General features: G+C 39.3%; 1 protein-coding gene across 4 annotated transcripts; it reads right to left on the reverse strand.

The window, feature by feature from the left end:
* Nucleotides 1-45,507: 45,507 nt before the first annotated feature.
* COLEC10 (collectin subfamily member 10) lies at nt 45,508-96,978 on the reverse strand. Of its 4 annotated transcripts, none has more exons than XR_009594977.1 (7): nt 96,792-96,978; nt 68,655-68,726; nt 66,931-67,002; nt 58,285-58,338; nt 56,442-56,537; nt 53,456-54,026; nt 45,508-52,350 (listed from the first exon to the last, which is right to left on the reverse strand). XR_009594977.1 is itself a non-coding variant. In XM_027973084.3 (6 exons), exons 1-6 carry the CDS (start codon nt 96,937-96,939, stop codon nt 53,635-53,637), a joined length of 834 nt encoding a protein of 277 aa, XP_027828885.2. In that variant the 5' UTR covers nt 96,940-96,978; the 3' UTR covers nt 45,508-53,634. The 4 variants fall into 4 exon arrangements, 2 of the variants coding, with proteins under 2 accessions (XP_027828885.2, XP_014953088.3); XR_009594976.1 differs by having other exon boundaries at nt 53,235-54,026; XM_027973084.3 differs by having other exon boundaries at nt 45,508-54,026.
* Nucleotides 96,979-144,179: the final 47,201 nt, after the last annotated feature.

Raw genomic sequence — 144,179 nt, forward strand, 5'->3', positions numbered from 1 at the left:
ATTTCCTTCTTCAGGATATCTTCCCCACCCGGGGATCAAACCTGCATCTCCTGCACTGGCAGGAGTATTCTTTACCTCTGAGCTGCCTAGGAAGCCCACACAAGCACTCCTAGAGAGTGGCAAATCTTCATCATTTGGGAAAGGATTTAAGTTTTTTTGAACCTGGTAAAAGTTATACAGAGTCACGTTTTGTATGTAAGATGAATAATCAAGGTAGGTTGTACTATACATCAGTTCAGTTCAGTCACTCAGTTGTGTTGGACTCTTTGCGACCCCATGAATCTCAGCATGTCAGGCCTCCCTGTCCATCACCAGCTCCTGGAGTTCACTCAAACTCATGTCCATCAAGTCAGTGATGCCATCCAGCCATCTCATCCTCTGTCGTCCCCTTCTCCTCCTGCCCCTAATCCCTCCCAGCATCAGAGTCTTTTCCAATGAGTCAACTCTTTGCATGAGGTGGTACTACATATATATATATATATATATATATATATATATATACACATATGTATATATATGTATGTATGTATGTATTTTACATCTATATATGTATCTACTTATAAATTTACACACAAAATATATGTATGTATATATAAACAAGTGAGTACAAAGTAATGAAATGTCTTTTTATTTTTCTTGATGACATTCAAATATGCTTGGAAAGCATCAGATTTCAAAGTATGGCAATTCCACAAATATTCTGAGCAATAACAACTTGAAAAAATGAGCATGTAGTTTTGCAACATGATTACTATAAAGAAAAACAATCTTTTGAATATTTAGTTTCTACCTTGTTCATTGAAGAAGTGGTACTATGCAAGGCCTGATACTTAGCATTCAATACAAAACTAGTTGCATGAAATGAAAGTATCATTTCCTTATAACTGTACCTCAGTTTTCCCTCCCTCTCTCTCCCTTCCTTCCTCCCTTCCATCCCTCTCTGGATCTCTTGCACGATTCGTGGCACCCTCTCATTACTGGTCTATGAGACTTTACTTTTTAAAATATTACTTTAAAATTTTCCCATTATTTCTGATCTCCACTAATATTTCCTACCTATCCTCTTTTGTACCTTTTTGTAGCTTATATTTTCAGATATATTTGTGTCTATGAAACTGCTTAGTGTTGTTTGGTGAGATACATTTTTTTTCTCTATTTTTTACTCAACATTATGTTTTTAACATACTGCGCTGTTGCCAGATATGTCTCCCGGGCAATGCTTTTAACTCTTGCGTGGTATCCCTTTGCACCTGGTGATGGATACCCAAGTTGCCTTCAATTCCCTGCTACACATTCCCTTATGGAACTATGGATGACTTTTGTCTCTGGGAAGGGTACCAATAAATTAGGTTACAAATTCAATTCCATGGTGCTGTCAGATTTCCGTTCAAACTATACTGCAATGTGCTCCAACAAATAGGGCCTGTGAGTCCCTGTTTCCTTTCTTGAAGTGATAGCTTCATTTGGAATTATCTAACTTTTTCATTTTTACCAACCCAGTGGATATAAAATAGTTCCTATTAGCATTTTAGGTTGCATTACTCACAGCACTAGCGGGCTGAAGCATGTCTTCAGATGCTTATGATCCACCTGGGGCTCCTCTTCTGCATATTGTGTGTTTTTGTTTTGGCCTCTTCCCACCGCTTAGACCCATGTCTATCATCTTTTGATTTACCAGAGTTCCATATACATTCTAAGTTTTTTTTAAATAATCTGAATCTATATTTATTCTTTTCTAAGTAATTCAAACCCTGTGACCTTCTGGTTTTCTCTAGACTATTGGATTATTTGAAATCAATGATGCTAATTAAAAATATATCATAAGAGTTTTCATGCTTCAAGGCTTTTGAGTCTCATCCTTTTTAATATGTGCTCCCAATAAGTGTATTCTGTACTCCTGCCACTGATGCAGATTTCTTTCTGATCTAGCCATCACTGAATTCTGTTTTCTGATTACAGATCTCATCAAAGGTACTAATAAACTTAGGACTGGCTAGCAAAAGAATCCTTCAGTCCTAAAGACTGAAGGCTGAAATACCAAATAAATTGCAATACCTAAAGCAGACAGTCCCAATGTTTGTTGAGTTTAGATTATTCTGTCTGTTTACATACATTTTTTTCTAGCACCATATATTAAGAACTGCTTTTTATTTCAAAGTAAGATTACATTTAAGGAGACTAGTAATATAAAAAGAAATTTCTTCTAAGAGTACCTTGTCCTTATCTCCTAAAATAAACAAAGCATTGAAGATTAACTGATTGCAACAAAAGACCTAGATCATCTCTAGGTAAGTAATGATGAGGATATTTCATGAAAAATAAGTGTCAGTGTAGCAGTAGCTCCTTATACTGATTTCCTTTTTATTTGTATGTTTTTTAGCCAACAGATTACTCTAAATTCAGTAACCTTGGTTGCATATAGCAGTGTTCATGAAGAATGAATTTATCAGTTTAGTTAACATAGAACATATGCGTACCCAACTGCAGACGGGAGTTAAGACTTAGACTGGAATTTCAGTCCCTTATCATCTGGCTTCTAATTCAGTCTTTGGATTTTACCTCTCACAACCTTCTTATACATTCCAAATTGAACTGGACACTTCACAATTTGTTGAACACTCCAGTACATTCCCACTTTTCTGCTCTTGATCCTGGAACATCCTCTTCCGGCAGTCCCACTCTTTCATGCCGAAATCGTCCCCATCCCTGAGGCTCAAAAAGCTGCCCAGTGGCCAGTTCTCAGTGATGTCATCTCACCTCCCCCTAGATGTACCCTCCTTTTTCTGTTAAATCCCATTGCATTTAAAACATGCCTCTCATGTGGCATTTTAAAAATAATCTATTTCCTAAAATTCTGCATGGTGGGGTGTTTGCATCTGTTACCAGACTAGGATTTAAACTCCACAAGGGTAGAGCTTGGGTCTTGTTGATCTCCAGCCCCAGCAATGCCTGGCTTAGTGCCTTTCATAATTAATTGTTATTGTTCAGTCATTAAATCACGTCCAACTTTGCGACCCCATGAACTGCAGCACATCAGGCTTCCCTATCCTTTACTGTCTCCCTCAGTTTGCTCAAACTCATGTCCGTTGAATTGATGGTGCCATCCAACCATCTCATCCTCTATTGCCCTCATCTCCTCATGCCCTCAACCATTCCCAACATCAGGGTCTCTTCCAATGAGTGGGCTCTTTGCATTAGGTGGTCAAAGTATTAGAGCTTCAGCTTCAGCATCAGTCTTTCCAATGAATATTCAGGGTTAATTTCCTTTAGGATTGACTGGTTTGATGTCCTTGCTGTCCAAGGGACTCTCAAGAGTCTTCTCCAGCATCACAGTTCAAAAGCATCAATTCTATGGTACTCAATCTTCTTTGGCCACCTGATGCGAAGAACTGACTTATTTAAAAAGACCCTGATGCCAGGAAAGATTGAGGGCAGGAGGAAAAGGGGACAACAGAGGATGAGATGGTTGGATGGCATCACCAACTCAATGGACATAAACTCCAGGAGTTGGTGATGGACAGGGAGGCCTGACATGCTACAGTCCATGGGGTTGCAGAGTCTGACACGACTGAGTGACTGAACTGAACTGAACAATCTTCTTTATGGTCCAACTCTCATATCTGTTTGTGACTACTGGAAAAACCATAACTTTGACTATATGGACCTTGGTTGACAAATGATTAATTATATTTAATTACTGAATATTAAATGAATGTCTAGGAGATCAATGAACTGTTAAAAATATTGCACCAAGGGTGAGGAAGAAACTGCCTCATATTTACAATGGATCAAGGATGAGTGGCAGTGAAATCAACGAAGCCTGGGAAAGCTGAGACAAACCTTGTCAGTTCACATCCCTGCTCCACTGTTTAGAAGGTTGCCTTCCTTGGCCAGATGGTTCAACCACTTCATTTCCTCATTTGCATAACAGAGATAATAATATCAGCCGCCAAGATGGTCTCAGTTCAGTTTAACACATCACCAACTCCCAGAGTCCACCCAAACCCACGTCCATTGAGTTGGTGATGCCATCTAACCATCTCAGCCTCTGTCATCCCCTTCTCCTCCTGCCCTCAATCTTTCCCAGATGGTCTCAGTTAGGATTAAATAAGTTAATAATTTAAGCATAATATAAAAACATTTCCCTGAATGTCTATGCATTCATTTACATGTTAGTTGAAGATGAAGTGAAGTGGCTCAGTCGTGTCTGACTCTTTGCGACCCCATGGACTGTAGCCTACCAGGCTCCTCCATCCATGGGATTTTCCAGATAATAGTACTGGAGTGGGTTGCCATTTCCTTCTCCAGGGGATCTTCCTGACCCAGGGATCAAACCCAGGTCTTCCGCCTTGTAGACAGACGCTTTACCATCTGAGCCATGGCAAATATTATTTTCATTAGGATTTTCCTGTGGGTTTAGACTATAACTAAAACGATATTGGTTGTAGATGACATTTTGTCTGGCTAAATGATAGAGATGTGAAGTATGTAGCAAAAAACATTGGAAGGTAAAATGAAAACTTAGTGTAATTTGAGAAGTTCTATGTTAAAATAGAATGTACCCAAATTCAGGAATAAAATTAAGAAATTGTTCACATTAGAGCCATTTCTTTGCATATTACTGTTTAATTGAGCAATATTTTTCCATTTAAGAGCTCTTTTAATAACCAAATTGACTCTTCAGATTTGGTTGGAACTGCAGGCTTGGAAACTAGGTAGGAAAAAACTTTACAATGTTCCAGGGCATGTTTTCTTACAATTTTATCATAAATTAAATGTACATTTGAAAGAATACAGAGTGCAATGTCAAGAGCAAGTTAACTCTGTTGGAGTCACCAGGGAAGCCCATGCGTATAGCTGTAGGAGTGTAAAGTGAAAGTCACTCAGTCGTGTCCAACTCTTCGCGACCCCATGAACTATACAATCCATGGAATTCTCCAGGCCAGAATACTGGAGTGGGTAGCCTTTCCCTTCTTCAGGGGATCTTCCCAACCCAGGGATTGAACCCAGGACTTCTGCATTGCAGGCGATTCCTTACCAGCTGAGTCATGAGGGAAACCCTGATTGGGATTTGATGGCATTTGATACGAACCCAAGATCTAGGAATCCTCCAAGAGCAGGCTAACATCTCCAGAGATTCAAGAAAACATTATGCCAAAGGGATATTCTAGGAGGGGAAAAGCATTGTTTATTTTGTAAAGACTTTCTGCCAAGTCCCAGTAGAGTTTTCTTATCAGGCAATGCCCTGAGAAAGCCTTTAGCATGAGCTATCATCAGCAGAACAGCAAGTCTTTTAGGCTTCATTTCTCTAGGTCTACACCCTGATCTCAGCTTTCCATCTGAATGCTGTGATGATGAGTAAATCAGATCTCAGAGAAAAGAAAGAAAAGCAATTATGTGTTTATACTTCCTGTACATGTAACATGTACGTGCACATGATCCAGTAACGTGGCCAGAGTTATTCTTGGACTAACCCATGACAGATGTGTAAAAAGATGAGGCTTGAACACCAAATGCTACTTCCTTGCAAATATCATCATGAATTGAATCTACAGCAGCCCCTCTCCATTTTCCCTTTTCCAACTGAATATATGCTGTGCTGTTGTGCGAAGTACTTCTGTTGTGTCCTACTCTTTGTGACCCTATGGACTACAGCCCACCAGGCTCCTCTGTCCATGGGATTCTCCAGGCAAGAATACTGGAATGGGTTGTGTGCCCTCTGCCGAGGGATCTTTTTCAACCAGGTAAAGAACCTGCCTCTCCTGTGTCGGGGCAAGTGGGTTCTTTACCACTAGTGCCACCTGGGAAGTCCAACTGAATATGTATAGGTCTTCAATTCCAGCTTAGGCCTTACTAGTTTTGTTATCTTGAAGCAGCTCTATTATCCTAGCTGCTGCTGCTAAGTCGCTTCAGTTGTGTCCTACTCTGTGCGACCCCATAGATGGCAGCCCACCAGGCTCCCCCTCGCTGGGATTCTCCAGGCAAGAACACTGGAGTGGGTTGCCATTTCCTTCTCCAATGCATGAAAGTGAAAAGTTAAAGTGAAGTCGCTCAGTCATGTCCAACTCTTCGGGACCCCATGGACTGCAGCCTACCAGGCTCCTCCATTCATGAGATTTTCCAGGCAAGAATATTATCCTTGAGTATTAATTTATTTGCCTGGGAATGGAGACTGGAGATGCCTCACTTTAGGATTTGTTGGGGAAGGAATGAAAGATTATAGAAGACATTTTTGGAACTTAGCTGGTACTCAAAAAGTGTTAATTCTTCTATAAAATTTTTTCAGGTTAATTTTCTTTTTCTGTAGTCACCTCAAACTTAAGAGACCTTTGATACAAGCTAAAAGCAAGGGTTAATGGATAATACAGGAAAATCAATAGATCTGAAGATAACATGCAAAATACATATCTACCCCAACGAATTAACATTGCCTTGTCTGTCCAGTCATCTTTTCTTCCTTCTGGAAATTATTTCTCCTTCTTTATTTCCCCCTGAGTAATAATATTTATCTATTTTCAGCCATCTAGCTGAAATGGTAGCTGCCACTCCCAGCCACACAGAATGATCAAGATGAGTCAATAAAACATGAGTGACAACACTCACAGACTGACCTTAGCTGGTGGGTCTGGGAGTGAGGGCTTCCCAGGTGGTGCAGTGGTGAAGAATCTACCTAGCAAAGCAGGAGAAGCAGGTTCAATCCGTGGGTGTGGAAGATGCCCTGGAGAAAGAAATGGCAACCCATGCCAGTATTCTTGCCTAGGAAATATCGTGGACAGAGGAGCCTAGTGAGCTACAGACCATGGGGTTGCAAAAGAGGCTAAACAATAGACATACAATATTTATTATACAGACACTGATGCTCAGATACAGATACAAAGATACGCCAATCAAAGGTGACTGTGACTCCACTTTCAAAGGAAAAGAGTGCTTGCTGTTAAATAGATGATATGGATATGGACAGAATGTTATCCCACCTAACCTAATAATTTCATTGAGAAGAGAGACAATACTCAAATGACGGAGTTCTAATTCTCCATGTGTATTGTCTCTTGGTTCAATGTAGTTCCTTCTAGATCATGAGAGAGGCTCTCAAGTCAAGGGAAAAAGTCATAGTGAAGTTATGTTCCCACTTTTAGAATATTAGGCATGTAAAAGCCTAAATTTACAAGACCATCATTTTTCTACAGTGAAGGGATTCTTTATTCTGCAAAAGATTTACCACAGCATTTCTTTAATCAATAAAATCTCTTTCCAAAATAGTTAAATATGTAACATTTCAGGATATGCACATCTTACATGAAGGAAGACAAAACTATAAGCACGATAAATTGTCCAATGTATTTAATCTTGCAAGGTTTAGCCTAATGTAGATGATACATGAGAGTTCAAAGGTTGGACCCAAAGCCATCTCATTGCAGATGAGATAAATACACTTTATTATTTTAACAGTTCTCAGATTCTCTCATACCTACTATCAAGAGGAAAACAGTGTAAGCTCTTTAGAACTCAACATGAAAAGTCATAGATTCATTAATAATATGGCAAGGACTACTGTATGGAAAATAATAATCACCATTCTTAGATGCATATCCTTTATAACAGAAAGCATGTTCTCATTTATAATCTTATAGGAATCTTACTGCAAATCATTTGAAGTAGGTATCATAGCCTTTTTAAGAATTATAAAATTGAGACTAGAACATTAAATGCTTGTCCAAGATTACACATGGAAGTGGTATATGAGAGAGTCAGGATCCTCATCCTTTTTAAAAAAAAGTTAAAGTACAGCTGGCATATAATTTTATGTTAGTTTCAGATGTACAACATAGTGATTCAAAATTTAAATACTTTATAAAATGGTAGGATAAGTCTAGTAATCATCCCTCCTCACACAAAGTTATTACAGTATTATCAGCATGTGTGAGGGAATGTTCAGTTGCTCAGTCATGTCTGAGTCTTTGGGACTCTGTGGAGTGTAGCATGCCATTCTCCTCTGTCAACGGGATTTCCCAGGTGAGAATATTGGAGCAGGTTGTCATTTCCTTTTCCAATCGACCACATCTTTGATGCTGTATATTACATCCTGTGACTTGATTTATTCAAAACAGGAAGTTTGTACCTCTTGATTCCCTTTACTTATCTCCCTCAACCTCCCAAGGCCCTCTCCTCTAGCACACCAGGTTGTTTTCTGTATCTAAGAGTCTGTTTTTCATTTTGTTGTGTTTATTCTTTTTTTTAATTAATTTATTTTTTTATTGAAGGACAATTGCTTTACAGAATTTGGCTGTTTTCTGTCAAACCTCAACGTGAATCAGCCATAGGTATACATATATCCCCTCCCTTTTGAAACTCCCTCCCATCTCCCTCCCCATCCCAACCCTCTAGGTTGATACAGTGCCCCTGTTTGAGTTTCCTGAGCCATACAGCAAATTCCCACTGGCCATCTATTTTACATATGGTAATGGAGAAGGCAATGGCACCCTACTCCATTACTCTTGCCTGGAAAATCCCATGGATGGAGGAGCCTGGTGGGCTGCAGTCCATGGGGTCCCGAAGAGTCGAACACGACTGAGGGACTTCACTTTCATTCATTGGAGAAGGAAATGGCAACCCACTCCAGTGTTCTTGCCTGGAGAATCCCAGGGATGGGGGAGCCTGGTGGGCTGCCGTCTATGGGGTCGCACAGAGGGGGACATGACTGAAGTGACTTAGCAGCAGCAGCAATGTGTTTCTATGTTACTCTTTCTATACATCTCACCCTCCTCCCACCCCATGTCCATAAGCCTATTTTCCATGTCTGTCTCTCCACTGTTGCTCCGTAAATAAATTCTTCAGTACCATTTTTCTAGATTTCATATATATGTGTTAGAATATGGTATTTATCTTTCTCCTTCTGACTCACTTTACTCTGTACAATAGGTTCTAGGTTCATCCACCTCATTAGAACTGACTCAAATGCGTTCCTTTTTATGACTGAGTAATAGTCCATTGCGTACTTCAATGGAATGTATACCACAACTTCATCCATTCATCTGTTGATGGACATCTAGGTTGCCTCCATGATCTAGCTATTGTGAATAGTGCTGCAGTGAACAATGGCATACATGTGTCTCTTTCAATTTTGGTTTCCTCAGGGTATATGCCTAAGGGTGCGATTGCTGGGTCATATGGTGATTTTATTCCTAGTTTTTTAATATTCATTTATTTTTGTTTCTTGTCACCATTTTGCTTTCCAGTATGATACATCTGCTTCACAGCAAAAGACTTCATCTGTCCTTGAATGGGTAGAAGGCGATGGCAACCCACTCCAATACTCTGGCCTGGAAAAATCCCATGGACGGAGAAGCCTGGTAGACTGTAGTCCGTGGGGTCTCTAAGAGTCGGACATGACTGAGCAACTTCACTTTCACTTTTCACTTTCATGCATTGGATAAGGAAATGGCAACCCACTCCAGCATTCTTGCCTGGAGAATTCTAGGGACAGAGGAGCTTCCGTCTATGGGGTTGCACAGAGTCAGACATGACAGAAGTGACTTAGCAGCATCAGCAGTCCTTGAATGAGCTGTCTAAGATATCTTACAAATGACAGTAACAACTTCCTCTTAAGGCAGTTTCCTGTTTTCCAAGCATGATACTGCATAATTGGCAGAGGACTGAAATTCTTAATCATTCAGAAATTAAATGCCAAAATCCATTCAGGCAGTTTCTCTATGACCTGACACTAAACTGTTCTTGGCTCTGATTCTGCTGTCAGATAACTGACAGACATGCCCCAGTTTTTTAACTACTACTATTTGTCTGTGTTAAACTGATTTAGCAAAATCTATTTATTCTACAAACAGCTGAACTGTGCTAAAGTAGAGCAGAACTTTTGGTTGTTAGTTTTGTACAAATAGGTTAAAGAATGTAATGCCAACCTTCCATAAAGTGATCCAGAGTCAAAACCATCCTAATTAGAATCATGGTAGGATCATTTGAAAGTAAATTTACAAGCTGATTTGTGTGAAATTGCAAAGGACAGAGAATCGTTAAAATGAGCTTGAAAAAGGATAAATTAACAATTTAATTTGTATTTAAATATTTGGATAGTTTCCCATTTTAAAGAGGTTTTATTACATTTTAGAGGTTTATATATGTATATATTCATAGTGAATATGTATTTTTTTGAATCTGAGAGATATGTAGCTATTATTTTTATTGCAATATGTTTGCTCTATTGAGCATATCCTAGGCTAAAAATTCATTTGAGAGAAAGGATAATCGCATAGGATAATGAGATTGTTTTGTTTTAATTGATGAATAGATTTGGGACAGAACAAAATATTACACCCTTCATTGAACTAAAGCATTTTTCTGGATCAATCAAACGTATTAAGGAAAGCTTACATTGCTTATAATTTCAGGCAAGAAAAACGATTAGAAAAATAGTTGATCATCTGGGTTCTAAAATAAACAACTAGAAAAAATTCTTCTCTGGTCAACCAGTTCAGCATATCACTTCTTTTCTCCAAATGGAAAGTTTTAATTATGTGTTAAAACACTGTTTGTATCAGGAATGACTAACATTAGGTTTAACATTTTCTCATTATGGTTTTATATACAAATATACAAGTGGAAAAAATAAAAGGAAGGAGTCACTTTACACTAGAGATTTTTGAAGGGCCCAAAACTTTAAGTGGCTTCCCAGGTGGCTCGGTGGTAAAGAATCTACCAGCCAATGCAGAAGACACTGGAGACCTGGGTTTGATACCTGGGTTGGGAAGATTCCCTGGAGGAGGAAATGGCAACCCACTCCAGTATTCCTGCTGGGATAATCCCATGAACAGAGGAGCCTGGTGGGCTAAAGTCCATGAGGTCGCAAAGAGTCGACTGAGCAACTGAGCACACACAAAGCATTGAGCAGCCATTATTAATCTTCAAAATCTATATTAACTCAACCATATTAAGGATGGTGACATTCAGAGAATCCCTTAGTACGTATGTTCAATCTTCAGTTAATTTGAATCTATGAGAAGATAATGGGTTTTCTGAATAATCCTGTTGCAATAGTTGCTTCCATCTTAAAATCAGATAATGTCAGTTGAGGCCTTTTTCTTCAAGTATATACGCACAAGACATTTACTTTATTTCTTCTTTTAAATTTGTTATTTACAGGACAAATTTGGCAGCAAGAATTTCGTGCTTGGAAAAGTCCCCTTGAAATAACTGCTTGTTTTGCTTAATTTACAGTGTTGCAATATGCAGTCAACTTTTCAATAAATACCATTTTAAAAGGAAAATTATTCACATGTGGACTCATCTTAAAGTAGGAAAATCCAAGCCTTTCATATATTGCACCAAACGCTGTGTCACAAAATTAAGTCAATAAAGCATCATACTTGTGCATGCTTAAGTATAGGTATTTATATAAACATTTTTTTTTCCAGACATCTGGCCTGTATTCATGGCCTCAGGAAAAGTGTCTCTCAAGGGAAACCAACCAGGGTTGGCACTTTGTCCTGTCTTGGAATAAGATATTTGTGGGTTGGATTCCAAATGTTATTTAAGTTGCCTAGCTACCACATCTCAATAAAAGGAGAAACTGAAAATTGTTACAGAATTGGCCATGACGCAAATTGCCAGGGCCTTTTTTGACAGATGGGTGGTAGAGAGTTTTCCATTTTCACCTACCACAGCTCCTTTTATTGAGACCAGCCATGGGCAAATGCTAAGGTTAATAGTCTTCCATTGCTCCTGAATCACATCAAGTTTCAGTAGCTCTCAGGTGCTCATGAACTGGAAGAGAATTACAAAGTCAAATATTTTTGAGCCCTGATAGCATATGTTGTAGGCATATACAGAATCTGATCCAAGGAAGTGATGATGGTGAGGAAAAATTTCCCTGAGGAGGCAATCGTTAATCTGGAACCGGATGAGTGTGTTGGCACAGAAAAGAGCAAGAGCCCCAAGCAACTGGCTGTGTGATGACTCGGGACAAAAGCTTCGTGTGTCCAAGGGTCTCAAGAAAGCTTAACTGAGCTGAAAAGAAGACAACTGTATGAGAAAAGCAAGAAGTAAGTCTAGGCCAATTATTGCAAGGTCTTTAAAGAATATTGAGGAGTTTGGGCTTTATTCTGAAGACAATAGAAAGTTAATAAAGGACCTTAACAGAGGAAATTAATGAATTATAATTATGGTTTTCAAGAGATCCTATGACTATGATGATAATGGATCATGGATCCTGCAATATTAGATGTAGGAGACCAATTAGAAAACTACTGTACATTTATTGTAATTTCAGACAAAAGATAATGGAGATATGTATTAGGGTGGTGCCACCAGAGATGGAAGAAAGGAGATGGATTCAGGGGGCTATTTTAGAGGTAGAAATGGAAAACTGGCTGTGCGGTGTGATAAAGAGAATGTAGGCGTCAAGGATAAATACATATTCTCATGCATGATCATGAAAAAGAGCAGGAGTAGGAATATTTTTCTGGGAAAGTAGAGCTTTGGATGCTGTACAATGTCTGAACAGAAAGGTTGCGTGTCATCAGAGAAATAGAAGAAAAAATCAAAAGCAGAGGTATCCAAAGGAAATGATGGTTTCAGGAAAGACAAAATGTCTCTGTCGAATGAGGCTAAGAGATAAGAGGAAATGAGGACTGAAAGGTATACTTTGGTAATGTTTACTTTTAAAAGAATACTTTTAAGTAATGTTTAAATTATTAGTGACCAGGTAAGAACAATTTTAGTGAAATGGTAAAAGAAGAAGATTAAGTGGGGAATGAAAAGAGAAACCAAAGAGAGTGAATATAGACAACTCTGAAATTTTGTTGTGGAAAGGAAAAGAATTAGGACAGTAACTAGAAGGGTTGTTAGTCTTGATGGTGGAATACATACATACATACATACATACATACATACATACATGTATAGAACAAGTGCATATATTTGACAAATGATGGAGATGACTAAACATGCTAGGTTCCTAAAAGGTTATTAATATGATTAAAGGAGAACAACTGTGGAGTGGACAAGTATTTATAGATTTCTAGACTAGAAGTTGAGACAAATTTCATCTGATGGCTTCTCTTTGTTTTTGGATAATTTGGAAGATTACTTGAGATCATCTGCTGAGAAGGAGTGAGGATAAGGAGACAAGAAATGCTTGAAAAGAATAGAAAAAGAACTATTGTAAGGTGTGCATAATTAATATCATAATAGGGTAGAGTTTTCAATCCATTCTAAGGGCTCAGTTGAGAATGCTGAGTGTATATTGATAAGGATGTCAGTTTGCCCAATAGTGGGGTTTTCCCCAGGAATACTCATCAACCTGGTTTGTTGTTGTTGTTTCATTGCTAAGTTGTGTCTGACTCTTTGGGACCGCAGGGACTGTCGCCTGCCAGGCTTCTTTGTCTGTGGGACTTCTCAGACAAGAATACTGGAGTGGGTTGCCATTTCTTCCACTAGGGGATCTTCCCAACCCAGGGATTGAACCTGTGTCTCCTACCTTGGCTGGCAGATTCTTTCCTGCTGAGCTACCAGGGAGGACCCTCATCACCCTAAGTGCAGTCACAAAAGTGATAGCTAGGTTCTTGGCTGTTGGTTGGCTCCTTGCCATGGAGGAGCAATCAAAGGACAAAAAGCAGGAGAGTTCAGGGTCTTAGCACGGCATAGCATAAAGTCAAAATGAATAGGAATAAAACTAAAGAAGATAACACTAGGAAAGGTGGCATACTTGGTTTATTTCCCATCACAACACACACACATCTTTATCTTGTTTATTCTCTTTAATATTGAGGATACTTGCCTTTCAGTATGCATCAATTCCTCTGTGTGTTATGAAACATTAATAAATTCCTTTTATTTTTGTCATTCCATACCCCTCCTCTTGAAGTATAATATTCTTTATGGCAGGGGATTTAAATTTTTTATCTGCTTGTACACTATTGCAGTTCATTATTTTCCTAGACCATAGCAATCTGTGAGATGCTAATGTGGTCACATTAACTGTAAAAAACAAACACATTTTCTTTTGTCCCATTCCCCTTTCAGGACCTTGAACTCTCCCATCTTTTCTGGGAGTCCCTGAGGGTGTTTTGCATATTCTCTTAGTCACTTTGGCCAAAGGTTCCATCCATTCAGGAAAAGAAAACAAATACCAAGTATGCTATTTCCTGTTTCTTTGAGAACAATAATGCTACCTCTGTATCTTGGTCCTCCCTCCTTCAGATTTTGTAGCCTTTGTTCTGAATACAATAAGGGCTCCCCTCTGGATACTAATTTACTCAAGGCAGTAAGAAAGGGGCTGGAACCTTAAGGGTTAAAAAGCTTCATTAGATTTTGTGTACCATGGGAAAATTCACTATGTTTTATGTTGAGAAAGTTTTCTCTCTAGAGATAACACCAAGTAGCTCTCTCTACTTGGCATGTGGCTCAATTCTCTCTTTTTATTACCATAACTAGTTCCCTAGCAGATTGTTTTTGTTATGCAAAGAGTTTGTATTCAGTACATCAATCATTGTAGACCTGTGAAAGAACTGGTCCCCATACTAAAAATTCCATAATCAAAACCTAGGATTTCCCTATGTATCTCTTTCTATTTACCCATCAGCCAGGAGAATCAGCATTTCCCTTATATCCTCAGTTCTTTCTAAGTAAATCTATGACAAGCCCCCTTATATGCAGACACCAATCCCAAACCAAGTGATAGTGACAGCCATTTGTCTGTACTTCTCTCTGAATCTTGACGTTTTCTTTTCTTTTTTTTTTCTTTCTATTGTTCCTCTTTGCTCTCCTGAGTGATCTCTGATGTTAACTGGCTCTCCGTGATCCATGGCTTATAGCCAGCTGGCTCATCTGGATTTTTGGTGAGCTGCCTTTATGTTCATTGCTTGGCTCTGCCTTTTTATAGTTAATTGGTGAATATGATGGGCTTCTATAGTTGCTCAGACAGTAAAGAATGTGCCTGCAATGCAAGAGACCCAGGTTCAATCCCTGGGTCAGTAAGACACCCTGGAGAAGAAAATGGCTAACCACTCCAGTATTCTTGCCTGGAGAATTCCATGGACAGAGGATCCTCTCAGGCTACAGTCCATGGGTTCGTAAAAAGTCCGACATGACTGGGCGAGTAACACATTCACTTTTCATGGACAGGATAATAGGATTTAGATGGGAAAGAAATCTCTCCCTTATTTTTGTCTCAATAATATTGTCCACAGATTTATTTTTTGAGACCATCCAGAAAGGGTATGAAGAATAGAGTGGAAGTGTTTGTGTGGGTGAGTGGATGAGTGAATCACTTTTAGTGTCTTGGGAAGTTTTAGCTTATAGAGTTTCTACCAATGATTGCTAAAATCACATTAAAACCATCATTCCTAAGACTTCAACACAAAAATGTATGATATTTTAATATAACAGCCCTGGAGGGAATTTTTTAAGAACTGTGCCTTTTGCTAATAAAAAATGCATGATCTCTCTTGTTACTGAGCTTGTGAGATTGTAGTAGCCATGCATTCCAGGAAACAAACTCACTCAGAAGGACAATGCAGATAGTGGAGTGCAGTTTATTACACCAGCGGGCCCAAGGCAGAGTCTCCTCTTAGCCAAGGATCCCAACCAATTTTTGTGAAACCCTTATATACCGTAAGTATACGCGGACAAACCCGCCTCCCCAAATTCCCTGAAATTAGTCTGAACAAAAGGAAAAAGAAAGATACAATCAAAGTTAACCTGTGATTCATATGCCTTAAATCTAGGTAGTTAACAGTGGACAATTGTCAATAGGCCTGTGGTCATACCCCAATTCGGAGAAGGCAATGGCAACCTACTCCAGTCATCTTCCCTGGAAAATCCCATGGACGGAGGAGCCTGGTAGGCTGCTGTCCACGGGGTCCTGAAGAGTCAGACACGACTGAGGGACTTCACTTTCAATTTTCACTTTCATGCATTGGAGAAGGAAATGGCAACAGAGGAGCCTGGTAGGCTGCTGTCTATGGGGTTGCACAGAGTTGGACACTACTGAAGCGACTTAGCAACAGCAGCATACCCCAATCAGTTCAGTTCAGTTGCTCAGTTGTGTCCAACTCTTTGCAACCCCATGAACCACAGCACGCCAGGCCTCTCTGTCCATCACCAACTCCTGGAGTTCACCCAAACTCATGTCCATTGAGTCGGTGATGTCATCCAACCATCTCATAACCTGTCGTCCCCTTCTCCTCCTGTCCTCAATCTTTCCCAGCATCAAGGGCTTTTAAAATGAGTCAGCTCTTTGCTTCAAGTGGCCAAATATTGGAGTTTCAGCTTCAACATCAGTCCTTCCAATGAATAGCCAGGACTGATCTCTTTTAGGATGGACTGGTTGGATCTCCTCGAAGTCCAAGACTCTCAAGAGTCTTCTCCAACACTACAGTTCAAAAGCATCAATTCTTTAACACTCAGTTTTCTTTATAGTCCAACTCTCACATCCGTACATGACCACTGGAAAAACCATAGCCTTTACTAGATGGACCTGTGTTGACAAAGTAATGTCTCTGCTTTCTAAATAAGCTGTATAGCTTGGTCATAACTTTCCTTCCAAGGAGTAAACATCTTTTAATTTCATGAATGCAATCACCATCTACAGTGATTTTGGAACCCCCCAAAATAAAGTCTGACACTGTTGCCACTGTTTCCCCATTGATTTGCCATGAAGTGATGGGACCGGATGCCATGATCTTCGTTTTCTGAATGTTGAGCTTTAAGCCAACTTTTTCACTCTCCTCTTTCACTTTCATCAAGAGGCTTTTTAGTTCTTCTTCACTTTCTGCCATAAGGGTGGTGTCATCTGCATATCTGAGGTTATTGATATGTCTTCCGCAGTCTTGATTCCAGCTTGTGCTTCCTCCAGCCCAGTGTTTCTCATGATGTACTCTGCATATAAGTTAAATAAGCAGGGTGATGATATGCAGCCTTACTGTACTCCTTTTCCTATTTGGAACCAGTCTGTTGTTTCATGTCCAGTTCTAACTGTTGCTTTCTGACCTGGATACAGGTGTCTCAAGAGGCAGGTCAGGTGGTCTGGTATTCCCATCAGTTTCAGAATTTTCCACAGTTTATTGTGATACATACAGTCAAAGGCTTTGGCATAGTCAATGAAGCAGAAATAGATGTTTTTCCTGGAACTCTCTTGCTTTTTCGATGATCCAGTGGATGTTGGCAATTTGATCTCTGGCTCCTCTGCCTTTTCTAAAACCAGCTTGAACATCTGGAAGTTCATGGTTCATGTATTGTTGAAGCATGGCTTGGAGGATTTTGAGCATTTCTTTACTAGTGTGTGAGATGAGTGGAATTGTGTAGTAGTTTGAGCATTCTTTGGCATTGCCTTTCATTGGGATTTGAATGAAAACTAACCTTTTCCAGTCCTGTGGCCACTGCTGAGTTTTCCAAATTTGCTGGCATAATAAGTGCAGCACTTTCACAGCATCATCTTTCAGGATTTGAAATAGCTCTACTGGAATGCCATCACCTCCACTAGCTTTGTCCGTAGTGATGCTTCCTAAGACCCACTTGACTTCACATTGCAGGATGTCTGGCTCTAGGTGAGTGATCACACCATCATGTTTATCTGGGTCATGAAGGTCTGTTTTGTACAGTTCTTTTGTGTATTCTTGCCACCCCAATAAGCATAATAAAATGTATGATTCTATATGGTTACATAATTAGGGTATTCTTTTAGGTGATGGAGAGTCTAGGTATGAGCCCTGGGGCTCTTCCTTCTGTGGGCCTGGTTTTCCAGGTGGTATGTCATTTCCATAGATACTGAGCATATAGCTCAAAGTCCACAGTCTGGCCCAAGATGGAGTCCTGCTTTCATGATAGAGCCTGTTCTGTTTCCTCCTTCAAGATAATATGAATTGCTCTATGGCCTAGGAAAGAGTCCTGACAAACAATGGCAGGGAGGGAAATCGGAAGAATCATTTCCTCCTTCTGTTATACTCAGAACAGTTTTTGTTAAGTGTGTTCAAAAGTCCTATCCAAGTTTCAGAATCCACATTGTTTAGTAATTTCAATTACTCACAACAAGATATATGTGAAACACATGTAATCTTAAGCTCCCTTGGTAATGGAAGAATTCCAGCTAAGAAATGCAGAGAGAATGGGAAAATAATAGAAATCACAATTTTTATAATTCTTAATTAGGTAAAAGAAGTCTTTAGGGCTCACATTTGATTTGCTTCAGCTCCTTAGAACCTATAGTTCTCACAGAGTCTCAGGGCCAGAAATAACCTGGTTAACTGAGTAGACTGAGGTAGTTTGATTATAATGTCACCACTTTCTACCCACGTGACCATCCAGGGAAAAAAATTCCACCAGAAATTTTAATTTTCAGTTTTCTTATCTGTAAAGTATTGCTATGAATAGTATTGATCTCTCTGCTGCTGCTCCTGCTGCTGCTAAGTCGCTTCAGTTGTGTCCGACTCTGTGCGACCCCATAGACAGCAGCCCACCAAGCTCCCCTATTCCTGGAATTCTCCAGGCAAGAGTACTGGAGTGGGTTGCCATTTCCTTCTCCAATGCATGAAAGTGAAAAGTGAAAGTGAAGTCGCGCAGTCGTGTCTGACCCTCAGCGACCCCATGAACTGCAGCCTTCCAGGCTCGTCCGTTCATGGGATTTTCCAGGCAGGAGTACTGGAGTGGGGTGCCATTGCCTTCTCCGATTGATCTCTCAGTAGGATGAAATTATCTATAACCTAAAGTGTGTAACCTTCATTAACAAAAAAATCACCTACTCTGCAAGAGACACTAATTTGACACTCACTTTGTCACAGACCTCACTCTGCTGCTGCTGCTGCTGCTACTGCTAAGTTGCTTCAGTCGTGTCCAACTCTGTGCGACCCCATAGATGGCAGCCCACCAGGCTCCCCCTTCCCTGGGATTCTCCAGGCAAGAACGCTAGCGTGGATTGTCATTTCCTTCTCCAATGCATGAAAGTGAAAAGTGAAAGTGAAGTCGCTCAGTCATGACTGACTCTTAGCGACCCCACGGATTGCAGCCTACCAGGCTCCTCCATCCTTGGGATTTTCCAGGCAAGAGTACTGGAGTGGGGTGCCATTGCCTTCTCCAAGACCTCACTCTAGGTACCAGAAAAAGAAAGCGCATAAGATACCAGCCTCTGGCTTTATGTAGCTTACCTTTTGATGGTGGGAAGACACCAAACACAGTTCAGAGGCAAACTGGCAATTGATTACAAGTTATAATAAAGTAACTCTCCCATTCTTGTAACCTGGAAGGGTTAATTTTGAATTAATACTGGATCTACTTCTGTGATTTTAATTCCTTTTGTTATTATAAGCATGCATAATGGTCATCTGAGGCGAACAGATGACTCATTGGAAAAGTCCCTGATGCTGGGAAAGATTGAGGGCAGAAGGAGAAGAGGGAGTCAGAGGATGAGATGGCTGAATGGCATCACCAACACAAACTTTGGCAAACTCTGGGAGATGGTGAGGGACAGGGTGGCCGGGTGTGCAGCAGTCCATGGGTTCGCAAAAAGTAGGATATAACTGGGTGAGTGAGCAACAGGAACAACAATGGCCTACCTCAGGGATATAGCCTGACCCTGCCTACCTGTGAAGGAATGTGAATCCTCTGTGTGACAAATGGTGCATCGCCCTGCCTCTCCTCAGCAGTTTACCAGTGCTGCCCAGAAATTCACATCTGGGGAAGCCAGAATGACAGATAGATATGGAAACTTTGTTGATATGACAGGGAATGTTTCATTTCCCACCACCCATGAAATGACTGAAAGGAAGTGGAGCTAACACATTCCCCTGCCTGAGGCTTGTCATTCTAGGAGATGATTGCAGGAATTAAATGGTTTTTTAAATTTTGTTTCCTTACCTCCCCACCTGATCCATAAAAGAATCAGACATGTAGGCTCCAACAAGATGGTTATTTTGAGGTGCTAGCCTGTCATCATTTTGATCAGCTGGCTCCAGAATAAAGTCCCTTCCTGATCCCAACACCTCATCTCCAATTCATTGACTTACCTTGTGGTGAGCAGAGCAAGCTTGGACTTGGTAATAGTCTAAGCAGAGTGGTCAGGGAAGGTGCCTCTGAGGAGATGATATTTCAAATTCATTGACTTACCTTGTGGTGAGCAGAGCAAGCTTGGACTTGGTAATAGTCTAAGTAGAGAGGTCAGGGAAGGTACCTCTGAGGAGATAACATTTCGACAATGCAAGAAGACGGGGAATCTTTGGCAGAAGATGGAATGTTTGTGTGAGGATCCTAAAGCCTAAAGCTTCTTTGTGGAACCTACTGTAGATTGAATATGTCTGTCCCTAAATTCATATGTTGATACCTAACCCTCAGTGTGATGATATTAAGAGGCAAGAAACCATTGGAAGGTGATTAGGTCATGAGGGTGAAGCCCTCATGAATGAAATTGGGCCCTTTACAAAGACCCCAGGGATTTTACTCATCCCTTCTATGGTGAAAACAGCTGTATTTGAATAAGGAAGTAGACCCTCACCTAACACAGACTCTATGGGGGCCTTGATACCGGGTTTCCAGCCTCCAGGACTGGGAGAAATAAATTTCTGCTGTTCACATAGTACCCAATCCATGGTGTTTTTATTAAAACAGACTGAATAGACTAGAATAGTCACTCCTTTAGAAAATCAACCTTGAATATTCTTTGGAAGGACTGATGCTGAAGCTGAAACTCCAATACTTTGACTACTTGATGCAAAGAGCCAACTCATTAGAAAAGACCCCAATGCTGGGAAAGATTGAAGGCAGGGGAAAGGGATGACAGAGGACACGATTGGATGACATCACCAACTCAATGGACATGCGTTTTGAGCAAACTCTGGGAGATGAAGAAGGACAAGGAAGTCTGGAAGTCTGGCATGCTGCAGACCATGGTGTCTCAAAGTATCGGACACAACTTAGCAACTGAACAACAACAAAGAACCATGGAGATAAAGCCAGCAGTGAGTCAATGAGCAGCAGAAAATGAAGGTGGGGGAAGAAAATGAGAAAATGAGCGGAAAATGAGTCTGAAAGGATAGGCAAAGGCAGATCAGTTGGAGTATTTCAGGGCCAGGGTTAGAAATTCAGATTTTGCCCCAAGTGCCACAGGAAGCTATTGCTGGGTTTTGAAACAGATAAGTGACTCCCAAGGTGTGTTTTAAGTATACTTTCAATGTTGAATGGATTTAGAGTGAGTAAGAGTGAGAGGATCTGGTTAGGGGGCTGTTGAGTGATCCAAGAAAGAAGCAATGGTGGTCTGGGCTAAGATAGGTGGAGTGAAGATGGAGAGAAAAACATGGATTCCACAGGTACTTATGACAGGATAAAGAGGACTTGGTGGAGTGAAATAAAAAGGACTCATGCTTACAACCTAGAATCGTAGCTGATTCACTGGTAGGGTGGTCACACCATTTAGAGAGTTGAGGAGAGGACAGGAGGAGGAAGGGGAAACGATTTGGGAAATAACCAAATCAAGTTAGCAATCTTTTCTTTATGTTCTTCAATTATGATTTTGTTCTCCGCATCCCCTCCCCTTGGACTGTGATGTGCAGGCATGCAGGATCTTAGTTCCCTGTTCAGGGATCAGCCCATGCCCCCTACAGAGGGAAGCTTGAAGTTTAAACTTCTGGCCCACTAGGGAATTCCCTCAAGTCAACAGTTCCTTTTAAGACATGCTAAATTTGAGATGTCTCTGAGACAATCAAGCACAGATACTCTATCCCAGCCTGGGAATAAACAAATATCATTTTATTTTTTAATAATAACTTTGATATCTTAGTGAATAAAATTGTTTTGCATAGCGTTTTTCCTTAGCAATTCTTAAATGAGAACCTACTAATAAAACACCAAGTGAAATGATTGCTGGAGGGATTGTAACTGAGAACTGAAAGATCTGAAGGTTTGCTTTTCTTTATTATTTAAATAATATAAGGCATCAAATTTTCTTGTTGCTTTTTCAAATAGTGAGATAAATAAAGTGTATTACTTAACTCCTTGTCAAAAGATCAAACTCTTGGTTTGAGCACTAATTAGTTCATATACTATTCCTAGCAGAGTGCTGGGCATACACGAGAAAAACAAGGCATATTTTTAAAAATTTGGCTAACTTGAACCTGGTCATGCATAAGAAGCGTGACCACATGGCTCAGGGGGCTTGGGACTGACAGGGATTTTCAGCATATAGGATTTCAATTTTAAGACTGAAGTTTCCTTCGGAAAACCTGGAAGAGTTGTTCACCCTTTAAGGAATCTGGTTAATTACGGCCTTTGGAGTAGGAAGTGGGGGGGGGGCATGTTGTCTTTGTTGTTGTTTTGTTTACTCACTGAGTCTTTGCTGACCCCACGGACTGCAGCCCACTAGGCACCACTGTCCATGGGATTTCCCAGGCAAGAATACTGGAGTAGGTTGCCCTTTCCTTCTCCAGGGGATCTTCCTGACCCAGGGATCGAATCTGAATCTCCTGCATTGGCAGATGTGTTCTTTACCACTGAGCCACCAGGGAAGCCCCAGTGTTATTTTTACATATAGATATATATTGTTTAAATTTATAATTCCCCAGCAAGAACCAAAACTCACTAAAAGTAATTAAAATTGAATCTGCTGATCTTGAAACTAAAAAAAAAACAGATCTTAAAATATATCTAATAGACTTTTATTTGTCCTTTGACAGGCATGTTTCAAGCTGGAACTGTGTCTTATTCACTTTATTCTTGACATTTAATATTAATGTCCACAATAGGTACTTTATATACGTTGATTTAACTCAGTGGTGATTTGTCTGGAAAATAAAAAAGGAGAGTGACACCACAATGTAAGCTGCCTTTCTTCCTCCAGGCCCCTGACTCTTAGATTCCCCTAAAAAGGGAAAATGACTATAATCTATGCTTTATAAAATTTATCTTGCGGGGGGCGGAGGGGGGGGAATGTGAGAAATTTCCAGTTTCAAGGCTGACACAGAAAATTTTATGAACTAGGATGCAATCACTTGGTAATAAAACTAAATTTTTAGAGCCAGAGTTTTCTGTGTTGTTATAACAAAGTCAAATTTTATACCCACTTTTTTCCTATTAAATCATTCTTGAATGTATTTTTCAATGTTTAACTGAAGCATTAGATATGTAGATTTGAATGAAACCCAAAATTAAAGAAAACATTTGCTTCCTGCTTCTTTTCATTAAATGTTTTAAAAATAAATAAAACCAATCAAACCAGTTCATCTACATTCTTGGTAAAGCATTACCTGTTTCTTGACATGAGGAAGTAAAAACACACAATATATATATAAAGAAGTCTTGGATCAAGGCCATGTACCTTACTACTTGTGTTGGCCTTTGAGATCAAATATCAAAAACCTCTTTTAATCTAATGATTAATCATGCATCATTAAGCATGACCAGTCATGCTGTTGATTCAATGGAAACGATAATTACACGCGTGCACACAGGTAAAGTTTGAGTGTAAATGGGAAAAGGAACAATGCAGAGATGTTTGTGGGTCATCTCTTCACAGCATTTAAGAATGGGAATAAATGAAACTGTCACACGAGAGGATTAGGTGTGGGGTGCTAAGTAACAGGAGCGGTGTTCACTGTCAGCAGAAGGTGGAGCTTCCAGTGCTGCTCAGATTTCTCTGAAGAGTGGTGGAATAAGCAATTTCTCACCATGTCAACTGTATCCTAACTTTTACAAAACTGAACACATTTCATAGTGGCAGATATTCTTGAATTATTGGAAATAGTTGTGTCAATAATAGGTGTCTTGTTAAGACAGAAATAGACTTGCTAGTAGCTTTGGATGCCTGCCTCCCAGCACACATACATATACACATCTTTTTTGTTCTTTTATATAAGAATTCTGTGTTTAAAGACATGTCTGACTCAAGGTACTCATATGTGGGAATTTTAAGAGTTTTTGGTGTCAATTGGAATGCATTTAGAGAGGTTTTGATGCGCTATGGGCTGTTAGAATAAGCCAATTCTGAAAATATGTAAAAGTAAAGGTATTAGTTGCTAATGCTTTGGTAACAAATTCGGTACCAAGAAGCAACATAAATTTATTATTTTAGAGTTCTGAAAAGCAGAAGTGAAAACATACGTTTATGAAATTTGTAAAACATGATCAGAGAAGGGTTTTTTTGTAATAGCCTCAAGCTAAAAACACTTTGAATATTTATCAGTAGTTGAATGGATAAGCAAATTATGATGTCAATCAGTAAGGTAAACTATATACACAGCTACATGGATAAGTCTCCAAAATATGGTGGTATCAAAAGAAGTGGGACAAAAAAGAATACATTCTGCAGGCTTCCATTTATAGAAAGTTCTAGAATAGGCAAAAGTAATCCATGGCCATAAAAATCAAAACAGGGGTTGCCGTGAGTTGAAGGCATTGATTGGAAAGAAACATGAGGAAGGCTTCTGGGGTGACAGAGCATTCCATGCCTTATTGGGCACGTGGGTATACTCACGAGCCAACACTCAATGAATTGTGCTTCTAAATGAGTGAATTTTACTGTTTCATAGTTTTACATTAATAAGCAAATCAAAATAATAACACAAAGTAAATATACAGCATTATTCTAATTTTATTTTAAATACTGTGAGCATACTTTATGCTTTCCACAAATAAATTACTTGAAGTAAATAAGCTGATTTATAAACAAAGGTGATTGTCAAGTGGTAAAATCATTGATTTTTTTGTTTCTTTACACTTCCAATATTTTCTCTCTTCCTTTTTATAATAAGATCATTTAATAAGTAGTGCAATCACACAAACAGCAGATCTATGGTTAGACTGTCATTTTGGGGTCCTATTTTATTTTTATTTTATTTATTGATAGCACTAATTATACTAAATTTGTTTATTTATATTATGTTATATGTCTATATATATTGTACTTTATTTTGTCATATTTATATTTAATTGCTTATTTATATAATATAGCTTTACTTTAAAATTGTTATTGTGTTTAGTTATTATTTTATTCAAATAATGTTTATTGGAATACAAACAATTTATTAGCATGGAAATTGATCAGTAATTAAGATTAAATATTAAAGAATCTCTTGAAGAAGTCAAGCTTTGGTCTTGGGAAGCATGATGGAACTCTTTAAATCTGGTTATTTCTAGGCTTCTTCTCCTTGATTTCCTATCTTTTTTTCTACTCTGTGATGCCTCACCCCCAAGCTAACAATTCCCAATATCTTTTTCTATAGGGTTAATCTCTCCAAGTTTCACTCCTACATAGTTATCTGCCTTCTGAGTATCTCCAACTGAAGGCAATTACCTCAAATTCAACATTTTCCTACTAGACATAATTAACAAACCACTTTCCTAAATCTTCATGCATTTGGGGGGGTGCATTTCTCATCACTTAACCAGGAACCTAAGGATTCTCTTCTTTGTCCCTTTACCATTACATCTAATGGATGCTAAGTTCTGGCCAAGCAGTCTCCTAAATAGCTCTCACATCTGCCTCTTCCTTTTCAGACCCATGATCACACACAGCCTCAGTCTGGCCTCTTATTAGCTCAAGCCTGATCAAGGTCAGTAGTAACCTGCTGACATATTTCTCTATTTCCGCCTCAAGATTTACAGTAATTGCATTTGGGCCAGTTGCTCGTGTGCCCTTATCAAATGCAACCCGGCTTCCAAAGAGTTTGGGCTTCCCAAGTAGCTCAAGCAGTAAAGAGTCTGCCTATGATGCAGAAGATCTGGGTTCGATGTCTAGGTCAGGAAGATCCCCTGGAGAAGGGCATGGCAACCCACTCCAGTATTCTTGCCTGCAGAATCCCATGGACAGAGAAGCCTAGCATGCTACAGTCCATGGGGTCGCAAAGAGTCGGACACAACTGAGAGACTAACACTTCTAAAGAGTTTACAGAGCGCTGAAACCGTACGGGTGCTAGAGTCAATCCACCTGTGTTCAGGTGAAGCTCTAGCACTTGCTCCGTGTAACCTGGGATAGGTTATTAACTTCCCCTTTCTCACCCTCCTGGTGAGGAAGTGATAACACCATCAAAGAGCAGTTAGGAACAGCACATGGGGTAATTCAATGAAAAGTACTCTATGTGATACCTGGCTTATGTAAAGAGATCAATAAATTGTATTTTATATAAATATGAACTTTTAATATAAACACACATTTAAATATATATGTATAAATTACATTTTTATGAAGTATAATTGCTTTACAATGTTGTGTTAGTTTTTGCTGTACAATGAAATGAATTAGCCATACATATACATATTTTGAACTGCAGTGTTGGAAAAGACTGTTGAAAGTTCCTTGGACTACAAGGAGATCCAAACAATCCATCCTAAAGGAGATCAGTCCTGAATATTCATTGGGAGGACTGATGCTGAAGCTGAAACTCCAATAATTTGGCTACCTGATGCGAAGAACTGACTCATTTGAAAAGTCCCTGATGCTGGGAAAGATTGAAGGCAGGAGGAGAAGGGGATGACAGAGGATGAGATGGTTGGATGGCATCACCGATGCGACGGGCATGAGTTTGAGCAAGCTCCGGGAGTTGGTGATGGACAGGGAAGCCTGATGTGCTGCAGTCCATGGGGTCGCAGAGAGTCAGACACGACTGAGCGACTGAACTGACACATATATCTGAGGAGGGCATGGCAACTCACTCCTGTGTTCTTGATGGGAGAATCTCCATGGACAGCCTGGCGGGCTACAGTCCATGGGGTCGCAAAGAGTCAGACATGACTGAGCGACTAAGGACAGCACATACATATATCCCCTCCGTCCCTCCCTCCCTCTGTAACCTCCTTCCCACCAGCCCCATCCCACCTTTCTAGGTCATCACAGAGCCCTGAGCTGAGCTCCCTGCGCTATACGGCAGCTTCCCACTAGCTATCTGTTTTACACATGGTAGTGTAAACATGTCAGTCCTAATCTCCCAAGTTGTCCTACCCTCCTCTTCCTCCCCTGTCATACAGAGTAAAGTAAGTCAGAAAGAGAAATACATCGTATTTGAACAAATATGTGTGGAATCTAGAAAGATGGTACAGATGAGCCTGTTTGCAGAGCAGGAATAGAAATGCAGACATAAATTACATTCACTATCTAAATGTTACTCTCTCTCCAAGCTGCATACAAAGCTGTGCAGACAGACTTGCAGCATCGATAAAACTTATTCAGCTTGTTAGGCATCTCAGGACATAATTTCAATTTTACATCAAGATAAACTTGCTCATGGAAAGGTCCACCTTGCATTATCTTGCCCTGTGATAAGACCTTTTATTTTCCATCTGTTCTGGGTTCCAAAATCACTACAGATGGTGATTGCAGCCATGAAATTAAAAGACGCTTACTCCTTGGAAGGAAAGTTATGAGCAACTTAGACAACATATTCAAAAGCAAAGACATTACTTTGCCGACTAAGGTCCGTCTTGTCAAGGCTATGGTTTTTCTCACATCAGGTATAGATGTGAGAGTTGGACTGTGAAGAAAGCTGAGCACAGAAGAATTGATGCTTTTGAACTGTAGTGTTGGAGAAGACTCTTGAGAGTCCCTTGGACTGCAAGGAGATCCAACCAGTCCATCCTAAAGGAGATCAGTCCTGGGTGTTCATTGGAAAGACTGATGCTGAAGCTGAAACTCCAATAGTTTGGCCACCTGATGTGAAGAGCTGACTCATTTGAAAAGCTCTGATGCTGGGAAAGATTGAAGGCAGGAGGAGAAGGGGATGACAGAGGATGAGATGGTTGGATGGCATTACCATTCAGTGGACATGAGCTTGGGTGGACTCTGGGAGTTGGTGATGGACAGGGAGGCCTGGCATGCTGTGGTTCATGGGGTCGCAAAGAGTCAGACACGACTGAGCGACTGAACTGAACTGATTGCTAAATTTAGCTTGATTCTGTGGAATCTTTAGTATACACAAAGTCTCAGAATAACAGTACAATTTGCCATTTGCTGTTTACTTAGTCATTCTGTTTACTCTGCCTACCCTGTGCAATACAAAAAGCAAGCCTGAAGTGAAAAAGGATGAGTGACCTATGGAACGTATTGCAGTATGTACACTGTACAACTTCACCCGATTAAACTGCCTTTTCTTCCTGCATTAGGTGACATAACCTAGTTTATAGCTGAGTGGTCTTTATTGATGTGTACTTAATAGGATTGATCAGGAACTAATTAACTACCTTTCTTTCTTCTCTCTCTTTCCCACCCCCCCACCCTCCGTGGTCATATGAGAAGCTGGTCGACCTGTAAAGATGACATTGTTTTCCATTTATTTTATAGTGCCTGTAGAATTAGACTGTTTCTTTCTCTGTAAAAGGGGATAAAATTTTACTTACCTAGTAGAGCAGTTGTGAGAATTAAATGAATTCATACACGTCAAGCACATAGCTTCTGGTACATAGTGAGGGCTTGATAAACATTTATCTATACTATTGCTATTATTTTTATTATATTGTCAGCATTCAAAGTCTATGACAATCTAGAAATGACATCAAAACAGATACATGCAATACATACTTATGTATCAATATCAAAATCAAACACATGTATGAAATATATAAAAGATTTTAGTTAATTTTCTTTGATGTAGTTTTAATTTCTTTTGCATGTTGAAATGTCTCATTATACTTTCAATAAGTGGTTGGAAGGACTTCTGTGTGACTTTATCTTTCCATTCTGTTCTTTTCGACTGATATTTATTGGGTTATTATGTGGCAGATGCTTTTGTGTGCATTGGACATCAAGTGGAGAACAGTGCTAATATATCCCTACTCTGATAGGGTTTAGAGTCTAGCAGTGAGTATATTTATTAAACAAAAGATTCCAAGTTTGGTTAATTATGTTTGGGGAAATACTATGGGAAGGTATAACTGTCATCCACTGATATTTTAGTCTTCAGGCAATGAATAAAGTGAGCTATTTAATTCATTTTAATAATAGTTTCTCAGACTATATATCCTAAATAAGTAAACTTTTGCTCATTTTGCCTAAATTATTTTAAAACCAGACCTTTGTGAGCAGTGGACTTATCCTGGTAATCAGACATTTAATAGCTTAGAATAAATAAAGATTTTGAACCAAGTTATTTACAAAATCAGGTGTACAAAGTTAATGAAAGAAATTTAGGCACAAATTCCTCAGCAGTAAATATTACTCTGGAATGATCAGTGCATTGAATGAATGAATAAATGAATGTAGCAAACAGAAGAGAAATTTAGTTCTGCATGTAAAATTCTGAAATATATTCTTTAACTTCAGATTGATTCCACAAATTGACTATAAATTTTGGCAGGTCATATTTTATCTCTTTTAAAGACAAAGATTTTTGCCCTTTTAAAACAGAAAATAATTAAGAGAAGTAAAATTGTGTACTTTAAGCTTACAAACTACAATAACTTTTAAATTAAAGTAGGTAATAAATGTGATGTTATAAAATTTTATGTTCCAGTTTTATCTGACATTTAAAAGTGCTATGTTGATCAATACTGCAAACATAAACAAATCTTAGATATCATAATGTGTATTGTATTTTTCAAAGAAACTACATCCCTCTTCAAGGCAGAGATTATCTTTTTAACCCAATTAAATTAAAGACAATAAACATCTTTGCAAAGAACAAAGGTTTCTATCTATAATTAAACAACCAGTGAATAATTGTTTCCTGGTATATTTATCTATATATTCACGCATCAGTTCAGTTCAGTTCAGTTCAGTCGCTCAGTCGTGTCTGACTCTTTGCGACTCCATGAATCACAGCACGCCAGGCCTCCCTGTCCATCACCAACTCCCGGAGTTCACTCAGACTCAATGTCCATCGAGTCAGTGATGCCATCCAGCCATCTCATCCTCGGTCGTCCCCTTCTCCTCCTGCCCCCAATCCCTCCCAGCATCAGAGTCTTTTCCAATGAGTCAACTCTTCGCATGAGGTGGCCAAAGTACTGGAGCTTCAGCTTTAGCATTGTTCCTTCCAAAGAAATCCCAGGGTTGATCTCCTTCAGAATGGACTGGTTGGATCTCCTTGTAGTCCAAGGGACTCTCAAGAGTCTTCTCCAACACCACAGTTCAAAAGCATCAATTCTTCGGCGCGCAGCCTTCTTCACAGTCCAGCTCTCACATCCATACATGACCACAGGAAAAGCCATAGCCTTGACTAGACAGACCTTAGTCGGCAAAGTAATGTCTCTGCTTTTGAATATGCTATCTAGGTTGGTCATAACTTTTCTTCCAAGGAGTAAGTGTCTTTTAATTTCATGGCTGCAGTCACCATCTGCAGTGATTTTGGAGACCAAAAAAATAAAAGTCTGACACTGTTTCTACTGTTTCCCCATCTATTTCCCAGTAAGTGATGGGACCGGATGCCATGATCTTCATTTTCTTCACTTTCTGCCATAAGGGTGGTGTCATCTGCATATCTGAGGTTATTGATATTTCTCCGGGCAATCTTGATTCCAGCTTGTGTTTCTTCCAGTCCAGCATTTCTCATGATGTACTCTGCCTATTTCATGCATAGGTATACCTCTATAGCCAGGCAACCAGTCATTTAAGTTTTTACAAGGGTAACAGTCATTCTTTCAATAAGCCTTTTTTTGAGCATCTGCTATGTGCAGATAGATGGGATAGATGGGATAGATGTTGAAAAAAGACAAAAATAAACAAAATTGGTCCCTGGTTTTGCATAGGACATGATTATTATCTAAAGAGCATTCTGTAAATATAAATTTTGTCAATCATTTGTTTGTATGAAGGCACTAATTTTCTTTACAGAAACCATTTGGTTCATGTTATTTGGAAGTACCATGGAATATAGTGTGAACTGAATATTTACTGAAATAATGTTCAGCCTTTACATTGAAATTCTTTTATAGTTGAAATTTCAGAATTTGAAGTTTAAGACTTCCATTAGTCTGAAATTTTTGTGTCAAAGTTTTTGTCTTGATCTCTTTCTTACTCTCACTCACTTTGCTACATCCTCAAGTATACAAATACAGTTAGAATTTTCTATTTTTAAATCATTAACCAACAATCCCCTTCCTTCTTTATACCATATACTTTCTTATTCTCTGTGTGTTTGCATATGTGTGTGTTTACATATCACACACATTATTATTACTTTAACATCAAACATGAGACTACTGCTATATGTAGGGCACAGTGAGATACATAAAAATGAAAAAGGGAGAAAGAGTGAGTAGGGTGGGATGGGAAGAAATTCTGCTTGTTGAGAATCCAAAATAGCTGGCAAATTAAGCACAGCTTAGAGAGCCAAGGAATCTACCGTCAGGTTCCTCTATTTTAATTCTTTAAGAAACCACCAAGTTTGATCACAATTTGGTTTTCAATCCAGATTTGATGTCTGCTTGCTTATGGCTTATAATTTTATTTTTTTCCCCTTCTTTTTTTGTTTCTTCCTGGTCATTCACATTCATTTCTCTTTCTTCTGTTAACCCCAATTTTCATCCTTTATAGAAGGCAGTATTTGTGGGATATTTATCAGGTTTCTCTACTCTTCCTAAGCCAAGAGGGATCTAAAGTCTCAAAGACTGAAATCCAAATTAGCATAAATGAGTCAAATTGGAATGCAGGAAGACTCTAGCTTTTATACTTTATAGCAGAGAAAGAATTGGTAATAATGTATTTTTATGTGCTAAATTAAGTGATTATCTTTATGAGTTATTCCCACTCTTTCCTAGTGTAGGTGGCTTCCTCCATTAGAAAAAGGAAAGATGTCTGTGACAACTCCAGTTTCCATCACCTTTATTATTTGTAATCCCAGAGGAAGAAAGATACTTCATATCTTCCATCATCCATATGTTAAATCTCAACAAAAAGTGGTTGGCTTGTGCTTGAGCCACATTCTTGAATCAATCACAGTGATCAGGAAAAGAAGTTTATTTGCTCGGCCAGCTTAGAGCATGTTCCCACCCACAGAGGGACAGAGATAGAGTAACATGTTTACCAGTCCCTGCTACAGCCACTTGGAAAAAGAAATATTGAGCAAATAATCAATATCCATTATAGGGAGCATTCCAGCACACTATTTTCTTATAGACCTGGCTTTATTTGTCATATTAGACACAAAAATTCTACATTAAAGAAGTGCTATCATGTGTCAAAAGCCCATTGTTTAGACATGTAACTTTATCTAAATGATATATGGTAAATTGTTACCCTGAGTGTAGGCTGACTTTTTTTTAAGCATGTCTGTTAATAGTGCCTAACAATGACAAGTTGCAACACACAAACAAGGAACATGAAAATCTAGATCACGTAAGAGCAGAATCATGTTAACAGCAGTGCAGTCTATTTTAAATCCATTAGAAAAGCTTCAGTAGGTACCAGTAATGAGTTTTAAAGTACCCAGGTCAGAAATACCAAGCAAGCTGCTGGTTCACCACACAGGATTCATTAATCATTGACATTGCCTGCAAAACTAGGCTGTTAAAATGGACCAAACAGGCAGTTGGAGGAGATGCTGATCCATGAAATTTTCAGACATGAGGATTGCACAGAAATTAACCATCATTGACAGCTTTGATAAGAAACTGAAAATTGTTGATACTGTAAGAAAAGATTAGATAAAATGACTTGAAATATTCTAGCCAGACAAATGTTTCTCCATTTAAGATATCAGAGTAAAACAACCAGAAGCCTAGCAACTAGAAGCTCTCTTCCTTGCCTTATCAATCCTATTTGCTGGTTTCACCGATGTACTTCATCACTTGATAAATTACAATGACCCATTGCACTGAATTCTTGCAGAGAGTGGACATCTGGCTTAGCCTGCTTGCTTCAATTATCACCTGTTAATATGTGTGCTTACTGAGAGGCAAGTGTGTTTGTTTCCAAACTTGTTTCGCCAGGTCACATTACTATAATGAAATAATTCAATATTAATGAACAGAGGTAATACTTACAGTAAAAGAGGGCTGTTTCTATGAAGATTAAGTTAAATCCACTGTAAATTCTTGAGTAACATAACTTCCCAGAAAAATTGTTGTATAAATAGGTGACTGTACCCTTTATGAAAGCAGCTGTGGTGACTACCTTGGTTGCCACTTCAGAATCATTTTCCTTCATTTTCCACTTGGAGTATCTTCACATGCTTCCTTCTAATTCACTCTCTTTCTTCTTTTTCCAACTTCTTATTTTATCCCAGAGGCTGCACAGCCTCTCTCCAGCTTCCAAGTGCTTTGGGTGAGTGAGAAACACTGGCAGGAGATCCAAAGGAGGGAGACTTTGAGTATTTATGGCCCTTGACCCTTCCCTGTGGGGTCACATTGGGTTTCATACGTCCCTGGAACTCAGTTCTCATTTTTTTTAATTTTAATTTTTTGGGGCATATAGATTCACAATGCTGTGTTAGTTTCAAGTATACAGCAAAGTGATTCAGTTATACATATATATATATATATATTCATTCTTTTTTGATTCTTTTCTCATATAGGTTATCACAGAATATTGAGTAGTTTCCTGTGCTATATAGCATGTCTTGTTGGTTATTCACCTTATATATATTTGTGTGCCTGTGTTCATCTCAAGCTCCTGGTTTATCCTTCTGCTCACATTTTTCCCTTTCTCTGACTTACTTCACTTAGTATGATAATCTCTAGTCCATTAATGCTGCTGCAAATGGCATTATGTCATTATTTTTTATGGCTGAGTAATATTCCATTGTATACACATACATCTTCTTTATCCATTCATCCGATGACGGGCCTAAGTTCTTATTTTCTTATAGATAGGTTCCTCTCTCTCACTTCCCATAGTTATTTTGTATTCTTTCCATTCAGACCTGTAGGTGGAAACTGTGCTCAATTTTTACCAGCCCTAATGTACTTTGTTTCCCCACACTTTGCCCCCAATTTTGTTAGTAGTTCCTTTTTTTCTGAACATCAAAAAAAGTATTCATTTTTAAATCTTTGGCTGCACTGGGTCCTCACTGCTGCATGAGGGCTTTTCTCTAGTTGCAGAGAGTGGGGGCTGCTCTTCGCTGTGGTGTGCAGGCTTCTCATCGTGGTGGCTTCTCTTGTGGTCGAGTGCAGGCTCTAGGCATGCTGGCTTCAGTAGCTGTTGACCGGAGGCTTAGTCGCCCTGCCACATGAGATCTTAATTCTTGGACCGGGGTTCGAACCTGTGTCCTCTGCATTGGCAGGCAGATTCTCAAATCACTGGGCCACCAGGGAAGTCCATTGAGTCCCTTTTGAAAACTCACCTTGACTTATCCATTTTGAGTGTACTAGCGGTTTCCCGCCAGCACCTTGACTGATACGCTGGAGGAGGATAAAGAATCTGGGTGCTGCCACGATATCGCCTGGATGCAGATCTTCACTTCATTTCCTGTGCTAGTGAAGAAAAGTAGAGCATCTATAGCACCTTTTCAAACTCCAACTTCTAATTTATTAAAATGTAGATAATAATGAATTCTACGCCACAGGCACACAATCTTCTACCACCAGGTGGAAAATCAATTATTTAGAGCTTTTTTGTTTAACTCCATATCTAGCACATAAGAACTGCTTATTAACTTTTGGTAAATAAACTGTTTTATAAATAAAAGACAATATTTTCTAATTCACATTCGATTCCTGGTGACTTTGGCAGTCATTAATCAGATATTTCCTCTACAGCCTTCAGGAGGAGTATTTCTAACGTGAGTATCAAATTAGGCCCATCTGAAGAATTTTCACTAGTGTCTCATCCTATTGGCTCAACACACAATCTAAAACAAATCCTGCAAAATTGAAATGAGCTAAAATAATAGGACACAGAATGAGAGGATGTGTTATTTTGGCCTTAGAGCCACATGGGCTGGGATTTTTAAATATCTGTCTTTCTAGTCAAATCAACTTATTATAAAATGGCTCTTTGATAATTATCTTGGTGTGCTCTGTACTGACACTTCAACAGCTTGCTATGTAACACTTATATAACCTTACACAGCACTTACTGTATGCCAGGCTTGCTCTAATTACTTTATGTGTATAAACCTATGACCCTCTGATGTAGTTACCCTTTCACAATCCCCATTTTACACGGAAAGAAACTGAAGCACATGGAGGTTAAGTAACTTGCTTAATGTCCCATGACAATGCACAGTAAAATCAGGGTCATTATACTTAACTACCAGTTTGTATTCGCAGGCAGCAGAGAAAATGGTATGTGTTTACTACATTTTCCTCTTTCAACACACAGAAAGGCTTCATTTGCTAGATTGCCCTACAGCTAGATAGGGCAAAATGACTGAGTTCTAGCTAGAAGAATGTAGGCAATAATGATATGAACTTCCTTCCAGGCATGGCCTTTAAAGTAATTTTCTGCAGTCTTTCAGACCTCTCTCTCCTTTGTGGCAACTAGGAAGCTAGTGGTTCTACATAAGGCCACCAAGAGATGGAGAAGTACTGCCCAGTCTATTTTTAAGGGTCGTATGAATGAGAAATAAACATTTGTTGCATTAAACCCCTAAGATTTGAGAGTGCATATACTTAGACATACCTCGATGTATCCTGACCAGTAAAGGAATTGGCATTTTGAATCAGACCACTTTAAATAAGTTATAATATGTGACATTGGCTTCATTATTAGGCATCAAGAAGATCCATGTCACAGGCTGGGATTATGAGAAGCTAGCTATTCTATTTATACTGTAGAAGAGCAGGTGGAAAAAAAACTGTGCTTCTAGTAACTCCAGAGACAGAATAAGCACCTTTAACTTGTTAGCTTTAGGAGAAATGGATGCATAAGATGAGACCACTAGTGTCTATTGGTTATTACTGGCTGCCTTTGGCAAGGTTATTACGCAAAAAAATCTGACAGGAACTAGCCAGTATGTAAGTAGAATTGAAGAGAGTAGCATGCAGAAAGTGAGTTCTTGCCATGTCAGAAGTCGTCCAAAAATTAAAGAAGATGCTCCTTTCTTTTAATTCTCAATTCTTCTCAGAATTGCCATCTTTTAGTAATTTGCCAAAATGACCAACACAAAGGGAAAGGCGTTCCCACTACACGTTCTCTAGGCCTTCTAGAAAACTTGGAGTTGTTCCTTTGGCTATATACAGGTGAATCTACAAGAAAGGTGATATTGTAGATATCAAGGGAACGGACACTTTTCCAGAAGGAACGTCTGACCAGTGTTACCATGGCAAAACTAGAAGAGTCCGCAATGTCACCCAGCATGCTGTTGACATTGTAAACAAACACGTTAAGGGCAAGTTTCCTGCCAAGAGAATTAATGTGCCTTTCAAGGCTATTAAGCACTCTAAGAGCAGAGAAAATTTCCTGAAACGTGTGAAGGAAGATGATCAGAGAAAGAAGGAAGCTAAAGAGAAAGGTACTTTGGTCCAACTGAAGCACCAGCCTGCCCTACCCAGAGAAGCACGCTTCATGAGAACCAATGAAAAGGAACTTGAGTTCAAGTTGGAGCCTATCCATCCATATGAATTCACGGCGTGATGGGTGTAGAAAAGACAGAGGACCTGGACTGTTAAAAAAAAAAAAAAAAAGATGTGATGTTAGAAGACATTCAAGAAAAGGTTTAATAAAACTTCTCCGTTGAAATAAAGTAATCTGGGAAACGACAGATGAAGACTGTAGACTTTCTTTTTTTTGCCATTTTAATTTTTTTATTTTTTTTAATTTTTATTTTTACTTTATTTTGCTTTATAATACTGTATTGGTTTTGCCATACATTGACATGAATCCACCACAGGTGTACGTGCGTTCCCAAACATGAACCCCCCGCCCACCTCCCTCCCCACAATATCTCTCTGGGTCATCACCGTGCACCAGCCCCAAGCATGCTGTATCCTGCGTCGGACATAGACTGGCGATTCGATTCTTACATGATAGTATACATGTTTCAATGCCATTCTCCCAAATCATCCCACCCTCTCCCTCTTTCACAGAGTCCAAAAGTCCGTTATACACACCTGTGTCTTTTTTGCTATCTTGCATACAGGGTCGTCATTGCCATCTTTCTAAATTCCATATATACGTGTTAGTATACTGTATTGGTGTTTTTCTTTCTGGCTTACTTCACTCTGTATAATCGGCTCCAGTTTCATCCATCTCATTAGAACTGATTCAAATGTATTCTTTTTAATGGCTGAGTAATACTCCATTGTGTATATGTACCACAGCTTTCTTATCCATTCATCTGCTGATAGACATCTAGGTTGTTTCCATGTCCTGGCTATTATAAACAGTGCTGCGATGAACATTGGGGTACATGTGTCTCTTTCAATTCTGGTTTCCTCCGTGTGTAGATTCCTTAAAAAATTGCAAATAGAACTGCCTTATGACCCAGCAATCCCACTGCTGGGCATACACACCGACTGTAGACTTTCCAAGCACTGCCCCAGAGAGTCTCCAAGAGAGGGAATGGGACAGGCACAGAGAAAGCAAGCAGAAATACATCAGGTTTGAAAATTCTTCCTATCAGAGAATTGTGTGTGTGGTTGCTGGCACATGGAACCTAGAGCAAGAAGAGGAGAAGACTACTGATTTTTAAAGGAATTGCGTTCCTGAAGAGATCACAACTCTGGCTTTAAAAATTCCTTTGGATGAGACCTAAAACAATCTTTTGGTCCCAAACTTTGGAAGAACAGTCAAGCTTCAAATGGGCTTCCCAGGTGGTGCTAGTGGTAAGGAACCCACTGACAAAGCAGGAGATATAAGAGATGCAGTTTCAATCCCTAGGTCAGGAAGATCACCTGGAGGAGGGCATGGAAACCCACTTCAGCATTCTTGCCTGGAGAATCCATGGGCAGAGAAACCTACAGAGGCTACAGTCCATAGGATAGCAAAGAGTGGGACATGAATGACTTAGCATGCACGCACGCAAGCATCAAAAGCTATTCAACCCCGAAAGAAGGCATGGTCTTTAACACCTGCATCAGTACAGGCCAAGGAGAACCATGAACAAGAAGGAGCTGCCCCAGTGATAGAAACAGAGGTGCTAAAGATCAATGGTCAAATGTATTCCCTGTGGGACCAGAAAGAGTGGTAGGTCCGCAGAATAAAAGACCACACATGCACTTACTCTTGTAGCCGGAACAACTTTAGATTCTCAGATTGACTGATGGTGCTGTCAAATTGCCAGGTATAATGTGTCAACTTAGCAGCCATATGTTCTTTTTCAGTCACAGAAAAAGCCTTTCTCACCTTGAAAATGTCAATTTGATTAAAAAAAATAGATACATAGGATCACCATGAACATAATGAAACCCTGAAATACCTCATGGTCATTGCCATAATTGCTAGTTCTTCATTTAGGAAATGTCTGGTAATTGTAAAAATACTCAGGGCAATTAAAATTTCAGTAAGTGTGAAAGTGATCCTGCACAATCAAATTGATTTCCAGCTGGCAATCACACCCCCATGGTCTTACCCAAGTTGGGTTTCTGTGTGAGGCAGTAATACAGCCCTGCTTATTGGACCAAGATATTTCAAGCAGTGTGCCAAAGAGGTCCAGTGCAAAGGAGAAATATGGTCTGTTTTTCTCTACTGCCTGAAACAACCAGTAGGCACATTGTTTTATATTAGAATAAACATACTGTATTGTAGATGAGATGGCAGCATTGAGATGCATTTTTGAGATGAGATATGGAAGTGCAAATAAATTTATTTTTGCAACATTGGCAAACTTTAGCTTCCATGGGCTGAATCACTTGGCAGAGACAAGCCTGCCTGCCTTAGTTAACTGAGAAACTGGGAGGCGAGGATGAACAGAAGGGGAGAATGGCTGTAGGAGGCAATTTACAATTTAGCAGGATGGATATTGGTGCCTCCTTAGATATTTATATCAAAAATCCCACTGGTCTTAACTCACTGGATACGAGAGCAAAATTCAGGTCTAGGACTTTCAAGGATGCATGTTCCTTACAAGTAATTGGGGTTGATTGTGATGGATGATGTCTCCTGGGCAAAATGAAGATGGAGTAATGGCACACCTAGGTCCTTTATCCCTCTTTATTTCTTTCCCTTCTTCCTATTCAGGCCTTCAATTCTAATCAACACTATTCAAAACAGTATTACTCCATACAAAGATAGATGCATTCCTAGATAGGGAGATGACATGGAAAGAGAGAGATTCCATGAGTTACTGGAATTGTTACTTACTCCTTCCCCATCCCACCTGTTCTCCTGCCTTAGTGCCAGGACAGACCAACACCAAGCTCTGTGGGGACAACAATGGGATCTTGTGTCACAGCCAGCAGGACACACTGTATTTTCGCTGAGGTCGGTGAAGAGGAAGAATGAGAGTCTACAGGAGGCTGACAAGTGGCCAGCATTCCATCAAGGCATGAGAGTCTGTAAGGACAGAAAGACAAGAACCCAGAAAAGGAGGAGTCCTTTCAGGACTTGGATCCAGATGAATCACAATCTAGCAACAGCCCTGTGTTTCCCACTTTCTTCCCCTGCTTCAGTTGGTCTGAGTTGAGTTGCTCTTTCTTGCTGTTAAAATATTCTGGCCTTGGCATTGACATGTACACACTGCTGTGTTCAAAATGGATAACCAAGAGGGATCTACTGTATAGCAAAGGGAACTCTGCTCAATGCTATATGGCAGCATAGCATGTGGGTGAGAGAGGGGTTTGGGGAAGAGTTGGTACATGTATGTGTATGTATGCTCAGTCTCCCAGTCATGTCTGACTCTTTGCAATCTCATGGACTGTATGTAGACTGTCACGCTCCTCTGTCCATGGGATTTTCCAGGCAAGAATACTGGAGTAGGTTGCCATTTCCTTCTCCAGGGGATCTTCCTGACCCAGGGATTGAACCTTTGTCTTCTGCATTGCCGGGCTGATTCTGTACCACTGTGCCACCTGGGAAACCCACATATGTGTATGGCTGGGTCACTTTGCAGTGCACTTGAAACTGTCACACCATGGCTAATTGAGTATATGCCAATATAAAATAAAAAGTAAAAAAAAAATATTCTGGCCTGAAACAGTACAAAAGGAGAGCTCTAAGCCCAGAAGTAATGTGCAGAGAGAATGGGGAAACACACTCTTTGCACAAATGACTTTTGCTTGATTGAGTTGACAGATTGAGAATAAAATTTGAGTCTTACTTTATATGTTGTTACGATTAGAGTTAAAATAGACTCATGATAACCAATTTATTGGTGACTTTTTGAAGAATTTAAACATAAAACTGTATATACATATTTTTATTTCTTAAGTATGATGCCTATGATAGCAAAGAATTTCAGGGTCTTGTGGAAACTTTTTTTTAAAGTTCTCAAGGATTGGGGATCACAAGAGCGTGCTTAAAGATGTGAGATGATAGAATATGTGGATATGGATGACATACTTGAACTCCATCTGACCCTTTTGCATTGGTGATTGAGAAACTCCTAAAGTTAGGAATATCTTTTAGTCCCCTTTGCATCTGCCAAAACCAGCTCTGTAGACTTAGTAGTTTTTTCTTCTCCTAAAAATAAATCTGTAAAGATTTTGTGAAAACTCCCTATAAGCAACTCTACCATTTTAGAGAGTGTCTCCTAGCCTCACCTTCTAACTTTCACTGAAACTTTCCTGTTTCATCCTGGGTTCAAGTCCCATTGCCTCACATCTGCTATCTACCATTCTACTCATCTCTGTATTCTGATGCTTTGTCAGGACTATCTCTATTAATCCTGGCTCTCCATTGCTTGCTGCCTTTCTAATTTTAATGGCATTCCAAATTCCTTATCATATCCTGGTTTCTAGATGCCCTAATAGGCATTGTCAGCCTCTGCTTGCTAAAGAAGAGAGCTTGGACTCTGGTCTCTCTGATGGATTATTTTGTTTGCCTTTCAACTCCATCTTTACTTGGCTCCACCATGGTTAGAGTCTAGAGAGGCTGAATTTTTTAGCCTACAACAGCTGATCCTTTACCCTGGTTTCTGGTTGGGATTAGCAATGGGAAGCACTTGTAGGTTAATAGGGAGCAGTAGGAGATGCTAGCCACCTAATGATCAGTTGGTTTCCCTCCCCACCTGGCAGAAGGTTGCTTTCCTACATCTAAGCCACAGTTCCTCTTGGATCGCTCTCCCATGAGCTCTCTCCAGGTCTGGTAACCCATTCCTCACATTGGCCCTGCAGGCATGGTGATTACTGCCCCCCATGTTTCATCACCTGTTGGTGGTTTCTCCTAACTGCCCATATGCATGCAGCTCAGTCACTTCAGTCTTAACTCTGCCTACACCTTTGTAAAAGTTCCCCTTTTCAAGTCTTCTCAATTACCTCATTTACATGCTGCATCTCTTTCCCATAAGGACCCTGAATAAAACACTCCTCAAATACTGCTCTGAACATAGTAGGACCAAAGAACACCAAGAGACCTTGAACTCTCTTCCTGAACTGGCCCTTTATAAAGTAGCTATTGAGCAAACATGTTGTTGCTTAGTCACTAGGGCATGTCCACCTGTTGAAAACCCATGGACTGTAGTCCGCCAGGCTCCTCTGTCCATGGAATTTCTCAGGCAAGAATACTGGAGTGGGTTGCCATTTCTTTCTTCAGGGGATCATCTCAATCCAAGTATCAGCGCCACATCTCTTGCATTGGCAGGCAGATTCTTTACCACTGAACCACCTGGGAAGTCCTGTCCCACTATGTACATCACAGTAATACAAGAGGAAGGCAGGGAATAGGTTTTTCCAGGCTAGAATACCATTTCTACAGCAGTGGGACCCGAATGCTTTCAGAATCCCCCAAAATGACTAGACATCCTCACTAGGGGGGACCCACATGCCCAGGCTTCCCTCCAGTGGCACTCACAGTGTCCTTTAAGATGACCCCTGAGCACTCCATCTTCCTGCCACACTGCATCCCACAGTCACATCACTCCAGCCCAGCAAACCCTAGTTACATCATTTCCCTCCTGTAGGTCAAAGCAGTTGCTTCTTAAGGTTCTTTCAGGAACTTCATCATGTTTGAATTTAAGTGTTTTCCACCAGATCCCCCTGGAATGCTCTGTCTCTATTAGAGTCACTTCCTTTATGTGAGGCAGTAATTTTCCTCGCCTTCTGAAGGACAGAAAAAAAAAAAGAGTAGTCTCCAAAACTCTTGAAATATCCATTTGTTCTTTTTGAGGTACAGACAATATGTTCCTAAGTTCCAAACCAATTCGTGACTGATGGAGCTGTTGTAAAACAGGAGTATTTTTGTACAGTTTTTCCTCTTCTCCACACATCCATCAATACGTGTGTTATACACACTGACAACATGCCCAGAAAAACTGATTTGTGAAGGTTTTATCTGAAACCTAACTAGCCAGGCCAGAGCAGAAACTCTGGACTTTCCAAATATGCCAACTACATGGTAAGACGGAACAGTGCAGTGATTTAGCAATGAAAGCACTGGACTGAATTGCCTGCAATGAAATCCTAGTGGGGTGACCTTAGGGATGCTCTGTCATCTCTGGGCCTCCATTTACTCATGGTAAAATGGAGATGGTAACAGCATGCGCCATATAGGGCTGATTTGTGGATTAAATTGAAACCACATGTAAAATGCTTAACATAGCATTCAAATTACTTTAGTTAGTATTGTACTATTATTTTGATTGATAATGTCCAGTTTCCATTCTTGATTTGATTGTTTCAACTCTCTTCTACTGGAAAACTTCCTGAAAAAATATTACCTGTATATACCACCTCTGGGGCTTCTCAGGTAGTACTAGTGGTAAAGAACCTGCCTGCCAATGCAGGAGACATTGAAGATGAAGGTTCGATTGCTGCGTCAGGAATATCCCTTAGAGGAGGAAAGGGCAACCCACTCCAGTATTCTTGCCTGGAGAATCCCATGGACGGAGGAGCCTGGCAGGCTACAGTCCACGGGGTCACAAAGAATTGGACATGACTGGAGCGACTTAGCATGCACACACGCATATCCTCTCTACTTCTTCACAGTCCATTACCCCCTAAACCCATCTCTACTTTATCTCCTGATTCTCTTATTCTATTGAGATTTCTTTTGCTAAGTTCTTTTAGGACTTCATGTTGACAAGTCCAACGGGTGCTTTCTAATGGTTTGTCTTTGAACTCTCATAGACTTTGAATAAAGTTGACGCTCCCTTCTTGAAATGTTCCTGAGTCTACTACTATTTTCTGTCTACTCTTTAACAATGTATCTTAAGAAACCTATCCCTATCCTTCTCCCTAACCTTTAAATATTAGAATAACTCAGATCTCAGATGTGGGATATCTGGTCTCCTCACTCAACATTGTAACCCAAAGCAACCCACCTCATTTCTGTACCTTCAAATCCCACCTGTATGTCCAGGATAGCTGTGGGGAACTCTGGTCAGGAATGCCCATGAAAAGTCTCTAAAATAACACGAATGGGAAATGTCTACGTGCTATGATACAGACTCAAGTAAAGTGAACTTTTAAAATTGCCAGCATAGAATTTCAAATTCTGGAACCTACTGTTTAAGCATATATGATATGGCTTGCTGATTTGCAGAATTAATGTCATATAATAGCATAAATTGTTTCTGACAAGGTGTTTTGAAGAGAAGGAAGCTTGATTTGCTCAGGACTTCTCATAGTATATTACTCTCCCCACATGGGGTGCTGAGTATTACCAGTATTTTGAGCGAATCATAGTGAGAAAAAAGGAAACTTGTTCAGATGTGTAATTTGGCGGATAACACTCTTGCTAATTAATAAAGCATTGATGATTTTTTTTCTTCAGTCCTTGAATTCATCCTCGATTTCTTTGATCTAGGTTTAAGACCTTTAGCATCATGAGCTGGACGGTAAAATTGATCGAATAGCTTATATGGGAGAAAAAGAAACAAGGAGAAAACAGCATTTCATCGTGTCAGAATAGGTTAAGGCTAAGCCTAATACCAGGCGGTAAAAGAATCAAAGTCTTATTTTGCATAGTCAGTTAATGAGAAAAAAAGAATTTATGCTGCTGTCAGCATAAATTCTTTCGAAAGGAGGTAGATGAGAGATTAACTCTTCCTTATTGTCCTAGGATAGTTGGAGAGATCAAGTTTAGCAGAAAGATGGAATGCTGAGAATGTGAACACAGAGATGGAAACCAGGAGCTCTGTCTTCAAAAGTGACAGTGCGGGAAGCTGCTGATTACGTAGGTCACAGGACTGTTCCCAGAAACCTCAATGCCCACAAAATATCTTGAAGTTAGAGGTACTTGATTTTAAACACGAGACTTCTGAGAAGCCCTGGAAGAGCTGAGATACAGAAAATGATAAAATATGACAAAGTCTCAAAGGTTTAATTCCTTGAGGTTTTTAAAGTCCAGTGAGTCTTAGGTTCCTCTGCTGCTTGCCATTGAGTATTTCCCACATTATCTTTTACTACGCCAAATAGCCTCAGCTGAGGTCATCCAATAGGAGCATGGTGAGAAGTGTTTGTGACCCCAAGCTACACCGTATATCAGTAAAAATGGCATTCTTCTAGGACAAATATTTCCCGAAGCTGTGATACCAGTTAGAATTGATGTGTCTGGTTCTGGTGAGGTGAAGTGGACTTTATTGAACTTGATGGGAAGGAGATTCTCTAGATCAAATGTTTATCCAAAGATCTCTTATGGATGCTGAGCACAGAAACCTAATGAAGGTGGGGTTACTTCCAGTGATCTTTGCACAAAATAAAGTGGAATTGCCTTTTACTCTTCATCACTGGGTGTCAATGGAAGAAGCCAAATTAAGAATAAAGGAACTAAGGAATTCTCATCCTGGTAACTATATGATAATTATACTTCTGCCAAGGGTGAGGATGTTTTCCAACAACTCTGGCTGGGAGTTCTCAGAGATTAATAAGCCATCATGACTATGTTAAATGTAAGATTTCAGAATCCCAAGTATGCAAATTATTTAGAAGTGATTATAAAGTTTGACAGTAAAGATTTCCAGTGGAAGAAGTTTACATACCAGGATCCAGATATCATGTTATTTCTGTCCAAATGGACCTGAGGCTTTGTGATGATCAAAGGAATACATCCCTTTTTTTCTTTTCTTGCACAATTTCACTCTGTGCCTACCATCTTGATAATTCATACAGGCATGAATTGGTGAGACCTGGATATTAGTTCATACTAAGCTGTTGAATTTTTCTAAATTTCTTTTTGGTTGTGCTGGGCTTCTTTGTTGCTGTGTGTGGGCTTTCCCTAGCTGTGGCGCTCGGGCTTCTCAGTGCAGTGGCTTCTCTTGTTGTGTAGCATGGGCCACCGGATGTGCAGGCTTCAGTAGTTGAGGCACATGGGCTCACTTGCCCCTTGGCATATGGGATTTTCCCAGGCCAGGAATCGAACCTGTGTGCCCTGCATTGGCAGGCAGGTTCTCAACCACTGGACCACGAGGGAAGTCCTGAGCTCTTGAATTTTTGAAAATGTAAGGATGAGGAAAACTTAAAACACAACATTTTAAAAGGAAAAGTCATGGAGAAGGAAATGGTAACTCACTCCAATATTCTTGCCTGGGAAATCCCATAGACAGAGGAGTCTAGCAGGCTATAGTCCATGGGGTCACAAACAGTTAGATACAACTTAGTGAGTAAACAACAACAAAGATATCTATTTATACATTTATTCTTATATATAAACTTCTAAGGCCTATGTATATATATATATATTTCCACAATCCCTTTTTTTCTAAATTTTACAATTTAAAAAATCTGAGAGCAAACATGTTTTCTTATGATCTGTTTGGTTACCAAACCTGAGATGACCTGAATTTATTTGCTGGTGAAATAAAGACTGTTTATCCCCCCCAGAAAAAAAAAATAAAAAAATTAAAAAAATAAAAGGAAAAGTCATGTAATGCTCCATCCCACCCCCAATAATATAGGAAATTATATGAAGAAAGAAGAGCTTAGGAATTTTTTTCTTTTACACTTTCAAAGATGGAAACACAAACATACATATTTATTCCCTGCCCTACACTTTTAATAAAATCTCTCTGTGCAAGAGTGTTTAGGGTTAGAAAACCCAGAAACATATTTTCAAGCTTCTCAAAAAAAGTGTTTTTTGATATTTCACTCCAGTGTCTCACAATGTATTTTGGGGTTTCCTTTTTCTCAAATGTAGAGACCAATATTTTGGACTGTGTAGAAATAGCTTCCTGTGTTGGCTTACTCTATTCGTTAAGTCCTAAGGTCCTTTAGGGCAAAGATAATATCTTGGTTTTGTGGATGAGAGAACTTTGGGGCTTGTAAGTGCCTGTACAAAAATCTTTCATTCTTCCTGGAGATTGAGTCCCTGAAATGCACCAATGTCTGCAGAATCAAAGATAAGATCAGAAAAATCAGGGAGCTTGGGGAAACATATCATTATTTTAAACATAAACATTTCCAGAAAACATCTATGTGTAAAAACACATATACTTCTTCTGGTAAGATTTCTTCAGAATCATCTTCTCTGAGTTGATTCAGGAAATATGCATATGAAATTGCGATCTCCTAAGAAAGAGTCTCCCACAGTTATCCATTATGTGTGCTATAGTTCTTTATCTATTAGTCTTTTTATTGGAATATATTAATAATTTGTTTACAGTGTTGTGTTAGTTTTTGCTGTGCAGCATCGTGAATCAGCCATATGTTTACATATATATACCCTCCCTTTTGAGCCTCCTTCCCACCCCACTCCCATCCCATTCTTCTGTACTTCTTAGTAAAAATATTAACCTAGATTTTATTGGATTTAAATTGAATGTGTTTCGTAATTATGTCTCCACTTATCTCATTTTCTCAAGACTTAGGAAATGTTTCTGTATCTTGGCTTTTCACATATTGTGATAGAGCTTATGATTACTCTTCCCAACTGACATCCTATAAATGTATCAGGGGATGGGTTGTAGACAATCTTCATCTCCACCACCTCCCCCAAAAGCCCACAACCAGATTTGCACAAAGAATAAGGCTTACTTAACTCTTGATAAATTAGCCTGTGTGGGACTGGTTCCAAATAGGAAAAGGAGTATGTCAAGGCTATATATTGTCACCCTGCTTATTTAACTTATATGCAGAGTACATCATGAGAAACGCTGGGCTGGAAAAAGCACAAGCTGGAATCAAGATTGCCGGGAGGAATATCAGTAATTTCAGATATGCAGATGATACCACCCTTATGGCAGAAATTGAAGAAGAACTAAAAAGCCTCTTGATGAAAGTGAAAGAGGAGAGTGAAAAAGTTGGCTTAAAGCTCATTCAGAAAATGAAGATCATGGCATCTGGTCCCATCACTTGATGGGAAATAGATGGGGAAACAGTGGAAACAATGGCAGACTTTATTTTTTGGGGCTCCAAAATCACTGCAGATGGTGACTGCAGCCATGAAATTAAAACATACTCCTTGGAAGGAAAGTTATGACCAACCTAGATAGCATATTCAAAAGCAGAGATTACTTCGCCAACAAAGGTCCGTCTAGTCAAGGCTATGGTTTTTCCAGTAGTCATGCATGGATGTGAGAGTTGGACTGTGAAGAAAGCTGAGCACCGAAGAATTGATGCTTTTGAACTGTGGTGTTGGAGAAGACACTTGAGAATCCCTTGAACTGCAAGGAGATCCAACCAGTCCATACTGAAGGAGATCAGCCCTGGGATTTCTTTGGAGGGAATGATGCAGAAGCTGAAACTCCAGTACTTTGGCCACCTCATGTGAAGAGTTGACTCATTGGAAAAGACTCTGATGCTGGGAGGGATTGGGGGTGGGAGGAGAAGGGGACGATAGAGGATGAGATGGCTGGATGGCATCACTGACTTGATGGACGTGAGTCTGAACTCCGGGAGTTGGTGATGGACAGGGAGGCCTGGCGTGCTGTGATTCATGGGGTCTCGAAGAGTCGGACACGACTGAGCGACTGAACTGAACTGAACTGAAGGGTTTTAAAGTGAAAAGTACATCAGCCAAAGTGTTATATATTTTAAAATTGTATGGACACAGTTTGATCTGTCTTATTTTCCAGTTGCAAATGCCAACATGATGATTAATTCAAGGTAATTAATTACCTTGAATTAATAAATTCACATACTCACATTTTAATAAATTATAAAATGTCTGATTCACTTCTCCCTTCTTCCTACCTGCCTTTATTATGAAAGTGACCATCTGTGGCAAATCTGGGTTTCATTAAATTTTGGTGTAGGTCACCAGAAGAAAATATTGTGGAGGAACATTTATCAGGGGTCAATGTTCATCCAAGCACAGACACAAGGATATATTCTGTCTTGTAAAGAAGTGGTGTGGGTGGGTATACCCAATGATGCAGGAACTTCTTGTTCACATCAAAATTAGTCAGCCTACAGGAATGTAAAAATGTATTTGAAGAAATATGTTAATGTTGCTCTTCAAGAAATGGTACTGCGGTACTTTTATCAAAAAAGTTTCCTTGTCTGACTTGTTTCAGTATAATTTTGAAGAGGTGTTACATTGAAGAGGAAGCAGGAGTAAAGATAGAATAGGTTTATATATTCCATCCCCAACAATGGATTAACTTTTTGGCTTTAGTATGGTAGCCTCAATGTTCAATGAGCCAGAGGAGAGTTCTGTTCATGAGGCTGGAAATCTGATCTGTCTCATTTTCATGGCGTCTCTAGCCCTCATATCATAGTAAAAGCTCCTTAAGAGTATTTGGTGAATTAATGAGTTAGTGAGCTCTATACTCCACCTAAGTCGATTGTTCACCATGTATGTTTTAACACATCTGGACTTCATCCCACTGGCATTGGACACCTGCCTTGAACCCACTCAATTGGGTGTTACCAAACCACTGACACAGCCTCTTCCCTTGGGCTTTAACCCTGTCCACCACATACCTTCTGCTAAACTGGGTTGGCCAAGAAGCTCATTCAGGGTTTTTGTAACATCTTACAGAAAAACCCAAAAGAACTATTTAGCCAGTCCAATAAACAGATTATTTATAATTGAAATGCTCACATGATTTTGAATCTCAGTTCTACTCTTTATCTGTGCCTCTAATGCCTCACCAACAAAATCTAAATTCACTGAGTGTAGGGCATAACATCTAGGTTTAGAGAAATGTGCAAAACTTGATATTCACCTTAGTAACCAGTGCCACAGTGAGCAGTTCTCCTGCCCTGATTTGTATTTTCATTAAGAGACTGCCCTAGCTTGTCTCAGGGCCAGGCCTTTCAGAGTTATAAACAGCAGAAAGACAGATGGACATCAGAGGGAAGTATTTTAGCTCACTGTAAGAAAAAGAATTCAAATGGGGTTAGCAAATTACTAAAACCCTTCGGATATGGACTTTATGGCCATCTGTTGGGGGGTAGTAAAAGAAAGTCTCATATAAAAACTGTATGTATACCGTAACTGTGGCAACTGCAGTGGGTACTGCTACTTTGTTAACTTTTCTTATTCCATAGATGTTTTACATCTCCAGGTATGCAACCAGAGAGCTGAAAATTAATTGGTTAATAACAATCAAAGCAGTTCATATTTGGGCAACATACATCTTAGCAGGAAAAAATACATTTTTTAATACCAGTATTTTTATAGGTGAATTATCCAAAGTGTAATCAATGTTTGTTATATGTGTCTCAACACAGGATGTATACCTTTTTATTGTGTTTAGGTGATGACTCTGTACATAAGCTCTTTCCTCTTGCCTAGTTATAAGAATGTGTTGCTTTGAGAAGGCAGCATTGTGCATCTGTAAATAAATTTTTAATTTTCATCCCCTGGAACCTTTGTGTCATCCTTGGGAAATGCCTGGCTATATTCCTAAAAAGTTGAATAAACAGTTAACTTTTGAGAATGAAATTTATTTTAAATGCTATTTAAGGAAATGCTCTACTGAATTATTTTATGGGACAAATAGTTACTTGCTCATTTTATATTTTTATATTGGAGTATAGCCAATTAACAACGTTGTGACAGTTCAGGTGAACAGCAAAGAGACTCAGCCATACATATACATGTATCCATTCTCCCCCAAGCTCCTCTCTCATTCTGGGTGCCACATAACTTGAGCAGAGTTCCCTTTGCTATACAGTAAGTAGGTCCTTGTTGGTTATCCATTTTAAATAGAGCATTGTGTATCTGTCCACCCCAAACTCCCTAACTGTCCCTCCCCCTATCCTTTCCCCACCCTGGCAACCATAAGTTCATTCTCTAAGTCCGTCAGGCTGTTTCTATTTTTTAAATACATTTGTATCATGCCTTTAATATATTTGTTTTGCTTTCCCTATAGCTATCCCTGTAATTTATCCGCAAGACTATCGTGATGCTGCCCTGTCTCCTCTTCAACATGGATGATATGTGTAGACATTCTCAGATTTAAAGAGCAACCTGCGAGGACCATATTTGTAACACACATTTCTGAATTCCCAGCATCTCTGTTAATTAGCCCTGATCTTTAACTTTGGAAAGTAATCAAGAGAGATTATCTGAGCCTCTGTTATCACAAGAGAATCATGGATGAAATTCCATTCAAAATAAGAGTAAAATCAGGAGATAACACTGGATTGAGACTTTAATCAGCAGGCTGGAGTTCTGCTTTTCTCACATATTAATTTTGGTAAATTGCTTAGCTTCCCTGGACCTCAGCATTCTCTTTGGGAAGATGGCATTAAAAATGTCTGCCCTTCATACTTAATCAGGATTACTTGGAAAATAAATATGTGAGGGCATAAATATGTGAAACAAAGTAAGTTTCACTGCAAATCTAATCAAGTGCATGGTGTCTTCGAAATTTCTCCCAGGCAAGATTGCAGGATAAATCCTATTCACTGAAACTCTGTCATCTTCTTTTGGAAACATTGGCAGCAAAGATGAGTCATTAAGAGAAATGTTGTTATTATTACAAAGATCATAAGAGAAATAAGAATAGCGTTGACAGTACACATAATTAATATTCACACTTAGGGGAGCTTAGAACAACTCAGAATATGGGTCCCAATGTGAGCTGCCTGTCGGCAATGTTTGGTGTCTGTTCTCTCTCTATTTTCTCATCCTGGAAGTCATCCCTGGTGGATCATTCGGTAGAGAGTCTGCCTGCAATACAGGAGACCCAGGTTTGATCCCTGGGTCAGGAAGATCCCCTGGAGGAGGACATGGCAACCCACTCCAGTATTCTTGCCTGGAGAATCCCATGGGGGTCACACGAGTTGGACTCAACTTAGCGAATAAACCTACCTACCAAAGTATTTTTAGACTCTTGTTCCTCGAGCTCTTGGCTGGCATTCTACCCAAGGATCCTGACTTTGATCTGATGTCTTGCTTTGTAATTCTGATTTAATTGCTCTGCCTTTAAAATATGCCATGTTCTCAAAAGTCTGAATCCATAACTAGTTGATTAACCTGATGAATGATAAACATTGACCAAATTCCTGTTATTGAGCTGAACTGAATGTGGTATAAATGGCTGGCCTTAACTTTGGAGCTGAATTGAACGTGGTATAAATGGGAGACCTTGACTTTGACATCACTGTGTCCTAATGACCTACTATATAGTTAGAACCTTCAGAACTTTTGTTCAGAGGTGAGAAGGTCTGTTTTATATGGCTTAGAATTTAGATTAAGAATCATGAGTCACCAACTTTTAAAAATAGACAACTATCTCACAAATTTCCAGCTTTCTGACTTCTCTTAAATATCAGATCATGTAGTGGCACTGGGTCCTTCATGGCAAAAATAGCAACGACTAAGAAGCAGCTGATTTCTTTAGGAGGGCAATCTGTGTTCAGTGCATCAGGGTCCCCTCCTGTACCACTTCATTTATTTATGTCATCTGTGTGGCCCCTGTAGGACCTGAGTTTGTGACCCTTGAAACATTCACGGAAATAACCTAATTAAATCCATTCTCATAACCAGTTAGTCATGGGTGAAATCATGAACAGATGGTTTAAGGTGAACATATGTTGTTGATCTGTTTCTCTTACTTCATTAACTGTTTTGCCAGCATTTTAAACAGTCTAATTGTATGTCACAAACTATAACTGGAGCAGCAGTTTACAAGGGGATAATCTAGGGTTTGGCTGAACTTTTATTTTTAAATTTCAAATGAGAGCTGCTTTGAGGTTTGATCTGCAGTTCAAAGTAGAATTTTACCAGTTTAGTATTATAATATAGGTGAGTCTTAGGCATGCTCCAAATGCCATACTTGACACATTGTTGTGATGTCATAGGAGAAATGTCATAGGAAATGACATCATAGGAAATGACATCTTATGATATCATAGGAAAGCACCACTGATGTGAGATTTTTGCAACATACAGTTACACAGAATAAAGCACCTGCCATGAAATGTCACCATGAGTGATATATTAGAGGCAGACAAAGACCTTAGAGACATGATGTTAGTAGCACTGTGAAGTTTCCAGAGTTCTCTGAAGGCTTCACAAACTCTTTCCCTCCTTCTCCATGCCCAAGAGAAGGAAAGTTGCTATGGATAAACCTAAGATGAGGAAAAAATGGAGACATATTAATAGAAGGAGGTCATCTTAGCACGAGATTATAAAGAATATTGTTTGGGAACTAACCTTTTCTCTTTGGGGAGGGTTCTTTTTGGGGCGGGGCTGTACAGTTGTTTTGCAATGTTGTGTTAGTTTTCGCTATACCACCAAGTGCATCAGCTATACGTATACATATATCCCCCACCGATTGGAACCCCCTCCCTCTCCCCCATCACCTTTCCAGGTCGCCGCAGAGCACCGCGCCGCAGAGCACCGCGCCGCAGAGCACCGCGCCGCAGAGCACCGCGCCGCAGAGCACCGCGCCGCAGAGCTCCCTGTACTACACAGCTGCTTCCCGCCAGCTCTATGTTCTGCACATGGCACTGCACATACGCCAGTCCACATCTCCCAATCCACCCTCACTCCCTCTTCCCCACTTCCACATGACTGCTCACCGCATCTGCATCTCTACTCCTGCCCTACAAATAGGTTCATCTGTACCATTTTCCTAGATTCCACATACGTGCATTAATATACAATGTTTGTTTCTCTTTTCATCTTTTCAATTTCTAGAGTTCCCTTTTCCTCAGATCAGAGGGTTAATATCTGGAGGCCTGGGATTAAATTGTCTGTGTACAGAAAGGTGGCCCCTGTTTGGTATACTTCAGTGAAAGCTGTCAATCAGAAGCATAAATTTTAACTACATGATTCCATATGGCCTAGAATCGGTGGCTAGGCTAGAAGGTCCTCATATGGAGGTTCAAGGTTAAAGTGTTTAATGTCTGTGCAAACAGAGGACCTTGCAAGCGTGGCTATGGCCATGGTGGATGACTGGCCAAAGAACTGGGGACCTTGGATTCAAAGACAGATAACACCTTGACATTACCTTCTCGTATATCTGGCTTTGAGCCTAGTCATCAATCCACTGTCCAATTCATCATTCACTGGGCCATACAGACAGTGGTTTAGGGCCTTGGAAAGAGTCAACAGAGCAAATATCAAGAGAGCATTCCATTTGAGAAGTAGACAAGCATCTCCTATACAACAAGTGATTCAAGTTCTCTCTTGGGACCCCTAACCTGGTGAGCTATTGAATCAATAACATACCATTTATGAAAATGATCAAAATCATCGTGGATAAGCATGGTGATGAAGATTCCAAAATTTAGTCTAGCATTTCTCACTTGCCTGGAGTCAGAGTGAATTTAGTGTAATTAGAAAAGGATGGATAAAAATAACAGCGGCGATAGTCACAGGGAAATGATGAATGTGTAGGGAGAGGGAAGTTACTTTTTCTTCTTGATGAATTCACAGACAAAGTACATGGTAAGATGGCACTCGGTGTCATTCCATCTCCCTGAGCTCAGCATCTCCACACAGTCCTCGTGGCCATAGGGGTCGCTGGGCTCACCCTCCTTCCAGTTGCTGTAGTTCTGCAGGGGAGTGTTATCTGTGAACACATACTGACCCTCCCTCTCAAGGTCGTTCACCCCGATGAACACCCGGAAGAAGCCACTCTTGGAGACGTAGTCAGCCAGCAGCGTGTTGGCAGCTTCGTCCTTGGGCATGGCCAGCATTCCCCCCCGGGCGCGGCAGTGGGTCAGGGATTCCCTGTAGCTCTTCTCCTCCTGCACGAGGTAGTAGAATTTCTCTTCGGTTTCCCTAATCCCTGCTATGACTTCGCAGTGAGGAAAAGAAGAAGGTGATTATCTGTCTCAAACAGAGAGAAGCCAAATGTATAATATCGCTAGATTTAAATTAATTTATTCAAGATTTAACTATTCTTTTGCCTATCATGAGTTAGGCACTGCTTCAGTGTTTTGTCCACCTTTGTCGCTGTCTGATGGAGAACCAACTCCTGTCATTGGCCCTCCCCTGTCTTTCCTCCTTTACTTCCCACACAATGTGAAGCAGAGAGCTGTTTGGACACAGATGCATTATATGAACTGCCACCCAGCTCATCTCAGACACTTTTTCCCCCCTCTAGTGTACGCTTTTGCCACCCTTACGGTTCCATGAGCACTCCCTTCTCTCTTCCCCTTCCATACCTTTCATGCCTGGAAAGTCTTCTTAGTGCTTTATCTGGCAAATTCCTACCCATCCTTCAGATTTCAGTCAAAATGCTTTCTCCTATAAGAGCCTTTCCAATGCCCCTGGACAGAGACAGGTGCTGTTGCGCTTTCTCCCCTGCTTCCAGGGACCCCTTCACTTCATAGCACTTGACACATTTTAGCCTAATTGTGTATCTCTTGAGCTTGTGAACATCTTAAGGCCCAAGACCATGTCCTTGTCACTCTGTAGTCTCAGTGCCTGCAACAGTGCAGGATAGTGGTAAAGGCTTATTGGACTGATACAGAAATAATACAGAATTTCATCTACTTCTGGCCAGATTCCCAGACTGTGAATATGTGCATCAATTTAGATGGTCTATACTTCACTCCTGGACTGCAAGGAGATCAAATCAGTCAATCCTAAAGGAAATCAGTCCTGAATATTCATTGGAAGGACTGATGCTGAAGCTGAAGCTCTAATACTTTGACCACCTGATGTGAAGAGCTGACTCGTTGGAAAAGACCCTGATGCTGGGAAAGATTGAAGACAAGAGGAGAAGCAGGCCATAGAGAATGAGATGGTTGGATGATATCAATGAACCCATGGACGTGAATTTGCACAAGCTCCAGGGAATAGTGAAGGACAGGGAAGACTGGTGTGCTGCAGTCCATGGGGTCACAAGGAATTGGACAGGACTTAGCAAACTGAACAACACATGTTTCACTTCAAGTATATAAAGTAGACTGAGCTTCTGAGTAAGATTCAAGACAGAACTGGGGAGTCAGTATCATCCCAAGATCATAATACGCTATATATGTTTTGGGCTTTTCAGTCCAAACACACACACATATATATGTATATATATATTTCAGGGCCTATAAGTTTAAATTTATAAATAAAATTATGAGTACTCAAATGTTAAGAACTATAGCGCTATGTTAAACTTCTGGAGTCTGGTTTATTCATTGGGGTCGAAGTCACGTCAGAGGCAGCATCTGTACAGGTTATAACCAGAGTTATAACTGAGGGTTAATTAACATCAAGCCTTTGCTATGCCTCTAGTATTACAAGATGAGGGTGGACACAAGATAGCATTTGTGTGCCTCTACTCATGTAAATAAATATGACTGGATTATAATATTTCTGTACCATTGTACGGAAAACCTCAGATGAACTTTTTGGCCAACCCAATAAATAAAAGTACAACAAAGTGCAAGTAATTGTAACAGCAACTAGAACAGCTCCCTGATTCATACTGTCTCAGGAGAGAGCACAGAAGCCCCACTTTAAGGGTTTTACTGCTAACCATCCCAGGGAAATACGAGAGAAAACAAAAATGGCTAACATGGACTATTGCCCAGTTTAGAGAAATGCATAAGGAGTCAGTGAAACTTGTATTCAAATCTTTCCTCCACTGCTCATTAGCATGTATCTATGGGCAAGGTAATCTCTCTAAACTTCACTCTAATCATGAAAATTAGTATTATTGCAAGTAATCAACAAAGCAACTACTGTTTTCATTATGATTTTTGTCTTTTAAGATACTGGTTGTTGGGCTCTTGTTATCTCGTTTTTCTTAAGGCCCAGCTACTCAAACTCTGCCTTTTCTCCCTTCCCCTCTCTCACTAAGATCCCCTTTCATCCCGATAGGAATGCACACATGTATGTCCACAGGACCTGAAGTATACTAGAGTAAGTGGATAATCAGGATTCTAGGAGATCTATAAGCTGGTGGCACTATCTCAATCATCCTTTGCCCAAACTAAGTTAGTTTCTGCTAGGGATATTGGAATTGCAGTGGTTTGTTTGTTTTTGTTTCTTTAAAAAATAGATTATTTTATTCTTAACTTTGTATTTATTTATTTATTTAGGTCATGTGACATTCAAGATCTTGGTTCCTCAGCCAGAGAAACAAACCATGCCCCCTGCAATGGAAGGGAAGAGCCCTAACCACTAGACAGCCAGGAAAATCCAAGAATTTCCATGTTGAAAGAGATAGATCCATGGATAAATAGCACAAAGCAAACGAGAATAGACTCACCATTCTTAACAAACTTCATTGAAGTCTTAAGGCGGGCCACACTGATGTCTAGTTGTCCAACAACTTTTCGGTATCTTCCACAATCACAAACAGTACCTTTTAAATGACAAAGCTGTCAATTCACGTTGATGCCCATGAAGAATGGATAAGAAAGGCAATTGCTCTCTTCCTAATATCTACTGTCTTTTTCTAGTCTAGCTATGTCTTTCTGTGAATGGCGATGCTTTTCATCTTTTATTAAAGACAAGGTTTCCAATATACAGGAATTCTGAATATATCTTTTACAATAATTTGAAGGAGTTAACAGAGAGTTCTAAACCAGTTTTTTTAAAAAGAACAGTAAATATGACAAACCCCTGCTCACATATTGGGAACCATTTGGCATTTTTGTTGAACACAGAATGTACCTCTACAGTCTCAGAATAAAATCTTTACAGCATTTTAAAAACATATTTCTAGTTTTCTCTTGTGTTACTGTGTTGATAGCTGGGAGAAACCTTTCATGACAAAATTAATGTTAATTCTGATTATCCATTTGGAGTATGGCTTAATGTTTCAAGGACTAAGTTTAAATCTTGTGACTAGATTCATCTTATAACTTTAAGAGCAAGTTGTCCCATTTGTGGATTAACTATGATTTTAATTTCTGCCACTAATTCCCCTTCACTCATTTACCTTTTCAATCATCTACTGATAAAGTGGCAGAGAAAAAGCTGTAAGGAAAATGATGTAAAGTTCAAATGCTTCTTTTTTCCTATTTAAAGGATGCTTCATGTCAAGATTTCCATTTGCTTTTTTCTCTGATGGTTGAAAAGCAAAATGAATTTTACTAGCCAAAGGGGGAAAAAAATCTGTGGCTTTATTTATCCATTTTCACAGTTAAATATAAGGAATTTAAGATAGTTCTTAGAATTAGGCTTCTCTACATCTTCATGGATAAGAGCTTCCCAGGGGGCTCAGTGGTAGAGAATCCACTTGCCAATGAAGGAGATGCAAGAGATGCAGGTTTGATCCCTTGGGTTGGGAAGATCCCCTGGAGGAGGAAATGGTAACCCACTCCAGTATTCTTGCTGGAAAAATCCCATGGACAGAGAAGCTTGGCAGGCTACAGTCCATGGGGTCACAAAGAGTCTGATATGACTGAGCAACTAAGCGCACATGCACTCACACCTTTATGGATAGAAATAATTGAAGCTCACCAAGAATGAGCTACTTTCTTTCCCTGCATCGAGCACTGGAAAGAGTCCTCTTCTCAGTATCAGGGAGAGGTTTCCGGGCCACTGACGCATATTCTGTAGCTGCCAGGACTCTCTCCATCAGGCCAGTTTGCAGGTGACAAAATGCTTGGCCAGCGTTTGGTTGAGACTCTGGTGAAAGGCTGAACCTATTGCTGGTCCTATTGCTGAGGCCCTTGTGGATTTTCCTCTTGGTCTAGGGGCATGAGGGCTGCTTCCTGATGCACGAGATTTGCTACCTCAAGCAAGCATGGCAGAGGTGGAATGAACCACCTTCCTTCCACCCGTTCCTTAGGGCCTGAAAAGTCATCACTAGAGACAGAGCAGAATTTCCTTCCTTCCTTTCCTCTGGCCCAAGGAAAAGGAGGTTAATCACACTGAACAGACTATTGTTCTTCTATTAAATATATTTATTTTTGAGACAAATAGTTTTGTAATGATGTTAAAAATTAAAAAGAAAAGCAACCTGAATATCTATCAACAGAGGAATGGATAAAGAAGACGTGGCTGGTTCATTTTGCTGAACAGTAGAAACTAATACAGCATTGTAAAGCAGCCACACTACAATAAAAACTGATTTAAAAAAGAAAAAAATGAGCATATTATACCTGCTTTGCCTTTTCCCCCAGGTATTCCAGGCAAACCCTTTTCCCCTTTGTCACCTGAAGAAAAACAATAGCCATGAAAAGAACAACTAAATAAAATAGTACTATTAATGAGTAGAATTAAATGCATAAAACATAATGAAATGTGATTATATCAGGCAGACAATATATTACATACCTAAAATAAGAAGAAAGAGTTTTTAAACTTCATTTGTAATATCTCCAAATAACATTTACTAATATTATAAAAATAATTTGGTTTTGAGTTCGCTGCACAGGTATAACTAATCAAACAAGTCATAATTTAATTAGATGGAATACAGAATTCCAGTGGAACATATAAACATTTAATTTTGTGTCATTTATCCCATGAACATGTTTTTATGATGTGGCCTTCTAGGCACAGCTAACACAATATTCTGCATGTTTTTAATTTTTAAAGTTCTGTTGCTTTACATATCTGAATCAATTGATTAGCATAACGCAGTGTCTGGGTATTTATTATAATATGCCCCTAAATTCTTCCATGTGGCTTTGCCCTTGGATTTTCAAAAACATGTATTGTGCCTTTTCAATTTAATTCAACAAATACATACTATTTACTTACTCTATGAAAGACAAAACATTTGCTTGGTACTTTGAAAAGATATAAAGAGAGATAAGATTAAACTTTTGGCTTGAGAGAGTTTATGCTTATTGGAAGAGATATGAAGTATGCAAATACTGATAATATAAAGTTGTGTCAAAAATATTATTCTGAAATATCAACCTTGATAATTTTCCTTTCTGCTCTTTTCTGTATGTGACCTTTTTCTTAGTCAGAGACATCAACAAAATAAATTTGAGAATCAGAATTGTTAAAGCAGAGAGAAAAAAAAGTTGACTTTTTTCAACTTCAAAATAGGCTCTTGAAGTCCACATCAGACACAATAATTGAAAGCAAAAGCTTTTGATTTATAAGAGGAAATGTTTGGCTGAACTTTGGGGGAATCAAAAGAGAAGATCTTGATAGAAGTAAAATAGAGCTTATGCTTCAATGGAGATCTGGAAAAAGAATAAGAAAAAATTCAGGGGGATAAATACAGGATGATAGTCATACAGGCTAAAGAAGAGTATGAGGTTTACTCTTGTAGGACAATGATATGGCTAGGAATTGGGTAAACAACGGAGGGGACAATGTAAAGGGGAATGGAGTCAGCACTGAGGTTCTGCCTAATTCCTTCCTTTCCCAACAAAAAGGGAATACTCAAAGGATTCCCCATATTGCCTGTCCATTAGCTATTCTGTCTTTGCTGATCACTTTTCATTAAGAGTTCTGTGTGTGTTGGTCATTCATCATCCAGAAATTCATGCTGACCAGGGCACCAAGGATTTGCTGAGTATTTCCTAATTGGCCCACATGGATGCTTTTCTTTACAGCGATGCCAGACCTTCAGGAGCTCCCCAGATAAAAGGATAAAAGTTTGAGTATGCAGTGGAATGTCTCTGAACCTTGGGCTTAGGTGAAATGAGACCATGGTGAAATCTATGACAATGGAATGTGATAAATATTGTAAGAGATACCATGAACAGGGATAACATACTCTGTCCAAAGTTAGAGGGAGCTGGTAGAGATAGTGCTCCAGCTGGAAGAATGGAGGAAGGCTCTCCTGAGGAGATGGTGCTGGAGTTTCAGCAGGTGGAGGTGGGAGCCAGGTGGTAGACTCTACAGCAGAGATGTAGTTGGGAAAGAAGCATAAAAGTATGCCAAGCATCCTGATAAGGAAGATTGATCTGGACACATCAGATCTGTGTCCTGAAAACTCCTCATTTCCCTTAAGTGTAAACTGGAAAAGATAAGACTAGATTTGAGACAATGTTAATGGAAGAAAGGGAATATATGTTTGCTGAGTGCCAATCATTTGTCAAGTATTGTTTGGATACTTTAGAGGTATTGTTATACGAAATCCAATCAGCTAGGCGCTATCATTATCTTTATTCTAACAACTGAAGAACTTGAGAGTCAGGAAGGCAAAATAAATGACTCAGGACATCCAACAATCCAAAGCAGTGCTGCTATTAAAACCCAACCACTTCTGACTCCCCAGTTTGTGGTACTTTTCAAATAATTTAACCAGCAATATAATGAAGTGAAGCAAAGTCTTCAAAAAGAGCTATAAAATGTTGAAAGTAATGTAAGTCTTATCATCACCAAAAACAATATGGACTTGAAAGATCATATGAATCTGGCTTCATATTTTAATTTAAAAATAATTTATTTTCTTTATATGTGAATCTCTTTCAATTCAACATGAGTTGAAAACTGATTCTAATTCTGCTATGATCCTAGTTCTGGTCTAAGTCCAATAATAAACATTTTTAAAGTATACATAAAGTATTTGCTTTAGAAAATCATAGGCTTTTGGAGAACTTTGCTGGTAGTCCAGTGGTTGGGACTCCATGCTTTCACTGCTGAGGGTGCTGGTTCAATCCCTAGTTGAAGAAGTAGGATCCCACAAGCTGTGCAGCATGACCAAAATGCTAGGTTTTTAAGGAAAACAAAGCGCACATAAGAGGCCAAGGAGATGAGACACAAGCGCAATTACTCCCTAACAGAGAGAAATGAAAGAAATGCCTGGCAAGTATTCAGAGAAGGCAAAGATGACTGTGGATCAGAGTAGGAAAGGAAGGCTTCTTTGAAGCAGCAGCCTTTAACTGGATATTAACAATGTGGAGAACAGATTCTTGAATTGATACATGGATTTTTTTTCTGAGAAGATGTAAGCACGGTGACTGCTATCCAGTATTTTGACATGAATTCCTTTCCTTTTTTTTAAAAGATGGGAAAGTCAAAACAGTATGGTGAAGTGAAAAACCACAGAAGTCTGAACAACCAGGGTTTGAATGCTGACTCTGCGTCTTACTAGCTAAACATGGACCAGTTACTTAATTCCTTTAAATTTCCATTTCTTCATTTTTAAAGTCGAATGATGGTGCCTAAAGTCATAAGAAGGATAAATTAGACAATGTCATGGGATTAGGTCTGTGCTTGACTTTAGAGGGTATTTAACCAATGTTTGCTTCCACATACTAAATCAGAGCTTCAGGAAAGGAAAGCATGCCAAGTAGTTAGCCAGTTCATGGTGGATGTGAGCTCATTGTGTCTATTTCCCCAAAATGAAATCTGGTTCAAAGCCACATATAAAAGTTAATTTTTGACCCATAAGTGAGAATACCTCTGTATTAACTGTCTTAAGGTTGAAGAATCAGAGGCTGCATGTAAACAAACAAAACACCATAATACTTTCACTGTAAAAGGATTATTGACCTTAAATAAAAGCATCTATTTTGCTATGAGATTGAATTTACCTATACTAAATCATCCTTTCCTATTCCTGAAATGAAATATTGACATCCAGAAAGCTATCTTCTCCATTCAAGTGATAACATTAAGGTCAGCCCAGAAAGTTGAGATTAATCTGAGTCAGTGAAAAATTTAGAAGGACCAGTGACAAAATAAGGACAATAAATTTCAAAGTACAGATTAAAGATGAAATTAATCCAGGTGAGCCAGAACATGGAACCTCCATTTTCAAAAATATTCCAGGACATGATCATAAATTTTCAAGGCATATCTCTGGAGGAGAAAAAAACTTAGCCAGTGTTGAAAACTGATGTTGAGGGAAAGTAGTAGCTAACAGAAATAAAGAGTAGAAAAGAGAGTCACATCATAGGAAATGACATATATCATTTATTTTTTCATTCTTACAGCAATAAACATTTAGAAAGTTTCTCCATTATAGTAGACATTAGAATAAAATGATTAAAAAGCAGGATTTCCCAAATAAAACTTATATGTATTTAAACAAATAGATCTGATATAGCTTCCATTCATTTCCTCCAGAAATTCATACCCTGTTGAATGTCACAGACAAGTTAATAAGGCATAGTGGTAATAAAGTGATAGGTGTACTCTAGGTGCATAAGCATCAGAGTTTGAATAAGCAGTCATCCTGAGAAAGATAAGACTGGTTAACCCTATCCATTCCAGACTGCTGCTTCTCCAATGTTGGGAACTTCATCCATTTTGAGGCTCAGATAACCTAGCACAGTTTTCGACCTTCCCCTGTCTCTGTTGTTTACCACCCTCTCTTCAAGAGCAATCTAGTCTTATTCTATGGAAGGATTAAGACTTGGCTCAAAGTCATGAACTTCAACTCTCCTGGTAGGAGTCTCATCTAGATTTGACATATCTAAATCTAGGAAAGTTCAACATCTAGAATAATTCACTGAAAAATGAAGGTCTTGAATTCTGGATGTGTTCATTGCAATAACTTAGTCTCCCCCTCCTCTTCTGCTCATCTCCAGGGAAATACTTGAGATCTTAACCTTATATAATGTGATTGCATCTCAGAAATCTTGAAGTCCAACATCCCATACTCTAGTTACACCTTTCCATCCCTTAACCATTTGTTAAGTGAAGCTGATATAACCAGAGGCAGATTCATGATGATTTTATCCAAAGCGTATACAATTTGAGGAGACTTTTTAAAAAAATACCAAATTCCAAATTGAAAAGTACTTATAAAAATGAACACATTATAAGACAAGAAATTAGTCTAGGTTCGATATAGGATACAGGATGCTTGGGGCTGGTGCACTGGGATGACCCAGAGAGATGATATGGGGAGGGAGGTGGGAGGGGGTTTCAGGGTTGGGAACTCATGTACACCTGTGGTGGATTCATGTCAATGTATGGCAAAACCAATACAGTACTGTAAAGTGAAAAAAAAAAAAAAAAGGAAAAGAAAAAAAAAAGAAAAGTAGTCAAGTGCAACATTACAAAATTCACTTAAAAATGTAACATTTTAATTAATAAATGGATTGTGTGCACCTATAATTGTTCTTTTCACATACAATGTGCCGTGTACGTTTGGCTGCATTCTTATTCATCCACTTGACCTAGCAATATTTATTGATAGACGTCTCATTTCCCATTCAAAAATATCACCTTTTCATAACTCAAGTTTGGGGTCTGTTTCTGCATTGTTTATTTCTTTCTACTGGTCTATTCGTCTCTGCACTAAATCAACATTATCTTAACTGTTTAGCTTTATAATAAATGCTTAAATTTATTAAACATTAATTTCTAACATTTATTTGATTTAAATCTTTCACTTTTGTTTTTATTTTTCAAGATAGTCTTTGGGTATCCATGGTCCTTTTCATTTCCATATAAATTTTGAATTGGTTTATCAGATACCAAGAGAACTACTTCTGGGATGTTAATTGAGAGAAGACTGAAACTACAGATCAAATTTGGGACAGCTTAACAATATTGAGTCTCCCAATCTATGAATGTAGCTTTACTTCCATCTCCTTAGATAATCTTTAATTTCTCTTATTATAATCATGTAGTGTTTGTTGTAGAGAGCTTATACATCTTTTGTTAGATTTATTTCTAGATATTTGCTATAATAAAGGGAATCTTTTTAATTCCAGTTTTTAGAATTGTTTCTAGTACTTAGAAACAAAAATTGATTTTTGTAAGTTAAAGCCCTGCCTGCATGTTTAGTTATGTCCGACTCCCGCCAGTTATGTCCGACTCTGTCCCTGGGATTCTCGAAGCAAGGATCCTGGAGTGGGTTGTCATGCCCTCCTCCAGGGGATCTTTTTCACTAGGGATTGAACTTGCATCTCCTTCAGCTCCTGCATTGGCAGGCGGATTCTTACCATTGCGCTATCTTTAAAAAACAATACAAATAACTTATCTGTAGATTCTTTTGAATATCCTGGGTATGCTACATGATTAGGAAATAATCACCCTCTTATTTCTCCATTTCCAACTATTGTGATTCTTATCTCTTATTCTGGCATTTTTGCTCTGGCTAAAACCTCTTCTATAATGTTGACTAGACTTGATGAGGGCTATACTTATCTCATTTTCATTATCAGGTGAGCAGTGTTCAGTATTTCACTACCAAGTATGATTTTTAAATAAGTTTTCATTGATGCTCTTCCTTTTCATATTAAATGTTCCCCTTGATTTTCAGTTTGCTAAGATTTCTTTTTTTAAACATGAATGGGTGTGTGTTTGACTTTTATTCAGAATTTCCTAAGTTCTAATTGGAGGTTTTTATTTTTGAAATGAAAAATAAAAGTGGCCCATTTCCTGGGCCAGTCATCTCTGGCAGACTTTGAACACCAATTAAGTCTGAGCAACTTTCTGTTCAAGTCTCTTAGTCCTTTAATGCTGCCTCACGTGTGAATCTGTAAATGAGGAAAAATGGATTAGTGTGGTCCCCTTCTTCTCCAGATCACAGCCTCTAAAGTCTATTCAATTTGCTTGCCCTCTCATGCCTTCAAATATGTTTGTTTGTTTTTGACTCACCTAGTCATTCTTAGCAGAAAGATTCATGCAGGTGAATCTCTCATAGCCTGTAGCAGAAATCTGATTTTTGTCTTTGTTATAAATAATGCAAGTGATTTTTCTCACCTTCACAACTTGTTGTTGATGGTGTATGTAAATCAAGAATATTGTCAAACTTTGAAAATACCTCTGTAAACTCTTGTTCATATATGAGCTGTTAGATTTGAAAGTTTTTTCCATCGATGAACTCTGCCTGGTACATGTTATACCCTGTTTCTTTTGCACAACCTACACATTTCTTGGGCTGGATGCCCTGGACATATTCCTATGATGATCTGACTTCTGCCCCTGTACTTTTCCATCATGACTTTGGATACATCTGCACAGTAGGTGGTAGAAGTATTCCTGGAAGCTATTCCTACATCAGAATTATTAGCAGGAACTTAACTGTATGTGGAAGTGACTACAAACTACAGAGATAAATTCCAGTAAGTCCAAATGAAATATTTCCCCTATTCAAGTTCTTCTTAACTAGCTCCCAAAATACTTGTATCTACTCCAAAAACTAATACAAGGAGAAGTATGATGGAGAAAAGCTGGATCAGAAGACAGGACTCTTTTTTGGTTTTTAGGCTGTAATTGTTTTTATTTTGTTCGTGAGGGAACTGAAGCACAGATAGATTAAGAAATGTACACAAGGTCAAATATATACAAGAAAGACCCTGAGTCAGGATTGAAACCCAATCATTCTGATTTCAAACCTCAAGAGCTTAAATACTCTACTGTATGGCAGACCGAATAATCCAGATAGAAGATGTTCATACCTTAATGGATGATCAAGCTCAGGCTGGGAGCACAAAAGAAAGGAGGGGTTCAGGAAAAGCTTTATCAAGAAGTCTATTTTTCCATGGTTTGAAAGAATGAGTGGTATTTTGACTGACAGTGATGTACAAAGAGGTGTGTAGGGGTAGAAAATTGTCTGAGTAAAGGCAGAGGGCAGGAGAAGACACCTTGACATCTTTGCGAAAGAGCAAAAGGAGACAGTACTCTTAATCCATGCATTCCAGTGGGGACAGTATCACCTCACAGATCAAAAGTCAGTGCAGCAGGGCTGAAAAAATCTCGCTCTTTTTAAATATATGAAGTAGAAATATACACAAACTACATATCATGTGGTCCATTGGTGGGAAGCTTTTGGAGATTTGCAACAATTTGAAAAAAACTCACAGATAAACTGTGTAGACTAGAAATACCAAAAAAATTAAGGAAAAGGTATGTCATGAATATATAAAATATATGCATTAAATAGATAGTAGTCTATTGTATCATTTTTACCATAAAATATATACAAATTGATTATAGAAAGTTAATATTTATCGAAACTTCCATACACAGTCACCATACATGGTGCCATTCCCAGCTGTGAGAAATGCAGACAAACATAATGATTCAGTATTAAATCATAACTGTATAAATTTAACTGGAGTAAATACTGTACTAAGGTACAGTTCCATAGCCACCTCCTACTACTATTGTATGAGTTCAAGCATTGCAAGTATATGCTTAAAATACTCTGATGCAATTCATCTCCACTGGAGCACTTGGTAGGTTCAAACAAATTGTGTATCCAAGTAAAAAGGGATCACTCTGCATCTTCAAACCAATAGTACAATGTCTGTATGAATTGGTAAATATCAAAAGCAGTAAGAACCTGCTACCATTGTGGGGCTTTAGGAAAAGAAGATAAAGAGTGCTGAAATAATAAAGAGAAGGCCACCTCTGTTTTACATAATAGTGAAGCAGGAATGTGCAGGATCAAAATATGAGTGAAAATGAAAGGATGTAGATATATACACTTCAGATTCCTACTCTGTTAACAGATCTCAGACACAGAATTATTATTATTCCACTCCAATTAAAATACAATATTATACTGTTCTTGGCTACCTTGATTTTTATGAATAATTGTTTTCTACACCGAGTGTGCTTCATGGTCATGACACCCATTTTAATCGTATAAAGGATTATAACCAGGAGGTCCCAGGAGACAGTTCTATGTACAGTTTAACTGAACGTTATGTTTGACTCTGTCCTTGAATTTCAATTGAATTTTGCTCAAGGCTTTTTTGTAAAGACACATTGCTTACATATGGAAGAAACAGCCACGCTCGGAAGAGAGAACTCGTATTTTAAAAGAAAGGAAAAGGGTCATTTTTGTGATACAGAACATTTCAAAATAGATCAAAGGTAGGTTCCATCTGCTTTAAATTGCTACTGGAGAATGGTAAAATACAGCTTACCCTTCTTCCCAATGGGCCCAGTCTTGCCAATATTGCCTTGATCTCCTACATCACCCAATTCTCCCTTAACTCCTGAAAAGCAAAATTGTCATCTTTATATCTTAAGGTTTTATCTTACTTTTAATGATATGCCTAATATATGATATTTACTCGAAGGAAATACTTAAAAGTGCATTCTTCTATCTGCGATATATAATATATATTCTTTGCTATATCACCTATTTTAATAGCACTATAATGTATGCACTAAAATTAAAGTGTGAGTGAGTATGACAGTCCTGGGTTTGATGATATTAAAATGCTTACAGATGCAATATTTCTAAAGAACTCGAGCAGAGGATGTTTAATCTAAAGGTCAGATAAGAGGCTGAGTGAAAGAATTCTTGTATTTTATTCAAATCCTATTCCTCCTGAGATCCATTTTAGCTTCACTCTGGGGTTCTATTTCCTCACTACCTTAAAACAAAATTTGACATTTTTAAAAAAGGGAGCGAATGCACAATCATAAAACCTAGCAATCAAAGGGACATCAAAGATTGTTCCACCATATTTTTATTTAAAATATATACATATATAATCAGGAATTCCTGAGTTCCTACAAAATTGTTATTAATTTGGGTTTTTAATCTGTGATCATCTAAAAAATGTTTACCAGTTGTAAAGGTATCTATATGTGAGAATAATTCTGCAGTTGACTGTACATATTTCTTCCCAATCCAGGGATCCAACTCGTGTCTCTTACATTTCCTGCATTGGCACCGGCATTCCCTACATTACCACCGGCAGCACCAGGGAAGCCTATTTTCAGACTAAGAAGAGTTTAAGTCAGCATTTCTCAAATTGAAGCCGCAAAAGCCTATGAGTCTGCTTCTCTTTAAATTACTGAAGATATGAAAATCAGTGGTCCAGGGCCACCACCTTGCAGCAGTTGCGAGGAACGGTTCTAGCGTTCAGGACACACACACTTTGACATCATAATGCAGAAGCTGTATTTTGTCAAGGTTAAGTCCTGTCTTGTGATGAAAACATGCACAAAAATCCTTTGTGTTACTCTCATTTTCTTTGCTTGTACCTCTCCCATAAATACCCCACCACTTACTGGGAGATCTCGGGGAAAACTGAGTAAATCAATGGATCAGACAGTTCTTTCTGTTCTTTCTTATCTTCCTCCTTACACTCTAAACCAGAGTTGCTTGGTGTGGCTTCTGAGAAGAGACACAGCAATGAACAAAGCTGTGTTTCTAGCACTAATGGTTTCTCAGATATTCCCAGAGACTGGTATGCTCCAGAATTCCCAGGGTGTTCCTCTTTCATGAGCCCTAATGGTGCAGCCTGAGCACTGTGTCCAAGTCTTGCTGACAAGCAATCTCATGGGAACTCTCTGGTGTGTGGAGTCGCTCAGTCGTGTCCGACTCTTTGTGACCCCATGGACTGTAGCCTACCAGGCTCCTCCCTCCATGGGATTCTCCAGGCAAGAGCACTGGAGTGGGTTGCCATTTCCTTCTCCAGGGGATCTACCCAACCCAGGGATCAAACCCAGGTCTCCCACATTCCAGGCAGACGCTTTAACCTCTGAGCCACCAGGGAACTGTCTGGTGGTGACTAAATTCACATGTGAAATATATTTCATAACTCTTTGGAGCAGAGGGTGTTATGGAAGCTGTTAAACTTCCAGGCCAAATCCTGTATAGAGAAAAGTGTCAAAGTCACGTCGTGTCACCTACCTTTTGGTCCCATGTGTCCCACTTTGCCAAGCTTCCCCTCCTCTCCTGGATCTCCTTTTTCACCATCATCTCCTTTTGAAATGAAAAATGAATGAGTGGAGCAGCTCAAATAGTAACATAAGCACAGATTCCCCAGGAGAAACTGAACATGGTTAGAATTCATCTCTCAGCTCAGTGCTTGCCTTACAGTTTCAAGGCGATTATGCCCAATAGGCACACGTGAACTAGACACTCAGAGAAAGAGAAGAGATTCCCATTAACTTTTTTCTTTCACTTTTCCCTTGTTGTTGGAGGAAGTAATCAAGAGGAGGTGACTGTTGGTTGACCAGCAAGCTAGACCCTAGCTCCTCACCCTCTCCCTTGTCCGTGGAATGTACGTTCCAGCCTGTTTGCATAGCTGAAGCCATTTCAAGGAAGCAGCCTTGAGACAATAACATGTTGAAACCACCTAGGCTGAAAATATGACTGAGCCCAGTTAAGGCATCTATGTAAATAAACCTTTAAGATTCTGGTGGGTGAGTGCAGAGATCTACTTGTCTTAAGGCTGCTGAAGACTAATCTTGAGGCTTTCTTTGTTTATGAAACATTCCACCTACCAATTTGGAGTGGCCTGCCTTTCTTTTTCACTCCTTGCCCTCCGTGTATGGGGACATGTTCAGATTTCACTGAGGAAACTCCCCAAATTGCAAACCAACACACATCCAACTTGGTATTTAAAGAAATATCCTTGTTGGTAAAACCCTAAGAAGTTTGCTTGGCCTGACAAATCTTTATTCTTGCTGGAGAATCTGGCAAATTCTGGAAGCACATGAATGTATATACATCCATATACATGCATATCAATGTATTATATGTATAAATATATATATTCAGTTTAGTTCAGTCACTTAGTCACGTCCAACGCTTTGCGACCCCATGAATTGCAGCACACCAGGCCTCCCTGTCCATCAGCAACTCCCAGAGTTCACTCAAACTCATGTCCATCGAGTCAGTGATGCCATCCAGCCATCTCATCCTCTGTCAGCCCCTTCTCCTCCTGCCCTCAATCCCTCCCAGCATCAGGGTCTTTTCTAATGAGTCAACTCTTTGTATGAGGTGGCCAAAGTATTGGAGTTTCAGCTTTAGCATCAGTCCTTCCAAAGAACAGCCAGGACTGATCTCCTTTAGGAGGGACTGGTTGGATCTCCTTGCAGTCCAAGGGACTCTCAAGAGTCTTCTCCAACACCACGGTTCAAAAGCATCAATTCTTCGGCACTCAACTTTATTCACAGTCCAACTCTCACATCCATACATGACCACCGGAAAAACCATAGCCTTGACTAGATGGACCTTTGTTGGCAAAGTAATATCTCTGCTTTTTAATATGCTGTCTAGGTTGGTCATAACTTTCCTTCCAAGGAGTAAGCGTCTTTTAATTTCATGGCTGCAATCACCATCTGCAGTGATTTTGGAGCCCCCAAAATAAAGTCCGCCACTATTTCCACTGTTTCCCCATCTATTTCTCATGAAGTGATGGGACCAGATGCCGTGATCTTCGTTTTCTGAATGTATATATATTAAGTATACATTAATTGTATAATATGTGTGTATGTGTCCATGCTCAGTTGTGTCCATCTGGAAAACCCATATATATTTATTGCTGTCTGACTTGAGAATCACAGATGCTTGAGAATCCCAAAATCATAGGCATGGATCTAGAAGGTAAGAACAGAAAACTTGCTGGGAGTGGGGAATAGCTGCAAAGCAGGTCAGTGTGAGCAGTGACTGTTCTAGTCATAGGTGGGTCTAGCTCTAGCAGTTCACCAGTCAACAAGGACTAAATGAGTGGTTTGATGGAAGGTGTCCTAAACTGTGACCCAGGAATCCTGACTTTCTGTCGTGTTAGTCACTGATAGGTCAAGCAAATTTGCAAAAGTCAATGATTGAGCTTATTGGCTTTGGTGTGAGATCAATCTGCAGTTTCTCAGCTCTAGTATTCAGTACCTGGAGAAAGTTGAATATGTGAGGCTCATTTTATGAGCCTCATTTTTGTCTTCTATAAATGGAACTAATAATATCTAGTAAAGAAGGCTCCTGAAAAATTTAAGTAAGATACTATGTGTAAAAGAAGGGCTTCCCTGGTAGTCAACAGTAAAGACTCTGTCTGCCAGTTCAGGAAATGCAGATTAGATCCCTGGGTTGGGAAGATCCCCTGAAGAAGGAAATGGCCACCCACTCCAGTACCCTTGCCTAGAAAATCCCATGGACAGAGGAAGCTGGCAGGCTACAGTCCATGGGGCCGAAAAAGAGTCAGACACAATTTAGCAACTAAACAACGAAAATGCAGAAAAGACTGAAACATTGCACACACCTGAAACTAACACAACATTGTTGATCAACTATACTCCAGTGTATAATAAAAAAATTTAAAAAGACCCAGAATGTAATGATGCGTAGCAGTGCTGGTGGCTTTTGTTCTTTCCTTTATACTTCAGTTTCCCCACCCTTCAAGTGGAGAAATCACCGTCCTCCCCAAGTGGAGATAATCACCGTCCTCCCCAACTCTCCCAGTGTATTAGGATCAACAAGGAAGGCATGTGAATGTGCTTTGAAAATAAAAAGCACAACCCACAATATTATTAAGACCAGCTACCTGCCTTATCACCGCAGCAATCTCAGGACAGGAAGGAGTCCTGGTTATCTCCAGTGGAAAGTGGTAGATAAGAGACTTCAAAAAACAAAAATGAAATTCCTGGGATTAGATTAGATTAGTGTGGGAGAGAGAATGTTGAGACATTCATTTATCCAGAAAAAGCACAATCAGCCATTCTCTAATTTTTTTTCCGAGAACAGAATGTTTAAATGAAAGCATAGCAAAGTATGAAACAGGTTAGATTTCTAGATCGTGGGACTGGTCAGGCACTGGAACCCTGAACACATGAAACTCTAGTATCTCCTTCAGGGGAAGGCTTTCAGAAAAAAATTCACAGATGATTAGTGTGATCAGGTCAGCGACGTGACGTGGATGAACTAGATGGCATTTCTCCAGCTAAAGTTATTAGTGAGTATTTACTGAGCAATTATAATGTGTGCCAGCCCTGTGCTAATTTGCTCATCACAGCAATTATAGGACATAGAAAGGATTACTGCTCTATTTTATGGATGGAAAAACTGAGACTCACTGAGACTAAGTTGTTACCCTATTGCCACAGAACTTGTGAGTGGCAGAACTAGGATTCAACAATACGTCTATCTCTGCCCCTCTCAGTTCAGTTCAGTTCAGTCGCTCAGTCCTGTCTGACTCTTTGCGACCCCATGAATTGCAGCACGCCAGGCCTCCCTGTCCATCACCAACTCCCGGAGTTCACTCAAACTCACGTCCTTCGAGTCAGTGATGCCATCCAGCCATCTCATCCTCTGTCGTCCCCTTCTCCTCCTGCTCCCAAATTCCTCTGGATCCCTACTAAAAACAATTGTCCCTTCCACTCTAGGATTGTGCAATTCTTAGCAGACTGTGGATTTTATAGAACTTGACGCTGCACCAGATTTTTCAAGGAGAAAAGGAGAGATGCAGAAAGTGAGTTTTTGTTCCTCTTAAAGTAAGAAAGAGTGGGGAAAAAAAACCCAGCTCAATGTCTCAGTGACTTAATTCGTAGGGAATGTATCCTTGAGGTAATTTACTATAAGTGAGATCTGGCTCTGCCACTCACGAGCTGAGGGACCTCTGGAAGCCCTTGACCTTGGACCTTGTTTCACTCATTTGCAGAATGCCACAATAATACCCTTTTCAGAGTTTTAGTTTAGGTAAAATTAGGTAAGTATTTCCTTCAGGAAGCTCTCTCTGACTCTCTCAGGCTGTACTAAATTCTCCTTAAAGTACCACCTTCTATGAGTCTGTTTATCCATGCTGTGTGTTTATCTGTTTATCCTTTATACTCATCTGTGACCTGTGGGATCCCTGGGGTCTTGAGTGATTTTTCTACCACCCCCAAAACTTAGCAAAGTGCTTGACTCTGGAGCTTAATAAATATACTGGGTATGTTTTATGAGCTGTGAAATATTTTACAAATACAGTGATAATGTTTATTGAATATTAAGCACCAAAGAGTTCCTAGTCATGGACCTGCATTCTGTCATTTGAGCTCCACAACAACCTCTGAGATGGATATCTCCCTTTTACAGAAGAGAAAATGAGGTCAAAAAGAGGTTTAATAACTTCCCAAAGTCACATCGATCATAAGTAATAAAGCCAGAATTCAAACCAGGGAAAATGCCTTCAAAACCAATGTTCTGAACAATGTGTATGATTGGGAACAAATTTCTGTTTTAACATTTCTGGGTCTGGGAATTGTTATTCCGAAACAATGAGGCTTCCTTGATGGCTCAGTGGTGAATAATCCATCTGTCAATGCAGGAGGGAGAAGGTAACGACAACCCACTCCAGTGTTCTTGCCTGGAGAATCCCAGGGACGGTGGAGCCTGGTGGGCTGCCGTCTATGGGGTCGCACAGAGTCGGACACGACTGAAGAGACTTAGCAGCACCAGCAGCAATGCAAGAGATGCAGGAGATGCTGGTTCAATTCCTGAGTTGGGAAAATCCCATGGAGAAGGAAATGGCAACCCACTCCAGTATTCTTGCCTGGAGAATCTCACGGACAGAGGAGCCTGTGGGCTATAGTCCCTGCACTCGCGCAAGAGTTGCACGTGACTTGGTGACTAAACAACAATTCTGCACAATGGGACCAAAGATGCACGTCTGGCTCACCAAAAGGCAAGATCAAATGCAGGCACGTGTGTGCTTTTCTGAATCATAAAACCACACTAATAGGAATTATTAGTGCCATGATTATTCCTCTTCTCTGCCTTCTTGTAAGCTTTCCCATTCATTTTCAAGTGAGTCCTTAACCGGAGGCAGCCAGGTGACTGACTTAGTCATCTGCTGCTCTCTGGTGGTTGCTGATAGAGACCTGGGAGGGTGAAAATAGGATTATCATCCTTTTGACCTGTGTGCCTGAATCCCGGCCTGGTGGTGAGAGGGCTGCTGCTGCAATGGAGTAAACAACTTGTCCCCTTGCCTGGAGCTTGGGCCCCAGCTTCATTTGATCTTTGGGACTTGTTTTAATGAGAACAGAAGAGAAGCATAAAAGCCAGCTTTGGAAAGGATCCCCACATGGCTCACAGTTGTCTGCTTTTATCCTCTTGGCACTATTTCATTGGATTAGTAGGGCAATTTAGACTTACTTTCCTTCTTTTAAAAATAGCCACTTTACATTTAAAAATTAAATGAAAAGCTATCAACTGTAATGAACTCATTTCAATTTTACAAAAATGATTTGTTTCAGCCCCCGGCCCCAGGCCACCAGCTTGCTGCAGTAATCTCTCCAGCAGAATTCCAGCAGAGCACACAGCTAAGCAATTTTTCTTTAGGTACAATTTTTTTTTCCCCCAACAAGCAAAAAGTCTTTTAAAATTAAATTCTAGTTTGAAATGAAATAGCTGAGCCTAGGTCATTACCCCCTGCTCAAAGGAAGTAATTATTAAAAATTAGAGAATTGGTTTTGGAAATGTTAAAGAAAATTCACAGGAAGTTTTGTACTTTTTCCACTACTGCCAGAATAATGTTATATATGATGGGAGTAGGGATGAGGGACATTCACAGTCCTTCTTCTGGTTTCAGGATGATTCAAGGGCATTACATTTATTCCTAATATTATGACATCAGCTCCACCTCAGATCATCAGGCATTAGATCTCAGAGATTGGGGACCCCTGGTCTAAATGTTCTTATACTCGAACTGATACCAATTGGTTAATTAGATCCAATAAGAGATAATCTTTATATATATATATATATAGGACAAGATTAAAGATAATATTAAAGATTATTATTAAAGAAAATTAAAGATTATCTTTAATTTAAAACCAGGCATGACTTGCTGATTCCCCCAGAGATAGCACTGGGGGATAGTGGAGTGAGATTACAGACCTATCATGACATTTTTTTATCACAGCACGCTTTCTTCATTTGAGATTCTAAGGGGCAATTTTCTTCATTTTTTTTTAATGAAAGCATAAAAAAAATGAGCAGGTATGATTTCTAAAGAAACATTATTTTTCCCATCTTCACGACCAGGAGGCATGCTATCTGTGGATAAGGGGGATCCTGACCTTGGTCAACCTTGCTTAAGAACAATAAACAATATGTTTCTCCATGATTAGTAAAGAGACGGTGGTAGCACACAGGTTCTCTAAGATATTTTCTGAGATGCTTCCCTAACATTACGTCACCTCCTTATGATGAATGCGCATGAAATAAGATCATTCTTGTAAACAGCCAACACTTTTCCTAACACATTTAAAATGTCCACAGGAACCTCCCTGCTGGTCCAGCGGTTAAGAATCTGCCTTGCAATGCAAGGCATATGGGTTCGATCCTTGGTGGGCAACTAAGATCCCACATGCCACAGAGAAACAGCCTGTACACCACAAATAGAAAATTCATGCGCCACATCGAATATCCTGCTCGCCACAACAAAGACCTGAATGCAGACAAATAAAAACATAAATACTAAAACATTCATAAAATATTGCTTGTACCTGTCCAGAGGAGGAATATGGTTACAAAAGAACCATGTTCAGGAAACTGCATGCCTTCGAGGAGAAAAGCTGTCCCAGGGAGAATCTTACATGAAAGGTAACAGCTTTTGATCAAGGTGAAATTTTCAAGGGGCTCAGTCTTAAGAACCATAAGTCTGTTCAAGTTGAATGTAGTGATGCGACCATCATTCAGGTTTACTCCAGAAGCTTGATGCAATGGATAGAACAGGAGTTTCATAGTCTGTTATGGGCTGAATTGTATCCTTTTTCCAAAATTAAGTCTGAGCACTGAAGAACTGATGCTTTCAAATTGTGGTCTTGGAGAAGACTCTTGAGTCCCTTGGACTGCAAGGAGAGCAAAACAGTCAGTCCTAAAGGAAATCACCCCTGAATAATCATTGGAAGGACTGATGCTGAAGCTGAAGCTCTAATACTTTGGCTACCTGATGCGAAGAGCCAATTCATTGGAAAAGACCCTTATGGTGGGAAAAACTGAAGGCAAAACAAGGGAGCAGCAGAAGATGAGACAGATAGCATCAGCAACTCAACGGACATCATCAGTTCAGTTCAGTTCAATTCAGTTGCTCAGTTGTGTCCAACTCTTTGCAACCCCATGAATCGTAGCACACCAGGCCTCCCTGTCCATCACCAACTCCCAGAGTTCACTCAAACTCATGTCCATTGAGTCAGTGATGCCATCCAGCCATCTCATCCTCTGTCAGCCCCTTCTCCTCCTGCCCCCAATCCCTCCCAGCATCAGAGTCTTTTCCAATGAGTTGACCCTTCGCATCAGGTGGCCAAAGTATTGGAGTTTCAGCTTTAGCATCAGTCCTTCCAAAGAACACCCAGGACTGATCTACTTTAGAATGAACTGGTTGGATCTCCTTCCAGTCCAATGGACTCTCAAGGGTCTTCTCCGACACCACAGTTCAAAAGCATCAATTCTTCGGTGCTCAGCTTTCTTCACAGTCCAACTCTCACATCCATACATGATCACTGGATAAACCACAGCCTTGACTAGACAGACCTTTGTTGGCAAAGTAATGTCTCTGCTTTTCAATATGCTATCTAGGTTGGTGATAACTTTCCTTCCAAGGAGTAAGCATCTTTTAATTTCATGAATGCAGTCACCATCTACAGTGATTTTGGAGCCCCCCAAAATAAAGTCTGCCACTGTTTCTACTGTTTCCCCATCTATTTCCCATGAAGTGATGACATGAATTTGAGCAAACTTTGGGAGATAGTAGAGAACAGAAGAGCCTGGTGTGGTGCAGTCCATGCAGTCACAAAGAGTTGGACATGACTTAGAGACTGAACAGCAACCATAACCCCAGAATCCATGTGTTCAGGCCCTGCACTAGCACTTTAGAATGGGACTAGATTTGGAGATAAGGCCTTTAAAAAGGTGGTTCACTTAAATCGTGGCTTTTAGGGCAGTCAATCCAATCTGACTGGTGTCCTTATGAGAAGAGAAACTTGAACACACAAAGGAATATGAGGGTTACTTGTGCTCGTCCCTGACAAGGCTATGTAAGGACACAGTGAGGAGACAGCCATCTGTAAGCCAACAAAAGGGGTCTTGGCTAAAAGAGACTAAACCTGCCAACTCTTTGTCCTTGGACTTCCAGTCTCCAGAATGGTAAGACAATAAGTTTCTGTTGCTCAAGCAACCCAGTTCGTGGTATTTTGTTATTGCAGTCCTAGCAAACTATTAATAAATCACAGTTATGCAGGATTTAGTTCCCTGACCAGGGATGGAACCCCGGTCCCCTGCACTGAGGGCACAGAGTCTTAGCCACTGGACCACCAGGGAAGTCCTCGTTCCTCCTTCCTATCTCCCATCTTGATGCTTTTTTTTTTCTCACATCCATCCTTTCTTTTTCCTTCTGTTTCTACTGGCATTATTTTACCTCTTCCTATCCTCACACACTGACCCTTGCAACTGAGCCCTAAATGGTCTCCACAGTCTTTTATTCACTGGTGATTCCAAGTGCCTAGCACTGTGTCTGTTCAATACATAGTTGTTGAAATACTGGTTTCTTTGACACTGAACTTCAGTCTTTAAAACCACCATGCAAACTTAATCTTTGTAAAATCACATTTTCATTATAAAACTGCCCTATTCAAAACATTTCAGCAGTTCCTCTGTGTTTCTAGGTCAGGTCCAAATTAATTAGTCTAGTGTTTGGACTTTAACACACTGGCAAGAGTGGAACTTTCTGGCATTATTTTTTGACACTGACCTGTATAACCTTTTATTCCTGCCCAATGTGTCTGTTCACAGTTCATGAAAATGTCTTTCAATGTGTGTCTCCATTGAAAGGCACATGTCTTTCTCTCTATTTGAAATTCATCTCCTAGGGAAAAGTTATAAAATAAAAGACTTATATGACTATATGAGAAATTTAAAGTTTTTATAGGATAAAAGATGCCACATACATATATAAATTTTACCAACAAAAATGATAGATAAGAAAAATAATCAAACACTAAGACATAAAAAATGATTAATATTTTATCATACAAAAAGTTTTTGCAAATCAATTTCCAAAAAAAGACAATAAATGAAATTAAAAGATTAAAAGATAATCTAAAAATATTAACAGCAAATAATGAATGAAAATGTCCAGATTCACTATTAGTCAGAAAAACATATATCTGTGTAAATGTCTGTATCATATTTTGCCATCAGATTTAGTAATAATTTCAAAAGATTAATTGTATCTGAAGATGCCAGAAAGAGAAAACACTGTCATTGTTTTTGGCAACATAAATTGTTACACTTTTGGAAAATACTCTATCAATGATGATTAAAATAAAAAATCAACACAGTCTACCTTGAAAGAAAAATGAAAGTGTTAGTTGCTCAGTCACGTCTGACTCTTTGCAATCCCATGGATTATAGCCCACCAGGCTCCTCTGTCCATGGAATTCTCCAGGCAAGAACACTGGAGTGGGTTGCCATTTCCTTCTCCAGGGGATCTTCCTGACCCAGGGATCAAACCCGAGTCTCCTGCACTGTAGGCAGATTGTTCACCATTTGAACCACCAGGGATAGGAAACCTATTTTATGGAAATAACTATAAGAACAAATGTATATATGTATATATGCCTGTAGTGGTAAAAACAAAAAGCCACTAACAATCTGAAAGTTTATCATCATGAAAATATGAGGAATGTTATGCAACTACTAAAAACAATGAAAGATCCCTGAATTAAGGAGTGAACTCCATGTTCTATTATCTAAAGAATGCCTCTTGGAAAGTCAGATGCATACGATCCGATTCAGAAGAAAGAACAAATAAACAGAACAAATACAGAGAAAAGTGTTAATATCAAGCTATTAATGATGGTTACATGGGAGACTTGGATCTGAAAAGGAAGCCATAGTAAAAAGAGAGATCATTAGCTTTTTCTTTATACATCTTTATTTTATACACATTTATACATGTTATATGTTACAACAAGCTTGAATTACTCTTGCAATTAAAAAAATAAATCGAAAATAATACAAAGGAATCTTGGCCTTTTCTCCTTTTATAAATCCTACCCATAAGTCTTGTCTCAAATTAAATTCTAAATTCTCTGAATTTACTGATGGAATTATTTCCTTGGAAACTCACCATCTGGTTCCTTGTTACTACTTTCTAATTGCTGCCCTGAAGTATTATTTTTAAATGCATTGTTATTTAAATTAAGAGTGTAAGTTTTTTGTGATAGAGGCAGACATTACACTTAGTTTTCAAGAGCTGTTTGGAACTTCACAATGCGCTCACTCATTCATTGCTTGAACACATATTTATTGACTTTCTACCAGTTCCCAAGTTCTGGGCTGGATCCTAAGGATACAACACTGCCTCAGACAAAACATGATCTAAGACTAAAAGTTTAGTAGGAAGAAGGCACCAAGCAAGGTCCTGAAAGTGTCATGAGAGTTATAAAAGGGAAGTTAATGTGTATTTTGTTGGCAACTAACAATGATGTAGGGGTGAGGAGACTAGGGCCTTCCCTGATGGCTTAGCAGTAAAGAAGAATCTGTCTGAAACGCAGGAGACACAGGAGATGTACAAGACATGGGTTCGATCTCTGGGTTGGGAAGATCCCCTGGAGAAGGAAATAGCAAATGACTCCACTGTTCTTGCCTGGGAAATCCTATGGACAGAGGAGCCTGGTGGGCTACAGTCGACGGGGTTGATAAAGGATTAGGCACGACCTGGTGACTGATCAACAACAACAAAAGAGACTTGGCTTTTATTCATCTATACTGCTCTTTCCTCTGATGACAAGATAATCTATCAAATAAGAAATAAAATGGAAGTGCTTTTTCTCTATTAATACATTAAACAATTGCAAGGTAATACCAGAATAGGTAACCATTCCCTTTGTCAGGGGATCATCCCAACCCAGGGATTGAACCCAGATCTCCTGCATTGCAGGTAGATTCTTTATCATCTGAGCCACCTGGGAAGTCCTTAAGGAGATACTGGTAATGTACTAGGGGCTTCCCTGATGACTCAGTGATAAAGAATCCTCCTGCAGAGCAGGAAATGCCAGTTCGATCCCTCCATCAGGAAGATCCCCTGGAGGAGAGTAGGGTAACCCATTCTAGTATCCTTGCCTGGAGAGTCCCATGAACAGAGTGGCCTGGTGGGCTACAGTCCATAGGGTGGCAAAGAGTCAGACATGACTGAAGGAACTGAGCACGAATGCATATTGTATGAACTTATCTACTAATGATATCAACGTTAATAATGATAGTGGCTAATGTTTATTGGGTGCTTACTATGGGCCAAGCTGGAATGTTAATATGCGTGGCCGCGACGTCAACCAGTCTCTTTACTGTGTTTCATCAACTCCAGGGACCCATAAACTTCCTTTCTCCTTCACCTCACCCGTGCATAACCTAGCAAAGTAAAAGGAGAACCTCAAGAATCCTACAATCTTTCTTATTTGAAATACAAAGCACCTACTCTTTGTTCAGGCTTACTTACCTTAAAAAGATTTCCTCCTTGGAACCTTCAAGTCTTTTGCAGTCACTGCATGTCTGAGTAACAAGGAGGAAAACAACAGCAACTAACATTATCCTTAACGTCAAATACAATATTAAGCTTTGTGGGACAGATTTTCTTCTGCCTGAACATACATTCAATACTTAAACGTACTCATAGCCAAGTCAGTAGAAACAAATGCAAGGAGGGTGTATCCAACCTGTCTAGACTGCGTGGTGACCCACAATGCAATGCAGTGGTGAAGAACAGGGCATGGGGGATTGGCACTCACAGGCTGTGAGAACTTAGCAACCCGCATCAACTCTTTCAGCCTCGGTTTCCTCATCAGTAAATCAGAAGAGTGAAATATCTTCCTCAGAGTGTTGTGGAGATGAGTAAAGTGATGATACCTGCAAGGGCCACATGATACTGGAATGCAGTGAGTACTTGAGAAATATTATTGGGTTGACAAAAAACATCATTGGGTTTTTCCATAAGATGTTATACAAACACTCAAATAAAAGTTTTGTTTGGTCAACCCAGTGCATTATGATAGGCGCCTAGAGTTTCTAGCCACTAGAAAAATTAGAGTGATACAAATTTTGTAATTACCTATAAGGAAAAAGAATCTGAAAATATGCATATATTTATATATCATTTATATATATATATGTACATATATATATATATAACTGAATTACTTTGAAACTAACCTGAAATTAGCACAACACTGTAAATCAACTATACTTCAAATTAAAAAAACTAAAATAGAATAAGAACCCCCCTCAAAAAAAATGTGAAAAAAAGAAAAAGAAATTAGAGCAATACAAAGAGAAGCCAAAGGGAAGCAATGTCCTTCTCAGCTCACACCTTGGTTGTGCTGGGTTCCCATGCCCTGAGTGATATGTATTTTTGCTTCCAGAGATCTGTGCTTCTGGTATTGAAATGTTTACAAACCCTATAGATGCAACATAACAATATTTTGTCTAAAGTTCCTTCCAGCACATAATGGGGGCGGAAGCAAATTTAAAGAAAAAGAGTTTCTGTGAGTTACTCTGTTAGTAATAACTAATTACACAGTAATACTCTGTGTAAGTAATAACTCTGTTATTATATAAATGAACAGCCCAATCCATGGATATCCAAATTGTCTATGAGAAAGGCAGTCCTCCCTGCTGACTCTCACTGAAAAAAAACAAAAGTTACTGAGCAGGACCCACTGGGCCTTCCTAGGACAGGCCTTCCTCTACCTATATCCTTTGCTTTAGCTCCTCTCTGAAGTACCTAGATAATGGTATCTGATGCACATTTCCTGAGTTTTTTTGCAGATGTGAAAACCCCCACCAAATGAAGATGTTCACTACTTGATGACCATGAGCACATCGTTCCCAGGCCTCCTAGGGCCTAAAGACTATAAAATTAATCCTTGTTACACCACCATGTTACCTCACCATCAGCCAATCAGAGACTGGTACACAAGCAGGTCAAGTACCCTGTGGACCCCACCACCAACACACCTCACCCAGCTTTCAAAAATGCTTTGCTGAAACCCTTCTGGGAGCACAAGGCTTTTGGGATCATGAGGAACCTCATCTCCTTGCATGGCCCTTCAGGAAATATTTCTCTGCTTCCAAACTCCGACGTTTCAGTTTGTTTGGCTGCACTGTAGGTCGGGTGCACGAACTTGGTTAACAAAAAATAATAACTAAGAGTAAAGACAGTAGGTCGTGTGATTAGCTTCTATAGAGAGGAAATGCCTAAAAATTATTTAGGATCTCTGTTTTCAACTGCCTATTGCACGTTTACATCTGGATGTTCACAGGCAACTCAAAGAGAGTTTGGAACTCAGTATAATCTGCCAATTTTCTTTTGAAATATACACCCCCTTCACCCTCTCCCAACAGCTCTAATGTATGCTTTCTTTTTAATTTATGTTCCACCAGGACCTTCTCACATCCTTCAATCTATTGTTACCCCTTCCAAGAGATTTATCTGCCTGAAAAACAAGATGTAATTTACGTCATTTTCCTACTCAAAAACTTCCATTGGCGCCTTAGGTTTAAACTATCATTTCATTGGTCAGACCTGATAAATATCACTACTTCTACAGAACAGCTGTGAAAACTTAAAAGAAAAAGAGGAGAGAGAGAGAAGAGAAAAAAGAAAACCCGAAGTACAATGAAAATTAGATTAACAAAGCATAATGAAGCATATGAATATTTACATAGACGTCATTGGAGCTAGGATAGGGAAAATAATTCTGTCTTCTACTTTATTAAAATATCAATCTTATTTACCTAAATGGGGGTAGAATAACACTTAACTCCCCCTCCACTGGATACCACTTCTCTCAGACTAGGTCTCTGATGACCAGAAAATTGAGTCAATCATTTTGTTACATTGTAATATTTTTTTGACAGGGCAGAGTACTGCATCCTAATCTCCCACCCCTACTCATATTTCTAATTTCAAAAAGTAAGACAGAAAGGGGTGAAGAAGGATGGGTAATAGAATTAAGCATTTTCATAGATTCTGTTCCCAGTTAAAAAAAAAAAAAAACTTTTCAGGAAGATGCAGAAACACCTTGGCTGCCATGAATGCTGGACATTTTAGTTTTGCACATGCTCATCTGTTGAGACTTAAAATATTAGTCAGTCAGAAAGAGGGAGCAGAAAAATGTGCCATTTTTGTATGGTTGAGCAACACCAGAATAACACCAACATGGTAGTATTGCTCCCCGTGATCATCAGAAGAGGATGATATAGATCTAGATATTGTCGACTAAAAAAATATGTACAACCTAAAAACTGAGTTATGCTTTATTCAGCGGAAATTTTTAGTACTTCAAGTCCAAGAGGAAGGTATATCTCAAGTAAGTTTGAGAGAACTGCTTCGAGAAGTAAGCAGGGAGCTAGGATATATAAGAGCTTTGCAACAAAGGGCAGTTAGTTGGAACAAAAGATTACTGTTAGTTAAAAAAAAACACTAGATATCCCATGGAATTCAATGTTTTTTTTTGTTTTTGTTTTTTTTTTTTTAATGTATGGGTGGATGCAAGAGTCTGGGCTCACTGAAATAGTTTCTTTGATGTGTACCTCAGTTATCTGGGCCAGTATCCTGTGTTTTCACCTCCTGGGTTTTCTCAGGGCTCATGTAGGGAGTGGCTACAGTCTGATCGCTACTGTTTGCTATGCTAAATCACTTCAGTTGTGTCTCACTCTTTGTGACCCTATGGACCAGAGCCTGCCAGTCTCCTCTGTGTATGGGATTCTCCAGGCGTGATTACTGGAGTGGGTTGCCATGCCCTCCTCCAGGGGATCTTCCGGATCCAAAGTTCGATTCCATGTCTCTTACGTCTCCTGCATGGGCAGGCAGGTTCTTTACCACTAGTGGCTCCTGGGAAGCCCCCTGGTGGCTGCTAGATGAAAGGCATTCTTCATTTCCTTTCTGAGTCTCCTCAGGGCTCACTGGTTGACCCTTGGAAGTGGCTGCTATCACTGATGACTATGACATCTTTTGTTTACTGATATGGCAGGCAATATTTTATTTCTCAATATACATACATATATATGTTTATATATATATACACACGTACATATATATATGTACATATGTACGTGTATATATATGTATATGTACGTATATATGTGTGTGTACGTATATATATGTGTACGTATACATACACATATATATACGTTAAGTGTGTGTGTGTGCTCAGTCATGTCTGGCATTTTTTTGCAGCCCTAAGGACTACAGACTACCTGTTCCTCTGTCCACAGGATTTTCCAGGCAAGAATACTGGAGTGGGTTGCCATTTCCTACTCTGGGCGATCTTCCCAATCCAGGGACTGAACCTGAGTCTCTTGCATTTCCTGCATTGGCAGGTATATTCTTTACCACTGTGCTGCCTGGGAATATATATTAATAAGAGTGGCCCATTTTAACGAAAGTATAATGTCCCCGTAGGAGTACTCTCATCTAGGAAAGCAGGTCATATCCCTCGCCTTTGCACACTCTGTGTGAGCTTTCTTTCAATGTGTTTGGTCTCTGTCTATGGTGCAGCACTGGCTTTGCCCTGAGATCATTGCTCACATTGTCCAGCCTTGCTCCTTAAGTGCTAGGGCAGCACTGATAAAAATAGATCGAGAGACCCTCCTTTTTGGTATATCAAAGCCTCCCAGTCTCCGGGGACTTTCATTTTGGTCTGTTGCACATTGTCACACTTGCTGCCTCACTCCATCTCCCAACTTCCTATTGGACATATGGGCCTCTTCCTTTTGGTTGTCTGGTCATATGGTCACTCAGCATGTGGTCTGATGAAAGAGAGATGACTTTGTCATAGCTCTGAATAACAAAATCTTTTTCTAGATATCTGTTCATCTCAGGCCAGGCAGAATGAGAAAAGGGATATTTCCCCCCATATCAGTAAAGAAAGGATGTTACAGCCAACAGCGATTGCAAGTCGCCACTGATGGTGAGCCCTGAGGGAACTCAGGAAGGAAAGAATACCTGCCATTTAGCAGCCACCAGACTTCAGCCAATACTCAAACCAGATTGATTACATTCTTTGCAGCCAAAGATGGAAAAGCTCTAAATAGTCAGCAAAAACAAGACTGAGAGCAGACTGTGGTTCAGATCATGAACTCCTTATTGGCAAATTCAGACTTATATTGAAGAAAGCAGGGAAAACCAATAGACCATTCAGGTATGACCTAAATCAAACCCCTTATGACTATACAGTAGAAGTGAGAAATAGATTCAAGGGATTAGATCTGATAGAGTGCCCGAAGAACTATGTACACTGTACAGGAGGCAGTGATCAAGACCATCCCCAAGGAAAAGAAATGCAAAAAGGCAAATTCTTGTCTGAGGAGGCCTTACAAATAGCTGTGAAAAAAAGAGAAGCTAAAGGCGAAAGAAAAAAAGGAAAGATATACCCATTTGAATGCAGAGTTCCAAAGAATAGCCAGGAGAGATAAGAAAGCCTTCCTCAGTGATCAATGCAAAGAAATAGAGGAAAACAATAGAATGGGAAAGACTAGAGATCTCTTCAAGAAAATTAGAGATACCAAGGGAACACTTCATGCAAAGGTGGGCACAATAAAGGACCAAAATGGTATGGACCTAACAAAAGCAGAAGATATTAAGAAGAGGTAGCAAAAATACACAGAACTATACCAAAAAAGATCTTCATGACCCAGATAACCATGACAGTGTGATCACTCACCTAGAGCCAGACATCCTGGAATGTGAAGTTAAGTGGGCTCTAGGAAGCATCACTATGAACAAAGCTAGTGGAAGGGATGGAATTCCAGTTGAGCTATTTCAAATCCTAAAAGATGATGCTGTGAAAGTGCTGCACTCAATATGCCAACAAATCTGGAGAACTCAGCAGTGTCCAGAGGACTGGAAAAGGTCAGTTTTCATTCTAATCCCAAAGAAGGGCAATGCCAAAGAATGTTCAAATTATTGCACAATTGCCCTCATCTCACTCGCTAGCAAAGCAATGCTCAAAATTCTCTAAGCCAGGCTTCAACAGTACATGAACTGTGAACTTCCAGATGGTCAAGATGGATTTAGAAAAGGCAGAAGAACCAGAGATAAAATTGGCAACATCCACTGGATCAGTAAAAAAGCAAGAGAGTTCCAGAAAAACATCTTTTTCTGCTTTATTGACTTTGCCAAAGCCTTTGACTGTGTGGATCACAATAAATTGTGGAAAATTCTGAAAGAGATTGGAATACCAGACCACCTAACCTTCCTCTTGAGAAATCTGTAAACAGATCAGGAAGCAACAGTTAGAACTGGACATGGAACAACAGACTGGTTCCAAATCAGGAAAGGAGTACATCAAGGCTGTATATTGTCACCCTGCTTATTTCACTTATATGCAGAGTACATCGTGAGAAACGCTGGGCTGGAGGAAGCACAAGCTGGAATCAAGAATCCCAGGAGAAATATCAATAACCTCAGATATGCAGATGACACTACCCTTATGGCAGAAAGCAAAGAAGAACTAAAGAGCCTCTTGATGTAAATGAAAGAGGAGAATGAAAAAGTTGGTTTAAAACTCAACATTCAGAAAACTAAGATCCTGGCATCTGGCCCCATCACTTCATGGCAAATAGGTGGGGAAACAATGGAAGTGGTGAGAGACTTTATTTTGATGGGGAGGCTCCAAAATCACTGCAGATAGTGACTGCATTCATGAAATTAAAAGACACTTGCTCCTCGGAAGAAAAATTATGACCAACCTAGACAGCATATTAAAAAGCAGAGAAATTACTTTGCCAACAACGGTCCATCTAGTCAAGCCTATGGTTTTTCCAGTGGTCATGTATGGATGTGAGAGTTGGACTATAAAGAAAGCTAAGTGCTGAAGACTTGATGCTTTTGAACTGTGGTGTAGGAGAAGACTCATGAGACTGCAAGAAGATCCAACCAGTCCATCCTAAAGGAAATCAGCCCTGAATATTCACTGGAAGCACTGATGCTGAAGCTGAAACTCCAATACTTTGGCCACCTGATGCAAAGAACTGACTCATTTGAAGAGACCCTGAAGCTGGGAAAGATTGAAGGCTGGAGGAGAAGGGGACAACAGAGAATGAGATGGTTGGCTGCCATCACCGATGTGATGGACCTGAGTTTGAGTAGGCTTTGGGTGTTGGTGTTGGACAGGGAAGACTGGCCTGCTGCAGTTCATGGGGTCCCAAAGAGTCAGACACGACTGAGCGACTGAATTGAACTCAACTGTGACTACAGCCACTCCTTAAGAAAACTCACCTCAGGATGAGTTTTCACTCCAGATATGAAAACAAAGAACACTGGCCCCAGGTAGCTGAGATGTATATCAAAGGAACAGTTTCTGAAGAGATAAATTCCTTAACTTGAGACATCTGGTTTTCCTTTAATTAACAATAGTCTTTTGATGTTCAGACTACCTGCCCTTTCTTGCAAAACTTCTATATACCCTGACTGCCCCCATCACCTCCTCAGAGCAGTTCTTTAAAGGTTACTTGAGATGCTCCCTCCCTGGCTTGAGGTCCTAAAAATTCCCACCGAATAAAACATAGCTCTCAACTTTTACATTGTGAATACTTTTTAAGTCAACAAGAACACACCATGTAAATTATTTTTTTTTATTGCAACTGATATTGTAATGTCTTATATGTACACCCATCCTTGGTGATATGTCAAATAAATGACCTTCAAAAGGATCAGAAGCTTTAGTTTCCTTCTCTTTAAATAGAGATAATGATTCCTATAGCATGTCAGTGGAGCCAAAGCAAAATAATGGATAAAACTTTGTGAATTCTAAAAACTCATATTCATATAATTCATTTCACAGATACAAGTATTTTCAAGAGACTTGAAATAATGTTTTTAGATCAAGAATAGCCATGATAAAAAATTTGAACAATTAAATTATTCAGACGCTACTTCACTTGAGTCTCTGAGTGTCAGATTTTAACCACATATATTTATAACTCTTTCATAAAAGAGTAGAGAAAACTGTAAAGTATAATTTAAAGAATTCTAGAAAATTTTAGAATATTACAGATCAAATACCAGTACAAAAATCAGACAGACTGGTTATCAGTTGGAATATCCTGTAAAGATGTGAAGGTATCAAATAAAACCATTTCTAACAGAATTAGAAAGTGCCCAGAAGTAGAATTTCATAAGTACAAGTAAAAAGTTAGATATATATGGATAATGACCTAAGACCAACGGAAGTGCCTTCCCAGGGTGGAGACTGTGGCTATAGGAAAATAGTTCTTAAAGGCAAAAAAAAAAGAAGAAAAATCCAGGAATATCAATAGTGCTAAGTGCTTTATGTGGCTTAACTCGTTTCTCCTCATCACAGTCCTATGAAGCAGTCATGCCATTATCAACCCATCTTACAGATAAAAGACTGATGCTTGGCTTTTTATGTCTTTATTCATTTAATCCTACTACATTCCTAGGGAGTATTTACACTATTATTCCTATTTAATTGATAAGAAGCCCCAGGTTCAGTTGGAGAGTTAGGAAAAAGAAGCCACATTAACAAAGAGAAATGGTGGACTCAAGTTTGTGAACTTCTGATAAATAAAAGTTTACTTTGCAGTGAGACTAAAATAGGCAGGAAATGGCAGTAAGCAGCAGAAGTGGGTCCTTTTCCCCGGTAGATTTCTGTCTGTAGAACCAAAGTTACCACCTATGAGCCTTTGTTTAGGGATGTGGGGAGAGGCTTATGGTGACTAGTAACAGCAGTGGTTCGGTTCGGTTCAGTTCAATCACTCAGTTGTGTCTGACTCTTTGTGACCCCATGAACTGCAGCATGCCAGGCCTTCCTGTCCATCACCAGCTCCTGGAGTTTACTCAAACTCATGTCCATTGAGTCGGTGATGCCATCCAACCATCTCATCCTCTGTTGTCCCCTTCTCCTTCAGCCTTCAATCTTTCCCAGCATCAGGGTCTCTTTAAGTGAGTCAGTTCTTTGCATCAGGTGGCCAAAGTACTGGAGTTTCACCTTCAGCCTCAGTCCCACCAATGAACACCCAGGACTGATCTCCTTCAGAATGGACTGGTTGGATCTCCTTGCAGTCCAAGGGACTCTCAAGGGTCTTCTCCAGCACCACAGTTCAAAACCATCAATTCTTCAGCACTCAGCTTTCTTTCTAGTCCAACTCTCACATCCATACATGACTACTGGAAAAACCATAGTTTTGACTATATGGACCTTTGTTGGCAAAGTAATGTCTCTGCTTTTTAATATGCTGTCTAGGTTGGTCATAACTTTCCTTCCAAGGAGTAAGCATCTTTTGATTTCATGGCTGCAGTCACCATCTGCAGTAATTTTGGAGCCCCCCAAAATAAAGTCTGCCACTGTTTCCACTGTTTCCCCATCTATTTCCCATGAAGTGATGGGACCAGATGCCATGATCTTAGTTTTCTGAATGTCGAGCTGTGGAAGTTCATGAAAAAAAAAAAAAGAAAATGATAGCTAAGCTCTATGCTAAACACGTCTTAATTTTCAGATTAAGAATTTGAGATTGACAATATAATTATCTCCATTTAGAAAACAGGGACACCAAGGCTGATGAATGTTGTTTGCTGTTGTTTGCCACCCCATGGACTGTAGCCTGCCAGGCTCCTCTGTCTATACGATTTCCCAGGCAAGAATACTGGAGTGGGTTGTCATTTCTTTCTCCAGGGGCTTTTCCTGACCCAGTAATCAAATCTGTCCTGCATTGGTAGGCAGGTTCTTTACCACTGAGTCACCAGGGAACTCCAGATATGAAAGTGACAGAGGTCAAATTCAAAAACCATATATTCTATCTTCAAAGTGCATGATCTTTATCAACAAGTGAGTTTCTATTACTACAGTCCCTAGTAATGATTGCTATATAGCCAAATTATTACATAAGCAAGTTGTAGGAAAAAATGGCATAAGTCATGCATAAAACTTTTTTAAATGAAACAATTTCTTTTTGTCATTACCTACTGACTCATCTTCGTCCACACTTTGATTGACTAAAGTTTTATTCTTCCTGTCCTGACCTAACCTTGAACTCTTTTCTTGACATCTATTCAAAGGGAAAAGGAGAGAGGAAAGAATGGTTCAGAACACCCATATACTGGAATATAAAGTTGAAATAGCCAAGCCACTTAAAATTTTGGTCCGTCCTCATGCATAGCATACATATTAACACTCTTAATGAAAGACTCTAGTGAATTAATATAATTAATATAAAGGTTTTAGGAAAATACCTACTTGCTTAACCTCTCTGATAAAGTCACCAGAAAGAACTCAGCAGTTTAATCTGTATCAAGGTGACCGAGCTAAAACAATTCTGTACCATGTTTATGCACTGACCTCCTTTTCTAATGTTAATTTATAACTCCAAGGAAAGGATCATTTCATGCCTAATGAGGATGACAAAACGTGAGGACAATGATATAACATGGTGAAATGGAACAATGTTTACTGGTTGGGAATCTGGAAGATGACTGTTAGCTCTGCCATCGATGAGCAACTGTGTGGCCTAGAACAAGTTATTTTATGTCTCTGGGCTTCAGTTTTCACAAATGTGAAAATAACGGGGGTTAAATTAAGTAATCTGGAATTACTTTAAAAGGTACAGTTACTTTAAAAGGTAGTTACACTTCCAATCAGAGTGTGAAAGTGACCCAGATACTGCTGGGCATACTGGCCATCTGTTTGGAAACTGAAAACATTCTTGAAAAATAACTCGCGTGTCAATTGCTGGGATCCAGGGCCATGTTCAGAAAAATAGTGATTGGCCAGATGAAGTCCAAATCCTAGAGGTAAGGGGTTTGCTGAGAAAGAAATTATCCCAAAGAAAGAGGTTTACATACTGGCAAAGCCATGTGATCTTGTAGTGTCTGGCACTCAAAGATTAGTTCTCTTGTCCACCCACGCATGGGTTCCATAGGGATGGATAGGATTTTTAAGCCAAAACTTAAGTATAATAGCTATTTCATCCTGCCCTGTAAAATCCTCTGATGTCGGTTGGGACCCCTCCAGCTGATTAGATGGTTTAGCCCTATGACTGGAGCGTGGAGTCCAATTGGGATTGAATTGAGTTCCAACCCACCACCTTCCAACTGTGTGACCTTAGGCTAGTGACTTAATAGTTCTGAATCTCAGTTTCTTCATCTCTCAAATGAGAATTGTGTCTCCTCTCTCAAAGTCTATTGAGAGAGTTTAACTTAAAAATGGCTGGAAAGCATTCAAGCAGCGCCTGGCCAGTGGCATCTGCTCAATGTACGCTAGTATTACTATTGCCACAGTGACTGAGATGGCCATTACAGTCAAACTGAAGAGGAGAGAGCCTTTCTTGGCTGCATGAGTTCATCACAGGCCACAAGTGTGGAGTGATGATCATTACTTGTAAAGTTGCCGTGTCCTCAGAAGCAAAGGGAAGCCTTCCTTACCGAGTAAAGTGTCACTGAGTTAGTGGTCAGGCCAGGCCAACACAGGGGCACCAGGGGAGCTGCGCACTGCTGTGCTTACAGTGGCCACTGGTGGGAAAGTTCTTTAAGCACTGAAGGGGTGAAATGACAGTGCCTTCCAAGAGCAGTTTTGGTTGTTTTTTTTTTAAAGCATTGCACAACTTATGGGGGTATCTGCAGAATATCTCTGGAAAGTATTTACAAGGAACTGTCAGGGGATCTTGGAAAATTTGGGTTAATTCATTGGGTCAAAAGGGAAGCCCCAGTGACTCAGTGGTAAAGAATCTGCCTGCCAATGCAGGAGACACACAAGAGGCTCAGGTTCAATCCCTGGATCGGGAAGATCCTCTGCAGTAGGAAATGGCAACCCACTCCAAAATTCTTGACTGGGAAAACCCATGGACAGAGGAGCCTGACAGGCTACAGTTCAAAGGGTTGCAAATGAGTTGAACATGACTTAGCCACTACAAAACAATTACATCAAAATTATTTATGGAGCCATCACTGTGTGTCAGGAATTCTTCTAGGGTCTCTGCATTCATGAAACTTGCATTGTAGGACTGATAGTATGTATATAAATAGCAATCAGTCTGTGAAAATAATAAAATGTGTTGGAAACTATGGCAGAGAGTGCAGGGGTCTTCAGGCAGGGCCCTACTGTGCAGATGGCACTGGAGCTAAAACCGAAAATGAGAAGGAACTCTCCTTGGGAAGATTTGGGGCAAGTCTGGGTCAGAAAAAAGGAACATCAGTGCAAAGATCCTGGATTGGGAATGAGAGACAAAGCAAGGAAGGCTGCAGCAAACAAGTGGGCAAGTAGTTTGAGGTGGGAGAAGTTGGGAGAAGCCAGATGGATTTCAAAGGACCTCTGAGTCCACATAGACACACATACACACAAACGTCATTGAAAGAAAAGCCTCCTAAGCTAAAAGCCAAAATAAGCAGTAGGGTAAAATACCATTCTAAATATCGTTTCTAAACAGACAAATGAAGTGATGGAGTTCATTATCAGAGAGGCGAGTCATCACACTGAGCATGTAGTACAGTACAATGCTGGCCTGTGAGGTTGCATAAACTCCATGTTCTGAGGCAGTGTCCTATTCTTATCAAAAAGGGGTCAGTGGGCTGTATTTTCAAACATTATTCTAATAGAAACTAGTAGACGTCACAGAATGACCATGGACCCATACCAGAAGGTCAGGGGTCAAGCTCAAATTGCATGACTATAACATCTAAGTGGAAGACCTTGGAAACTCCACTTGACCTCATTGAGAGTATTTCCTTATCCTTAGGTTTAAAATAATTGCTACCACATAGGGCAATTATAGGGCTTCCCTCATAGCTCAGTCTGTAAAGAGTCCGCCTGCAATACAGGAGACCCAGGTTCGATTCCTGGGTTGGGAAGATGCCCTGGAGAAGGAAATGGCAACTCACTCCAGTATTCTTGCCTGGAGAAATCCATGGACAGAGGAGCCTGGCAGCTACAGTCTATGGGGTCGCAAGAGTTGGACATGACTGAGCGACTAAACACAGGCACACAGGACGACTGAAAAAATTAAACAAGATAGTGAAGGACAGGGAAGCCTGGCATGCTACAGTCCATGGCGTCAAAAAGAGTCAGTCAGGACTTACTTATCACCCAAATATTTCTTAGTGGTGTTACGTTTCTTTTTTTAACATTTCTTACTAAAATTTCTTGTCATTGCTGTTTTGAAGTAAAACCACTAGAGGTCAGAATTTCACATAACTTGTTTAAGGAAACCACCAACGTTGGGGGGAAAAAGAATGTTTTTCTACTAAGCAGCATAAAATAATAAATTTAAGGTGCAGAAAGAAAAATAAAAATGGCTTTCAACAAATAATGTTTGATGACTAGAGAAATACTCATTCTCAAAACTGCTGTTCAATGGACTTAGCTGAACAGGAAGAAGAGGAAAAAAAAAAACAGAATTTGTTAAGCATCTATTCATGATGCCGATACAGTTTAAGGTTCACACTGATTATCTGATGTTGTTCTTAAAACATGTCTGCCATGAAGCTCATTTTGCAAATAAAGAAACTAAAGTATAGACAGATGTGATACCATCCTGAATGAAAATCAAGCAGGTACAATCCAATGTTTTCCACTAAGTCAAGCTTGTGAAATAGTGCAAGAAAAAATGGTGTCTCTGTGTTAAACAACGTACTATATGACAGATTAGCATTAACAATTTCCTGTTTGCCATTCTATATATTTTTCTTTAATTCCAAGTCTCCTAAATGAATCTAGGGAAAGTTCCTTTTATTGTCTGGTTCTCAGAGTATTTAGAAGTTTCTGAGCACAGTGCTGATAAATATGGTATTGAGATGATTAGCTATGAAGAAAAACATAGACCAGCTTGCTTTTAGGAAAAATATTTTGAACAAGAGCAATAATCTAGTTCTTTAAAATGTTTACTTAGCCAGCAAACCTTTCTTTTTTATCATTTTGTAGAGATAAATACATAAATCTGCCTTATTCAGGGGTGGGGAGGGCCATCATCATGTTCATAAGAGGATGAGGTAGGGTGGATGCCAGTCTATATCTTGAGGAAAGACAAAAATCATTTTTGTGTTTTGGTGTTTTGGGGTATCCACAATGTCTAGCACAGGGCACAGAGCAGAGGGAGGGCAGTGATGAACAGGCTCTTGATGCTATACGTGTTGTGCACATAGAGGCAATTTGCAAAGAAAAAATGAGTTACGTGGGTCCTGACCCCAAGAGTTTTTAACCTAACACCAGTTTGAAATGTAGGTACAAGCTTTTTCCTTAGCTTGAAGCCTTTAGCATTGTACATGATGCCTGGGTTCCCTGGTGGCTCAGATGGTAAAGCGTCTGCCTACTATGCAGCAAACCCGGGTTCAATCTCTGGGTCGGGAAGATGCCCTGCAGAAGGAAATGGCACCCCACTCCAGTACTCTTGCCTGGAAAATCCCATGGACAGAGGAGCCTGGTAGGCTACAATCTATGGGGTTGCAAAGAGTCGGACACGACTGAGCGACTTCACTTCACTGATGTCTGGGACTTAGTAGGTATTCAGTATGCTCCAGAATGTTGGAGTCACTTTAATAAGAAACGTGGAATCCATTTGATGCCAGGTCCCTGGGCTCTAGGAGAAGAAATTGTACCAGGTCCATAACAGACTTAGTTCTGGAATCCAGGGTTCTTAAGGGGTCCTTTCCAAGTCTTTCTTCCCTGGGAGCACTCACTTCTTCCTTCTGTCACATTCTTACTTGTAATCATCTCATAATTTCTACACACACTCAGGAAGAGAGTTAAAGGGGTTTCCACTGTTTGGAATCTTAAGAGAGTTGCTAATGGGAAGGGAAAAGTTTTGTGTTAAATTAAAAAATGAGAGTTGGAAGATTCATGTGGACACTATGCTGGTATTCAACACGTATTAATTGCTCTCTGCTTTCCCTCCTAAATTATTTACCGTTTCATTGCTCATGACACTGATATACATATATATATGAAAAATGTAAAAGTGTTAGCTGCTCAGCTGTGTCTGACTATTTGCAGTCCCATGGACTGTAGCCCACTAGGCTCCTCTGTCCATGGCATTCAACTGGAGTGAGTTGCCATGCCCTTCTCCAAGGGATCCTCCCAACCCAGGAATCGAACCCAGGTCTCCTGCATTGCAGGCAGATTCTTTACCATCTGAGGCATCAGGAAATATATATATATATATATATATATATATATGCATCTCTTGTACATAAAATAGTGCTTAGCACATTCAGTATATGTTGGCTGAGTTGAAATGACTAGAATCATTGAATTGGAGTACACTGTCTTTTAGACATTATTTTGACAATACTTTGTCCATTCTTCCTCCAGTTTGAAAGTTGCAGTTTCTCTGTAAGGAAAACTGCTTAACAGTTCTATTCTCAAATGGATTCTTCCTTTGAAGAGAGAGCAAAATTTTAATTTTTTAGCATTTTCCATGAACACCCTAGAATCATACAGTTTCCTCTATTCTGTGAAAAGTCCAGTAATGGTTTTAAGTTAATACTTTGTTTCTGACTGAAACTTTCTTTTCTAAACATTGACCCTGGCATTATTCATTTATTCACCCAAGAAATTATTTGGAAGCCCTAAGGTCTCATTGTTCTTGCTTGCATTTATTTTATGGTATCAAAGGTTAAAACTTAGATTGCAATCTTAGGAGGAAGTTAATTCACTGATTAAGAAAAATGCATTTTAAGCAATACACATTTAAATCACTGACAAGCACAGGGCAATGTTTTTCTGTTGTGTGTGTGTGTTTAAGACCTTTTTTCCAACTTAAAATTTTAAGCAGCTGCAATTCTTCCACCCTCTAGCCTGGAGAAACAGCATGAATTACTAATGAAGGAGCACCGATCTGTACTGCAGTGACCACTTCCAGAACAAAAGGGTCAGAGCTGAAACCAAGAAAACAGGAGCATTTTTTTAATCAACCAGTTGCTTGAAGTGCATTTGGACCTTGGCCCTACTTGAAAAAAAAGAATTCCAATATTCTATCATCCTTCTGCTGAAGGCTCTTAGCCCTAAAGTTTCCACTTGCAAATAAAGAAATGCTTATTTCTATACCACCTCCAATCCTTTATTTGTTTTATTTTTATTTATTTATTTTTTTGGAGGGGGTTATTTGGTTTTGAAGAACATAGAAGTATAATTATAAACTTACTGATCTTTCAACATTTACAATAAATGCTATTTGGAAAAAGCAGGCTACAAGAAAAAGGGGAAACATGTCTGATGTTTGTTATGCAACTACTATGTTCCAGACATTAAATATTTTTTGCAAATATTACTTTATTTAATCATTACCCCAGTGGTGAATGGAGAGGATGATAACACTTTCCCCCACCCCTAATATGAAAGAGCTTAGGTTCAGAGAGTTAAACCTTTTGTTAAAGAGCATGTAGCTAGAAAGAAATGAAACAGAAATTTTTAGCCCGGTCCATGTCTCACTAAAGTAATTTTTTCTGTTATCCAACACTGCTCAAAATGGACCACATACTTTATGACTGTAGAAAAATATGATTAATAGGGGACACAAGTTTAAAAGACATGGAAGAAATAAAAACAATAAGCTGAGATGACAGTGCCATTTTCCTTTTTTGGCATTTTTTTTTTCCTTACTGCCACCTCCAATTCATGATGGACCCCTCTTCATTGGAACCCAGAAGTCCGTTAATTTATGAAATGTATGAAAGAATTAAAGTTTACTGACCTTTTGTCTAGTAGCTTTACCAGAATCAGTATGAGAAAACAGTTGGAGTAAAAACAGTCCAAGAATAGAGATGTTATTAACAAAAGGAATCCTGACAGTCAACGTTGTGTCTGTGTATCCCCCCGGGAGCTGCATGGAAGGCGGAATAGCGCCCTGTCCCACGTGAATTCTATCACATCCCGGCTTTCACTCCCTCCCCAGGTTCTCTTACTTAACATCAGGGAAGTACCAGGACATTGATTTTCCTAAAATTGAAGAAAAGTAGAACTCTAGGGGGGAGAGTAGAGAAAGTGGGAGCTAGAGTGGCACTGAGCGAGGAAGTAAGAGAGCTTACGTATTAGATGGGAAAATTTCACTTTTTTCTTTCCTCACCTTTGGGTCCTGGTGAAATGGTGTGTGTGGCACAGACTTCAGTCGTAGGACGACTGTCCAGGTCCAGACCCAGACTCTGAATTTGCAAAAGAAAGAGCACCAGGAGAATGCACTGGTTTCTTCGAACTCGGGTTCCAAAGCCACCCATTGCTGCGGTTTCCTCAAAAAAGGGCTGCCCCAAAGTGCCAAATAAACAGTTCGATTTTTAATGAAAACTTCTTCTTTGGGGAAGAAAGGGAAACATCTGGAACACACATTCCAAAAAGGGCTGTAAAGACAGGAAGGAAGCATATCTTAGGTTGTTTATTTTCTCAGTGTTCCAAATGAGCTGTACATTTTCCAGACTGTTTACTTTCAAGTGACAAGAGTTTATTGAAAATTATCTCTGAACTAAACACTCAAGTGTGTAGGTCAGTAGAAACACTCCAGAGAATAGAACAGATACACCTTTGGCTTAGTACATGAATGGATAATTTAATGCCTAAATTGCACTTAAATGTTGGGGTTCCAGAAAGACTGAGCCAGAGATTTTGTGAATTACCTACATATTATATAATCATTGTGCATGGCTTTGAGATTTTTAACAAGGAAATATTCATTACCTGCTTCTGGTGGCAGTTGAACACTAATACTCTTACTGCTCTCCATAAGCTTATTTCCTTCTCTTGCTACAAAGAATTGTCTTGGGGTTAAACCCCAAAGGAAAGAACACCACTTACTGCAAAGCAATTAGGCAAGAAGTATCAAGAATGTTAAAAATATATATAGCCTTTGCCCTAGTAACTGGCCTTCTACACTGTCTTAAAGAAATACTGTGAAATGTGGACAAAGCTTTGTTTAACAGATGTGGCCAAAGGGGCAAGGGACATCAATTGCCTAATGATATATTGTTGTTGCTTAGTAGCTAAGTCATGTTTGACTCTTTTGTAACCCCATGGACTGTAGCCCTCCAGGATCCTCTGTCCATGGAATTTCCCAGGAAAGAATATTGGAGTGAGTTGCCATTTCCTTCTCCAGGGGATCTTCCTGACTCAGGGATCAAACTTGTGTCTCCTGCATTGGCAGGCAGATTCTTTACCACTGAGTCAATGATACGTTGCTGCTGCTGCTAAGTCGCTTCAGTCGTGTCCGACTCTGTGTGACCCCATAGCCGGCAGCCCACCAGGCTTCCCTGTCCCTGGATTCTCCAGGCAAGAATACTGGAGTGGGTTGCCAATTCCTTCTCCAATGCATGAAAGTGAAAAGTGAAAGCAAAGTCACTCAGGTGTCCAACTCCTAGTGACCCCATGGATTGCAGCCTACCAGGCTCCTCTGTCCATGGGATTTTCCAAGCAAGAGTACTAGAGTGGGATGCCATGGCCTTCTAAGCAATGATATGTTAAGGGTTGCCAAATCATAGTACATAAAAATGCATGAGAGTGCAACATGACAATTTTACTAAAAGAAGGAAGTGGCAACCCACTCCAGTATTCTTGCCTGGGAAATCTGATGGACCTAGGAGCCTGATGGGTTGCAGTCCATACGGTCACAAAGAATCAGATACAACTGAGCAACTCAACAACAATTCTGGAGGCTAGAAATCTGAGTTCAAGGCATTGGCAAAGCATGTATCTTCTGAAGACACCAAGAGAGGATCAGATCCAGGCTCCCTCAGAGCCCCTGGTAGTGCCTCAAGGCACTACAGTATGAGGTCTTGGGGGTAGGACTTCAACATAGGATTTTTTTATTTTTTATTTTTTTTGGCCTGAGGAGACTCAGTTCAATGCATAACAAAATACTAGTATGACTAGACTTATCTTTTCATAAGTCATACAAGGAAATGGAGGGAAAGAAACTGGCATTGTTTGAATAGTCATTATGTGCAAAGATAGCCTTGGTCTCTTAACTTGCTTATTTTCTTTAAACCTGAAGATAGCCCTGTGGAACAGATAGTAATTCCCTTGTTTTGCAGCTCAGAAAAGTCAAGCAGTTTTCCCAAAGCCTCTGTGATGGTTGCTTTTAGGAGTCGACTGGATCATGGGGGCCAGACCCTTGGCTATACATTTTCTGGGCATGTCTGTGAGAATGTTTCCAGGTGAGCTTAGCATTTGAACTGGTAGACTGAGTAAAGCAGTTTGGCCTCCCCAAAAGAGGGGCTCTCATCCAATTATTTGAGTGCCTGAGTACAACAAAAAGACAGGGAAAGGAAGAATCTGCTCTCTGCCTGAGTGCCAGAACTGGGACGGGTGTTGGCCTACACTTGGGCTAGAACTTACAGCATCATTTATGCTGATTCTGGGGCCTTTGGACTGGGACAGGTATTTATATGATTGTCTTCCTCAATTCTTAAGGTCTTTGGGCTTAGCCTGAAGCTATGCCACTAGCTTTCCCGGGTCTCCAGCTTGCAAAAGGCAGATCATGAGACTTCACATCCTTCACAATCATGTAAGCCAGTTTCATCTAATAGATCTCTTTCTTGAGGTACAGATATGCATATCTATAGATATAGGCATATACAGAGGTATATGCTGAAAAATGTACAGAATGAAGCAGGGCAAAGTCTAATAGAGTTTTGCCAAGAAAACGTATTGGTCATAGCAAACGCCCTCTTCCAACAACACAATAGAAGACTCTACAAACGGACATCACCAGATGGTCAATACCGAAATCAGACTGATTATATTCTTTGCAGCCAAAGATGTAGAAGCTCTATACAGTCAGCAAAAACAAGACTGGGAGCAGACTGTGGCTCAGATCATGAAGTCCTCATTGCCAAATTCAGACTTAAATTGAAGAAAGTAGGGAAAACCATTAGACCATTCAGGGATGACTTAAATCAATCCCTTATGATTATACAGTGGAGGTGAGAAATAGATTCAAGGGATTAGATTTGATAGACAGAGTGCCTGAAGAACTATGGATGGAGGTTCATGACATTGTACAGGAAACAGGGATCAAGACTATCCCCAAGGAAAAGAAATGCAGAACAGCAAAATGCTTGTCTGAGGAGGCCTTACAAATAGCTGTGAAAAGAAGAGAAGCTAAAGGCAAAGGAGAAAAGGAAAGATATACCCATGTGAATGCAGAGTTCCAAACAGTAGCAAGGAGAGACAAGAAAGCCTTCCTCAGTGACCAATGCAAAGAAATAGAAGAAAACAATAGAATGGGAAAGACTAGAGATTTCTTTAAGAAAATTAGAGATACCAAGGGAACATTCCATGCAAAAATGGTCTCAATAAAGGACAGAAATGGTATGGACCTAACAGAAGCAGAAGATACTAAGAAGAGGTGGCAAGAATACACAGAAGAACTGTACAAAAAGATCTTCAAGACCAAGATAATCACGATGGTGTTATCACTCACCTAGAGCCAGACATCCTGGAATGTGAAGTCAAGTGGGCCTTAGAAAGCATCACTATGAACAAAGCTAGTGGAGGTGATGGAATCCAGTTGAGCTATTTCAAATCCTGAAAGATGATGCTGTGAAAGATGATGCTGTGAAAGTGCTGCACTCAATATGCCAGCAAATCTGGAAAACTCAGCAGTGTCCACAGATCTAGAAAAGGTCAGTTTTCATTCCAATCCCAAAGAAAGGCAATGCCAAAGAACACTCAAACTACTGCACAATTACACTCATCTCACACACTAGTAAAATAATGCTCAAAATTCTCCAAGCCAGGCTTGAATGGTATGTGAACTGTGAACTTCCAGATTTTCAAGCTGGTTTCAGAAAAAGCAAAAGGAACCAGAGATTAAATTGCCAACATCCGTTGGAATATCAAAGAAGCAAGAGAGTTCCATAAAACCATCTACTTCTGCTTTATTGACTATGACAAATCCTTTGACTATGTGGATCACAATAAACTGTGGAAAATTCTGAAAGAGACGGGCATACCAGACCACCTGACCTGCCTCCTGAGAAATCTGCATGCAGGTCAGGAAGCAACAGTTAGAACTGGACATGGAACAACAGAATGGTTCCAAATAGAGAAAGGAGTATGTCAAGGCTGTATATTGTCACCCTGCTTATTTAACTTACATGCAGAATACATCATGAGAAATGCTGGACTGGATGAAGCACAAGCTGGAATCAAGAATGTCAGGAGAAATGTCAATAACCTCAGATATGCAGATGACACCACCCTTATGGCAGAAAGCAGAAAAGAACTAAAGAGCCTCTTGATGAAAGTGAAAAAGGAGACTGAAAAAGTTGGCTTAAAACTCAACATTCAGAAAACAAAGATCATGGCATCTGGTCCCATCACTTCATGGGAAATAGATGGGGAAATAGTGAGAGACTTTTTGGGGTGGGGCTCCATTGCAGATGGTGACTGCATTCATGAAATGAAAAGATGCTTGCTCCTTGGAAGAAAAGTTATGACCAACCTAGACAGCATATTAAAAAGCACAGACATTACTTTGCCAACAAAGGTCCATCTAGTCAAGGCTATGCTTTTTCCAGTAGTCATTTATGAATGTGAGAGTTGGACTATAAAGAAAGTTGAGCACTGAAGAATTGATGCTTTTGAATTGTGGTGTTGGAGAAGACTCTTGGGAGTCCTTTGGACGGCAAGAAGATCCAACCAGTCCATCCTAAAGGAAATCAGCCCTGAATATTCATTGTAAGGACTGATGCTGAAGCCAAAACTCCAATACTTTGGCCACTTGATGAGAAGAACTGACTCATTTGAAAAGAACCTGATGCTCAGAAAGATTGAAGGCTGGAGAAGGAGATGACAGAGGATGAGATGGTTAGATGGCATCACTGACTCAATGGACATGAGTTTGAGTAAACTCCGGGAGTTGGTGATGGACAGGGAGGCCTGGCGTGCTACAGTCCATGGGGTTGCAAAGAGTCAGACATGACTGAGTGACTGAACTGAACTGATGTATAGGGGCTTCCCAGGTGGCTCAATGGTAAAGAATCCATCTGCCAAGCAGGAGACATAGGTTCAGTCCCTGTGTTGGGAAGAGCCCCTGAAGGAGGAAATGGTTTGGAGAAATTCCATGTACAGAGGAGCTTGGCAGGCTACAGTCCATGGGGTCACAAAGAGTTGGACTTAGCCACTAAAACAACAACAATACAGATATATACAGACAGATATAGATATAAACACAAAGATACAGAGAAGACATAGATAGATAAAGATATATCCTGTTGGTTCTATTTCTCTGGAGAACCCTAATAGTCCCCATTGAAAGGGGTACAAAAGAAATTCAAATACAAATTATGTCTAAAAATTCTTGCTTTAAAATGCTATTTTCATTCCATAAAGCTGAATATTCTCAAGATTTGAAAGTGCATTCATTTTCATACATGCTTAAAATGTCCAAAGTGGATGCATTTGTCAAGTTAACTGTGATAGGAAAATGGAATTAATAGAATGACGTTAGAAGCCTCAAATTTCACATCTGTCATAACCAGAGGTATGACACAGAGAAAATCACTCAACTGCAGTTGCCTCAAGACATATAAAGTGAGTGTGGACTTGATATTTAATGTACTTTCTGAATTCTATGATTCTTTGAAAATAGGTGTTCTTTAAGCTATTTAGACTATTCTAAATCTATTTCACTTATTTCATTTCTTTTTTAAGCACTGCCTGGCACACAATGAAAATGCATTCATTACATCTATATACAGAGATCCACTGGTAACCGTTTAAAGCAATAGTCCTTAGTATTTTTCCTTGAATGCCCTATTCCTGCTTCTTTCCAACATTTTTTTTAAACTCACCAGTGCATATCTTTCCATATTTATGAATAGACTATCATATCAAAATTTGAATTATTTCCGGTTATTCATCACACATCCTATATATAAAATGTGATTTATCAATGTGATTTATCAATTTATCAATATTTATCAATCAATGCCCTATTGTTGGGAATTGAAACTTTCTGACATTATAATATTGTGATAAACATCTTTAAAGCTCAAACTGTGTTCTTATTCTTTTTGATCTTATAGAAGATGAATGTACTTGACTCGGTAACTCACTGAATGGTGAGAATAAGAGGCAAAGAGAAATTTTTTTAAAATAATTCATATATTGGCATCACATTGTTCTGTTCTTTCTCATGGAGACTATGGTCTCCAGATTGATTTCTTTCTAATCTGGTTTGGAAATTATAGTTCCCTTTTCCCCTCACTGATAAATATGGGAGATTATAAATAGATGGATATTCAAAGAAGAGGACTTTCGTAGACTAGAGAGGACTGCTCTACTTTTAGCTATGATTTACCAAGAAATGTGATCTTAAAAAACGCTTTTCAGTTTTAATCTGGATGACAAGAAAAACACTATTGCCACTAAGAAAGCCTGGTTATGGAAAAAATAATTCTGAAAGGAAAATAATGAGGCTGGGTAAGTTTAAAGGTCAGGGAAATAACAGGATGGAGATCACAAGGCAGGCATTTTGGAATGCAGGTTATGATTCCAGGAGAAAGTCTAGAATTTGAGATTTCAATTGGAGAGTGAAAAGAATGGAGATTATAGATAAAAGTGGAATTTTAAGTGAGAAAAGAAGTTCAAGAATATGAATGCCAAGAGATTCTAAGTTCAGGGGATCAGAAGGTGAAATGAGGGTTAGCAAATAGATCACAGAGGGAGCAAAATGTCAAGGAAGCCAAAGGACAAGAAAGTCTAGGTGTATAACTGGTCCCAATGAATGCATGGAAGCATAAGATGAAGGCTGAGATAACCCATGGGATTTAGAAGTCAATAATTTATAAATAGCACCTTATGAATGAAAGAGATCACTTGGTAGAGAGATTTCATCAAGATGAGAGAAAAGGAATAACAAGGAGTCCTATGACCACTGGGAAAGTCATTATTGAAAAGTCACAATCATAAGAAAACTATAATAACACAACTTTATTGACATATAATTCTCCTGCTTACTTACCCTCAGCATCTAAAAACATGCTGTATTAGTTCTCCTTAAGAGTTTTAAACAGTGCTTAAAGCAGAGTGCTGTTAAAAATTAAATGGTGTGATGAGTGAGAAATGGAATCTAGAATAATTTACTATGAAATCTGTCAATGAAGAAAAAAAAATAATGTAAAGAAGGTACTAATGAAACCACATTTGTGAGCCCATTTCAACCACATTGAAAGTTGTGAGCCTGTCACTATTGTTTAAAAATTTTGTACAGGTTCCCCAATAACCCAGTAAATATGGAATGAATGAATGACAGAAATTTTAAAAGGGGAGAAAGGATTGAATAAATGAAAGGAAGTCATCAGACGATGTTAAACGTATTTCTTGTGAAAAATATCTGTTGCTTTCTTGAAAAATATTGAGATATAAGAAGTAATTCTCCTTTATTTAGAAAATTAAGTCAGAAGTTGAAGTACAAGTCAACTCTGCCTTTTCTTTAAAACATAATTCTGAAATAAATAATAAATCAATCAAGTTTTCAGTTCGTATAAAATTAGAAGAGGTTAGATGGAGCCAGTGGTAAAGAATCCACCTACCACTGCAGGAGAAACAAGGGATGTGAGTTCAATCCTTGAGTCAGAAAGATCTCCTGGAAGATGACATGGCAACTTACTCCAATATTCTTGTCTGGAAAACTCCATGGACAGAGGAGCCTGGCAAGCTATAGTCCACAGGGCTGCAAAGAGTTGAACAAGACCAAGCGTGTGTGTGTGTGTGCACGTGTGCACGCGCACACACACACACACACACACACACAATAATAAATCTAAAAAGACAAGAATTAATGACTCATTTATGAAATTGTCCTGTGATTCCACATTTTCCTTAATTTCTCATCTTCCATTTCCCAAGGCATTTGAAATTGTAGGTTTAAGATTTATTCTTTTCCAAAATGACATACCACTGAAGTGAATAACAAGCGGTATTTCTCTCCTTTCCCTCTCTTCTACTCATTTTTCATGGTGAATGGTGACCGCATAAAAAATATGTGCACATTTCAATGTCCCAACCCTGTGAATGTGATCTTAGTTGGCAAAAGGGGCTTTGCAGATGTAATTAAGCTAAGGACCTCAAGATGAATTATCTGGATTATCCACGTGTTGTGTTAGTCATGTCCAACTCTTTGCAACCTCATAGACTGTAGCCCACCAGGCTCCTCTGTCCATGGAATTCTCCAGGCGAGAATTCTGGAGTGGGTTGCCATTTCCTTCTCCAAGGGATCTTTCCAACCCAAGGAGGGAACCCAGGTCTCCTGCATTGCAGGCAGATTCTTTACTGTCTGAGCCACCAGGGAAGCAAATTATCTGGATTGCCTGGGTGGTCCTTAAATCCAATAACAAATGTCTTTATAAGAGACACTCAGAGGAGACACAGGGACAAAAGGAGAAGGTCACATGAGGACAGAGGCAGAGGTTGAAGTTATGCAGCCACCAGCTCAGGAACCCCTGGAGCTACCAAAAACTAAAAGAATCTAGGAACCACCGTTTGCCTAGAGCCTTCAGAAGGAGCTCAGGCCTGCCGAGCCTCAATTTCATACTTCTGACCTTCATATTTGTGAGATAATAAATTTGTGTTATTTTAAGACACCAACTCTGTGTTAGCTTGTTACAGCAGGCCTAGGAAACTAAGATACCATTCTTGTGATATTCATTCCCAGTTACTAGGAAGGAATGACATACTATATATTTACTTGGTGCCTGACAGAGAATGTGTAACATCTGTTCTTGTGCATTTTAATTATTGTGCATCCAGCTTAGATGCTGTCTGGAGGGAAATGAAAAGCAGAATATGAAACAAGCATATCCCAAGGCCGAAGCGTTTTACTAGTTAAAACAGGAGAACAACAAAATGACAACCTCACCTCCTGAAGGAATTTCCTGACCAGCTCACATAACTCAACTCTGGACTTGGTTTGGTCTTTGTCCATTCCCATATAAGCATCTTATTTGCTTAAAATTCTCTCTTGTAAGTTAATTTAATTGTTTGAAGTTTGTAAAAAATAGAAGTTAATAGAATGGCTTTCAAAATGACATATTTAGAAAGCAAAATGCTAACAGACATTCATAAATTTTTTTAAATATTTTGTCTCATATTTATAGAGGCATATTTTTTTAAAAGTCAAATTGTTTTAATAGGTTTATGAGATAAAACACAAGCCTCCTGCTACTCCTGCCCTATTCTTTATTCTTGCTCCTGTGAGGACAGTATTATAGTCATTTCTTCTTCTTTTATCTCTTCTATATTTTTAAGCAAAAAATTTATACTGATATTCTTGAGTTTTATTTTTTCAATTAAATTGATTTAATTGGAAAGTGGAGATTTCTTTCTCTTTCATCCCTAGTCCTACATCTTCTTCCACATATGTTTCATTTATTTATTTTTATAATTTAATGTTATCATTTAATACAATATTCAGTGTGTTATCATGACTGTAACAATTATTCATAGCTGAATCACATAGTGCAGTATGATGACATTTTGTTTCCTGAACTAATTTTGTTTTCACAATATTTAATAATGGTGGTGTTTTCTTTCACATGGCTTTCTATGTACAAACCCTATAATAACTACTCATTCTTTGAGATTTGTCAGTTCTGTGTAAAGTGTAAAATCTTCAACTAGTTTCCACTACTTTTCTTAGAAATACTTCTTCCTCTGCTTTTCTTAGAAATGCCTCAAGTTACTTGTATCATCTGGACTGAATGTTATTTAGGCTTGAGGTAGAGATTTCATTTGGGGACTTTTCTTCACTGTCTAAGAACCACTTCTTTTCCTGTATACACATTTTTTTTTTTTCTTGGTTTTATCCTTCACCTTGTGTTGTATTTTCCTGAAAAAGAATGAAGCTGTAGATACACTTTTCAGATGCTGCATGTCTGAAAATGTAATAATTCTATCTCCAAATTATGTTATATTTTGGCTGGGTATAGAATTCTGGGTTGGAAGAAATTTCACCATGACATGTAAAAACATCATTCTACTTTCTTCTAGCTTCCAGTATTGCTATTAAGAAGCTTGATGTCATTCAAGTTGTCTACTCTTTGTACAGAATATTGTTTTCATTTTAGAAGCATTTCTTTAGACTTTATCTACTGAGATTTCAGTAGTATGTCCTTAATTTGAGCCTTTCTGCATTCACTGCTCTGTGTTATCTGTAGTCACTTTCTATTGCTTCTTCTCTTCTGTAGTATCTACCATAATAGATTATTATTATTATTTGTATTCCATTATTGCTATTTTGGTGACATTCTGGAGGAAATAGAGCATAAATATGTAGATGCAAGCTGCCATATGGACTCAGATACTCCAAAGATTACCTTATCATATAGTTTCAAGCAACTCCTTCAGGCAGGTGTCCTAAGATGAGACGCAATGAGCATATTCTTTCCCCTAAAAATTAATCTTGGGTAGGATATGGCTACAGGAAGAGAGCAGAGCATGCTTTTCACATAACATGCATGAAACTAAGCAAAATTATTAAAAATAAACTATTTCATAGTTCTAAAATTTGACCAAAGCAGATAATAAGTGTAGAAACATTTATTCTTGAAAAACTGTCATAGCTTTGTATAAGAAAATGAACGTACGAGTCCTTCATGTGTAATGCCAATTCCATCTTTCCTCCATATAAGATTGTGAGCACAGTAGTTTTATCAGTAAAAGGAAGTCCCCCAAATCCAGCAGCTTTGCTGCCACAGACAGACTTAATACGGAACAATGTATGTGAAAACATACTTATACATTAATGTAACCAACTAATGAATACAGAAATAAATCTTCACACTGATTGTTAGCAAAGTACCAAGACAATTCAGTGAGGAAAGCGATAGTATTTTTTAACAAATGATGCTGCAGGGAAAATTGAATTGCTACACAAAAAGAACTTAGAACCGCATCTCACATTGTACTCAAAAATTAACTCAAAATGGATCAAAAACTGCAATATAAGGGACAAAACTATAAAACTTATAGAAGAAAACATAAAATAAGATCTTTGTGACCTTGAGTTAGGCAAAAATTTCTTAGATATTACACCAAAGCCATGGCCTACAAAAAATCAATAATTGTATTACTTTCAAATTTAAAACATTTGTACTTAAGCACACATATATATCATTAAGAATCAATAGACAAGTCACAGATTGGAAGAAAGTATTTGCAAACCATATATTCAATAAAGGACTTGTAAAAACCTGAATAATAAAATGCAACTGACTAAATAAAAAAGCATGAGCTAAATAACTGAACAAACATCATCACCGACTCGATGGACATGAGTTTGAGCAAACTCTAGGAGATGGTGATGGAGAGGGAAGCCTGGCGTGCTGCAGACCATGGGGTCGCAAAGAGTAAGACACAGCTGAGTGACTGAACTGAACTGACATTCCTACAAAGACAGTAAATAGCTAATACAGGTATGAAAAGATGCCCACTGTCATTACTCCTTAAGTTCCAATGAGATACCATTAGCCACAGATTAGACTAGTCATAATAATAAACCAAGTGATAGTTAAATGTTGGCTAGGATGTAATAAACTGGAACCCTCATTCTTTATTGGTAGGGATTTAAAATGGTACAGTCACTTTGGAAAACAGTTTGGCGGATTCTTTAAAAGTTAAATATAAACTTAAAATATAAGCTAGCAATTCAACTCTTGGATAGATTTCCAACAGAAATTAAAATATATGTCCACACGAATACTTGTACATGAATGTTCATAACAGTGTTATTCATAATAATCAAAAATTGGAAACAAGACAAATGTCCATCAAGCAGTGGATAGATTTTGTCCATCAAGTATACAATAATGTCAGGAACAAACTACTGATACATTTAACAACGTAGATGATGGTGCCTCTCCAAATGATCCTTAAGGAGAGGAAACCAGGGGCTTCCCTGGTGGCTCAATGGTAAAGAGCCTGCCTGCCAATGCAGGAGACATGGGTTTTATCCTTGGGTCTGGAAGATCCCTGGTAAAGGGAACGGCAACCCATTCCAGTATTCATGCTTGAGAAATTCCGCAGAGGAGCCTGGTGGGTTACAGTTCATGATGTCGCAAAGGGTTGGACATGAATTAGTGACTGAGCATGCAAGTAGAGGAAACCAGACAAAAATTCCTACATATTATATTATTCCTTTTACATGAAATTTCTAGGATTGGCAAGATTTTCAAGATAGAAAGCAGATGAGTAGCTGCCTGAGGCCGGGGGTGGAAGCAGGAATTGATTTCACATGGGCACGATGGAACTTTGGGAAGTGATGGCTCTGTTATAAAACTGTATCACAGTTACAGTTGCACAACTATATAAATACACTAAAAATTCCAACTCTTCACTTACAATTGGCTAATAGTATGGTATATAATTTATACCTCCCTAAAACTTAAAAAAATCACACAGAAATGAAAAACAACTAATGTTAAAATTACCTTCCAAACTCTTGAAATGTTTTAATTCTCAAGAAGTGTTTGTAAGCCTAGAATCCATCAATTAGAAAAATTTGCCTCTGCCTCCACTTTGGAAATCAGTTCTGGTAGATTCAGTAAGTCATCAATCTTAAAACTGCTGCCATGTTAGCACCTAAAGAGTGTCTTTATGTGAGGCTTTTTCAATCAAAGCAATCAATAAAAAACAGTAACCAGAGAAAAGAAAAAACTTAATATATTACAAAGTACTAAATTCTAACTAAATCTGAGTATAAACTTAATTACAAAAATTAATTACACTAAAGAGCATGAGTATCCCCAACCATTTACTTAGAGATCAATACCTTCTTCTGGTTCTAATGTGTCTCAAGGCAAGTTTCTGATTTTCATTATTTTGTTCTGTGATTAATTATACCCAGCAATTTCTTGAATAATATTGGATGAATTAGAATGGATAATTATATGGGCACATAATGATAGGGGTTTGAGTTTTAATGATAGATATGTGTGACACAAATGCATTTATTCACCTACTGATTCAACAACTGTGTATTATTTATCAGATACTATAGTATAATATCTGGAATGATTTATCAGATATTATAGTTTAATATCTGTGCCCATAAGGCACAGAGTTTTCCTTAGGGAATTCATTATCTTTTGAGGAAGGCAGAGAAGTTTAAAAATACTTGCCAGTGTAAGTTATTTCTTAATTTTTTTCCCATTCTGATAGGGACAAACACCAGGTATCCAGTTGTCATGGAGACTTAGATGAGAGGGATTTGACTTAAGTTTGGTAGATTAGAAAATTTTCCTTTAGTTGATGTTTCCTAAGCAGGTTTTGGAAACCTTATTGGAATTAGACAAATAAAGCTGCTGCTGCTGCTAAGTCGCTTCAGTCGTGTCCGACTCTTAGCGACCCCATGGACTGCAGCCCACCAGGCTCCTCCATCCGTGGGATTTTCCAGGCAAGAGTACTGGAGTGGGGTGCCATTGCATTCTCCTCAAATAAAGCTGAGACGGGATAAAATGAAAACAGCTTGCATAGACAGAGTAGTATATGCCAAGACTTGGTTGAGAGATAGAAAGATATGTGTGGGGAACTGAAAGTAGTTGACTGAAGCTAGAGTTTGGAACTTGATTGGATGGATGAGGCTCAAGCTGAAGGTAAGGACTAGATCCAAAGGACATTGTAGGTGTTGCTTAGGAGTTTGGAAAAGATACTAAAGGCAGTGGACGTGCAAGAAAGATTTTAAGAAAGGGGATGTTGCTGCTGGATCTGAGAATCAGAATATGAGAGATATGTCAGAGGTAGACCTTCATTAATAGAAACCAAGAAACAATGGTTTATTTGCTTAACAAGATAGGAGATGGGTTTTTCAGTTTGCTTGTTGTTGTTATTGTTTTTTTTCCCCCCCAAATACTAAGAAATCTGAAAGCAGAGAATCCTAATCTTACTAATCACATAGTAGAACCATGCTATCATCAGGGACCAAGACTTCTACTTTCTGGCTTCACTGTATTTTCATGTGGCTTTTCTCCTTATAGTCACAAAAAAGCTGCCATAATTTCAAACATTGCACCTACATTCTAGGCAGGATGAAGGGAAAGACTGTAGACCAGGGGCTGAGATAATTAGACAGCTCGATAGTCATCTTTTCAAAGAATTATCCCGGAGAACTTCTGTGGTGAAATCCTCTTACAGCTCATTGGCCAGGATTATGTCCCCATGCTATCAGCCAGGGAGGCTAAGAGATCAAATAGTTTGATTAGGTAGATCAGGGCTTTGGAAGCAAGAATGGATATACAGTGAAGCAAATGGATTTTAAAAAGAAAGTGAAGATAACAAGACATACTGCTTGGAAATGGAGGGCAAGGGAGAGGAAGGGGTCAGAGAAATTCCCAGGTTACTGGTTTGAACAATTGGAAGTGATGTCATTTACTGAGACAAGAAATGCAAATTTCAAGAAAAGATGACATTAAATTTTGAGTATGTTAGTTCAACATCCTTGTGGAATATTCAAGGTGAGGTCTTGGATGGTCCAAAAGAAATCTCAGCCAGAGGTACAGATTTGAAAGTCATCCACATATAGGTTGTAATTAAAGTCATCAGAGTGGATGAGGTCAGATAGTCAATGTAGAATAAAGGAAGAATCAATAGAATTTGGTAGCTTGTCAAATCCATATAAAAGAAGAAAGTTTGGATTTATAACTAAGAGATTCTTTCATTCTTTTGGCAGTATGAAAGGGAAATTAATACTTTATGCACTTCTTTTTCCTTTTTGACAAGGCTTTTTTTTTTTTTTGTAGTTAGCTCAAATACATGATCTCTTTTAAATTGCTTTATGCTCTCTAGGAAAAATAGATGATTAGACTGAATATTTCTAACAGAAACTGTGTTAAACAAGAATGGTGACTTGACATTTAAAAAGCCTGGACCCAACTTTCAATTTTATTACAGATTTTGTCTCTGGAAAGATGATCTCTTGTGCCACATCATATTTCTCAAATGTGGAGACCAAGATCCATGCCCTGCTTATGGAGATGGGTCAAACAAAGGTTCATTGCACCTGAGTTCCCTGGAGACAGGCACTAAACAGATACAGGCTGAATTACTAAAGGGCATCTTTGCCTCTCTCATTGCTGCGTATAGAGGTCAGGGATGAACGTTCTTCAGGGTAATTGCTGTTGACCACTTCTTTTGCCCTTTGCTTCTGAGAAGCCACAGCAACAAGCTCTCCATACAGACTAAAGAGCATCTGGTTGACCTGCTCTATTTGCTTGACATTCAATACGGAGAAGTCAAGAGAGACTATCAGGCATTTGTTAAACTGATGAATTCCAGAATATCACCCATTCCTGGGAAAAATATTTCCTGCATTATAGAGATAAATATTTACTTCAACTCTGCTGGGAAACATGTGCCTAATAAATGATATGTTCCTTTTTTAATGGTCTGTTTATATTTCAGAGATTTTACATTATGAAATTTGGTCACTTACATCATATACAATTTTCAGCACATATTTTCATGAAATACTTCTGAGAAGGTCTAAATTTAGTGGTCAAGCAAATATCTTTCCTTTTCTAAGTTCCCATAAATGAACTCCAAATGTCTGTCTCATAACAGGCATAGATACAGAAGTCTTTTACCCCTATTACTTTGTATTCCACAGGATTGAAAAATCTCACACGGACATGTCACAATATATACAACACCAGGGAAAGATGTTGCTTGAAAGTGAGCATTTTGTTGCTATAATATTTTTTTAATTTAAATGTATTTATTTGAATTAGAGGCTAATTACTTTACAATATTGTATTGGTTTTGCCTTACATCAGCATGAATCTGCCACAGGTGTACACGTGTTCCCAATCCTGAACCCCCCCCACCCCCACCTCCCTCCCCATACCATCCCTCTGGGTCATCCCAGTGCACCAGCCCCAAGCATCCTGTATCCTGCATTGTTGCTATAATATTTTTAAACAAGTTAATTTCAGGTAGACTATATCAGAGAAAACAGCAGTCAGAATTTAGGGACTCCCAGAAATAATGCTGTGTGTGATTCCTGACACCATGGGAACATGTACATAGGTTAATGTGTTATGATATCTGGGCCACACCATTGAACTCAACTCAATTTTGGTTTTGTTTCAATACTTCAACCCCAGGTCTATGGTATTTCTGTTAAGTGGCTCCTTGTCTGTCGCATGCTGCTTCTATGAATATGTTTAGTACATTTAGTTTAAAATGCAAGCGTTGTCATATGACTTGTTGGCAATCTATTGCTACGGAAGAGTTTCCCTGACCAAAAAAAGTCACATTCACAAGTTGCATTCTTAAATTATTTCAAGTCAGTCAACTAAATTGAGACTGAAGGAAAGACTATACACCATTGTGTAAGTTCAAGTGTGTGCAATCCATCACTTGAGGGAGTTTAATCTCATGTTATACTACCTGCAGTCCTGCTGCTGCTGCTGCTAAGTCGCTTCAGTCGTGTCTGACTCTGTGCGACCCCATAGACGGCAGCCCACCAGGCTCCTCTGTCCCAGGGATTCTCCAGGCAAGAATACTGGAGTGGGTTGCCATTTCCTTCTCCAATGCATGAAAGTGAAAGCGAAAGTGAAGTCGCTCAATCGTGCCCGGCTCTTAGCGACCCCACGGACTGCAGCGCACCAGGCTCGTCCATCCATGGGATTTTCCAGGCAGGAGTACTGGAGTAGGTTGCCATTGCCTTCTCCGACCTGCTGTCCTGTGTGGTTGGCAATTACTGCACTTTGCAAGTAGGGAACTGACTTTAGAAGGGTTGAGTAACTTACCTAAGGTTTCAGGGGAAAGTGGTGGAGGCAGGGTTCTGACTGTTGACTGCAAAACACCTGCTGAGAACAACTGCTTTTATTCTTTAGTCCCTATGTCCTGCTTGACTCTTCTGCAGCCTGTGGACTACAGCCTGCTAGGGTCCTCTTTCCATGGGATTCTCCAGGCAAGAATACCCAAGCCCTGAGGATAAAAGAGGGTATTTTTGAGCACATCAAACAACTTAAACTTGAGTATAAGGGACTCATCTTCTTCAAAATTCTCTAGCCAATAACATACTAGGAATTTCCCCTTTGTCACCTTCTCTCCAGCATTTCCTTCTCTATATTTTCCTCTAGAAATTTACCTTTGAGGGACTGCCCTGTGTTGGTCCAGTAGTTAAGACTCTGTGTTTCCAATAGAGGGGGCCTGAGTTCCCATAAACTACAACTAAGACCTCGTGCAACCAGATAAATAAAAATTAATTAATTAAAAAGAAATTTGCCTCTGATCTTCTCTTCTTGGTTCTATGTATCTTCACTCTCCCTCCTTCTTGGGCTGCCAAAGTTTCTCCAAAACCATTTTTTTGTTGCATTTTGCAGATATTTTTTGCTTTCTCACTGTGTGCCTTCCACTAAATTCTCCCAATAATCTAAAATAAAATATCCTTTTTAAAGATACATACCACCACCAGCAACATTTTTTTCAATTAAATTAAAATTGATAGAAAATACAGCAGGATGACAACATTGCCATATTTATTTTTCTCTCCTCTGAAAATGAAATAGACACAAAAATAACATCAACTGACCTTGGGAGAGAGCACTGGCTTGATTTTCTATTTGTAATTTGTTCCACAGATATTATATTAAATGGAGAATCTTATTAACTCTGTGAGTAAACAAGACTCAGAGAGACTTTAGGAGACATAATAAATTTGTTTAACCAATAAGTACCTCAATCAGAACTCGAGTTCAGATCTTAGAAATTAAGGTCCAAATGATAGCCTTGGAGCTTTGGAAATTTAATGATATAATGCCTTGAATAATGGAAAGACTTGTTTTTTTTTTTTTAACTTAAAGTACTCACCTGGCAGAGAAGACTTGTAAGGAGCTCTCAGGATTACACCTAGTTGCATGTGTTCTTAGTCATGCCTGACTCGTTGCAGCCCCATGGACTGTAGCCTGCCAGGCTCCTCTGTCCATGGGATTTCCCAGGCTAAAATACTGCAGTTGGTTACCATTTCTTTCTCCACGGTATCGTTCTGACTCAGAGCTTGAACCTGCATCTCCTGTGTCTCCTGCCTTACAGGCAGATTTTTTACCACTGAGCCACCAGGGATGCCCAGAATTATAACTAAGTGACATTAATATAACCTCTATGAGAGATCAGTATATGCACAGACCTGTTGCTACTATTTCCATAATTTGTCTGACTTCTGACTTCCTATTTAAAAACTGCATCCATTTTGCTAGGTCTAAGCTAAAACTGTGGAATGTTGCTAGGAATATGTTGGCTTAAGCCAAGCCAAATGAACTTTGGCTAAGAATGAGAAACTTCAATTGTTTCAATAATGTAGATGGAAATAATCATAGCAACATTGCCATCCTGGTATATTTCCCATCAGCTCTTCAAAGAATGACAAAGTTACCCCAGAAAGGTCTTGATTTTGGGGAGTACTGAATACTTTTGTTGTCTCTTTTGATGCTTAGAACACTAAAATAATACTGTTATCTTTCCCATTTGACATGTGACAAAACTGAGGCACAGAGTATTTAAGTGACTTGCTTAATATCACTTAGCCATTGAGGTGCAGAGATGGGATTCAAGTACAGGATCTAAAAGCTGCACTTGGGCTGAGCCAGAGCATTTCCTGCTCTGCCACTGGATTCAGAACCTGTACCTTTACAGTTTGCCATATTGCTTCCATATATTGAGCAATGTACACGTTATACGTTAGAGAAACTGACAACTTATATAATGTAATCATGGTCTAAAAGGAGGGTTATTTTGCTGCTTCTACCATTATTATTATTATTTTTTCCGGTCAGGCTGGAGAATAAATGTCACTGTTTTATCTACTATGATGTCAGTCCCTCAGTCGAGTCTGACTCTGTGACCCCATGGACTTCAGCATGCCAGGGCTCCCTGTCCTCCACTATCTCTCAGAGTTTCCTCAAGTTCATGTCCATTGAATGTATTATCTACTGTACATTCATCTATTTATTCAAGCATTGTGAATCTTCAAATGAACATTTATTTCACTCCATCTGTGTGCCAGGCACTTTTGCTTGTGATCAAGGCCCAGACTTTCTGAGTTGGATTCTTCAATTGATGTTGTAAAACATGGACAACAGTTTCATTAGGCTCATGATCTCTATCTTCCTCTTAAAAATCTGATTTTATAAGTGGAGTAACAAAGGCTCAGGAAGGTTAAGAGGCTTGCTTTCAGCCAGATGGGTGGGTGGGACATAACAAGGATTTGAATTCAGATCTGATTTGTTATCTAGGTGCTTTTCTCACTACATCACTAAAAAGGAAAAATGTTTCAGTAATCCAAGTACCACTTAAAACAGTAATCTGGAAAGAGCAATGAATGAGTTACATTACTTATAATTTATGCTATGGATGTGAGAGTTGGACTATAAAGAAAGCTGAGTACTGAAGAATTGATGCTTTTGAACTGTGGTGTTGGAGAAGACTTTTGAGTGTCTCTTGGACTGCAAGGAGATCGAACCAGTCCATCCTAAAGGAGATCAGTCCTGGGTGTTCATTGGAAAGACTGATGTTGAAACAAACTCCAATACTTTGGCCACCTGATGTGAAGAACTAACTCATTGGAAAGACCCTGATGCTGGGAAAGATTGAGGGCAGGAGGAGAAGGGGACGACAGAGGATGAGATGGTTGGATGGCATCACCAACTCAATGGACATGAGTTCCGCTAAACTCCGGGAGCTGGTGATGGACAGGGAAGCCTGGCGTGCTGCAGTCAGTGGAGTTGCAGAGTCAGACCCGACTGAGCAATTGAACTGAACTGAACTGTGCTTTTATTTCTACTTCATTTTAAATAATTAATTAAACTCTAGATTTCATTACAGACTCTTATCATCCATAAGTAAATGAAAAAAATTTTAAAAATCTTGCAGCCCTTATCCCTCCAACTTGAAAATGGGTTTCAGTCTACAGCTTTAAAGGACATGGGTGTTTCACTCAAACACTTAAGCTTTGGAAAAAGGATGGAAGTAAGATTTATTCATTTTGAAAAAGCAATTAGCTCTCACTCTTGCTCTGTTTCATCTTTAGCCCAACTACTTACTGATACTTTAACCTTCCTTGTTGGTAGTGGGACTCAGAATATTTTAGATATACGAAAAATTAATTTGCTTAACTGAATCACTGTAAGAGTGATGGAAAGATCACAGCTACCTGACCAACATAGGCAGCAAGCTCCTGACTTGGTCCTGTTTTCCCCATTTTATAAGCAAGTCAGTAAATCCAGGATAGAACCACTCAGATATGCTTCCATAGTGGCAAAGGATTGCTTGGTATTTAGTGACCTGGATATGAACTGATTTATTGTCTTTTTATCTCAACAAAAATTTATTTTCCACATGGGTCTTAAATCATACAACAATTTTTTTTCATTGTCTTAAAAAGTATAAGCTGTTGTATTAGAGTAAAATAAATTATCACACCAAAAATTATAAAATGTTTTTCTGGAGGAATAACACAGACATCCAGACATTTAATCAGACTATGTGTGTGCTAAGTTGCTCAGTCATGTCCAACTCTTTGCAACCCCATGGACTATAGACTGACAGGCTCCTCTGTCTGTGAGGATTCTCCAGGCAAGAATACTAGAGTGGGTTGCCATGCCCTCCTCCAGGGGACCTTCCCAACCAGGGACTGAACCCTGAACCCAGGTCTCCTACTTTGCAGGTGGATTCTTTACCATCTGAGCCACCAGTGCGTCTATATTGCTTCTTACATCCTCTATCTCATGATTTCTAAACTCCTCTTGGATAGAAAACCTCTTTACTAACTTCTGAAGAAATCATATCACTTTAAGGCTGCCATAAAATGATTTCAAGGGATAATGGTGAGTTTATTTTTATTTTTTTTTAATTTTAATTTTATTTTGCTTTACAATACTGTATTGGTTTTGCCATACATTGACATGAATCTGCCATGGGTGTACATGAGTTCCCAATCCTGAACCCCTCTCCCACCTCTGTCCCCATACCATCTCTCTGGAGCATCCCCGTGCACCAGCCCCAAGCATCCTGTATCCTGTATCAAACATAGACTGGCAATTCGTTTCTTACCTGGTAGTATACATGTTTCAATGCCATTCTCCCAAATCATCCTGCCCTCTCCCTCTCCCACAGAGTCCAAAAGTCCATTCTATACATCTGTGTCTCTTTTGCTGTCTCGCATACAGGGTTATCATTACCATCTTTTAAATTCCATATATATGTGTTAGTATACTGTATTGGTGTTTTTCTTTCTGACTTCTTTCTGACTCTGTATAATAGGTTCCAGTTTCATCCACCTCATTAGAACTGATTCAAATGTATTCTTTTTAATGGCTGAGTAATACTCCATTGTGTATATGTACCACAGCTTTCTTATCCATTCATCTGCTGATGGACATCTAGGTTGTTTCCATGTCCCGGCTATTATAAATAGTGCTGCGATGAACACTGGGGTACATGTGTCTCTTTCAATTCTGGTTTCCTCAGTGTGTATGCCCAGCAGTGGGATTGCTGGGTCATAAGGCAGTTCTATTTGCAATTTTTTAAGGAATCGCCACACTGTTCTCCATAGTGGCTGTACTAGTTTGCATTCCCAATGGTGAGTTTATAATTAAATCAGTACTTCACAGGCCAAGTAAACTTTCTTATTTTTTCTTGACATCCAGTAAAATATTAAAAAGAAAATCAGTTATGCTCTGATTACCATAGAAATTCTTAGAAATTATGTGACAAGAGATTTGAAATAGAATGCTTTCCTTTTAGTAATCCACCAAAATAAAATAGCTAAGACTTACGAAGTGCTGGGGAACATTCACTTTTAGAAGTGCTTTACATGTATGAATTAGATGCTCACAAAAAGCCAAGTAGATATGCACTATTCTTACCAAGAAGCAGGTACTTAGAAGTTAAGTGGCTTGCCCAAGGTTTCATGGCTAGTAATCATCATTTGAACTATGAGTACAGGCAGTTTCAGAGTCGCAACTTCAGCCTTGAAAGCCAGTTTATCTCTTCAAGCAAAAGCTAATTCAACCACACTGACAGTGTATTTCTGAAAAATGGAGGAAACTGAATTTTTAGATAATTGAATTTTTGGATCATTGATGGAGACAGACAGGAGTGCTAGAAGTTATAGCATGGTTCTTTTCCAGATGCAATCAATGCTGAGATGGCTTTTTGTTTCTTCTTCAGGGCCAATTATACAACTCCTATAATTGGTGTTAAAAGAAAATTCCTTTGATTCATCAAGAATTTATGAGTACTGACTCTGCCATGTACTTGCCTAAGCACTGGAGACAGTACAGTAAGACTTAGCTTTTGAACTTGAGAATATCTCTTTGTTAAAAAACCAATTTAGAAAAACAAGCCAAACTTAAAAAATTTGATTATGCTGTTCTTGTGGCTTAGTAAATAAGGATGTTTTTTAAAAATTATCTCTGTTTTGATGATTGAGTATAGAGCATTAGGAGTTACCATGTGGAATGATGACTCATTCCACAATAGACAGGTTTATGTATGGAGATAGATTAAATTTGCTCCAACTCTAGAATTTATCTTGAAAATCATATTTTGCTAACATCTATGAGATAAGCTTGTTTTCCAGACATGCTTTTTAAATAAGAGGGTAATTCAGACTTTCCACTTATTTGCATTATTGCTGAGAGCTGTGTTTTATTAATTGGATTTTCACTGTAATTGGCATGACACCTTTGACATTGGACTTTCAAGGCCATCTGTTTTCTCCTATTAGTTTTTAGTTTTTCTTTATACTATGTAATCACATTCCTATAGAAAAATGTAGAAAACTAGAGTGCTTTAGTTCAGAAATAAAACAATACCTCTGGGGGGGGTGTTTATGTTTAAAAAAGTAAATATATATCCTTATTTGCACATTTTTCAGAGAAGAAATATCTCCATTCCAGCTGATGGTGGGGGTGGGTTGTTGAAGAACCTGCATCTGAATATTACATGTATATTAGTCCTCTAAAAAGACAAAGGTAGATATGCCACTATTAAGAGCTGGAAAGTGAAAGTCCAAATTTCACTTTGAGACTTAGTCTCTCTACCTTTGTGCTTCCTGATCCCTATAATTCAAATGAAGCTTCCTTGCTGGTGCATCAGCGCAAGAAAGACTCTCTTAACTTGATCTGGAAGGCTACGGGCTGGGTGTGACACAGCACATGTTGTAACATACTCTTGGTTACTGAGCACACACAGAGGCTCGAGACAGCTGGCCGTGGCCACACTTCTGGCTTGGAGTCACGCCCTGAGCTTCCACAGCTGAAACGAGTCCATGCTTCTCTAGCTGCCTGATCCATTGCCCATGTGGTAACAGAGCCGAAGTGGTAAGCCAGTTTCACCAAGGCTCAGATGGAACCAAGATGTTTACCTTGTACACTGCTCCATCTACTCTTTTATTTGAAAGTGGTTGCTTCTTTGTGATAATGATGTACTGTCTCTTTTGAGAAGGTACCCATTAATAATGTGTGTATATATTCCTCCCCAAACACATTTTTGAGTAGAGTCCAAAGTAGAAGAACCAGATTACTTAGAACTAAGTCAGCTAAGCTAAGGTTTCCTAAGGGAATGCTCTTCCCAAGATCTCATCACGTTCTTTGCTGAATTCTTGACATGCAAGTTCATGCTGGTTACTTCACATGAAAGCTAAAGGTGGGGAAGAAAATTCTATGGTTCAATGTGTGATAAAGCCATTGACTAACTCATAAGGCCATAACAAGACAGTCTATGGCTCAAGAGCAGGTCTAAATGAAATAAAATTTATTTCTAAATAAGCAACAACATTCATAACCTTCTCCAGGGGATCTTCCCAATCCAGGGATAGAACTTGGGTGTCCTGCATTGCAGACAGATTCTTTACCATCTGAGCCACCAGGGAAGCCCCAGATAAAGGAGAAGAGGGTGGCAGAGGATGAGATGGCTAGATAGCATTACCAATTCAATGGACATGAATTTGAGCACACTCTGGGAGGCCCTATGCCATAGTGGTTCAGGTGATAAAGAATCAGCCTGCAATGCAGGAGACCCAGGTTTGATCCCTGGGTCAGGAAGATCTCCTGAAGAAGGGAATGGCAACCCACTCCAGTATTCTTTCCTGGAGAATCCCATGGACAGAGGAGCCTGGCGGTCTATGGGTTGCAAAGAGTCGGACATGACTAAGTGAGGTTGCAAAGAGTTGTTGGAGTGACTTTCATTTCACTAGGAGGACAAAGGAGCCTGGAGTGCTACAGTCCATGAGGTTGCAAAGAGTCTGATTTGACTTAGCAACTGAACAACAACAAAACTACAATAAAACAGATACAATACCACACAAAACTAAGGAAGTCTAATTGTAAAATTACAATTGTTTGAAAATCAAGGCATCTTTCATGTTTAGAAGAATTCCAACATCTCTAGCTTCAATATAGAGACTGGATGTGTTGAGTGAATAGTTTGAACTGTCTATTGTTCCTTTAAGTGGTACCATTAAAAGGATGGGTTGCCCAATATAAAATATGAGCAGAGCAACTGTTGAAATAAGATGAGGCTAATATTTAATCTGAATGATAAATTTATGTCAAGAATTCCAATTTACTGTACATCAATGGACTTATGATAATCACCATTAATCATACTCTTTCTGAAAGAGTCCATTATAATCTGTACAGAGCCATGAACAAAGCAAAAGCAAGGCTAAAATGAAAAGTTTGCCAGAATGAAGGCTGCAGAATCTAAACAAAGATGAGTGACAAATGTTGGGTAGGATAAATCTACAAATAGCTTGGGGCCAGACATCAGACATTATTTGAAATGACAAACTTCACATTAACTAAAAGAAAAAAAAGAAGATCACAGATGGAGACAGACAGTGGTGCTAAAAGTTATACAACTGCATGATTCATTTCCAGAAGAAATCAATGTTGAGATGACTTTTTTCCTCCTTCAGAACCAATAATGAGCCTCCTATAATTAGGTAAACTTTCTACGTCCTATCAAAACAAACTGTTAAGCCACAGAGAGGCCACTGACACATCTGCACCTCAACCAAAGCTATAGTATTTTAATCTAAGTACAATGCAAAGATGCATGAGTCAATCTACCGTAAATTTTCAGCAAATAGTATGTGTCATTGGAAATAACTTTTGCTTTTCCGAAGCCCGTAGATTTATTCTGAAGGAGTTTTAGAAACAAGCAACAATAATTTTAGCAAAAGCAATTCCCTGCGTTCACTAAACCATAACTGTCTGAAACTAGTTATTTCTAGAATTACACAGAACCAAAATAGCAAACATGTAAACAGAGAGCTATGGGTTAGAATTCATCAAACTGAGCAAACTGAGGTGGGGGGGGGTAGTTTTTAATTTTAAGGTATAAAATATCACAGTTGTTAACTATTTATAGTCGCCCAGTTTTAATGCACGATTCAAACACTAATTAAAAACATTCTCCATAAATAGAAAACCAATTTGCTCTGTGTGCAGAGTGAATGATACAATCAACTTTCCCGGCTATCAGTTTTCTCTTCATACAGGCGGTCAAAAAGTAATTGACCTTTGGACTTCTCATTAAAACCCAACAATGGAGTTCGGAAAAAATGAAGCTGGGTCTATTCATGCCATCAAATGAGGTTATAGCGTATCTAATCCTATTGTTTCAGTTTTCCCTATTGTCATCATGAGTTGCTGGGCCAAATTCTAACCAACTGGGGAGAAAAAGCAGAGTTGAGCCGATTGGTCATGCCACAGTTTATCCATTCCATGTATACAGGCAGAGCCTCCGTTTGCCACTGAGCTAAAAAGATAAAAACACGAAACGTGCAGTGACATCCCAGAACACTGGGATGGAGAGATGGACCCCTATTGTTCTGAACTTACGTTGTTTTATGTTGTTGCTGTTTTTAAGATTATTTTTTTCTTTAGTGCGTATCATTATAAAAGTCTTCATTGAATTTGTTACAATAACAAATTCTGTTGTTTACATATAATTTTTTTTGTCTGTGAGGCATGTGGAATCTTAGCTCACCTACCAGGGATCAAACTTTCACTCTCTGTGTTGGAAGGTGAAATCTGAAACAAAGGCCTACCAACATGACCTTAAGTTGTTAGGGTGTGTAAAGTTGTATTAATGCCCAAGGAAAATTCCAGGAGGAGAAATTCTTTGTGGTTCTCACTTTCTGAAATTTCTGAGGAAATTTCATCAAGAGCTTGAGGCAAATTGGTGATGATGATGGTGGAGGCAGGGGTGGCTGTGTGAGTAATAATTTTTCCTGAGAAATGATAAAATCATGGAAGCTAATTAAAATCCACGGGAGTCTAAAATTGGAGCTGGAAAGAAACAAAGATAGTCTCATCGAATCATTTTACTTTATAAATAATGGAGATGATAAGATCCAGAGATTTAGAGTAATAAGGCTCAAGTTACATTTTGCTGAAACATGAGTTTGGGTCTCAATGTGTTTTCCCAGCCGTGTTTTTTCAGTCACAGCATAGCTTTACTACTTTTTTTTTTTTTTTTACTACTTTTTCATATATGTGTTTGTTAAAAACAAAAATAAAGCCAGAACCAAAATTCTCACCGAAGACATCTTGCAAAGCTACATGTACATGCTTGGGTCTTTCTGGTAGTGGTTAGTTCTACTCTGGGCTTTCCAGGTGGCTCAGTGGTAAAGAATCCACCTGCGAAAGATGCAGGAGATGCAGGTTCAGTCCCTAGGTTGGAAAGATCCTCTGGAGTAGGAAATGGCAACCCGCTACAGTATTCTTGTATGGAAAATTCCCTGGAGAGGAGCCTGGTGGACTACAGTCCATGGGGTCGAAAGAGTCAGACACAACTGAGCAACTGAGCACAGCTTTACTACGGCCATTGTGTGTGACCTTGCTCATTTTCAAGTACACAGTATTTCCCATCCCCCACCCTCTTTTCAATCCCAAACACTTGAAATAGTTTGTGTATACTTCCTTATGGAAGGCCAAGTTAGAATGTACCTTCAGGTTCTTTGCAAGTAAAATGTGACCCTTTACATTCAGCAAGAAACTTCTGCCTTCATTAAGGTGACTGTAGAAATTATCTTCTAAATCACCCATTTATGAGAGCAAATGGGGGACTCTTGATTATTACAACAGGACAACAGATGCACACTGAACTACTCTGGACAAACTAGGATATGTGATCTCCCTAGTTTGAGTGTTTCCAATATCCACAATAGTGAAAACTCCCCTGTACAGGTATTTGTTCTATTTTAACTTTTTTTCTTAAGACTTGTTTTTGTTGACTTATTTTGAAAGGCAGCATTATATAGTGGAAAGGTAAAAGGAAAAAGAAGATATGGTGGTCTCACTTCTAAGTGTGAGGCTTTCAAAGAATCATCATCCTCCCTTGGGTTCAGTATTTGCATCTGACTAAGTCACTATGGGGCTTCCCAGGCAGCTCTAGTGGTAAAGAACCTGCCTGCCTAGGCAGCAGACGTAAGAGATGCAGGTTTGACCCTGGGTCGGGAAGGTCGCCTGGAGAAGGGCACGGAAACTCACTCCAGCATTCTTGCCTAGAGACTCGCTTCCCTTGGAATCCTCTTCCTTTGGACAGAGGAGCCTGGTGGCTTACAGTCCATAGGGTCACAAAGAGTTGGACACGACTGAAGTGACTTAGCACACATGCAAGTTACTATTAAGTCTTCCTCTAGCCCTAATGGTCTAGGATTTCTATGCCCCCCCCAAATTTCTATTTGCATTTCCATATACATATATGAAAATAGAGGCCAATTATGAAAATAATATGAAGTTTCAACAAATATTGAATAAGAAAACAAACAGAATTTGAGTCTGGAATATACTCTTGGTAATGTTATCTCTGAAAAAGAGCAAGATTGTTTATCTATATTGAAAGTCATACCCAGACACATAATGTCACAGCAACTTGGTAGTTCAGTACAGACAGGAAATGTTTTTTTCATGTGTGTGTTTAGCAAAACTCTACGGCTTAGGATACTGGTGGGGTTTTTTGTTATAACAGTCTTTCATGTGGGAAAGTCACATTAGACGCTGTCTGGTTGCTCTTGGTTACGAAGACTTTTCCTATTTGACTCACCTTCAATTTTTAGGTAAATTCTCTGGCTTCCTGCTATTGTTTTTGGGTGTCTGCAAGTCTTTGTGTCTTTTGAAAGTCTGGGTGATAAAAGTGTTACATGGTCCATGTAACTTCAGAGGTGTAAATTATTAAAAACATAAAAGTGGTTGGATAAGAAACAGAAACAAAATTTATCACAAATTCTAGATCCTTATCTAGTTTAATAAATCTCCCCTTTTAAATTAGAAGTGATAAGCTTTATCTACCTTCTGCATATGCCACAGGCACAATTTGGTATATTGTTTTGACTTTCCATATTGCTTGTCTGAATTCTAACATTTCAAAACTTCCTCAAGTCATCTTGCTGACCCTGGGACACAAATACAAATATAGATAGTTTCTCTCTTCTGTTATGACTCTTAGTTATAAACTTTAGGTGCAAGATTGCTTCTTCATTTGATTACTATGATGCATTCCTACCCAAGCTGCAGTATAAAGAATAGTTTTTTAAAGAGCTTATTGAGCTTTGATATTAATAATGTGCTAAATATTTTCTACACACAATCTCAACAAAGTCTCAAAATGATCCATTACATAAAATGAGGGTCTGAAAGATTAATTACTCAGTCAAGTTTGCACAGCTAGTAAGTGGCAAAGCCAGGATTCAAACACAAGTATATCTGAAATCCAAGGCTTCCCTGGTGGCTCAGTGGTAAAGAATCTGCCTGCTAATGCAGGAGAGGTGGGAAATGTGTGTTCGATAGCTGGGCCAAGAAGATCCCTTGGAGAAGGAAATTACCACCTACTCCAGTATTCTTGCCTGGGAAATCCCATGGACAGATGGGCATGGCAGGCTACGGTCCATGGGGGCATAAAAGACTAAAGTCTTTTTAGTGGTATGAAAGACTGTTTAGTGACTAAACAGCAACAGTATCTGAAATGCAAACCCTGTGTCTTTAACAACTATAGTGTCATCTCAGGGTATATCATGGGATAACAACTTTCTTCTTTACATTTGCACAAAATCTCATGTTTCTAACACTCTTATTAGCGCATGCGTTTAGCTTATTTGATCCTAATGGTGTTTTATGGGGGCAGCACAAAAGGGTGGATGCTAGGTTCATTTTTCAGATGAGAATGCTAGAGAGGATGGTCCAGCATCACACAGCCAGCAAGTTGTAGTGCTAGCAACTGAGCTTGTGTCTTTGAGCGGCTGCCCTTGTGAAAATTCCATAAAACCAGGGTTATTTCTTGAAAAGACTTTTTAAAACGTTAAAACCTTAAAGAAAAAACACACAAAAGTTCAAACGTATCACAAATAAGGAATGACTGTCATATTGATCACAAAGCTTGGTTTTCCCTTCTTGCCTGTTTCACATCTCAACCATTGTCTGGCCAGTTTGAATTTGTGACACCACCAGTCAGTCATGGTAGTTAGTGTAACCCAGACCTCTATGACTCTCTCTGAATTGCCATGCAGTTCCTTATATTAACTAGTCTGTTTTTCCTACCAAGTTCTGATGTTAAGCACAACAACCATTTTTTATAGGTCTTCCCTGTAGAGTGGGTGTCCACTAAAAGTTTGCTGAATAAAAAGCACAAGGTGTTATTGTTAAGAGATGTAATAATAACATTTACTGAGTCTTTAATCATTTTTTCTCGAAATGTGGATTTAGCTGGGAGTCACAGTTGTTTTTTCTTGTAACTTCATTTATTTATTTTTGGTCGTGCTGGGTCTTTGCTGCCTCACGGGCTTTTCTCCTAGTAGTGGAGAGCGAGGGCTGCTCTCTGGTGCGGTGCCTAGGTTTCCATTGCCGTGGCTTCTCTTGTCGCAGAGCACAGGCTTTGGGGCGAGGGCTTCAGTAGTTGCGGTGCACAGGCTTAGTTGCCCTGCGCTTTGTGGGATCTGCCCAGAGCAGGGATTGAACTTGTGTCCCCTGCATTGGCAGGCAGATTCTTAACCACTAGACGACCAGGAAAGTCCCTTTAATCTTTAATATATACCAATCACTCTTGAAAGGACTTTAGGTACATGAAAATATTGATTCCTAACAGCTATCTTATTTCACCTCAATCTCACAGGTACAGAAAATGACATACAAAGAATTCAAACAGTTTGCCAAAGTCATATTGTAAGTAAGAGGCAAGGTAAAAATTTGAACCCAGTTAGCATAGTTTAGGAAAAGGAAGATTTCAAATTCATTAACATTTGGCAAATTCTATTAGGTGGTATTCTTTTAGTCTTGGATCCATTTCATCAAAATGATGAAAATGCATTCTTATTGTGTTTTGCTACTGAACAGATGTACTGAAGGAAATGCCATTAAAAAAAAATACACCTTCAGATTTTCCTACAAGAATGAAATGGTACTCCATCATTTGGAGATCAGACTGGAAAAAAGAAGTGCTGCTTCAGCAGATTCTCTGCTGAGGATCTGACAACAGGAGCCAAAAATAGTTGGCACCAGATAATAGCATGGGCTTGGGAGTAAGACAAATAGGTTTAAGACCCAGCTCCATCCATGTTAGGGGCCAAGTTCCATAGAAGTCCACTCTCAGACAAGTATTTGCATGCCCCTTTGACATGGTGCCAAACTAACTGTGAAGTTTCACAGGCTATGTCCAGGCACACACAGTACAACCCCATGTGTCTGGAAATTATTCTGTGTTAGTTATTCTCCATTTGCTCCTGTTATTTTTTCCTGGGGGGCGGGGGAAGGAATCCCACTGTCCCTTTTAGACCAGATTAGAGTCTCACTTGACCTCTAATTTCTGGGGTTGAATTTGCCAAATCGCTGAGCATCATCAGCTGGAGTTCAGGAGGTGGGGAGGGAGAGAAGTAGAGGTGTTCCCTTCACACTCCCCTGTAGGGATGAAGTCTGACACTGGCTCTCTCTTGTATCAATAGTCACAGTTCCTGTTGAATGACTCTCTTGCATGCAGTTAAAACTCTTTGTCTTGTGGATCCCAAAACCCAGCTCCCCTTTCTGATGCTTCCCTTCTGTTGATAATCCTTGGTGCTTCTTCATCTCTTACTGGTTTCTTTCATTCTGTCCATACCTCTCTGTAAATAGTCCTTTCATCAAATTTTCTTTGCTCAAAGCTTTGAATGTACATCTTCCTGCTAAAGATATGACTAATATATCCCTTATCAGTATGGAAATTCTTGTTTGGGATTTAAACGAAGCAGAGACCCACAGCATGGCTTCCTTGCTGACTCATTGGTAAGGAAGCTGCCTGCCAATGCAGATACATAAGAGACTCAGGCTCTATCCCTGGGCTGGGAAGACACAAGATACATAAGAGACTCAGGTTCAATCCCTGGGTTGGGAAGATCCCCTGGAGTAGAAAATGGCCACCCACTCCAGTATTCTTGCCTGGAGAATCCCATGGATAGAGGAGCCTGGCGGGTTACAGTTCATGGGGTCACAAAAGAGTCAGACATGGCTTAGCGACTAAACAACAATGACAACAGAGACCCACAGGGTATGTATTTCACTACATGCTTCCTGTTGACCTTCTTCTTTCTCCTGACATGCTCTAGGATGAATGGGCTTTTGCTCTTCCCTTAGATCATATCCTGAACTTCACTTCACATGGTTTAATCTATCACCTTGATGTGCCAATGAGATATTAAGGAACTGAGAACATCTTTTTCTCCTTCAAGAATGTCTGCTTTTAAGACTATTGCTATGCTAGGTCCCCCAAAACAAAAACAAAATAATAGCTAACTTAAGAATCAAGCCTAACTAATGATGTAATTTTCGTGGTTGGTATCTGCTTTCTTCTTTCTGGTGTTTTATGCATCATGACTTGGAGTTATCATAAAGAAAAACAATTTACCAGGAAGAAAATAGTAGAATCCATTCATTGGATAGTTTAATATTATATATATTGCCTGGGTCAGAGGCAGAAGATTTCTTAGAAGTCCATTTACCCCACCTCTTGTTTCACAGATATAGAGGTGAGTAAAATTGATAGAGAATCTGCCTGCAATGCAGGAGACCTGGAATAGTTCCCTGAGTTGGGAAGATCCTCTGGAGATGGGAATGGCTACCCACTCCAGTATTCTTGCCTGGGAAATCCCATGGACAGAGGAGCCTAGGGGGCTACAGTCCACGGGGTGGCCAAGAGTCAGACATGAATGAAGTGATGTAACATGCATGAACACATGGATCATGCACTATGCCAGACAACAGGTACATAGCGAGAAATAAGGCAATGCACAGGCCCTTTCCTCTGAGGTCGCATAACACGAAGAAAGAGTCGGGAAGTTAAATCACTTATATTTGTATAATTGAATCACTTTGCTGTACACCCGAAACTAACACAACATTGTAAATCAACTATACTCCAGTATAGAATAAACATTACATAAAATTAAAAAGAAAGCTAAACCAGCATTAACATTGACATAGGGGAAGCACCGCCCATTGGAAGGGCAGTGTGCCAAGGATGACCTGGCAGGGTGAGTGACCCTAGGAGGGGTCAGGAATGGCCTCTGTAGAAGCAGCTGTTTCAAGTGGAAAACTGAAGGGTGAGCAGAGGGAACTGACCCTGGGGGTGTGAGGGGAATTGGAAGTTGGGGCACAATAGAAATAAACAGAAGGAAGTGCATGTTCCAGAATTTAAAAAGAAAGCCTCGGTGAAGCAAAAAGAAGGTTCTGTCTGCATGACTGGAATAAAGGCTTCAGAGAGACACGGTGAGGAAAGGGGCAATTAAGGTGAACAGGGACAGGGGGCCACTGCTATGCATGCCATACACTGAGACTCCTGAGCCTTTAGAAACAGAATTTGGGTTATATAATTTAATGCTATTAGTAAGACTGCTACAATTGCACATATTTAATTTTACATATAGTGTCATTTTATCTGATTTTAATGTATACTATATTTTTCATGTTATAGTTTTATGCGTAATACTTATATGGTCATGTAAAACTGAAAAGAACTTGAAGAAAGCTAATGTAGCAGCATCTGATAAGGTTGGGAAATAATCCTGGTGTGTTTATTAAATTGTGTGGACAGGTTAACTCAAGAACAAAATATCAGTGATTAATCTAAAGACCCACAAAGATGGATCACAAGATTCACGAATGAATGAGGATGAGGTTATAACACTATCATTTCAACACAAACATCCATTGATTCAAATATTATACATTCCTAAAACAAGTTTACCAGCTTATGTAGAAAAGAGGACAGTGAATGTACATAAATTGCTATGGTATTTTGTTCAGTTGTTCATTTAATGTAGTACTAAGATTGGGACTTCCCTGGTGGTCCAGTGGTTAAGACCTGAGCTTCCACTGCAGGGAGCATGGGTTCGAATCCTGATTGGGGAACTAAGATCCCTCATGCCATGTGGTGTGGCCAAAAAATAAATATAGAAAATTAAGCAGTACTAGGATTAAGTTTCCACATCTCATGGAAAGTAAAGTTTAATGGAAGAATGTTGATTCCCATCATGCCATGAATTTTTCTAAAATTGCAAGGTCTTTAAATGCCCCTATTTGAATCCACAGTCCCTTCCTTTGACTTTAACCAGAGCATAGTTTTTGATACCCTTAAGGGAAAAGAGAGTGATAGAAGCAGGGAAGCTAGTATTTCTTCATGTCAGTGAATGTACTGTGTACATAAACCTATTACATTCTCAGCAACCTCAGAGAAGTTGAATAACTCAAGAAGTTGATAACTCAAGGTTATCAAGCTAGAAATGGCAAAACTGTGATGTGAGCTCCGGTTGGTCTCATATTAAAGCCCAAGTCTTACCACGGTCATTTTCATGCTCTCTGTTCAGTAGCAGAAAAGAGTGAGAATCAACTTTCTTGGTGTATCTCCAAGTCTAGGGATGTATCCAGGAAAGCCTAAAAAAGGAAAGCAGAATGTTGACCTGAATAAATTCAGCTGCTAATTATCAAGCATCTATTAAGTGCCGAGATTCATGTTGTGGATTTCATAATGAAAAAGACAGGGTCTGAAACTTCAGGCAGCTAGACAACAAAATTTATATTTAATACAGTCATTCAAGAGGAAAAAAATACAGTTCAATGTGATCACTGCTTTAATGGAATGAATGTCAATTAGATTCAAAGATTTCCAAAAATAATAATCTAGCACTGGCAAAAGAAATCTCTACCAAGGAAGTTCATACTGTGAACAGATGTTTGAGGTGATCAGTTGAGAGTTCAGAACCCTTTGCGGACTGAGGATCTAATGTACGTTGTAGCAACTATAGTAACTATGGAAGGTGATGAATTGTGTCAGTTAATTTGACTGTGGTAACAATGTCCCAAGTCGTCTCATTGTACTTGCTAAATATACACAATTTTGTTTGTCAATTTAATCTCAATAAACCAGAAGGGGAAAAAACACTTTGGAAAGAGTAGGAATAGAAACCTCCCATCACCTCGAATGCTGTTTATATGTCTGTAATTATTCCCGTCAACTATGCTGTGTGGGCTTCCCTGATGGCTCATCTGGTGAAGAATCTGCCTGCAGTGCAAGAGACAGAGGAGATGCGGGTTTGATCGCTGGGTGGGGAGGATCCCCTGGAGGAGGGCATGGCAACCCACTCCAGTATTCTTGCCTAGAAAATCCTGTGGACAGAGAAGCCTGGCAGGCTACAGTCCATAGGGTGGCAAAGAGTCAGACACGACTGAGCAACTGTGCACACACACACATGCTCTGTGTATGAGTGAAATCCTGTACCCTGGAACTCACCATATAGGCAAGTCCCTTGGAAGAACCAAGCTGGTATGACTTCAATTCTAGGGCTGGCCTCTCATGAAAGTAGGAGAGCCCCACCATTCTCTAGAAGACAATTTCCCACCACCAGTCTTAGGAAATGAAAATGAAGAAGCTGGCTTAAATAACATTATAAAATGTCAAGTTCAGAAATAAGAAACTTTTTTCTGGCATTTATTTGCCCAACTACTAGTTATTAAGTGCTTCATCTGTGCCAGGCACTGTTCTGGGTTCTGCTAAAAGTGTGATGAATAAATTAGATATGGTTCCTCCCCACAGATGACTCACAAAATAAAATATTTGGTTAATAAGGAGATACACTGTACAAAAAACAGACTCTGCCCCTAGATATGTGCTGAGGTTGTATAGGTCCTATCTGGTTTGGGATGAATCATTCTGGAAATCAGTTGTGATAGAAATCATCTTTATGTTGGGGTGATTTTAATTTTTTTCCCTATTCAGATCTATTTTTCACTCTTTTGTAAATTTATTTTTATTGTAGTATAGTTGATTTACAATGTCGTAAATTGTTTACAATTGTTAATTTTAACAATGCTGTAAATAATTTACAGTTGTTCATTGTAATTTATAATTGTTCAACTTACGTTGTTTACAATTGTTAATTCCTGTTATACAGCAAAGTGATTTGGTTATATATATATATATATATATATATCCATTCTTTTTTAATATTCTTTGCCTTTAAGGTTTGTCATAGGATATTTTTTACCTGGAATATAATTGCTTTACAGGGTTGTGTTCATGTCTGCTGTACAACAACATCGATCAGCTATGAATGAGTGAGTGAGTGAAGTCACTCAGTCGTGTCCGACTCTTTGCGACCCCAGGGACTGTAGCCCGCCAGGCTCCTCTGTCCATGGGATTCTCCAGGCAAGAATACTGGAGTGGGTTGCCATTTCCTTCTCCAGGGGATCTTCCCAACCCAAGGATTGAACCCGGGTCTAAGTATACACATATCCCCTTCCTCTAGAGCCTCCCTCCCACGCCCCTAGCTCCATCCCTCTAGATCATCACAGAGCACCATGCTCCCTCTAGATCGTCACAGAGCACCACGCTGAGCTTCCTTGACATGTATACACTACATGTATAAAATAGATAGGTAGTGGGAAGCTGCTGTATTCTTCATCCTTTATAACCATCCTGTTTGCCTTGTGAAATTGACTGGTATGGACCTCAATGAAGAGCATGGGTTTTGGCTTCTGCTTTGCTAAGCCAATGGGACCCCCCACCCCCAGGAAACTTTGGGAAAGGGGACCCTCACGATGCCTTGGCCCTCAACATATGGCCATGTACAACTTCTCTCAAGGTGAACTTCTCTATGTTACTTCCCTTAAGTCCAATATCTGCTCCCTCCTCTCTCCATTATGCCTCAGAGGTTGTATCTCAGCCACTATTTGCCACCTGCAGATTACTGCATGATTCCGTGGGTTTCCCGTCTATCCACTTGCATCATTACAAAAAGTTCTTTGTAAATGACTCATCCTTAAATTATTCTCATTTGAGTGGGTGTTCTGTTCCCTGCTGGGACCCTGACTAACACCTTTGTTGTATCCAAGTTTCTGTTCTTTATTTACTTATTTTGCTTACATCGATTGATACCACACCCTCAACCTGGTATAGAGGATGACACACACAGACAATAGAATACCTGCCTAAAACAAGCATTCACACATACTCTTAGTAGGAACTTTATTAATCTGTCAAAATTTAAGATGCACTGATCCAAGAAATGCCATGTAAGGAATTTGTCTTGTCCATTACAGCAGTATTTGTAATAGCAAGATATAGAAATCACTGGTTAGCTATATTACAGCACATTTAAACAATAGAATGACTTGCAAATATTAAAAAGAATGCAAAGATCTATATATAATAATATTGAAATGTCTCCAAGAAACATTAAGAGAGAAATCAAAGTACTCTATAGTATTTTATATTTCCATTTGAGTAAAATACACAATATAATATATCTGCTACCTAAGTGGGTCTACACATAAAATTTGGTTTTGTATTTTTTTGGACGTATACAAAAAGAAATTTTGAGAGGGATATGAAGAGAGACTAGGAAAACAAGACTGTTACTTCACATTCGTTTAGCTTTCTGTATTTGTTTTAATTTTTTTTTTTAAAAAGGGCTTGAATTAATTTTTTTTAAGTAACGTAAAAATAGAAATAGAGATGTAATTTCAACCCCCTGTTTTCCTTCGCTTAATAGAGGAGTTCCGAAATAGTAGTCAGAGGAAATAAAATAACTCTCTAAAACAAATTTACAAGAAACAACATCAGTACATTAAACAATATCACTTGTGAAATCTGAAATGGCAACATTTTACTCCACTTATTTCACATGAAAATCTATTGAAACTGACTTCAAAGGCTGAACCACATGTCCTTGACAGCCACCAAGGGCCTTTTAACATAACCTCTGCCTGGTTCCTCTCTTATTATTTTTGCAATACAATTATAACTGAAAGTCCCCAAACCTTGTAATTGTCAACTAACTTTTGGAAAATGTGAATGGTTGACCAAAGATTTAATGGGAAGGCCCCTCCTACACTCTCTGAACTTTGTGGTGGTCTTTGGGTACAAAATGACCCAGCTGCAGCAATCCTCAAAGATGAGCCAAAGGAGAAAATAATTGTCTTTTCAAAAAGCGTTTCTCTCTGGACATCAAAGATCTCAGAGAAGGAATCTGTATAATATTATTTCCTTTTCCCAGAATTTACTGGCATCTATCCAAGAGTTTTCACTGAAAATTAACATCCTCCTGGGTACAGATAGGTTTGATATCTGAGCTCAGCTGAGTCACCCCATTTTTGTGTGAAGTACAATAATACTCTGTCCATGCCTCGGGCACTCTTATTAATCCAGCACAGTTTCATATCTCTTCTTCCTATTTCTGCTTTTCAAAAATAATCACAGCAAACTAGAGATAGCAGATATTCCTGAAATTACAAAATAATAGCTAATGCATACACAAAGCCATTGTGAGCTTTAATTTCATTCTGGGAGAATACAGATCGTGAGCATTATAATTTCTGATAGAGACTTCCATGCATGCAAGCACATTACATTAATTATTTTCCATTCTGCTTGCTTATTGACACAGTATCTGCTGTGATTGTTACACATGTGTGCTGTAAAGAGGCTAAATAAACAAGGTTAAAGAAAATATTTTGTAGGAGATCTTGCCCAATAAACAGGGAATACTATATTAGTATTCTTCAAACTCTGTGAGAGTTGAACTGTTAAGAAAGCTGAGCACCGAAGAATTGATGCCTTTGAACTGTGGTGCTGGAGAAGACTCTTGGGAGTCCCTTGGACTGCAAGGAGATCCAGCCAGTCCATCCTAAAGGAGATCAGTCCTGGGTGTTCATTGATAGGACTGATGTTGAAGCTGAAACTCCAATACTTTGGCCACCTGATGCAAAAAGCTGACTCATTTGAAAAGCCCCTGATGCTGGGAGGGATTGGGGGCAGGAGGAGAAGGGACGACAGAGTATGAGATGGTTGGATGGCATCAATGACTCAATGGACATGGGTTTGGGTAGACTCTGGTAGTTGGTAATGAACAGGGAGGCCTGGCGTGCTGCAGTTCATGAAGTCACAAAGAGTTGGACACGACTGAGCGACTGAACTGAACTGAACTCAAAATACTAGTCTTTGCTATTTTTGAATAATGCAGTTAGTTCTCATCTATTAAACTATAGGCACGCACTGGACTAAGTACATTACATGTATTATTGCCTTTCAACTTCATGGTAATCTTTGAAACAAAGATTTCGATTCCTATTTTACAAATGAGAAGTGAAAGTTCAGGCATATTATCTGGGATTGACATAGCTAATAAATGGTAGAGCCAGTGCTTGTTTTCAATGTACATGTCTTTTATTCTAAACCCCAAGAGTAGGATTAACTTTTTTTTTTTGCATGCTCAGTCACTCAATCATGTCCAGTTCTTTGCAATCCCATGGACTGTAGCTTGCCAGGCTCCTCTGTCCATGGAATTTTCCAGGCAAGAGTACTAGAGTCAGTTGCCATTTCCTACCCCAACGGATCTTCCCAATCCGATGATCCAACAGGCAATTCTTGCATCTCCTGCATTGACAGGCAGACTCTTTACCACTATGCCACTTGGGAAGCCCTAACTTTGTAGTTAGGGCTTAGTACTACTGTAGTTTAGTAGGACTTTCCTGCTACCAAAATGAATCAGCAGTTCATATCCCAAAGTTAAAAAACCAAAGTTAGAAACTTCTGATATTTCTACTCACCTACCTTTCTGCCCCTATCTGTGGCTTGAAAAAGACCCTTCCATGGGTTTTTCTGGAAATATTCAGACTCTCCAAACCTCTACTTAGAGGGGGTTTTCATCGTCCCATATTTGGGCAACAGAACTACAAAGTGAAAGAGAGGTGACAAAATTCAAGCAAATGCATCACAAAAAGTCCCTTTCTGGAGACTCACAGACTTAGAAAATGAACTTATGGTTGCCAAGGTGGGGGGTGGGGGGTGGGGAGGGACAGTCAGGGAGTTTGGGATAGACATGTACACAGGTCTATATTTAAAATGGATAACCAACAAGGACCTACTGTAGAGCACAGGGAACTCTGCTCAGTGTTATGTGGCAGCCTGGATGGGAGGGCAGTTTGGGGGAGAATGGATACATGTATATGTACGACTGAGTCCCTCCACTGTTCACCTGAAACTATAACAACATTGTTAATCAGCTATACCTCAATATAAAATAAAGATTAAGAAAAAGATGATATTACTAGTTGGACAGAGCATAAGAGACAGGAGATACTGAGTACACTTTTCTCTCTGTTAGTACAAAATAATGAACAAAATTATCTTTCTGTGTAATATATTTCAACACAAGATATGATCAGAATAAAATATTGAAATATAAAAAAAAATTCCTTTCTGAATTGTTTTTAAACACAGACTATGGCCGAGAAGACCTTTGTTTACAAGAGAATGAGATTTTCCTTTTCCAGAGAAACTCCTCTCACTGCTTTGCCTATAAACAAAAGGGCAATAATCCAAGTAATGCCTCAGGCTGAGTACAAAACCATAGCCACGGGAATCTTGGAAAGGGCTTTTCATAAATGCAAGGATTAAACCAATGGTCACACTGACTGAGCAATGGCATGCGTTCCTTTTGGCGAAGTGCCTGCCCTCTCGGTAGGTTGTGTAGATCAGTTACCATATCCTTTGAGCTCAGAGTCACTCTCAGGATGAATACCCCATTATACAGTCCAAACCACAGAACACAAAGCTGGAAGGGGCTACAGAGGTCTTTAATTTCAACTTTTCCAATTTCTCCCTGCCCTAGCAATCCATCCCTCAACTCATATTTTACAGACAAAGGGTGGCATGACTGCTGCCTTGACAATAAATAGCTAAATTAGGACTCTAAACCAAATTTCTGAATTCCTGACCCTCTGCTCATCCCACAACACGAGAGGACTTCATTTTGAATCCTGGCTAGTGTCTCAACAGTGGGCAAGCAAACTCTCTAAATCTCAAATTTCCCCATCTGTAAAGTGGGAACAATGGTACTTGTCTTAGAGGCTTGCTCTGTGATGACTGTGAAGAGGTTAATATTGTGCTTGATACACGGTAAGTGCCAAGTTAATATGTCATCATCATCATCATTAATGTAACGCTCTTAAGTCAAAGTCTACTCTCTAAGATGTGATACACATATGGGGTTTTAAGTTACATTTACCCTCTATGAATGCTCAATTGTCATTATAAGTTTAATTAAGGTCAAGTATAACATAATATGGGCTTTCCAGGTGGCTCAGTGGGTAAAGAATCCAGCTGCAATGCAGAAGATGCAGGTTTGATCCCTGGGTCGAACCCCTGGAGGAGGGCATGGCAGCCCACTCTAGTATTTTTACTCTTGGAGGATCCCATGGACAAAGGAGTCTGGTGGACTATAGTTCACGGTATCGCAAAGAGTCAGACTGAGGCGACTGAGCATGCATGCACATAACGTAACATATATGTAATACATAATTTTTCTTCCTGTTTACCCTTCTTTTGGATTAACTTCTAACTGATCAAGGAGAAAAGGTCTGCAGTAAGACACATGAGAATGGGGAGTCCCTCTGTAAATGGTTTTGCTCTTATCTACTTTAACCATCTCCTTCAACTGCATGTCCCATGACAATCATCAGCATCACTATTCACTAATTGATTTGCTATGTCAGAAATATGGTGATCTTTTCCTTTTTAAATTAATTTTAATTGGTATGCAGTTGATGTACAATGTTGCAAGATCTTTTTCAACTACTACGTTTCTACATTTTCATCCAACACTTCAAGCTAATCAGTGACTTAGTCCTGTAAGTCTTATTACTCTTATCCGTATATAGTTTACCCCATTGCTCCGTCTTCATCATAATGATGTAAATGTTGACCCTCATCATTTATCATTTGAATTATTTAAGAATCTCCTATTGCTCCCCACTCCCCGTTTTCCATGCTACAGCCAGAGGTATCACTTTAAAACAAAACAAACAAAACAAAGATCATGTTTCTGTTTTGTCAAAAAACATGCATGGATTCCAACTGTCCACAGAATAAAGCCTAAACTCTTCCATAAGACATACAAGACAAAAAAGCCCTCTTCAACCTCAATTCCCAACTATTTTGACCTCAAATGCTGAAATACTTGTAGTTTCCCTAACATGCCAAGATTTCCAGCCTTTCTTCTAATCATGCTCTTCTCATGACACTATCTAGTTTGATGATTAACTTCTTTTTACCATTCAAAACTCAGGTTATTCCTCCCTGAAGGCAGCTTCCTCTGTATTTGACAGACCTTACTCCCCAGGTCTCATTGCTGTGAATTTCATATGCCTCTATTATTATACTGTTTTGGAATTTTTTACTTGTCTTGCTCCTCCACTAATTGGAAATTTCCTGGCTAGAGGGTGTTTTCTTTTTATTGGTACCTTCCTGTCTATCCTAATATCTGGCAGAGAGTGAGCACTCAATTGATTAGTTTTAATGAAGGAGAACCTCCCAGACCCTTGTGATTGATAATCAGTTATTGCTACATGATACTACATTTGGTTTACATATTTTAGAGATGGAATGCTGGATGAAGCTCCATGTACCATTGGCTGTGGCATGACTTCTCACAACCATAAAACAGGGTGTGCACAACCACAACTCCAGAGACCTTTAATCTGGTCTGGAATATGATGCAACACTGGCACCACCCTCTGTCTTTCTTTCCAAAGAATACACTGGACCTTTAAATATGGTTTCCATCTGTGATGATTAGAACACAACATGATGCGATGCTCTCTCACAACTGCCATCCTTCCATCCCAGAGTCATCAGTGGAATTTTGAAATCTTCATATAAAATACAGGATAAAATAATTATAAATACTTTTATACACAATAACTCAGAATTGTGCATGAGTGGTAGGGTAGTCATTGTATTTAATATGAAGTATGGTCAATTTCACAAGCATGTCTTCACATGCTCAGAGTTTTCTGGCAATGAATTGATGTAAAGGACCGTATTTTCTCAAAAATTTCAAAACAATTATATAATAAGTACTGCTTTGTGCTAAGACTTATTCTAGGCTCATTACACATATTGACTTACTTGATTCTCCCAAAAACCCCAATGAAGGAACTACTATTATGATGTCTATCTTAGTGATAGAAACTGATGCACAGAGATTTGTCTTTGTCTATCTTTTATTGTTTGTACCTAGTATTATTAACATTCAAGTAATTTTTGAATGAATGAATGAGTGAATACCATACTACCAATAATTAGTTACTGTGACTTTTATTCCTGTCATCAGGAAAAAAAAGTGTTTACCTATCTGAGATGACAAGACCACATATGAATTGACCTTTGAAATGACCTTCACTTTCTCAAAAAGAAGATTGTGGAGCATTCTCATTTTAAAATAGAGAGAACAACTCCTTAAGTTTCTGTGTCATACACTTGACATTTCACTTTTTCCAAAAGTCTGTCCTTTACACTACTGTGAAATTTCAGTATGATATATGATATGTATCAAACTTTTGCCTTAGCCATGTATCCAGCAGTTATTCATTTAATGTGCCAGACACTCTCTTAGATGTCATGGAAACCAAGATGCATAAGACAAGCTCCTTCTCTTGAGGGGCTTATAATTAAATGGAGGAGACATGCAGATAACCACATTAATACTCATATCTATTAATACTGTGTACATACTTGGTGTATTTTGTACACATTTTCTTATTTAATCTTGACAAGGAACTTCCAGGGTAAGCCGAGGGAATCAGGGGTATAACTGGTCCAAGATCACTTCACTAATAAGGGTTGAATTCGGATTTAAACCGAGAACTGTCCAGTTTCAGGGCTCATCATATGACACTATGGACAATAGTGTTAAGTACTTTCTCTCTCCTCTATGTTATCCTGCCTTCTCCTCCTGGGGAGCTTCCTGACCCAAGGATAGAAGCCAGGTCTCCTGCATTGCAGGCAGATTCTTTACTGTCTCAGCCAGCAGGGAAGCCAGAGCTACATGTAAGGGAGTGGCAATAGACAATGCGATTGTCTAAGAAACTTATACTTCATCTTATTGGAAATGGGATTTTATGATAATTCAAATGGGATTTTATGATAATTCAAATAATTGTATTTGAATTTGTATAAAAGATCATTATCTATCTCTAAAGGATTGCTTAAGAAGGAGAAAGATTGAGAGCAAAGATATCAGTCTCAGTTCAGTTCAGTTGCTCAGTCGTGTCCCAATCTTTGCGACCCCATGAATCGCAGCACGCCAGGCCTCCCTGTCCATCACCAACTCCTGGAGTTCACTCAGACTCACGTCCACTGAGGCAGTGATGCCTTCCAGCCAACTCATCCTCTGTCGTCCCCTTCTCCTCCTGCCCCCAATCCCTCCCAGCATCAGAGTCTTTTCCAATGAGTCAACTCTTTGCATGAGGTGGCCAAAGTATTGGAGTTTCAGCTTTAGCATTATTCCTTCCAAAGAACACCCAGGGATGGTCTCCTTCAGAATGGACTGGTTGGAACTCCTTGCAGTCCAGCGGACTCTCAAGAGTCTTCTCCAACACCACAGTTCAAAAGCATCAATTCTTCGGCGCTCAGCCTTCTTCACAGTCCAACTCTCACATCCACACGTGACCACAGGAAAAACCATAGTCTTGACTAGACGGACCTTCGTCGGCAAAGTAATGTCTCTGCTTTTGAATATGCTATCTAGGTTGGTCATAACTTTTCTTCCAAGGAGTAAGCGTCTTTTAATTTCATGGCTGCAGTAACCATCTGCAGTGAGTTTGGAGCCCCCAAAAATAAAAGTCTGCCACTGTTTCTACTGTTTCCCATCTATTTCCCATGAAATGATGGGACCGGATGCCATGATCTTCGTTTTCTGAATGTTGAGCTTTAAGCCAACTTTTTCACTCTCCACTTTCACTTTCATCAAGAAGCTTTTTAGTTCCTCTTCACACTCTGCCATAAGGGTGGTGTCATCATCTGCAAATCTGAGGTTATTGATATTTCTCCCGACAATCTTGATTCCAGCTTGTGTTTCCTCTAGTCTAGTGTTTCTCATGATGTACTCTGCATATAAGTTAAATAAGCAGGGTGACAATATACAGCCTTGACGTACTCCTTTTCCTATTTGGAACCAGTCTGTTGTTCCATTTCTAGTTCTAACTGTTGCTTCCTGACCTGCATACAGATTTCTCAAGAGGCAGGTCAGGTGGTCTGCTATTCCCTTCTCTTTCAGAGTTTTCCACAGTTTATTGTGATCCACACAGTCAAAGGCTTTGGCGTAGTCAATAAAGCAGAAATAGATGTTTTTCTGGAACTCTCTTGCTTTTTCCACGATCCAGCAGATGTTGGCAATTTGATCTCTGGCTCCTCTGCCTTTTCTAAAACCAGCTTGAATATCAGGAAGTTCACGTCTAGACAATAGCAAATAGGGACCTGAACTAGGGAAGGAATATTGTTGGGGCTGGAGAACACATCACTAGTAGGATATTTAAAACAAAAGATCAATAGAATTCATGGATTGAATGTGGGCACACTTACAGTCTGGCAATCTATTGAGTTTAGCCCTGTAGCACATTTATTTTTTTAGCTGTCTTGAGTGGCTATTGAATTTTAAACAATACCTGATTTTACCAGTCACTTACTATGTGCCAGATATAATTTTAAACCATCACAAAAACATGTGGTAGGTACTATCATTATTTCCATTATAGCTATAGAAAGTAAGACATAGAAAATTTAAATAACTTCCCTAAGGATATAGAGCTACTGTAATGCAAACTGTGAGGTTATGCCAAGACTTCCTGTTCCCTTTAGGAACAGAACACATGGCTATAATGGCTGGCAGTATTGCTACTGAACAGCCCTCAGCTCCCAGTCCCATTCTAAGAAAGCCATATCAACCAAAGCCATAATATCTTCCCTAGGGGAAGCCTAGGCTTCCCTCGTGGCTCAGATGGTAAAGAATCTGCCTGCAAGGCGGGAGACATGGGTTTGATCTTCCCTGGTTTGGGAAGATACCCTGGAAGAGGGCATGGCAACCCACTCCAGTAATTCTTGCCTGGAGAATCCGCACAGACAGAAAAGCCTGGCAGAGGTCCCAAAGAGTTGAACACAACTGAGCAACTAAGCACAGCACACAGCACAGGGGAAGCCTACAACCAATAATTGGTAGAAACAGGGTTGCAAAGCCCCTCCTAAGCTTGACAAAGTTCTGAAAGCCCATACCAGTTCAGTTCAGATCAGTTGCTCAGTCCTGTCTGACACTTAGTGACCCCATGGACTGCAGCACACCAGGCTTCCCTGTCCATCACCAACTCCAAAAGCTTGCTCAAACTCATGTCAGTGACGTCATCAAACCATCTCATCCTCTATCTTTCCCTTCTCCTCCTGCCCTCAGTCTTTCCCAGCATCAGGGTCTTTTCAAATGAGTCAGTTCTTTGCATCAGGTGGCCAAAGCATTGGAGCTTCAGCTTCAGCATCAGTCCTTCCAATGAATATTTTGGATTGATTTCCTTTAGGATTGGCTGGTTTGACTCTCCTTGAGAGATCAAAGGGCTTTCAAGAGTCTTCTCCAACACCACAGTTCAAAAATATCAATTCTTTGGTGCTCATCTTTCTTTATGGTCCAACTCTCACATCCATACATGACTACTGGAAAAAAAATAGCTTTGGCTAGATGGACCTTTGTAGGCAAAGTAACATCTCTGCATTTTAATATGCTGTCTAGATTTGTCATAGTTTTTCTTCCAAGGAGCAAGCATCTTTTAATTTCAGACTCCAGTCACCATCTGCAATGATTTTGGAGCCCAAGAAAATAAAGTCTCTTACTGTTTCCATTGTTTCCCCATCTATTTGCCATGAAGTGATGGGACTGGATGCCATGATCTTAGTTTTTTTAATGTTGAGTTTTAAGCCAGCTTTTTCACTCTCTTCTTTCACTTTCATCAAGAGGCTCTTTTTAGCTCCTCTTCACTTTATTCCATAAGGGTGTGGTCATCTGCATATCTGAAGTTTCTGATATTTCTCCCAGCAATCTTGATTCCAGCTTGTGCTTCATCCAGCCTGACATTTCGAGTGACGTACTCTACAAATAAGTTAAATAATCAGGGTAACAACATACAGCCTTGATGTACTCCTTTCCCAACTTGGAACCAGTCTGTTGTTCCATGTCCAGTTCTAACTATTGCTTCTTGACTTGCATGCAGATTTCTCAGGAGGCAGGTAAGGTGGTCTGGTATTGTCATCTCTTGAAGAATTTTTCAGTTTGTTGTAATCCACACAGTCAAAGACTTTAGTCAATAAAGCAGAAGCAGATGTTTTTTTTCTGGAACTTCCTTGTTTTTTCTATGATCCAACAGATGTTGGCAACTTGATCTCTGTTTCTTCTGCCTTTTCTAAATCCAACTTGAACATCTGGAAGTTCTTGGTTCATGTACTGTTGAAGTGTCACTTGGAGAATTTTGAGCATTACTTTGCTAGCATGTGAGATCAGCTTCAGACAACTCCATGAGTCTAGATTGATAGGAGTCTACATAGCTCTACTTCTCTTTTTGTCCAATGCTGCTTCCCTCCTTAACACCCACAGCTTTGATCTCAAGAGCACTCCTTAATAAACATCCTACACCGATCTTCATCTCAGAGTATCCTCTCAGGACTCTCTTCTAAACAGCCACCGAATGACAGGGATAGCATTGGAATTCAACTGGACTGGTTGTAATAGCCATGTTTTAAAACACTTTTCTATGTACCTCTGCAAAATCAAAGATCATAGGGCAATGTCCAGGACTGCAAAAAAATGATTAATAAATGAACACATTATGACTTCTACTTTTTGTATTACTTCATGATGCAGAAAATCATTCAATAAAATTATTCTTGAGAAGAAGAGAATTGAGAATATGCTGAACTACGTATTGTCAAAATCAAGAGAGGAGACCATTTCTAGTTGACTAGAAATAGGAACTAGTCAACTACGTCAAGCACTGAAGAGAGACTAAATGGAATAAGGACTGACAAGTGTCCACTGACTCTGGCAATGGGATAGTTCGAGCAATCCAAGTGAAGTCTGTTGACATGACATGATGCAAGCATGAACTATACTACTGTGTTATGG

The sequence above is a fragment of the Ovis aries genome, chromosome 9, assembly GCF_016772045.2.
Source record: "Ovis aries strain OAR_USU_Benz2616 breed Rambouillet chromosome 9, ARS-UI_Ramb_v3.0, whole genome shotgun sequence".
Taxonomy (NCBI): Eukaryota; Metazoa; Chordata; class Mammalia; order Artiodactyla; family Bovidae; genus Ovis; species Ovis aries.

What these genes read in the sequence shown, in the direction of transcription:
- COLEC10 (XM_015097602.4), bottom strand. Translation starts at nt 75,467, where the DNA reads ATGAAACTCCTGTTCTATCCATTGCATCAAGCTTCTGGAGTAAACCTG. An exon ending in TGGGCCCATTGGGAAGAAGG is followed by an intron (nt 58,339 to 66,930) that starts GTAAGCTGTATT and finishes GTTTTTCTTCAG; the next exon opens with GTGACAAAGGGGAAAAGGGT. An exon ending in AATGAAGTTTGTTAAGAATG is followed by an intron (nt 54,027 to 56,441) that starts GTGAGTCTATTC and finishes CTCACTGCGAAG; the next exon opens with TCATAGCAGGGATTAGGGAA.